Source organism: Oryza sativa, chromosome 10 (genome assembly GCF_034140825.1).
Source record: "Oryza sativa Japonica Group chromosome 10, ASM3414082v1".
In the NCBI taxonomy this organism is placed as follows: domain Eukaryota; kingdom Viridiplantae; phylum Streptophyta; class Magnoliopsida; order Poales; family Poaceae; genus Oryza; species Oryza sativa.
In genome coordinates, this window is record NC_089044.1 from 5777004 (window position 1) to 5921182 (window position 144179).

Genomic DNA, 144179 nt, shown 5'->3' on the forward strand with positions numbered 1-144179 from the left:
ATGGAATCCTATGGAATTGAAATTGCTATGGAATAAGCCAATTCCCTACATGCCCATGTAATTTCACCCAATCCCTTCTACGCCCCTGAAATTTGTTTGATCTCTTATATACCCCTGAGTTTTTATTTGGATCCCTCACATATCCATTCCATTAGTTGACTATTAGTTTGACTGTTAGTTATTGTAGAAATTACTTTATTGTCCTTGGTATATTGTTAAAAGCTAAAGATGTTTTATGTGTAAATCATTTGAGTTGTGAAAACTAATAAGGAATAAATTACTAAATATTTGTTATGAATTTTTAAAAATAAAACATTATTTCATTAAAATAAAAAAAGATTTATTGTAAAAAAAGTTCTGCATAAAATTTGAAAATTACTTTTCAACAAATATTTAGTGAAAAAGATTCGTTGTGAAAAAACAAAGGGGATGTAATTAGTTTATCACAAATTAGAAAACAAATTTAAAATTTTTAAATAAATTTCAGATCAAATTTGATGAATTTCGTATATCTTCCCAAAAATTTAAACCTAAATAACATTTAGTTTTTGCTCTTAATTTTCTGGTGAAACTAATGTATGGATTTAATCATAATTTTTAAAAAATAAAAAATAATAAGTTTTATTTTTTAAGTCGGGTATTAAATGATTATATTGCTTGTATTTTGTATAAGTTAATTTTTTCATATGAAAATTTATTGGGTAGGTACCACATATGTATAGGATGGGTAATATAGTCATTTTAAAATATTTAACGGTCAACTAATGGTCAACTAACGGAGATGGGTATAAAGGAGATCAAAATGAAAACTCAGGGGTATATAAGGGATGATGTCAAATTCAAGGGTATTAAAGGGATTGAGTAAATTTTCAGGGGTATATAGGGAATTTTCTCTACATCTTACCATGCAGTTTTTTTTTAGGAAAATTAACATGAGGTAGAACGTCATGTAAAAAATCTTTGAGTCTTTATCTCTCCTTAGATTTTTGTGTTTTTCTGTGGCCTAATTAAACGGTTATTGTTATGTTTTTTTAATTATTTGTTTTACACTTATTATATTTCTATTAGAATTCTATATTTTTACCCTTCTCCTGTGTTTTTGTTGCTGTGATTCAAAGGAGCCCTGACTAGTTTTGTTTGAAAATTTCAGTTGGTCAGCCTGCTAGAAACTTGGGTATCAGTTTCCAAAGTTTCGGTTTCGTGGCAGTCAAGTTGCCATTATTTTTAGACAAGAAAAAGAAAAATATCGTAGGCACAAAAAGAAAAAAAAAAGGTTCTTCTCCAAAATCAGCGTTAAATTATCCTCCCCCGTGCTCAATCCGCCCTAAGTCACATGCTCGTGGTACGCCGCGCGTGCTGCCTCCTCCGGCTCTCCTCCTCCTCCCACCCGCCCGCGACTAGGGTTTTGCCCGCCGCCATCTACCTCACCTCCTCCTCCTCCGCCGCCGCATCCGCCCCCGCGCCACCGGCGATGGCGGCCTCGACGGAGTGGCCGGCGAGCCGAGTGCGGGAGACCTTCATCTCCTTCTTCGAGTCCAAGTCCCACACGCGGTGGCCGTCCAGCCCCGTCGTCCCCGTCGACGACCCCACGCTGCTGTTCGCCAACGCCGGGATGAACCAGTTCAAGCCGGTCTTCCTCGGCACCGCCGCCCCGGACGCGCCGCTGGGCCGCCTCCGCCGCGCCTGCAACACCCAGAAGTGCATCCGCGCCGGGGGGAAGCACAACGACCTCGACGACGTCGGGAAGGACACCTACCACCACACCTTCTTCGAGATGCTCGGGAACTGGTCCTTCGGGGACTACTTCAAGGAGGAGGCCATCGGATTTGCCTGGGAGCTCCTCACCCAGGTATCGGATCCTACTCTCTCTCTCATAGATCCCCTGTTTGTTCTCGTGCGGATGCTAATGGGCTGTGCGAATCTGATTCGATTCTATTTGGAATCATGAGTTTGGTTGGGTTGGCATGTAACTGTATCGAGCAGCAGATTTAGAGGTTCTCCAGTGAGGAGAATTGGCATATGCGCTGACCTGGGGTTTAGCGGTGTTGCCCTGGGTTTTTGGGATGGCATGACAGAAATTAATTAAGCAGTTCTGTTGTCTGTGTTTGTTGTGAAATGAAAGATTGTATTATTTGTGAGTGATTGGAATTTAGGAAGTGTACCAATTTGGCATGTCCTGTGATGAAAGTTTGGATTGTTTGATGGCATCATTACATAAACTTTGATGCATTTGCACGTATAACTTCAATTTGGGCAGTAGCACCGGTTCTTGTTGTGTTTCATAGATCAAGTTTCTTGGGGTCAGCTTCTCCTGGGAAGCTTCCATCTGAAAAACAGAACTGTTACTTTGTAAATTTGTGGAATGTATATGCCTGATTTTGCAAGTCTGATGGAATCTGCCTGTGCCCTGTAAAGCTTACCTGTCTACTGATGTTTTGGATTCGTAAATCTTCTTGTAGTGTTGTTACTTCATGATTACGCAATGGTCTAATGACCTACGATTTGAACTTGAAAATGCAAATTCAAAGGATTGAGGAAGGTACATTGAGTGATAAGGTTTGGTTATGCTGTTTGGTTGTTGACCGTGCATATAAAATTGTGTAGTAGTCTAAGGTACTACCTAGGCAGTAAAAATCCATTTGTTGGGAGTCTTGTACTGGTCTGAGTACTGCATGTCGTATCATTTTTAATGATATAAGGCTTTGGACTAAGAACACTCTGAAAGTAATCATATATCTATGTAAATAAATATAAGCGGCCTTCTTACTGGTTGCTAAATGCAGGTGTACAAATTGCCTACCGATAGAATTTATGCGACTTACTTTGGTGGTGATGAGAAATTTGGACTTGCTCCTGATACGGAGTCGAAGAACATATGGTTGAAATACCTACCCAAAGAAAAAGTTCTACCTTTCGGTTGCAAGGTTAGTTCTTGTAATTGGTGAAAGCTCTTGGCAGTGTAGATCATAACAACCTATACACTTACATATGTGTTAATTTCTGTTGGGCCATATTGTCTTTCGATTGATCATTGCCATCATCTTAATGCCACTTCATTATTTGCTTATTAGCAAACCTTTTTAACTTCAACAGGATAATTTCTGGGAGATGGGTGATACTGGTCCTTGTGGGCCATGTACTGAAATTCATTTTGATCGTGTTGGCAACCGTGATGCTGCTTCCCTAGTGAACAATGATGACCCCACTTGTATTGAGATATGGAATCTTGTGTTCATTCAGGTTAGCATGCTACTTTTTATTATTGCCCTTTTTGTGGATGGGAAAGCTTTACATTGTCAGCAATTATTCTGTTATATTTGTACATGATGTCTTAAATCTTCTCTTTTTTATTTTCATATACTGACACATACTTTATTCTATTTTATCTTAGTTCAATAGGGAAGCAGATTGTACTCTGAGACCTTTACCAGCAAAACATGTTGACACAGGAATGGGATTTGAACGCTTAACTTCTATCCTTCAGAATAAAATGAGCAATTATGACACAGATGTATTCATGCCAATATTTGATGCCATCCACCAAGTAGGTTGACTATGCACACTTGAAGTTGCTTTCATGCTCTTCTCATCTAAATTATATTTGATTTACTTATTAATTATTCTTAGGTACATGATATATGTTAATGATTTGATATCCGTATATATAATTGCAGTTGGCTGGCAATGGAATTCAATCATACTCGGGTAAAGTAGGTCCTGAAGATGTTGACAAAGTTGATATGGCTTACAGAGTAGTTGCAGATCACATAAGAACCCTTTCGTTTGCTATTGCTGATGGTTCTCAACCTGGTAAGTGTGTACTGTTTAGCATGTGTTTGATTCAAGGGTCGGGATAGGTCGGGTTGTGTTGAACCCATTTTTCAGGATGTTTGGTTTGGGGACAGGTGGGATGGGATGGACCCTGATAGGGAATATTCCCCTAAGATCCAATCCAACCCACTTTTTTCTCTCACTGACATGTGGGCGTGGGCCATCCCTTAAATAGTAGGACCATTCCATCCCTCGTGCCAAACAGATAGATGGTCCCTCAAAAACTGCGGACCAATCCAACCCACTTTTTTCTCGCTGACATGTGGGCCATCCCTTAAAAAGTAGGACCATCCCATCCCTCATGCCAAACAGATAGATGGGACCATCCCATCCCAAAAATAGGGAAGAGTCCAACCCATCCCACCTCGTCCCCAAACCAAACACATGCACGCAAATGGCTTGTTGAGGAATAAACATCTTGCTCCCTTGCATTCTAAACTATGATATTCTTCAAGCATATGTGTTTGGTTTAGGGATGAGGTGGGATGGGTTAGGTCCATCCCAGATTTTTGGGATAGGGTGGTCCTATTTTCTGTTTGAAAGGATGGAGTTTAGCCCTGTTTTTTGTTTGGTTTGAGGGATAGAAGGGGATGGAATGGTCCTATTACTTGTTTGGTTAGAGGGATGGAGAAGAGATAGTTGATAGAGATACCTCATGTAAAGTTCATGAGGTTACCTCTCTTGTATACAGATCAAATACATGTTAAACATATAGGAAAAAATATAGTGCATTTTTTTTTTAAAAGCCATGCATATATGAAACTATTTATAAAGACTATCGACAGAAGTAAACCATGAACCAAATTTGTCATGATTAACTCATCAAAACATACAAAGCACACAAATTTTTGAGGAAAACGAGTCCTGCTCCTTGCTGCTCTTGCTCTGGGAGGAAATCACAAATCTACATAAACAAATCAAACAATGGAATCATGGGGCTTGAACTTTCGAGCTGTTGGATTGCTGTAACATTGCCGCCTGCAATATCACTGCAGAGCCACTCAAAAAATCTTATCGTTTTGGATCAATCTGCAACTCAGCCGAGGAGACAGAGGATGTGAGGAGGGAGGAGGCCTCGGGCGCTGCCGTAGGTTGCAGCCGCTGGCTTTGCTTCCTTCCGCTGTCGCCAGCTTTGATGAGGATGAGCAGCCGGCGAGAGAGATGCAAGGAGGGAGGAGGCTATGGGCGACCTGGCTCCTGCGCACGCTGTCGCCGCTGCCACTGCGAGCGCACGCCACCGTTGCCTCTCGCTCTCTCGATCTGGATGGGGAAAAATGGGAGAGGGGAATGGTGAATCCAGGGGTAAAGGATATGGTTACCGCGCGTGCGGCTCATATGAGGCACACCAGCGGAGGTGGGTCAACGCAATCCGCCAGTTTTTGCATGGATCAACCAACCTGGATATATGCAGAATATTCCCTTTCGGACCCAACCCAACCCAGAGAGTCCTTCAACCTTACCTATAAAAATGGGATGGCCCCAACCCAACCCACCAAATCCATCCAACCAAAACACATGCCAAAATTTCTACTACCTGTTATCAATACACCATCTAGGTCAACCTTTGTGCTAAGGATGGTGAAGTACTAAAAAGAACATCAGTTCCAAACTGCCAAACCCATAACTTCTATATTTTTCTATGTATTTGTTAGTGTCAACCATCACTTTGTCGCACAATTATATTTATTTGTTTCTAATATGATTACTTCTTCAGGAAATGAGGGCAGAGAATATGTTCTGAGGCGTATTCTTAGGCGCGCTGTTCACTTTGGTCATCAAAAGTTGAAAGCAAAGCAAGGATTTTTTAGCTCGTAAGAACAATGATTTATCTGCATTATGTACCATGCCTTTATGCTGAACAATATGCTTGCATAGCCTTTTTTTTAATATATGGAGTGCTAGTAACATGATATAGGAGTCATAATAAATCTGTTGTGTTGATAAGGCAAGATTGGTGTTTCCATCATATGATTTTTGCTAAAATTAGCTAGTTGGTATTAAGTCATTGAGATAATCATTTCAGACTTCCTTATGGGCTGGGTCTTAGGTCTTAATTCACAACTCAAACCACTTGCTTGTTTGTGGTCATACTAGTCTTATACATAATGAAAGGTAGTGGGTCAATAACCCTGTTTAACTTTTAGAAACATATTTACATGAACGTATGTGATTTATCACTTACATTAAAATTTTCTGGCTTGGACAGTCTTGTACATGTATTTGTCCAACTGATGGGAGATGTATTCCCTGAGCTGAAGGACAATGAAAAGAAGATCAAAGATATAATTAAAGATGAAGAGGAAAGCTTTGAGAACACTCTAGCAAAGGTAATGGCGGCAAAGTGTGGCTGGCGACCAAATAACCCCTTACCACTATAAATGCAGTTGGGTCTGATTTCGTTGTTACTCATATTTTATTTCATAGCCTTAGGGCCAGGTAATGTTCTTGTGTTAAGTATGTTTTTGCTCGTGCAAAAGCTGGAAGATTTAAATATAGAATAATGTGACCTGCTTAGTGATCAGGATTAATCTTGTTCCAAAGGAACACATGGATCATAACCTTATCTAGGATAATTGTTGCTGTCATGGGCAATAGGTTGGATAACAATCAACTTCAACAAGCATTTGTTCGACCTTTTTGTGCCAGCAGTTCAATTTGCTTTGGTTTGCACCATTCAAATTCCATTGTGCAGCCATGTCTCCAGTTATCGTTGTCATATTGAAGGGTAGTTCCTACAGGGTGCATTACTGTTACAACTGACGTTACTTGTGCTCTTGGTAAAAAAATTTCAGGGTTTTGAAAAATTTAAGAAAGCGGCAGATGCTGTTAAAGAGAGTGGAGGAACAGTACTTAGTGGACAGGCAAGTTCTTTTTCTCTGAATTGCATGATATTTCATATTTCACTATTAGAATATCCCTAACTAGCTTTCCTAATATTGGGGAAGTATTGTAAACCATGGCCCCCCTTAAAATAGCGATTCCAGACTTATTCTTCCTATGCTCAGTTTGTGGTCACTGTGTTGTGCTTATTTTTGATATGTTTTTGCACAATTTCCAGAAATTGTGCTTTTCCTCTTGACCTTATTTTAAGAATAAACATGCAGTTCTGTATGGATTTCCGTACTTTGCCTTTCTCTGTTGGAACTTTTCAAGCTTATTTATGATATTTTCTTTCATACGTTGCAAACATTGTTTATTTCAGGATGCATTTGTCCTGTGGGACACCTATGGCTATCCAGTTGACCTGACTGAGGTTAGCTGTCCTTTTTCTGACCTGAAAGATCTATAAAGCTTCAATGTTCTATTTATGCTGTTTCTTATTATTTCATATTCCATAGGTCATGGGAGTTGACTATGGCTTGAGTGTGGATCGGGAGGGTTTTGATGCTGCAATGGAAGAAGCGAGGCAGAAGGCTAGGAATGCACGCTTCAAGGTTGTCTTTTATTCTTACTAAGTGTAGAAGTTAATCCTGAATCGTTTTCTCCGTTTGATATCTCTGATAGTGTGATATGCTGCTGGTATTTCATTATATTGGGCCAGCGTTCTGCTCATGGTTGTCAAGTTGTAAAGTCGAGTCAAGGTACCCCTGGACCGACTCGTCGACTTGGTCGACTAGTCCACGACTAGTCGACGACTTGTCCACAACTAGTCCACGAATTGGTCATGCTACAGGGGATGCAATATATACTACTGTTCTAAGCAATGTATACAGTATAAACTATGGACTATGGAGTAGCAAAGCAGCAAAATAAGTCAAGATGAAATAAAACTAAAGTACTAAACACAAATACACAATAAGCCAATTAGCATGGTGAATTGGTGATTTGCTACGACTAATCTATGACCGATTTTATCACTAACCATGACTAATCGCACGACTTTCTATTTGGTTGAGTCGTGGTTCTCTAGTCGACTAGATTGACTGACTTTATCTATGACTAGTCGGGCGACTCGATAACAGTGGTTCTGTTTAATTTTGTAAGAAATAATTTAGTTGCTACCTATTTTTTTTCCTTTTTATAATGTATATTTCTTTTTGCAGGCTGGGGAAAATTCCATTGTCTTGGATGCCAATGCTACAGCACAGCTGCGCAACCAAGGGCTTGCTAGTACAGATGATAGCCCGAAGTATGGTTATAAGGTAAGTTTGGCTTGCCAGATTCCTTTTTGTTCTGGTTTAGCTATATTACACTTCTATTAGGTGCAGTTGCTTATAATATTCAATGTAGTAATTTTACTTGGCCACTCTCTAGCTGTTCTTACGTTGCTCATAGAACACATTTGGATACTGATTATTATCAAACTTAAAAACATTTTTCCAGGACAATGACAGTGTGGTGAAGGCTATCTACACTGGTTCAGAATATGTAAGTGCCGCATCTGGCGATGAGGACTTTGGCCTTGTCCTGGAAAGTACAAGCTTCTACGCTGAACAGGGTGGTCAGGTACAACATTCTTACTGTGGACTATATAATGCTCATGTGGTTGTAATATGGTTCCTGGGTTATTTATTTTACTTTATCGTTGTAATCTTCAGTGTTTCTTCATTTGTATGTCATGCCAATTAGCTGCAGTAGTCCTCTTGTAGTTAATCCCCACTTGTTTGTTCTACTTTGTCCCTTCAATCTGAAGCAGTCTAACTGTATGTCGTCCTAACAATCAGCTGTAGTCCTTCACTTGTACTACCTCTGTCTGAGAATATGAGGGATTATATGGGCAAAATCCCATAAGTTCTAAGACGGAGGTAGTACTTAACAGCAACCTGTACACCCTGTCCCAATCCTGCAATATTCTTTTGCTTATGCCTGATATTTCATCCTAGTACATCTTCCAATGATTTTTCAGCTATTGTGATTTGGTGGTGTTAAGAGCACATGCAAATATACAATATATTTTCCCAAATAAATTTCTAATTGAACATTAGTAATAATAAACAACACAGTGTATGCTAGTCACTGTTCCGTACATTATAAACATGACAAGATTTTTCTTGCATCAGATATATGACACTGGGAAAATTGAAGGGTCTTTCGGATCTTTCAATGTAACTAATGTTCAAGTATTTGCTGGGTATGTGCTGCATATGGGCTCATTTACAAAAGGTTCCAAGGCATTGTCTGTTGGTGATAAAGTGGCATGCAAGGTAACACTTTTAGTAATACAATCTCTACATCAAATTAGTTGATCTCTGATATTCGCTTAATCAGATATGAATGTTCATGTTGCCATTGGTAGGTTGATTATGCTCGCCGTGCTCTCATTGCTCCAAACCATACATGTACCCATATGCTGAACTTTGCTCTACGGGTATGTTGAATTTAAGCTTATCGAAAAAATTTGCACTTTTATCTTCCACCCTCATGATGATTCCACCATTTAAATGCAGGAAATACTTGGTGATCATGTTGACCAGAAAGGTTCAATTGTTCTCCCAGAGAAGCTACGGTTTGATTTCTCCCATGGTATTATGTGGTTCTTATCTTATCCTTCTTCACATGTATTCCCTCAGCCACGCAACTCAAAACTGTTTGTTTGTAACAGGGAAACCTGTTCAGCCAGAAGATTTGCGGAAAATTGAGTCTATAGTGAATCAACAGATAAAAGACAAACTGGAAGTATTTGCACGTGAAATAAAATTAGCAGATGCGAAGCGCATAAATGGTCTACGAGCTGTGTTTGGTGAAGTAAGTTTTGTTAGTCGGCTAAAACATGAAATAACATGATGAAACACAAAGTTTGCCTGTTGATTATTTCCTGTAATTTATTTCACATGTTGAAATTTGTAGATCTATCCTGATCCGGTAAGAGTTGTATCAGTTGGTCGCAAAGTGGAAGATCTACTTGCCAATCCTGAAAGCAAAGAATGGCTATCCATTTCAACAGAGCTGTGTGGCGGTATACTTTCTTCTGTCTGGAATGTATTACCTCCCATGGTTATGTTTATTAAACTTAACTGTATCAGGTACACACATTAAAAACACTAGCGAGGCAGAAGCATTTGCCCTGTTGTCCGAGGAGGGTATTGCTAAAGGTGTTAGGAGGATCACAGCTGTTACTGCTAAACATGCCTCTGATGCTATAAAGGATGCATCATCTATTGATTCTGAAATCAATGAAGCATCAAAATTGGAGGGAGCTATATTGGAAAAGGTATTATATGCCTTTGTCTTGTTTGTATCTTTCAATTGTCAATTGCATTGTTGGTGCTTAATGCACTAGATATTCATTAAATATTCTCTGATGTAAGTCTTCTCCAATAGAAATATTATTTTTCTACTCTTTATATGGATAAAGGGTAGTTAAAATTGATTGCACTGGAGTTGTTTCTGCTGATCTATTTTATATTGGATCACCATCTAAAAGTGATGTTTCTACCAGACGATTGCTTCCATCAAGAGCAAGCTTGATACAGCTTTAATTCCAGCTGCAAGAAAAGCTGATCTTAAAGGCCGGGTGTCGAAGTTGGAGGTCTGTACATGTTCTTTATGAGCTGTTACCTTGAAAGAACAGAACAATATGTGGTATTCGGCTATTTGGTATTCCATTATTGGTTGATTTTGGAGCTTATTGCAGCTGTTGGATGTTGTAGGATGAACTTAGGAAGGCCAAGAAGAAAATGGGCGAGGAGAACATCCAGAAGGCCGTGAAGTTTGCAATAGATGCCGCCCAAACTGCTCTTTCTGAAGGAAAGCGCTTCTGTGTTGCTCATGTAGATGTGGGTCTTGACACAAGTGCTATTCGGGAAGCAGTTATCAAAGTCAAGGACCAGAAGGTCAGGACTTATGTTTTCATCTGACTGTTGCAAGAACATGCTTTGGCTCCCATCGGTTGCCATTTTACCCAAAATGGCTTATTTGGCTTATTAGAAAATTAAAATTAATTTATAAGTAAAACTTTTGTAGATTTGTTCGTAGCGACTTAAAAGCCAACATTAACAAAAATTACGTTAAAAGCATTTCAAAATCAACTTCAAAATCAAGTTCAAAAATTCAAATTTTGGCTTATTCTTTGGCTGTTTAGGCCAAACGATGGGGCTGTTTATCCAAATGAATTGATATGCCATCTATTAGACAACTATATGCAAACTTCCTACTTCCTATTATAATAATGGTCCTACAATGTGCCCCACATGCTATATTATTTAACAATGCGTAGCAGAGACAGCCTTGAATTCAATGCCTTTTTCTTCGTCTTGCCTTGTTTTATAGGAGAATTTTCTTTTCTACTCTGTATGCAAGATACTGTTTCCTTTTTTCATGTCTCCCCAGCCAAAATCCACTACTACTTTGCTAAAATGTCGACCACAAATTGGTGCTCATGTCAATGTTATAGTTGTGAATTCCTCATAGGTGCGCTGAACAAATCAATGATGTAGGTGCTGTCCATAACTAGTTAGCTAGGGTGCCAACCACTCTGAAGTGGGAAAATGTGCTACTATAACAGAGTGAATTTCTAAGATTATTTATTTCCATTGTCAAGTGTAGGATGTGCTGTTGAACTTTTGGGTTTGTCTTGTACAGGATTTGCCAATCATGCTATTCAGCACGGATGAAGCCACGAATAAGGCAGTCATTTATGCTGGTGTGCCTCCCAGCGCTGCTAACAGCTTGAAGGTGTTGGATTGGTTGACACCATCGATTGCGCCCCTCAAAGGAAAGGGAGGTGGTGGCAAGAATGGAATTGCCCAGGGCCAGGTGAGCAATCGTACCCTTCAAATCTTGAATTTTCCACATAAGTACCCGAGGTGAAATATTTGTGATTATATCACACAATAAAATATGTAAATTTATGCAATGCAGGGAACTGAGGCCTCTCAACTAAAGGAAGCTATGGAGGTTGCTACCCAGATAGCTTCAATGAAGCTGGTCTAACTTTTGGATACCTAGTTTCCATCTGTTCTTTTTTTTTTCCTATTGATGCTTCTTTGTAACAATTTCGCTCCTTACAGAAGTTTTATATCATGTCGAAACGTGAAAGCAAAAAAGGTTGATTGATGTTACCAAATACCGATACGCTTCTGTACGGGCCACATTTAATCGTATTGGTTTATCAAAATGGCAAATTTAACTTGTTATTATACCGAATGCGTGTGCTCGTAACTTTATGTTAATTATCTGTGCATAGTGGCTTAATTCGGAGATGTTCCATATGTTATGTTATATTGGTGTCGTGTGTGTCATTCTTCATTGTGCTTACTGTTGCGTGCCGTCTTACTCGGCACCTGCCGTCCACAAAGATAGCCATACACATCGACATGGCATACACAGCGTTGGCTAATGATGTGCTTCCATGCCCAGGCCATATGCCCAGCATTTGAGCCAATACATGCCCAGGTTGTGGGCTTGTGGCCTAATAACCAGTTGTGCCCAGTTTTTCTTTTTTTTTTTTTTTTTTTTTTTTTTGCAGAACATACGTACATTAATTCTCTCAAGGCATGAGCTCGTTCATACGATCACTGAATTTCTGAACACACGCGTGAGCTCGTTATAGCCACCACCATGAGCATTTTCGGAAACCACATACAACTGAACTTTAATAAACTTTGTTCATTACATGGGCACTGCTATCAGTTCACACCACCTGATTCATACATACAGCTGAATTTTGTTCATTACATTATTATTACTCTGTGTTCCAGACCTCTTTCAATAATTACACCACCACATAGGTCGCCCCAGAGCCTTTGAGAGGCCAGCTTCTAAGTATTTGGAGAAACAAAACTAAATTTATCATCAGAGTAAATATAACCGAGACTCAACCTTTCCAAGGTAGAAATTAAGGGAAAATACCATAAAATCCATAGGTTCATGAATAGTACCGTGCAGGGTTTAATGTTTCGGTTTGCTCATTTGTATCGGGGGTGGCCAAAATTTCCGAAATTTCGATTCGAAATTTTGAACCCTGGTACGAGGTTGCCAAATGTGTCATCCTGTCTTGCAGACATACATTATATACCAAGGTTATGGCAAAATAGTTCAGGCCTGAACATGCTCATGATATGGCCAAAAAGAAATGGTAGACACACTCGAGCTCTGGCTCTGACTATCAGTTCCACGTATTTACACGTTCTTAGTTGAGTGATTTTATGGTTATTGAGGAGGTATCGGGAGGTACATATTTTTTAGTCTAACTTTAGTATCTCTGGTATGAGGAGGTGTTATAACTTAAACTAAAAATGTTGGTACCTCCCGATATCTCTCAAGGACTGTAAAATTACTCTTCTTGTAGCCAAATAACCAGTTATAGACATGCTCATGTTTTATCAAAATCGCAAGACTACATTCTCTGAACTTCTGAATACACACATGAGTTGCTTCTGAAACAGGATGCGATAAAGCTTTCCATACTTATTTCTCGCATGCATGGTGTTGTGTAGTGTAGCCACCTGACCATTAACTGAACTTTATTCATTACATCAGCATTGCTATTAATTCATATAACCTGACTTGTTACATACTCCCTCCGTACTCGTAAAAGAAGTCGTTTAGGACAGCGACACGGTCTCCAAAACACAACTTTAACTTCTTTTTTCTATAAAAATATTTATTGAAAAATGATATATGTATATTTTTATGAAAGTATTTTTCAAGACATCTTCATATAACTTTTATATTTTCAAATTCAACAACGTAAGAGTTATTCATGATTTATATTCCCAAGGTTTGACTTAAACATTGTCATAAACGACTTCCTTTATGAGTATGGAGGGAGTACAACTGAATAGTTTTATTTCCACCAACATTGCTCTGAAAAATTCCAGATAACTGATGAAATAAATTAACCATGTACAGTACAGAGAGCTGAGTGCCCGAGTAATAATATGTTCATTCTAAAACTACACCACCACCTACATCCGGAGAGAGGAACGCACAGGAGCACGGCTCGCCACGGCGACCACCGTGTCCCGGACCACGCGCCGCCGCTGCTCGACGACGGCGGGGCGCTGCTTCGCCTTCCCCGGCGCGTTGTTGATGATCTGTATCTTCCTCTGCCTCTTCGCCGTCTCTTCCTCTGTGTAACGCTCCCTCAGCTTCTTCCTCGCCGCCTCCAGCTTCGCCTCGTCCATCTCCGGCGGCGCGGGCGCCTCCTTGCGCTTGCTGCACGCCGCCGTCTTCGGCGCCGCCGCTGGCGTCTTGACGTGGCCAGCCGCCGCCGTGTTTGCCTTCTTGGCGTGATCAGCCGCGGCGGGTGCGGAGGCGGTCTTTGTCGGCGTCGGCGGCTTGCTGCTGCTCCTGCTCAAGTGCTCGTCGACGATAGCCTTCCAGCTCTTGTAGAGCGCGGCGGCGAGGCGGCGCACCTTCTCCGACGACGAGTGCTTCCTCAGGCCGCTGATGGTCTTGCTGATCTTGCTCGCCTCCAGCGTCTCGAACGTCATCGGCACGGCCTGCAGGTCGCGTAGCAAGTCGACCACGGCATCCTCCGACGAGTCGGCGCTCGTGCCGCCGCCGCCGCCGCCGCTGCCGTCTTCCCCGCCCACGGCCACGAGCTTGACCTTGATCCTCTCAACCTCGCCGGAGCCGGAGCCGGAGCTCGATCCTCCATCGCTCACGAAAGGGTTCCTGTAGGCGGCGCTGCGGTCGCCGAGCCGCCGCCATAGCTCGGGCGGGATCGTGTCGCGCTCCCGCGCGTTGAAGTCGTCGAGGGCGACGTAGATGGCGCCGACGAGCTGCTCGGTTCCCAGGGAGCGAACAAGCTCCTTCCACGCCTCCGGGATCGCCTCGCCGTCGCCCGCCATGGATGGCAGCAACCCGAACGCGATGCGAGAAGCGAGATCGAAAGAAAGATCGATTCCAAGCAAAAGCTCTGCTTCCACTCGTGTCTCTGTTTCTTGGATGAGCGCGGAGAAGGAATTGGCGCCAAATTTATCGGGAGGAAATACTTGTACTCCTTCTCCGATTCGATTTCGAACTCATGGACGCGACTGCGTGCGTGTTTCCAGCGTAATCCGAATCGGAGTCGGAGTCCGAGTCCGGTGCTCGCCATGAATTCGAATCGGAGAAGAAGAGACAATTCTTCCTCCCTATAAATTTGGCGCCAACCATTCCCAATTCCACCAAAAGCTGCATTGCTCCAATCTGAGCGATCTCGCGTGCTTTGCCATGGCCGGCGGAGAGGCAATGGCGGCGGCGGTGAGGGAGATGGTTCGCTCGATGGGAGCCGAACAGCTCGACGAGGCCATCGCCTTCGCCACCATGGAGCTCGCGGGCCGCGACATTCCGTTCGAGGACGTGTTTCGGCTCTGCGACGAGCAGGAGCTCCGACGCGCCAAGAAATCTTCCATGGCCGAGGAGGTCGAGAGGATCAAGGGCAAGCTCGTCGGCGGGGAAGACGGCGGCAGGCCGAGCTCCGACTCGTCGGAGGAGACCGTGGTCGAGTTGCTCCGCGCGCTGCGGTCGACGCCGATGACGTTCGAGACGCTGGAGGCGAGCAGGATCGGCAAGACCATCAGCGGCCTGAGGAGGAAGCACTCCTCCGAGAAGGTGCGCGGCCTCGCCGCCGCGCTCTACAAGAACTGGAAGGCTATCGTCGACGAGCACTTGACCAGGAGCAGCTCCAAGCCGCCGGCGCCGGCACCGACCAAGACCGCCTCCGCGTCTGATCACGCCAAGAAGACGGACATGGCGGCCGCTCACAAGCCGGCGCCAGCGCCGTCGCCGAGGAAGACAGCATCGAACAAGCACGAGGCGGCGCCGGCACGCGCGGACGACGCGAAGCTTGCGGCAGCGAGGCGCAAGCTCCAGGACGGCTACAAGGAGGCCGCGTCCGCCAAGAAGCAGAGGGTGATCCAGGTGATCGACACGCCGAAGAAGGTGAATCGGCGTCCCGTCGCCGTCGTCGAGCGGCGGCGCATCATGCCGGGTGTCGCCACGGTGGCTCCACTGCGGATGTGTAGAGCTGTATGAGCAGGGGGAACTATTGCAAACTCTGGGACATATACTCTTAAGGAACATCTGCTCGTTATTTGTACTAGATGCTGGGGCACGCCAATGGCGCGCCGCCTGCATATAGATTGCTTGATTAGTGTAGACTAATCATTTGTTTTCAGGCTGAATCAATGATTATGTAAGAAAAAAAAACCTATGAATACATTTGCAGTGAATGCCGTTGATGAGTAATTTTCCATACATTGTTTTACAGATTCTGCTGAGAACAAAACTCTTACACTTTACAATCTAAAGATGAAGCACCAATGCATATAAAAAATAAAATCAAAGTTTTACATAATGATCAGAGTAATGTCCATGGTGATGATACAACTATATTTGATCATACAAATCTACCAGTCAAAAGAAGACATATTGTGGCAATAACATTCTCCGCTGAAAGGTTCACATCCGGAGTATTAATTGCAATGGACCTGTCCAAGCACAATCCATCGGTATTAGTGAGTTTTTTTAAAAAAATGTTTCAGAGGATATCTTCAAATCAGTATCAGTGAACATATTGGAAGCTCAGAAGACACTTATTAATTGGATTTAGGAAGTGTGGCAACATAATTTTCATTTTACCTCTCAATACAGATAGTTATATCAAGTGATACAACACGAGACTACATTTGTATTTATTACATGAAAATGCAGTGAGAGCAAAAGAACTCTAGAATTTAGATTGATATGAAATTAAACATGAAGGGTAAGAAATTTACAGGATAATCAACTAATAATTATCCTTAACTTTTTCCTACACTAAGGCAAAAGAAAATGTGTGTAAATTAAATTGACTGTCACTGTGAAGATGATATTCTGTCAGTCGAAAACGCTAAAAAAAAATGCAATAGCAATGCAAAAGTAAACACCTTTCATCGCTTGAGTTGTCTCAAGTTGAAAGCCATTCAAGATCCAGAAAGTTTGAATCACCAGAATGAAGGCAACTTTCTTTCAACGGCTGGAACATGATGTATCTGAGGTACCATGGGTGTACCTGTAGCAAATTTTGAGAGAGGAATTAAGGTTTCAAAAACAAAAATGGTAGTAGTCCACTATTTAAGACACCATGCTTTTTCATGATTTCCTAGTAAAATACTTGTATGAGAAGGATAAAGGTCAACCCTGAACGAATAGAAACCAACCTTAATTTTGATACCTCACTTTCACAGCTCAATGAAATTTCATTGCCATGTACTGAATTAGATTCCAATACTGGAAATTGTGACCCACTTTTAACATGAAGGCAACCACTACATCCAGATATGGATGTATTTTTTTCACAAAGAATGCTGCCATCTGATCTCACTCTTTTTATTGTATGTGGAATTAAAGAAAACAGTATAAGAACCCCTTACTGTTTACAGAGTGCATATTTCAATAAGGACTATTTTTGTTTTATTAGAATGTAACCAGCAGGGAAGCTACAAAAGGTAATAAATGGCTAAAAGCTCTCGTTTAAATAGGAACAAACATCCTGCTACAGTTCAAAAACGTTTTGGAATAGCAAAACAGCATAATATGCAACTCCTAACCATGTTTTCGCTACTGCGTACCATTGACTCCTGTACCATGATTTTTTCGCTACTTACTGTTTTTTAACCATGCTTTAGATGATCTCTCTGCGGAGAATATCTTCAGAAAATGATCATGGTACAGATAAATTAGACAAATGTTCAGCTAAAATGAGAAATAGAACACCATATGGAACAGAGAAAATAAAAAATGTGATGTCAAGCAAATGGGCAAATATATTATCTACTGAAGTTAAGTAATAGAACAGCAGTGCAGAATCCACCAATGTCCTCCTTCAATGAGAAAGAGCCTTACCGCAGCTTATCATTGTCCAACTGAAGCTAAGCAGGTTTGTCAATATAAATATTGATTTCATAATAAAAAAATCATGCAAGGGAAGTTCTTTTATGCGTGTTAAATAATTCATAGTGGAAGTCTGAAAGATAAGAAAAAGGAAGCACTTTAGTGAGCCCAAATGCTACTTAAGCTATTAAATCTTAAAATCAAATGATGTAATTCCCTTTCAGGCAGCCATGACAACCAACGGATATCACTTCTCCCTAGAATAACCCAATTAAACCATTGTTCCTAATTTAATCCATGATCACCACAGAGATGCACGGTCACAGTTCAAGTCAGAACCAAAAATAGAGGGAATGCCATCCAGAGCAAATATTCAAGATTACCAGAACCACTTTTAAGCCTAGAACATTCAGAAATTACTCCCTAATTACCAATTTGCTTTTAAAGGCAGACGAATTAGTAATGAACATGTGCGGAGGCTTGATGTGGACGGATCGAAACCACCGACTTTTAAGCAACTAAATTAAATATACATGGAACACCGACAAATTCCACGCCATTACATCAACATAAAAATGCCTAGAATATTGGAGTCCCAACTCCCAAACTAAGCTCAAGTAGTAGGGAAAATTGTAAAATTAATATATGGTGCCTACATAATGTTGGCCCAAACACTGCCAGGAACAACACAACGTTTAAGTACTATGTTCCAGGTAACCACAGGGGTGAAGAAGAGAACTCTGCAAATGTTATTAAACTCAATAAGCTATATAGTACTGAAAACTGCGTCCAAACCACAAATATAGTCAAGTTGACATTGGCACTTCTCATATAGATTAAGCTTCAAAATTAGAGTTCGAAGGACAATAAACATGCCCACGAACCAACCAAATTGTCCAACTTGGTAGTATAATTTGAAACATGCCAAAACTCTCCATCCCAAGTTTAGATTTGCAAGGTGTTATGTAACACCAGTAACATAACAAACTGAACTGAGTGCAGTCCTGCTCGATGAACAATTATTACAAAACACATCGAGAGATAATCCAGAAAGTATTTTCTAATCCAAGATAAATCATGCAATAGCAGTCCTGTGAAATGCGAATTTTTTTGACACTGTTCCTAGTGGCAATGCAAAATGTTGTATGCATGGAAACACCTCTGCCACCACCCATGTTCACACTGTCAAGAATGGCAATCTATACAACAAAAGGAAATGTGCAATTTTATAGCCAAAAATAAAAACTAAATGAAAGGTTTAAAAAAAGTTCAAGACCATGCTGTTAGAGCGGCTTCAAGTAGGTGTCTAGAACATAGATAAAACTATACAAAGGGTAAAGAAAATCCTTACACTCGTTCAACTTACCTAGTAGTTTGATAAATAAAACAAGGTTAATACGGAAGGAAGCCTTTGGAAATGAAAAGAAAAAAAATAGTTGCCTGTGTATATAAAAGTTTCAAGCGGCAAAATAAATTTAATTTATGCACTACATCTAGCCAAAACTTTGCTCCAAACAGCTCAATTAAAATGACTGGTACTCAGGTTTCAGCATCAAGTAGCACCATTTGCATCTCTTTGCAATGTTGCTATTTCCTTCAGCAAATTATTAAACAGTAGCATAACCACATTTTCTTGGAATATTTTTTAGAGTATAGCTACCACGCAGTGAATATGCTGATAACTAAATGGCTTGTATCAAGACTTGTACCAAGATTTTTCTGGTCTGAAATGTGTAGAATTCATCCGGACAAAAAGCGAGATTTGTGCATCAGGAGAGATCTAGCTAAGTTTTGCACTTCTGACTGGAAACTAATCCCACATATCATTTGAATGTGCAGGCAATCATTCACAGCAAACTATCGAGAAACAGTAATGGATAAAGAATTTAATATAGAGTCAAAAGGACCAAAATTTGAAAATAATACCAGCAATTATATTGTTTTATTTGTGTAGCAACAACATCCATGGTAGATGCAGATTCCTACTGCTCAAGCACTTCACGTATGCAGTGACCTTTAAGCCCTGAGAGAGTGGAAATAACCATTAGATGTTATTATGATACAGTAAATCATCTGCCAATTAGTGATCAAAATAAACTTTAGAAGATTATTTGGGCGACATATTGCATTAGGATCAAATTGACTGTCACTAAGTAGCCATGCGAAAATTTCAGTGAGTTGGCATTTATGATGATAGATCAGGAGTTCCCCCATTGTGCCAAAGACATAAATAAACACCGGTAATCGAACTTTGTTAGTTGAAATTATCATATTCATCGACTGCTGATCTAATACAGGAAAGTGGCAAGTCTGCTCGCACTTGAAGCTCCCAACGTCTAGTGGAGATGGATGAGGACTTACCGATCATGCACCTTGACAAATATCTTCAGCTGGAGAAACCTATTGATAGAGATCCTGTGCTTGGTGGAGTACTCATCAAGCACACACTCCTTCATGGCCGCAGCGGTCACCGACGGCGGCGAAGATGCGAACAACAACTCTAGTGTGTCTTCGCGAGCGGCCTACAGAACAAGCGAAACACTTATGACAGCAACAAAAAAATGGATCACATAGCTAAGGTCCGCAGATTAGGGACCTGAGCGCAGGCACCATCAACGCGACGTGCACGCCGTTGCGGAGCCCTGAAGCCGTTTGTATTCCCCTTTAATTTGTCTTTACATTTTTGTGAACATTGCAGCTAGATTTCTGCTCTAGAAACCAAAAACTACTCATTTTTGTAAATAAAACAGGGAGGATACAATATAAACTTCTAAACTACTCTAAAATTTAGATGCAAAGAAACTCAATTTTCAGATGCTATATTACTTGCAAAAAAAAACTTGAGATGTAAACCTGAGTGAATGAAGTGCATACCGGGAGCAGGCACAGCGGTCACGGTACTGCAAACCGCGCAGCAAACCGACGTTGCTCTGGCTGGACGGCACCCAAAGCAGACGAGCTGGCTTTGGGCCCCTGAAATTGCACAATTATGGCTCTTCAGAGTTCGGAGACTGACTGAATGTCACATTTCAGCAGCTAACATTTTCATTTTCAGACAACAAAAGAATCTACCATGCATTAATTTCTTTTAAGACAACAAAACTCAGCAGTAAAAAAACTTCCATTTTCTCAACAGGGAGTTCTCTAAACTTTCAGGATTTCTATGAGCAGAATAAACTGCAACCTCTGAACCAGGAACAATAACACTATGGCGAACACTATGGCATGTACATCTTGGGAAAGATTCAATTTTTTGAATGGTCGTGAGAAATATCAAATAACACTTAGGCCAACATTTCTAGGTGACCAACCAACATCAGGGAAAAAAAACTCAAAAAAGTAGCTGTGTTCTTGCAGTGCCAAGTTGTAATCCATACCATCGGGAGGTGTAAATGGAACAAGAGGAGTTGGATATGGAGGCAAGGGGAACCGGCATTGCCGTGCCAGCTGCCTGAACCGATGGCATCGCTTGTAGATGCTTCGCAGATTGCGGCAGCAGTCAGGTAACTAAAATCACATTTCCTTTCCCTACATGAAAGAAACCTTGCAGAAAGATGCAAGAGAAGCTGATGAGAAAACAAGATTTCAGTTCTGAAGAAACCAGTGAAAGCTCCAATGGAAAATTGTTAAACATCACTTCAGTTTGCAACAAGAAGTTTCAGGACTCTTTATGCAACAGAAAACTGGTTTAGCAATGCACATCAGTTGTAAAAAATTTCAGCTTCTTGGTTGAATCTCTCATTAAATCTGATGTTCAGGTTCTGTTTACATATACCAAAAAAATAAGAACCACCCCATAATTCAAGAAAGACATATGCAAAAAAAAGTTAATTATTAAAACAGAAATGAACGCGCTGATGAAGCCTAGAGGGGGGGGGGGTGAATAGGCTGTCCCTGAAAACTTAAAAACAAATCGCATCGGTAAAATTCAAACAGACCCAGAACTTCCTGGTAAGGAACTCCGGAACTTCCGGCCTCCCAGGCCCGGAACTTCCGGTGTTCTAAGACATGAACTTCCGGGTAACAGAACAGAGATGAAATTCAAATTTAAAAACAGGAGACTAAGCCAATCTTCACAAGATGGTGCACAGGTATTCTAAGAAGAGGATATATCACAGAATCATCCACAGAAATATCACAGAAAGAGACAAGAGCGATTTTTTCCCAAAGTTCGGATCTTGCGATCCTACTCTCCGTTGAGGAGCTCCAAAGAGCTGGGTCTCGATTAACCCCTTGCCTCACTTGTGCAAAAACCCCAGAGGAAATCCACAGCCTTCAACCCCAAACACCCCTAGGCAAGTTTCTAGAATTGAGTGACCACCAAGATCCAACTCAACCTACTTCTAGAAATCCACCACAAGTGTGGGTTGCTCTACTTGGAAAGCCTCTAGAATCTCAGCACAAGAACTTCACTAACTTACCTCGTTCCCTTTCGGAGGAGAGGAAATCATTCACAAACTTACCCGGGACATCCACAATATGCAACGGATTCTCGCGGGCGACACCTAACCGTCTAGGAGATCATCTCCAAGAGTAATAAGCACCGAGATGACAGCCCACGAGATATTCCAAGTGCTCACACAAGTTCCTAGTCTTCACACCTCCCCAAATCTTCTTCTCTACCTCTCAATCTCTCTTTCTCACAAGAATTAGGCTCTAGATTGAGTGGAGAAGGCAAGAAACACTTGGGAGAGGCTAGCAACAGCTCTAGGTTTGAAAAGTGAAAGTGGAATGGCCAAGGAACGAGCTGGAAACGAGCTGTATATGTATAACGGCTAGGTGACGACATCTAGCCGTTACTCATAATTTTGAACTGGAAACTAGACAGGAAGTTCCGGACCTGGAAGACAGGAACTTCCGGACTACACTTAGGAAAATCTTTTTCACAAGACCGGAACTTTTGGACCTGGAAGACAGGAAGTTCCGGACTTGCACTTTTGGACAGATGGAGTATATGCAAAAAAGACTCCTAGGGAAACTTGACACTTGGTTCACACTAAGAGCACTTGACATATCTCAGATCATCACCTGGAACCCCTCTTAATAGTACGGTTTTTCCTAAAAACTCGATTTCAAAAGATAAACTATCCTATGCACTTCTCGAGTTCCGGTCCGCTTTGATTTTGTACTTTTGGGGGGTCTCCAAGCATCCATCTTCCACACCTTTGGACTAATGCACCTGAAAGTTACTCAATGAACTCATTAATCCCTTAACCACATTTGTCATGAATCACCAAAACCCACTAGGGGGATTAATGCACTTTCAATCTCCCCCTTTTTGGTGATTGATGACAACATGGTTAAAGCTTACAAAAGATTGAAATAAATTTTGTTTTGAATAGTTAGAGGTGAATGAAACTCCCCCTTAGTGTATGCATATGGAAGATATGAGTGAAGCTCATATGCATATTTATAAGGGAGCAACCGAGGAGAGTTTCCTTCATCTCTACTCATTCGTGGGATGCAAATAAACAGTAAGAATAGATATGATATGCAAAAGATACGACATGGTGAGCATTCAAAAGGATAAAATCAACATCACATCACAATCAACAAATAAGACACTAATAGCATAAATGAAGTGCAATATATATAAAGAGCAGCTAAGAGCATCTAACAGACATTACATCCACACAAATAGAGAATTATTACATGTCCATAAGTTCTTAAGAGAAGAGGCCAAAGGACTGCCAGGTCCGGAACTTCCGGATAAAAAACCCGGAACTTCCGGACATGTTGACAGGAATAAATAGCGAGGGAGCTGCCAGGTTCGGAACTTCCAGATAAGAGGATCCGGAACTTCCGGATAAACAGACGGAGTAGGCAGCAAGCAGCAAAAACAATATTTTGACCCCCTTCGATTGCAATTTTCTCCCCCTTTGGCATCAAGGCACCAAAAGAGACAAAATCACAAGGGAAGAAGAGGATCAAGCCTCATCATCATCGCCATCAGAGGGAATAATCTCGGTGTCGCCGGAGTGAGGAGAGTCGATGTCTTGCCCGGCGGCGTCCACTGCCTCATCTGGATCTGTAGGTACATTCTCAGTAGGTGCATCGGACTCCTGATCATCACTGCTCTCCTCGGAGTGGGAGGACTCCTCATTGAAGAAACGAGAAGTGCCAGAGGGACCCTCACTACTAGCAATGTCTCGAGCAGTCTCATAAGCAGCAAAAGGATCAACAAACTCCTTATCATCAGAAATGTCAGAGACATCCTTGCCTGCTGCAATCCAATCTTCCTTCTGACGCCTCTCTATCTTCTTTACCTTCTTAGCTGTCTTGGCACACATACAAAAGATAGCCCTGAGAGCCTTCTTTATGGGAGAAGAAGACTCAGAACGCTGTGGTGCAGCAGAGGAAGAAGGAGCAGCTGAGGTAGAAGCACGAGTTGCCCTGGTAGAAGGAGTAGCTGAAGTAGAGGGAGCATGAGGTCAAAAAGGCTTGTGTTGATTGTCCTTGAAATAACAAATCCCAGTCTTGGCCTCAACCATCTTCATGATATAAGGAGCATAAATGCAGCCCCTCCTTGGCTCACACACTGTCTCATAGATCTCACTCCAGATAAGCTTCATAATGCTGAAATCTGGCTTGTTGTAGCGCATGCGACTGAGGAGGAGCGCATGCCTACCTGGAAGGGCTGTAGCATCTCCCACTTTGGGGAGCAAAGACCACCTTAAGATGGAGTAAAGCACTCTATAGTAAGGACGCAACCCACGAGTAGTCCCCAAACAATCCTTGGGAGCATCCTTCTCATACAAGAAAGTAGTGCTGGTCGGTGACAAAGCATCCTCGACAAAGATATGTGGACGACTCAGGTCATCATCATCTAACCCCAAACTACAGCAAACTGTGCCATAGAGACCCTATATTGCTGCCCCTGAATGGTCCACTTCACAAAATCAAGCCCCTTCTTGGTGGTGCCAAAGAAAGCAGTGGAGTAGAACTGTCCAATCACTTCCTCATTCCAGGAATAATGCAAGGCTAACAAATCTGCCACGTGCTTGCGCTCACACACCTTGCGTACCTCATTGAAGACTATGTTGTTCTTTGAGGACATGTACTGCCAGTCTAGCCACTTCATTTCTACCACTGGATGAGATCTTCCCATAATCACAGAGTTATACCAATCAACCTGCACCAAGGTCTTGAATATGTCATCCTGAGAGTCAGCAGGCAGAGTATCAGGACTCACCATTCTGTCCTTTCCACACTTGAGCAGATTCTTCAGATAGTTCACTCTTGGCCGTCTAGGATCAGGATCAACAGCCCTTGTCTTGTACAGCCTCAAAGGATTGCTTTCAGAACCAGGCTCATCCTCATTGCCACCATCATCTGACTCTGATGCAGCTGGAGAGGGAGAGCGGGGAGCATCATGAATGACAATGCTACCAGCCCTCCTGGAATAGATCGGAATCTGACTCTCACTGTAAAAATCTCCAACTTTTTCTTTGCCCAATCTCCCCCTAGGACCACGAACCGGGGGGCTCAAGTCAGCAGGAACATCTTGTGAAAGCTTCTGTCTCTTCTCACGAGGCATACTGACCACTGCAACAAGAGTCAACAAGGTTGGAGTGCAATGATTAAAAGAAACAGTAGAGGAATCAAGGTTACTGGCTGTCTGGACAGAGACCGGAAGTTCCGGGCCAAGAACACCGGAACTTCCGGCCTGCAAAACTGAAGAACAGAGGGTTCAATCAGGCCAGTGCATGTGATAAAATCCTATAGTTCGGCAAACTACAAGGTAGCAGGAAGAATTCTATCCAAAATGTTTTCTCCCTAGGTTCACATATTTAGAGATCGGGGCAAAAACATGATGAACCAAAAGAGAAGATCAAAAGTGCTACCTTGAGAGAGGAAGTCGCAAATCGATCGTGGGATGATCCTCCTAGCCACCAATGTGGTTGATTCCATGGAGAGGTATCAAATTTCCATGGTTGAAAGTGAAAATCGCCAAGATGAGTACTGTAGCGGAGGCTAGGGTTTGGGAATCGGGGAGGAGAAGAAGTGAGGAGAGAGATGGCAGGCTCGGGCTCCCTCTGGGTATTTATACCCCCGACCCCCGGAAGTTCTGGACTGGGATGACTGGAACTTCCGGCCTGACAGAACAGAAGGCAGTCAGGCCCAAGTTCAAAGGAATAGATGAGAATTCAAAGGAATAGATTAGAAATAGAAACCTATGGACATATAGAGACTTATGATGCATATGACCAGCCAACAATCAACATTACATAACAATGGTCAATATACATCATAAGAAGAGGATAAAAACCAAATTTTCGCAATAAAAACACACAAAAATTTTTGCAAATTTTCACAAAAGGGTTTTTGGATAAGAGAGGGAATGTTTGAGCTTTATTCTTGGTATCAAGACCATCTTCTACACAAGAAGTGATCTCAAGACACAAAAGCTCAATTTTTTTTATATATTTTTTTAAATTTACATTTTAGTGATACATGTTTGGCTATGAATTAGCCAACCACCCATCACCTAATGTTACAAGAGTCTAAGATATTGAGCTCACTCCCAAACTTCTTGAGTATGTCTTTCACGTAGTTGGTTTGAGAGATGAAGGTGCCCTCTTGTGCTTGCTTCACTTGTAGCCCGAGGAAGAAGGTCAACTCGCCCATCAAAGACATCTCGAACCTTTTAGTCATGATACTACTAAATTCTTCACAAAAAGAGGCATTAGTAGAACCAAATATTATGTCATCGACATAAATTTGGCATATGAATAAATCACTCTTAAATTTTTTAGTGAAGAGAGTAGTATCTGCCTTTCCAATTTCAAAACCATTCTTCAAAAGAAAATCTCGGAGACATTCATACCAAGCTCTAGGGGCTTGCTTGAGCCCGTAGAGCGCCTTGTGGAGCTCGTACACATGGTTTGGCAACTTTAGATCCTCGAACCCCGGTGGTTGCTCCACATAGACCAACTCTGAGATAGGTCCATTGAGAAAGGCACTCTTGACATCCATTTGGAATAACCTGAAATCATGGTGAGCGGCATAGGCTAAAAGAATTCTAATTGACTCAAAGCGAGCAACAGGTGCGAAGGTTTCACCAAAATCGAGACCCTCGACTTGGGTGAACCCTTGCGCAACTAACCGGGCTTTGTTCCTTACAACCACCCCATATTCATCTTGCTTGTTGCGAAAGATCCACTTGGTGCCGATGACATTTTGCTTGGGTCTCTCCACCAAAGTCCATACTTGGTTGCGAGTGAAGTTATTTAACTCCTCTTGCATGGCCATCACCCAATCCGGATAAACAAGCGCATCTTCCACCGTAGTTGGTTCCAAAGAAGAGACAAATGAGAAGTGTTGACAAAAACTTGCGACATGAGAGCGAGTAGTTACCCCTTTTCTTATGTCACCAAGTATGTTGTCGGCGGGATGATCTCTTTGGACAGTGTGATGTATCCTTGGATGGTGCACTGGGGGGACTTGAGCCTGATCAATATGCTCTAAAGTGCCCGCAGCATCGATCCCATCCACTTGTGCCGTTGGCACGTCTTCACTGCCACTGGTCCGGAGGTTCCAGACTATAGAACCCGGAACTTCCGGGCCTGGAGATGTCCGGATGTTCCGGTCAATAGGACCCGGAACTTCCGGCTCAGCAGACACAGCACTTGTAGGGCTATTGGATGTCGATGACGGAGGTTGATCCCTATCTTCTTGGTCATCCTGCGTTTCGACTGGTCGTATGTCTCCAATAGCCTTAGTGCCTATAGCTTGACTTGGATCCACATCACCTACAACATGTACAACAACTTGCTCTCCTTGGGAGCCATTAGATTCATCAAATGTCACATCCCTAGTGACTTCAACAATACCGGAGGTTCTGTTGAAGACACAATAGGCATGTGCATTTGATTCATAGCCAAGTAAGAATCCCTCATCCACCTTAGATGAGAACTTCGATGAGCGAGGCCTCTTACTTAAAATAAAATATTTGCTCCCAAAGACACAAAAATATGAAACATTAGGCTTCTTACCACTCAAGAGCTCATATGAAGTTTTCTTTAGGATTTTGTGGAGGTACAAGCGGTTGATAGCATGACATGCGGTACTCACGGCCTCCGCCCAAAAGACATCCGAAGTCTTGTACTCATCAAGCATTGCCCTTGCGGCTTCAATGAGGGTTCGGTTCTTCCTCTCAACAATGCCGTTTTGGGGAGGACCATAGGGGGCGGAGAACTCGTGCTTGATTCCTTCTTCATCAAGAAATTCCTCCACTTGAGTGTTCTTGAATTCTCCTCCATTGTCGCTTCACACCCTCTTGATAGTGAGATCATAGAGGTTTTGGGCTTGCTTTGCGAAGCGCTTGAAGACATCTTGAGCTTCGCTTTTGTCATGGAGAAAGTACACCTAAGTGAAGCGTGAAAAATCATCAACAATGACGAAACCATACTTGTTACCTCCAATGCTTATGTAGGCCACATGCCCAAATAAATCCATATGAAGAAGCTCGAGTGGTCTTGTTGTAGTCATGATATTTTTTATAGGATGTGGACTCCCAACTTGCTTCCCGGCTTGGCAAGCACTACACACACGATCTTTCTCAAAAGAAACATTAGATAGACCAAGAATGTGTTCCCCTTTTAGAAGAGATGCCAAATTCCTCATTCCAACGTGGGCTAGCCTACGGTGCCATAGCCAACCCATAGAGGATTTAGCAATCAAGCATGCCTCCGGATTCACTCTATCCACGTTGAAATCAATGAGATAGAGATCACCCTTTAACACACCCTTGAATGCTATGTAAGAGTCATATCACCTAAAAACGGTCACATCCACATTGGTAAACAAGCAATTAAATCCTAACTTACACAATTGAGACACGGATAATAAATTGTAGCTTAATGAATTGACAAGGAGGACATTAGATAGAGATTGATTCTTGGAAATGGCAATCTTACCGAGACCCATTACCTTTCCTTTACCATCATCTCCAAAGACAATATCTTCACGACTTCCACCCTCCTCATCAAGACTTGTAAACATACTCCTCTTTCCCGTCATATGATTGGTGCAGCCACAGTCCACAACCCAACTTGAGCCACCGGAGGAGTATGCCTACAATAGAAATCAAGCTTGGGATTTAGGAACCCAAACTTGTCTAAGTTTGGGTCCCTTGATGTTAGTCACCAAAGCCTTTGGCACCCACACACAAGTGCGGTACTCATCATTGTAATTCCCATTAAAATAAGCAACCACTTTGCCCTCTGAATTTTTGGAAATTACATATGAATCATAGTAAAGACCCTCTGGCCGGAACTTCCTGGCATTATACCCGGAACTTCCGGTCAGCCCCTTTGGCCTATTAGAAGCCCGGAACTTCCTGACAAAATGTCCGGAACTTCCTGTCTTACAAGGCAGGAACTTCCGGTCATTTTGCCTGGAACTTCTGGGTGTCTGACCAGTGAGGGGACAAGTCACCTCACTTGCTTGTGGAGCTTTTCCTTCTCTCACAAACATCAAGCATTCTTTCCCATTTACCATCACACGCTTAGACACAGGACTTCCACCAGAAAACCCGAGCCCGTGTCCATCCTTGTTAGGATGAGCGGTGATGATCTTGTAAAGGGCATCTTTTGAATGGTATGTCTTCATGCATCCATATTTCACCAATGTGCCCAACCTTTCATTTTCTTTCTTAAGAGCTTGCATAGCATTAACATTAGTAGCATAAAAGTTCAAATCAATATTGTAACACCTAGCACAACCATTGCTAGTAGATGGGTTGGAATAATTAGAAACCACATTTGGTTGAGAAGTGCTATTCCAAAAAGTGTCAAATTGAACTTCAAGATCTTTATGACTTTTGTCTAAACTAGCAAATTTCTCTTGAAGAGTTTCATTGACATCCCTAAGGCTAGCTAGAGAACCATTAGCCAAATTAAGCTCATTAGCTAGTTGTTCATTTTTAGCACATTCTTTAGCTAGGCTCTCCTCTAAGGCAAGGTTTCTTTTCTTCTCAACAATAAGTAATTCTTCTTGCCTTTTGAGAGATTGTTCTTTACTATCCAAAGCTCTCATTAACTTAGCCAAATGTTGCATAGCGGGTTTGCTAAAGCTCTTAAGCACATCATCTAATTCATTATCACTTTCCTCATCACTAGAATCAACATCAAGAGAGGTGTGAGAGGGCTTTTGAGTCATCACCTTGCGGCCTTGGGCCATGAAACAAGAGTAGTGGTAGGAGTCATCGTCGTCATCACTCAAGTTGTTGAAGAGACGCTCCTTGCTTGAAGAGGATGACTTGAAGGCGACGGTAGCAACACCACCTTCTCCTTCAACCTTGTCTTTTGGCTTGGGCTTGGGCTTGACCTCGAGATCTTCTTCATCTCCGGACTACCACACCTCCGCCATGTGTGCCTCCGCCACATGAGCACGCTCCGGCTTCTTCTTGCCTCCCTTAGCCTTAGCTTCATTTGACTTGGGACAATCGGCAATGAAGTGACCATATTCGCCACAATTGAAGCAAGCTCTCTTTTATTGCCTCTTTCCCTTGTCATCATCCTTCCTCCCTTTGCCATAGCCACTCTTGCAAAGAAAGTGCTTGAATCTCATGACAATAAAAGCCATCTCTTTATCTTCACTTTCTTCACAACTTGACTCTTCTTCTTGTTTTGCCTTCAAAGCAACTTCTTGATTTTTGATCATGGCGGCATTCTTCACTATTTGCCTCATTTCACGAGCTTCCTCTTCTTGCATCTCATGAGACACAATTCTTCCAAGAATGTCACTTGGGGTGAGTCTCTTGAAGTCTTTCCTTTCCCGTATCATTGATACAAGAGTAGGATTTCTTGGACCAAATGCACGGAGAAGTCTCTTGACCACAAAGTGATTTGTCATGTCCTCACTCCCAAGTCCTTTAATCTTGTTGACAAGGATCATCATCCTATCATATATCTCTTGTGGTGTCTCCTTGTCATCCATCACAAATCTTCCAAGCCTTCCTTCCAATAATTCAATCTTGGCCTCACGAACGGTGGGTGATCCCTCATGAGCCAATTGCAAAGCATCCCATATCTCCTTGGCCTCCTCAAGCCCATCAACCTTGTTGAACTCCTCCAGACTCAAGACGAAAAGAATTGCATTGGAAGCTTGAGCATTGCGGTGGATGAGTTGCTCTTGCTCCGAAGTGAGCTCCATGTCATCATGGGGTACATCAACACCTATACAAACAACTTTCCAAATACTTGGATGCAAAGAGATTAGATGCAACTTCATCTTGTGCTTCCAAGCGGCGTAATGTGTCCCATCAAATTGAGGAGCACGCCCGGAAGGCATGGAGACAAAGTTGTGAGGGGAATGGTAAGTTTGCTGTAATCAAAAGGTATAGTAGCTCCCTTGGGTGATGGAGTTCCCTTGCTGCTCGCTCCATCTTCATTTCCATTTTCTCCGTTCTTTCCACCTAAGTCCGACATCGTGGATCACTCAAAGCGGTGAAGCTTGAATCAAGAGCACCTTGCTCTGATACTAATTGAACACGCAGATGAAGTCTAGAGGGCGGGTGAATAGGCTGGCCCTGAAAACTTAAAAACAAATCGCGGCGGTAAAATTCAAACAGACCCGGAACTTCCTGGTAAGGAACTCCGGAACTTCCGGCCTCCCAGGCCCGGAACTAGGAGGATTAATGCACTTTCAAGATAGACTAAAATTTGCATTTTGCGGTGAACAAAGATGTACTAATTATTAATTATTAGACAGGGCAATACCATCTATCCATTTGCTCGCCATACGGCCAATCGGGGATATGCTCTGCACCATCGTGACACTCTCGCTCCTTCTGTCCAGTACACACAGAAAAACAAAAAAAAAAATCAGAAAAATGAGGATTGCAGTCAAGAGAGATGAGGAAAGACCAAAAAGCTAGATTAGTAAACAGGTCACAACCGATGGAAATATGCACACCACAGCAGTAGTTGAAGCACAAACATGGGTGTGGAGGTGGTGCCGTTGCCGATGCCCACCATCAACGAGGCCATGGCTTCCTGATCCACGGCAGCAATGGATCCGCTCGCGCGAGGATAGAGCCAGACAACCGGCGACGCGTGAGGATAATGGTGGCAGCACCGAGATGCACCCCTAAAAAGGGTATTAGGAGAGCCAGAAACTCTTTTCTATACTCTTTTCTATCAAACAAAATATAGAAGTTCATTTACCCCAACAATTGTAGTAGCAAACAAGCGTTCAATTTAAAACAACACTAAGTCTGTCAATCATTGTAAGCGATGTGTACTTCGGGAATTTCCTAATGATTTTACATTACAGCAGCATGGAAAAGCCTAAAGCATTTCTGGTCTGCTATAGCAGCAAGTAAATTGCATATGGGATAAAATCAATATGGACATACCAGTATTCTTTTTTCATAAAGATACATAGACAGCATTCTATGTATAACGAGCTTAAAATCACCGAACTCTTGACTCCCGTTGTCAGATAATAGCTTTCCCATGATTACTGTAGGGGTATATATATGTCCAGCCATTGCCTCAATTATTTCTCCAACAAAATGTGAAAATACACTCCGCGGTGCATTCAAGCTCCTCTGGTAAGCTGAAATCCTTGTTTTTCATGAGAATCCTTTGTCCTTTGGCTGTCTACTCGATGATTCACTCCCATTGGGCCTGAAACCTTTTCCATTTACATCCTTGTTTTTCTTTTCTTTTCTGTATTGGTTTTTGCCGGTTTCCCGTTTAATTAACCGTGCTTGTTTGGTTTTCGGGCCCGATTTCCCTTATTAACTGGGCCAATTCTGTTCTTCTATAAATTCCGGCAGGAGATTCTCCTGCCGTTGGTTCCTAAAAAAAAAAATTACATCCTTGCTTCCATTTAAGGGGCTCTGAGAAGCTGAATTGATAACATAACAATATTGATGTCAATACATCTACCAGAACACAAGACGGATATCTTTGTATGACCACAGCAAGCAACAAACGTGACAAATCACACGACTGTAAAGAAAGCCTTACGCAATTCCAATACTATAGGTTGATTTATATCCTTTTGAAAGTCCTAATTAATCTAATGAAAATTTATCATAAAAATTAAGGCCTTGTTTGAATTTTTTTTGTCTGAACTCACAATGGACAAAAAATGAAAAAAGAGAAAGATGATATTAGACAATATAACAGTGAGAAAGAGCCCACCCCATCCACGAATAACAACAATATGATTACTTGAAGGAGTTAATGTACGCAGCGGCTGACGGCGTGTGAAGAGGCGGAGCCCCTCGTCCAAGTGTCCAACACAGCGACAAGGTGCGGATGGCGGCGGAAAGGGTGATTCCGGCTGGTGGCAGGACAATGGTTGCTCCAACCACCTAACCATCGACAGCCACGAGCTCACCGCCATCAGATCAGGCGGCCTTGAGTTCGTGCCATCAGATCTGGCCACTGCGATGGCGGCGAGCGGCTAGGCCGGCCAGTTGACGACGACGGCGGCAGGTTGACAACGATGACGATGGCGGCGAGGCACAGCTCCTCGCAGGCAAAGGAGAGACGAGAGTGGAAGAGGAGAGGAGCGTTCTCCTCGTCGCTTTCTCCGCGTCCGCCTCGAAGTCCGCACTCCGCGACGACGGTGACGCGAGGGGGGAGAAGGAGGTGGAGGCGCTCAAAGACGGCGACGGCGACGTCGACGGCGGCGGAGGTGGAGGCGGCGGCGCTAGGGGAAGACGGAGGCGAAGGCGGAGGTGGCAGAGGCGAAGGCGGCGGCGGCGGAGGCGCGAGGCGATGCAGACGACGATGGCGACGGCGCGAAGCGGAGGTGGTGGCGCGAGGGGAAAGCGGAGGCGGAGGCGGCGGCGGCTGCTAGGGCTTTGGGTAGTGGGTGCCGTTTTGCGAAAAAACCCCTCAGCTTACACATTTTAGAGCGCAGGCCTAATTCGCGGTTTTCCTCTCCTTCTCATAGAATATCCGGATTTTAGAAGGGGCTAAACGTAAAATGCCAGCTCAGAGGGACTGTTAGCGAGGGACGCCGGACGAATTACGAAAAAACGGAGGGCTTTTTTGCAAAAATACCACCCCGCGCGCTGTACATATACTGTAGAAAAATCCTTACGTGGCACACCTCCTCGCCCGCCCAACCTGCGCCCCTTTATGGCCCTCTTTAGGCTTATAAGCCAACTTATAAGTCGAAAAGTCTAGGCCTAAACTTTTCCGTTTGGCTTTTTTGAAGCCATAAGCCACTCTAACACTATTAAGCCAAAAGCTAGGTTGGAGAAGCTTTTTTGGCTTATGTAAGGTAGATGTATGACTCAACTACTAAACTTAGGACATTAAATCCACCGGCTTATAAATCATATAGGCCAATAAACTGACTAGTCCAATAAAGAGGGCCTATGTACTCCGATGACACTCAGATTATGAAAAATGAAAAAAATTCAACAAAATCCTATGAGAAATACAGTGTGGTCATGATGCACCTGCACATGTTTTGATATATGGAACTTGTATATCATTCGAATGGTTAAAAAAATATTAAAAAATCTATTATATACTTAAAAATCCATTAAACTTTCTATAAACGTTTCTAAGCCGCCACTTAGCACTCTAATAAATTAGAGAAATCAAAGAAATTCTAAAAAATCTATCCATTGATTTTCATTTAAATTGGTAGACCCAATATTTTAGATCATTATATTAAATCTATTAAAATATTTCCAACTAATAAGGATCCGATGCATACATATGGATGGTACGTATGTACGTACTACTCGTAAAAAAAAGAATCATTCCTTCTAATATGGATCCGATGCATATCTATGCAGAGGAAGGTATGTATGTACTACTCTACTTTTACCGTATGTACTACTCTACTTTTACAAACGTAACGTAAAATACGATTGGAAATTAAAAGAGGATAAAGCGGATAAAACCATAAAAACCATAAATACTTTTCTTCCCTCTTTTTCATTCTTTTCTCCCTGCGTATACAGGTGAGATAACAATTAATATTAGTGATAATAAATTTTAAATAATTATAATTCTTACAAACATAGAGTATATATATCATCATATGACTCTTTCAAAAACATCATTCCTCCGTTTCGTAAAGTAAGTCTTTCTAGCATTGCTCACATTCATATAAATGTTATATGTCTAGATTCATTAATATCTTTATGAATATGAGCAATGCTATAAAGTCTTGCATTATAAAACGGAGAGGGTACATAACTAAATTTGCTCTATAATGTTCAGTGATAAAGTTTACTCCCTCCGGTTCCATAATTCTTGACGTTTTGAACATTTAAACTTTTATAAATTGAACTATTAATAACTTTAAAAATATTAAAGATTTAATGGCATGCATACGAGGATTTTATGTGGTATTGATGATTTGATTCTTTTACCACAACTTTTAATTGTACATCCAATTTATAATCGGTTTCAACCACTGTATTTCTATTAATTGAATGACAATTAAAGACCTGTATTGCTGAATTGAGTCCCAAATTAACATAAGCTGAATTGTTTTCAAATATGAACATAAGGATATCACATACATGACACTAACCACATTTATCATTAGTTTAATTATTAATCAACATTTTTGGACAACGCTTATTTCTAAATCTATAAATAAATATTCTTAATATGCTACTTCTATTGGTTAATGGGAGATCACCGTTAAAAATTAGTCATGAATGTCCCCTCTTAAGAGGTGGAAATACATGTCTTTATGGTTCCGTATCAACATACATGTGCCTTTCAAGGACAGCGTTTAGTGCAATTTTAACGCCTAATTCACTATCAGCACCTTTACAGATGATTGCATCAGTAAGTAGAAATTTGAACACTATTGTCAACGGTGGTTTCCAAAAGGGCTACCTCAACTAAACCATATATATGCCCCTACTATACTTGTAAAAGCTTCTCAATTCCCTTTAGAGAAAGCAAGAAAATATGGATGTAATGAAAATAATTCTTCCCATAAAAACATAGTTGTTTTTTTCATTTTGTGTAGACATAATTTGTTTGTAGTATTAATCAGTACTACCCGTTTATGGTATAGATACAACATTCTCTTTTGTTAAGTGAGGTTAATCATTAAAAAAAAGGAGAGAATCTATTCTACACCACTGAGTTTGTTCGAGTTCAACGATTTACCATCAACATTGTCTTTTTTTATAATATACCGGCGACTTTATCAATTGTTCTACGATACGCCATTGGACTGGACAATCTTTTCAAAAATACCCAAAATACCCTTAGAGACATACAAGATTAACAATTGATTTATCTCATCTGAATATTCAAAAAAATATGAAAATTTCTATGTGGCCTCCTTACACAATATGGAAGTTTGTATACAAGTTTCAAGTTTTTTCTGATATATTTAGTTTTTTGAAGAAAATATTTTTATGTGGAATATGAGAGAGAGTTTGCTAATAAAAGAGATAATAGCACAAAAATATCTTATGTAGTATGAAAGATGATTTATATTAAAAACAACAATATACAAGTATTTTATGTAGCATATAACAGATAAGTTATATTTTTTATAAAAAAATAGAAATGTAACAAACTTGAAACTTCTATACAAATTTCCATGTTGTGTAAGAAGGCCACATAAAATTTTCATATTTTTTTTGAAACTTCTAATGAGAAAAATCAATTGTTAACTTTGTATGTCCATAAGGGTATTTTGGGTATTTTAGAAAAGAAGGCTCAACCCAATAGCATATTGTAGAATAATGGATAAAGTTGCCAGTATATTAAAGAATGCGACAATGTCGTTGGCAAATCATTGAAATCGAACAAACTCAGTGGTATAAAATAGATTCTCTCTTAAAGATGTATCGCTAAATAGATATATGACCGTAACCATGTTCAGATTATCATATCACTAAATCACATTTATATTTTGATAAAGATCTATATTTTAGCGTCTGGTTTGTTTTCATCACCTCTTGTTGATAATTGCATGAGGCACCTTTACTAATTTTAAAATGTATTTATTTTCCAAAATATGTACAATAACTAATTTGTTGGAGCGCACTTATAGCATACATTCATCAACTATCAACTATCAATTATGCCATATTAGAATTCCTCGACTATAAAAAAATATATCATGAGTAGTTTAATGCACATGTTATTTGTTGGTTTGTTACCAAACCAATTTGGCAAAGAGAAAAATGTTTGGATTAAGGGGCCGTATAGCAAGATCAATGCCTAAAAATACCAATGAAATAGTTCTGAAAAGTCTAAAAAAACATTTGAGAATATTAGTCTCCATAGATTAAAATTAAATCATATATAACTGATAAAACATAATGTTGTTTTGTTTTCACACATGTAGATTTCAGTTAGTGTTATATATTTGTCAAATGGTATTTGACACCATAAAATATGATGTGAAATTATTTCAAAGATATGACGAAATTAATTATTATAAGTTGCCTAAATTATTTGAAAATTATTATAATATTAATTATGATACGTCAGCTCCATGTGTTGTAATGTATTTAGCATCATAATATAACTATGATAAGTCATCAACATTTGAATACAACGGATTATAGTTTGAGCTTATGATTTAAAAATAATTTAAAATGAGTGTATAAATACCTTTGATTTGATATTTATATTGATCTAGTTTAACTTGCATATTTGGAGTAATAAATTTTGTTTTATAGCATAGAAAATCCTCAACTGTCTATATTATTTTCCGATGGCTGTACCAACGTACATATGTATTTTTTGAACTTTATGGCTTTTTTAAATGGTATGTACATATATTTCTTTGTTTTTTAATCAAATATCCGGTAAACAGTTTCTCTTGTATACGCAAGAGATTAAGAGGAAGCGGGCTAAGGTAATGGTGTAAAATAATAGGTTCATTAATTTATGTAAAAATCGATGGTGAAATTACGTAGTATCACGTGGTGGTCTACGAGCGCTTGTAGAAGCACCAAATGATCATATTTGTAGAGTAATAATTTTATTTTTATAGTATAGAAGATCCTATTTAAAAAGGCTTTGATGGTTATAACATTGTACATATATTTTGCTTTAGGCTTTAATCTTGCGTACATTGGTACCTATCCTTTGTTTTTTCACGGGTGAACAGTATATTATTTTTTGTCATTATTTTTTTAGCGTATTTTCATGCAACGTAACGAATGTAACTATTTGCATGTAGGTACGTAAATATTTCCAGTAAACGGATTATCTTGGATATAGAAAGCATAAAATTTTTAAATAGATCTAATCCGACGGTATAGAATAATGGATCCACCAATTTAAATGAAAATCAATAGTAGGATTGTAGAATGCCACACGGCGGCCTAGGAGCGCTTGTAGAAAAGCCACGTGGCGGCTTAGGAGCGTTTATAATATGTTTAATGGACTTATAGTATATAATAGATAGATAGCTATTTTTAGGGCATGTTTGGTTTGGAGCCAAATTTTGCCCTACCAAAATTAATTTTGATAGTACCTATTTATCAAGCTTGAAGCATTTAGATTTACATTTCCTCAAAACCCCACCACCTGTTTATCAATTGCTTTCAACTGAATTGTTAAATTCGAAACCCTATATTGGAAAACCGTTTAAACGAAATTAAAAATTGAATGCTTGAAACTTGTGGTACGAGGAGTTCACCTAGGGCTTTCTCTACACAAGAAATAGCTTGATGTTGCCGTTGACCCATAATGCAGCTTGTGCTTGGTGGCTAGGGTGGGAGAGAGAACTAGGGGTCTGTGGGATCCTTTGCAGGGAAGAAAAGGAGACTTGAGAGCAAGATAGACTCAATGCAATATATTGATCTCAGTGTGCAGAGTACATATATAAGCACGTCCTTTCCTAACCACTCAACCAACTTATTTATGTAGAAACAGAATCGGGAGAGATATTGGCTAGATAGCAAGAGATGAAGCATGCCAAAATACAAAAGATACTAACCCTCTCACCCCAGTCATTCTATTAAAGAGAAGTTCCAGTGGTGGATTAGAGATGGTAGTTCGGTGCGATTGTTGTAAGACCCTTGGCTCGGTGGGACTGCACCGGATAGAAGGCCCGGCGGGTGTCCGAACATTGAGACTGGAACGGAACTCTAAGAAGATGGTACTAGACAAACCCTTGGTGAAGATATCCGTATAATGTGACATCGTCGGGACATGAACACACAAACAGATCCGACAGCAACATGATCATGTACAAAGTGTAGATCAATCTCCACATGTTTGGTTCGCTGATGCTGGACTGGGTTGGTATGAATCCTTAGCTAGTTTGCATATACAAGAACGAAGTATGCTTGTGAGATAAAAGAAACTGATCGAGTTATTCTCTGTGTATGGACAAATCCTTCCATTGATAAAATAATGCAAATACATGGAATATGTTAGACTAACTACAGATGTAATTTGGTGCAAAACTCTTGTTGGACCTTGTGTACAATAGAAGATGGGTGAAGTGTTGAGGTTGGCACAGGGAACATTGAAAGGAAACATATCCTTGGAAACTAAACCTGCTAGCTAGCCTTGATTGGTAAGTGATCAATGATGGATGGATGGGTTAATTCTGGTTCTGGGTGGCAGCCGGCCTTGGGACATACTTGCGGAGCCAGATCTGGCGATGGCGGATGGAGATCTTGACGAGACGCTCTCCGTTGAGCACCAGCTGCACAAATGCCTCGCTCCGGAAGATGATTCGCCCGTACATTGGCTGTGAGCCTCCCGCTGTCTTCTCCATCAGGACACGCACCACGCAGTCGCCCCACTTCCTGCACGTATATATAAGTCGTTGTCAATGCCAATGCATCAATCCATCCTGCATTCTGCATTCTTTGCTATGGGACCTAGCTGCGCTATGGGGAGGATTGCAGACTCACTGCCTGAAGTAGTCGAAGATCTCTTCACGGTCGATTGGCGCTCCCCTGGAGAAGGTGATGAACATGGAGCGGCAGTCCTCCGGCACGGCGACGGAGAGGCAGCTATAGGCCGCCATCAGCTCCGGCGGGTTGCCGACTAGGCCGGTCTGGTAGCGGCGGAGCATCTTGTTGAGGTGGTTATTGAAGATGAGCGAGCCGACACCGTCTAGGATGTCTGCGACACCACGCACCACCAGGTCCTGGTGGAATGTGAAAAAGCGCGGGTCCACATCGCCGTCCTTGCAGAGCGCGGAGATGAGCGGGATGGCCGGCACTACGGGCTCCGGCCCGCGGAGGCAGTCCAACACCGAGTTGGCCTCCGCGGCGACGAGGCTGACGACGGTGGGGCTCAGCCCTGGGAGGTGCTGGATGGCTCGGACGTTGCACTGGTCCAGCCACACCAGCAGCGCCACCGCGTTGCGCGCCTGCTCCGGGTTGCTGCCGATGCCGACGAAGCGGTCGTAGGCGGTGCGGGCGTCGCTGTACATGTACAGCACGTCGCGGACGGTGAACATCTGTTCGGCCATGATCAGCGTCGTCGTCGCCTTCCGGAAGCTCCGAGAACTAGATAGCTTAGATTCTTGTGCTGTGTGTGGTAGGCTGCTAGGTAGCAATAGCTCAGGATGATGGAGTGCTGAATGGGGCTAGCTGAGGCCTGTATTTGTAGCCGGTGGTCGCCGGCGAGTGGTTGCAAGGAGGAGTTGAGCAAACGGATGTGTTCTCGCTACCTGCCTCGCATGGCAACCTTTGGCCTAGCTTAGCCAAAATAAGGAGGAAACGAAACAGGTATGATGGTTTGAAACGGTTGCAGCGTCGGTCTCCTCTGCTTTACGATTCGTGCTTCTCTGGCCTGAAGCCCATTTTGTTTCCTATTTTTTTCCCTGTCCTTTTTAGATGAGCTTCCTCTTTTATTCCCTAGTTGCGCTCAAACTAGCAGCTATATATGAATGGATCAACGGGATAGTGCTATCGTATGTATATTTTGGCGGTTAATTATACCTTGATCATGCATTGTTGCTAAGTATACCTTTATATATCGTCCTATCTTTGTTTCAGTTCATATGTATCTTTGGCTACAATCGACTTAATCATTATTACTTGCCTTTATCAAGTCATGGCAGGACATCAATTTTGAAGGGCAATTCGATCATATTGTTTGCATGCATATACACATTGCCACGTACACGTACATATATAGATCCAACCAGCAAGACAAACGTTCAAACTTCATTACTCCCTCCGTTTCAGGTTATAAAATATTTTGACTTTGGTCAAAGTCAAACTGTTTCAAGTTTGACTAAAGTTTATAGACAAATATAGTAATATTTGTAATACTAAGTTAGTTTCGTCAAATCAATAATTGAATATATTTTCATAATAAATTTGTCTTGGGTTGAAAAGTTACTATTTTTTTCTACAAACTTGACCAAAGTTAAAACGTCTTATAACCTGAAACGGAGGGAGTACATATGTAAATCCATATATGCTATGACCTATTACCAAATAAACAAATCAAATTCCAATTTAAAATAAATTTGTTAAATGCTCCACACACTGCTCTAGAAAGCCACATTACTAACAGTTGAAAATGGCAATCTCTAACAATTTGTTGAACCGCTATATAGACATTTGGTTACGCTTGAGTTGGCGTGAATAATCTCTAAATGTTCTTGAACTACTACTGAACCAATGATATCTAACTGTTCACAAGCTATAAAGTATTACATTTCATATTGGGACAATTAAAAAGAATGCAAAAGTTACGAACCGGTAAGATTTGCTTGTCGTCGTTTGTCATGCTCAGCTGGTTGATCTTGACATCACCATGCCAGAGGGGAGAAACAAGAGCACCGAGCGAGGACATCTTGACCCATGCAATGTCATAGTCATCTCACCATACCTTCCTAGATCTAGAATCATAGAGCTTGGAGTGCATCTAAGATTACCATCTCACCATACCTTTCCAGATCTAGGATCCTAAAGCTTCGAGCTTGGAACGGGTAGATATAGCATGCACCGAGCTTGGAGCGGCTAGAGCCATTGTTTTCTTGATCACACAAGAGCAATGAGGAGAGGAGGCCTCAAGCCATGCTCTGTTGTTGCCATCATAGTGGCCCTCCAAAGATGTCACCATCATCGTACGTACCATGTTCGATCCGGTAGCCCAAGCTAGAAGCTCTAGATCGACATGGCATTTTAAGCTCGCCAACCGCATCGAAGCAAGGAAAGGGTAATGGTGGACTCTGTGTATCTCGCTGAACAAGGGGAGAAGAGGCAATAGTGCATGACTAGCTTGGATTAGTTTTTTTTTTTTCGGGGAAGAGCTGGGAATTACTATTGCTCAACCGACAGACTAGCTTGGATTAGTTGACATCACCAAAGGAGGTAGCAGCTAGGATGGCAAAGGATTGAAGGCCAGCGTGAACTTGGGTCTGGCAACTAGACAAGGAGTGGCGGATGAGGGGCAAATGATGCAAAATATGGCAAAGCTAGGAGTGGAAGATAGATGTGCCTCGATCCGGAGCCCAAGGAACGGGTCTATGGGAGGATAGAGGCGAAATGTGGTAATATAGGTGGAGTGGTTGGAGTGGGAGCACGTTGATCTTACCTAATATGTTGTTCTTGATATGAATCCATGACAAATATGATAGGGTTAATTGGATCCATGCTATTATAACGTTGCCACTTTTGAGAAATGTCACTACTATTCGTTAAATTAGAAACATGTCATTATGAATCAGCTGATTTTGGAACCATGCTTCTCTCTGCACCCCAAGCCTCTTTTGTTGACTTGAATAGACATAGTTGCCCCTGGTTGAATCATAGGTCGATGGCGATGGCAAGGTGGGGAAGACGACGGTGACCACGATGAGGAGATCTGGCGAAAGCAAGGTGGGGAAGGCGGTAGTGGCGAGGTCGACGGAGACGGCAAGGTGGGGAAGTCGACGGCGATGGCAGCGAGATCTGGTGAAGGCAAGTTGGGGAAGGCGGCGGCAGTGAGGTCGACGGCGACGACAAGGTGGGAAAGATGATGACGACCACGGAGAGGACGGTAGCTCAGGAAGACGACGACAACGTGACTACGGTGAGGGCTGGAGCTTGGGAAGGTGACGATGACTTCTCGGGGCCCTAGATTCGCCGGCGAGCAGGCTGGATCTAGCCAGCGGCGCGGTGCCGATATGGGAGAAAAGCTACGGAGCTACACCGGAGAAGCCCGCTGCCAAGCTCGCGCTTGCCGCTGCCGTCGCCGTCTCCACCTTGCCACCGCCATTCCTGACCTTACCGTTGCGCCGAGCTCACGCCTGCTGCAGACGTTCCTGACCTCACCATCGCCGGATCTGCTGGCGAGCTTGCGCTGCTGCTTCACGCCCCGTCGCCAACGACCTCGTCACCGGCGTTGCTCGTAGCTCCGCCATCGTCACCATCGCCGCACTCTCTGGTAGGGATAGGGATATAATATGATGCAGGGGCATTTTAGTCAATACGAATATACGGAACAACAAATACGGTCAACAAAGGGGCTTGGGGTGTAGAGTGTGGCATGGTTCCAATAATCATCATATAGGTTTATGCACCAAGACCAAGAATAATTTAAATCGCATCAATCAAAACACCATGCAAATATTCTCCCACAATGCATGCATCAATTAAAGCACCATGCCTAGCATGCACACATTCTCCCATGCTACATGAATTGTATTCCGATAAAATTCGTGTTCATGCAGTTATACGATGATCAATTTGAGAAATTTTGAATTTCATTATAAGATGATCAATTTGGGAAGGAGGGAGTAGGCTCTACTTGAAATGGTGTTCTTGTGCGCTATGTGGAAATTACTTAGTTCGATTGTCATTATCATGAATAGATTATTTTGCTATAGAAATATGGAAAAATCATAGTGCAACATTATAATTTCCATATGCTACCTCTTCATTAGAGAAATATAATTGAGATTTGAAGGTAGAAGGGGGAAAATGCCATAAAATCCTTAGGTTCATGAATAGTTCTGGTCGTTCTCAAATTTGTCATCTGGTCATGCAAACAAACATTATACCTAGGTTATGACAAAAAAAGTTCAGGCATGAACATACTCTTGTTATGGAACAAAAAATAGTCACTCACATTGGCATATACACAAGCTCTGGCTCTTGGACTACGTATTTACATGCTCAGGCCGTGGCCAAATAACCAGTTGCAGTAGATATGCCAGATTTTGAGTAAAAAAAAAGAAGCAAAGATACATTCACCGATCAAGGCTTGTGTACATTATATGGATACACAAAATATGAGCTGCTTCTGAAACAGGATCTGACAAGTTCCACGGTTATTTCCTTACGCATAGCCTCCCGAACATTTTCTGAAACAAACGCACAACTGAACTCTGATCATTATACAACATCATGTTAGATCGTAAAGGGCCTTTCCAACTCTAAAATAGGTCCATCCCTTTCTACAATCAACATGAAACTATTCATCAATCTCCATCTTCACATATTTATTTCTCAACCGTTCACCACCCCTTCACCATACTCCAACGGTGCCTTGGGTGTATGGCTCCGCAGGCCGCAGACACCTATAGTCCATTAGGATTTGACACTAGTATCTATCAGGTTAAAGATATTGAACTAGCTAGGCTCTTATACCAATTATAAAATTGTAAAGAGCATATCCTACACATTAGTATTAATTCTTATAACGAGATTTAGTACATATTCACTAAATCAATATTATTCTCCCTTGCAGATGATGACCGACCTTAGTACATACATGGTGAGTGAGAACTAAGCAAATATATGCTAATCTTTAACGGTTCTTTGTGTTAAACCATTATAGATCAAACTAGCAAGATCAACGTGCTCTAGCTCCAACCGCTCCTATATTACGACACCCCACCTCTTTTCTCCCACCCCACAGGTTTCTGAGGTGACTTTTCTCTTCCTCAGTTGAGGTCCTAGCTAGATCTACCATATCTCCCACTATTTACCTCTGCCCCTTTTCCCCTTTCCCCTTTCTAGATCTAGGCTCACACAGGACGCTCATCCATCACCATCCCCTTCGCTCCCTCCTTTGGTATCCTGAATAACTTCAAACCAGTTAGGCATTGAGAGACAGAGAGTCCACTGGCACCCCCTCCATGGTACGGTGATGCATGGTAAATCCTTGGATGGGCCAATATGATGGCGACATCAGAGATCGGATTGAGGCCTCATCCTCTGCTTCTTGCTCTGGTGTAGACTGGAAAACAAAGACTTTCAGATCTGACCACTCCATGCTCGGTGCTTGCTGGATCTAGCCACTACAAGCTCTAGGGTCCTAGATCTAGCAAGGTATGGCAGGACGACAATATCAGTGCACGAATCAAGAAGTCCTTGCTCAACGCCCTTAGTCGTGGCTCCAACATGGTGATATGACGAGATGAACTAGCTAGGCATCACAAACAACAATAAGCAAATCATACCGGTGCGTATTTTCTTTTTTGCATTTTTTTAATTATCCCAATATATAATATAATCATTCATAGTCTGTGAAAAGAGAAAATTGATTCAGTAGTAGTTAAAAACAATTAGAGATTATACATCCCAATCGTTAACCAAATATTTATAATGGTTCAAGAAATTGTTAGAGGCTATCATTTTCAAATATTAGTAATGTGGTTTTCCCTTTATGCGTGGCAACATTAAAATGTTTATTTTTAATTGGAATTTGATTTTTATTTTTGATAGCATATGAATTTACATACATGTGGTGTTTGAACGTGATAGGTAAATCTATATATGTATGTGTATGTGACTGTGTATATGCATGCAAAGAATATGACCGAATTACCCTTCTAAAAATTGTAGTAATGACTTGATAAAGGCAAGTAGTAATTATTATCGATTGTAGCCAAACATATGTAGGAACCAGATAGACAAAGATGGGGTAAAGATAAATTTAGCAACAATGAAAGAAATATAATTAACAGCCAAAATATACATATCTCATAGCACTATCTCATTGATCCATTATTCATCGCTGCTAGTTTGAGCACAACTAGGAAATCAAGAGGAAACTCAGAAAGGAAAAAAGAGGAAAGAAATGAGCACCAGGCCAGAGGAGAGGCTGACGCGGCAACCATTTCAAACCATCATACCTGCTTTGTTTCCCTCCTAATTTTGGCTAGGTCAGAGGTTGCCATTTGAGGCAGGTAGTGAGAACGCGTCCGTTTGCTCTCAACTCCTTGTAACGGCTCGCCGGCGACCAGCCGACCACCGGCTACAAATACAGGCCTCAGCTAGCCCAAATTTGGCACTCCACCCTCCTGAGCTATTGCAACCTAGAAGCCTACCACACAGCGCAAGAAGCTAAGCTAGCTAAGAAGACGACGTCGATCATGGCCGGGCAGATGTTCACCGTCCGCGACGTGCTGTACATGTACACCGATGCCCGCACCGCCTACGACCGCTTCGTCGGCATCGGCAGCAACCCGGAGCAGGCGCGGAACGCGGTGGCGCTGCTGGTGTGGCTGGACCAGTGCAACGTCCCGGCCATCCAGCACCTGCCCGGGCTGAGCCCCACCGCCGTCAGCCTCGTCGCCGCGGAGGCCAACTCGGTGCTGGACTGCCTCCGCAGGCCGGAGCCCGTGGTGCCGGCCATCCCGCTCATCTCCGCGCTCTGCCAGGACGGCGACGTGGACCCGCGCTTCTTCGCGTTCCACCAGGACCTGGTGGTGCGCGGCGTCGCCGACATCCTCGACGGCGTCGGCTCGCTCATCTTCGATGACCACCTCAACAAGATGCTGCGCCGCTACCAGACCGGCCTGGTCGGCAACCCACCGGAGCTGATGGCGACCTACAGCTGCCTCCCCGTGGCCGTGCCGGAGGACTGCCGCTCCATGTTCATCACCTTCTCCAGGGGGGCGCCCATTGACCGTGAGGAGATCTTCGACTACTTCAGGCAGTGAGTCTTCAATCCCTATAGCTCATCCAGCTCCCATAGCAAAGCAAGCACCATGGATGCATGCATTGACATTGGCAACTACATATGTACACATGCAGGAAGTGGGGTGACTGTGTGGTGCGCGTCCTGATGGAGAAGACTGCAGGAGGCTCACAGCCGATGTACGGGCGGATCATCTTCCGGAGCGAAGCGTTTGTGCAGCTGGTGCTCAATGGCGAGCGCCTTGTCAAGGTCACCATCCGTCACCGCCAGATCTGGCTCCGCAAGTACGTTCCAAGGCCGGCTGCCACCGAGAACCAGAATTAAAACATCGATCCCGTCCATCATCGGTCATTGCCGTCCATCCATCAATCAAGGGCATGAATAAGCTAGCTAGTAGCTTCCGTGGTGCCAACCTCAATATTTGGCCAATCTTGCATTTTACACAAGGCTAATCCTTCACTAAATTACATCTCAGTCAAGTCTGACATACACCATGTATTAGCATACTTTTATCAATGCATGGATTTTTGCATACATAGGGGAACATTCTGACCCATCTCTTTTGTCATACACAAGCATACTTTGTTCACATATGTGTTTTATGCTACATTAGGAAATCCATCTCAAGATACATATTGCTAAATATGTGATCCAGATTCGTATATATGTGTCATATCCCGTACTAGTTTGTTTTTTATAGGACGGAGGGAGTAAATGATATGTCTCTAGACTGGCGTAGCGTATCCATTTGTTTTGCTGCAAGAGCAATACAGTTGTTTAGGTATTGGGTTCTAAGCCGCACATAGGCTGGCTCTTGAACTCCTGTTAGAACTTTATTGGCAAATTTCAGGAGGAGAGCAGTGCGCTGTTGGTTCTAAATCTGAAATACCCAGACCTCCCTGTTGATCTTGTGAAATGGCAGTATGGTAAGCTACAATTCAATGTCCTCCCTAAATCTTGATTTCGCCATTCCATAGAAAGGATCGTCTAAGGTTGTTGATTGCCTCTATAGACTTTTTGGCCATTTGCAGCAAGTCATAAAGTATGTCAGAATGGCTGAGAGTGCTGAGTTTAGTTACCATTATCAATATATCTCCTTCTGAAAATAGACTCGGTATCCAACCCAACTAATCTCTAATCGATCAATCCTTGAAATGATTGGCATCAACATCATGTGTGTTATCTTGGTTGTTGATGGTGGTAATCCCAGGTAGTTGCAGGGTAAAGAGCTGAGAAGACATTGTAGAACTTGAGATATACCAAGGAAGCTAGCCTCTTCCTAGGTCATATAAATTGGAACAACTGTACTCTTGTGGTAATTTACTTTTAATCCCGAGAAGCTGGTGAAAGACTCAAGTATCTGTTGTAGAATTAATCATGGCTTGCTTTGCATCTCTATCAGTGTGTTATCGGCATATTGTAGAGTGGGTGGAGCTCCTTCTATTCGTAGTGGGTGGGGAAGTACGTCTTCTATTCTCATAAGGTTATTGAATCATTTTTTTTTTAAAAAAACAACTGCCATAAGAATGAAAAGTATAGATGGTGATAACGAGTTACCTTGACGACTGAATGTGTTGACCCGTTGTCCCCATTCATTAAAATTATTGTCTTTCCAGTACATATACATACAGGCGCTTTCATGCATTCACATCCGTATGCGTATCCATATCCGTCGGATTTCTAAAGACTCATACCATAACGTCGTTTCGAATGGATTCGAAGCGGATATTATCTGATCCGTTTTCACAGTTAGATTCAGTAGTTGTTCAAGAACAATTAGGATTAGTCATCCGAATCAAAACCAAATGTTAGAAATTGTTAGTATCATTATTTTCATCTGTTAGTAATGTGGTTTTCTCTAGTCTAGTAGTGTGTGGAGCATTTAATGGCTTTATTTTTTAATTTTCATATGTATTTACATACATGTAATGCAGTTTTAACGGCTGCCCTGCTAGCTAGATCTATATATAGATATGTATGTGACTGTGTATCTATGGATGGAAAAAAATATGAACGAATTAACCTTCTAAATTTAAGTCCTGCCATGACTTGATAAAGGCAAGTAGTAATTATTAAATCAATAGTAGCTAGCCAAATATACAAATGAATTAACTGATCACAGGCAAAGATAGAATAAAGATATATTTAGCAACGATATTGAATGAAATATAATATTAACCACCAAAATATACATATGATAATATCTCACTGATTCATTTCTACATCGCTGCTTGTTTGGGCACAACTAATAAAGAGGAAACTCATCTTAAAGAGAAAGAGAAGGGAGAAAGGCAAAAAACGGAAAGAAACGGGATCAGGCCAGAGGAGCAAGAATCACACACTAGATGCCGACGCATGGCAACCATTTGAAACCATCGATCAAACCTGTTCCTCCTTATTTTGGCTAGGCCAGAGGGTTCCATGCGAGGCGGGTAGTGAGAACACGTCTGTTTGCTCAACGTACTACTCCTTGCAACCGCTCGCCGGCGACCACCGGCTACAAATACAGGCCTCAGCTAGCCCCATTCAGCACTCCTTCATCCTGAACTATAGCTACTTAGCAGCCTACCACACAGCACAAGAAGCTAGCTATATATATCTAGCTCTTGGAGCTTCCGGAAGGCGACGCTGATCATGGCCGGCCAGATGTTCACCGTCCGCGACGTGCTGTACATATACCACGACGGCTACAACTGCCTCCTGGTGGCCGTGCTGGAGGTTCCAGAGGGGCGCCTGACGGAACGGAGGGGGGGAGGGGTAAAAAGAAATTTTTTTATTACCCCCATATATGGTGCCCAGGTCCAGCAGGCCACCGTATGCTCCCAATTCAGTTCGGCTGGCCCATCTATATCCCGTGTATGTACACAAACAATTGGAGACGCAACCGCAGGAGCCGCAGCTGCTCGGCGACGTTTCAGCTTCGCATCGCAGAAGTCCATCCGTGACTCCGCCGCACTGGTGGCACCGCGGCATTGCCATGTGCCGACTACAGGTGCTGCATGCTGGCATCATCGGCCGGCGGCCGCGGACTTGATGGAGGACAACATCAACACCGACAACATGGCTGACTGCTCTCATGTTCCTGTTCCTCCTCCAAATCAAACCAATGTAAGCAGGCCCTATTTCCCTAATCCATATCAAACCAATGGAAGATGGATTTTTAAGAGATTGTTTGGTACTTTATATTGAGAGAGAGATTGCAACGAAGGTGACGACAGATTTGATTATGGACGATTTCAATACAGTGAAGACTCGTGCCGTGAAGTTTAAATGAACATGTAAGTATATTGCCTACTTTTGCAAACTATTCGCTTTTATGTATTGCTAATGCATGAAAAAAAAAGAGAAATTGCCAATTTTTTGAACTGTCAAAAGCCGGCTGGCCCCCCTTTGATTTTCTGTCCAGCTCCGCCACTGGTGCCTATCCACCACGAGGAGATCTTTGACTACTTCAGACAGTGAATCTTCAATTCTATAGTTCAGCTAGCACTATTAGAAAAAACATTTTCGCAGATGTTGGGGGATTTTTTTTTTCCAGGTGGATATGATCCTCGGAGCTAAATGGCCACCTCGGAAAATGTAAACCGGGGTAGAGCTAACCTTTCGCCTACGAAGATCAATTTTTCCAGACTGACCACTTAAGAGGTCTGCCTGAAAAAAATATAATTTTTGCAGGCAGAACCTTATGTGGTCCGCCTAAAAAATCATGCCACCAAAAAATATCTAAGTTTCATCCTTATCCTCTCCTCCACCACTCATTTCCCTTCCACTCCTCTCTCTCTCTCTCTCTAATTTGTTCACCACCAGCAGCAGAAATCTGCCGCCGGCTCAGCTCCTCGCCGCCTCAGCCATTGGCTGCGATGGCTCCCCTCCTCGCCGCCTCCACCGCTGGACAACTTGTAATTAAAAAAAGAATCACGCATGACATGAGAAAATTAATACTCTCTCCGGGCTGATAATACTTGTCGTTTCAGACAAGGGTGAGATCAAACTTTAGAATCTTTTATTATGAAACATTTTTAAAATATTCGTCTTTCAAATATGGTGATTACATGCATAGATTAGTCTTAAAATGTACTTTAAAAAATCATATATTTGTACTTTTATACATATTATAATGAAAAATAATGGTCAAACTTGTTTTTTGAAGACCGTGCTCTTGTCCAAAATGAAAAGTGTTATCAACCCGGAGGGAGTAACTAAATAGGCTTTGCTGGAAATGCTGTTCTTATGTGCTCTGTGGAAATTACTTAATTTGATTGCCCTTATCATGGATAGATTATTCTACAATAGAAATATGGAAAAAATCATAGTGCCACATTAAAATTTTCGTATGCTACCTTCTTATTAGAGATAGATAACTGAGATTTGAAGGTAGAAGGGAAAATGCCATTAAATCCATATATAGGTTCATGAATAGTACTGGTCATGCAAACATACATTATACCCAGGTTATGGCAAAAAACTTCAGGCATGAACATGTTCATGTTATGGTCCAAAATATAGTAAAACACCTGTCATACATAAGCTCTTTCTTGGACTATATTCGTTCATGTATTTACATGCTCAGGCCGTGGCCAAATAACCAGTTGCAGTAGACATGCCAGATTTTGATTAAGAGAAAAAAGAAGCAGCAAGGATACATTCACTGATCAAGGCATATGTACATTATTTGAATACACACAACATGAGCTGCTTCTGAAACAGGATGTGTGATAAGTTCCACAGTTAATTATTTCCTTACGCATAGCCACCCGAGTATTTTCTGAAACCACATACCACTGAACTCTATTCATTACATTAACATTATGTATGATCATAAAGAGCCTTTCCCATTCTACAACCAACGTGAAACTATTCAGCAATCTCCCCTTTCACATATGACATCCCTCAGTCATTCTTCACACCTTCACCGTACACCGACGATCCCTCGAATGCATGGCCCTATAGGCACCCATGGTTCATCATACCTTCATACTTTAATGTCCATTGGGCCAACTATGTTAAACTAGTCAGACTCTCATACCAATTTAGAATTATAAAGGGCTTACCCTAGAAAAAAAAATTGAAAATATACATTGTTTTTGAAGTTTTTGTGACTATATACATGTTTTTAGAAGAATTGTAAAAATATGCGCGTCCCGCGCAATGGAAACGGTGGACTGACTATTTAGCGCAACATCAAAACGCGGGACCGATGACTGACACTATCCCATAGTACCCATCGATCCTGCAGGCCAGTTGCGCGGCACTGCGCGCTCCCATAGAGAGGTTGTGCGCCACTGGCCAAATACATGCTGCCATGCATGCATACGTCATGCAACTGTCCAGCGTGAGCTGCTGCTGGTCACGCGATGCCGGCTGCGAGATCGACGTGATCTCGCACACCCCTAGCGCGGGGTTTATCCGGCCACCAGTGTTAGACTTCTCAGTCCTTAATACTATTGTATTTAGCTATCATTGTATTGTTGGGCTTGATTGTGTGGTCTTGGCCTAGCCAGCCCAAACCTGAGATGTATAAGATACCCCTCCAGGCTGGAAAGGGGATCATTGAGTAAGAAATATCAGACCAACTACCTATCTCCTCTTCCCCCTCTGCGCTGTTTCTTCCTCTTGCAACTATGAAATCTCGCTGACTCAAATCCCCCAAATCCTTGTGCGGTTCGCCAGGAACCCAGAGTTCGTAACAATTTGGTATCAGAGCACGGTTTGTGCACATCCTGGCAAAAAAGAAATCTCAACCCACGTTGACAGAGAGGATGTTGGTGGCGGAGGGAGAGATCGAGTCGCTGGGTGAGCACGTCATCGAGCTCACCACCAACATCAACAATTTGTTGGGTACTATGTAAGGGCTCGAGAGGTAGATCCCAACTGTGGATGCGGGGATCAAGGATCTACAGAGCATGGTGGATGGGATCGTAGCGCGGGTGATGAACCTCGAAAACAAGCAGTCGACGTCGTCTACCATGGCAACGCCACCGTCCGGAGGGCACCGCGTGGAAGAGTGTTACCAGGGTGTTGCATCCGGGGCCAATTTGGTCCAGGAGCCAACCCTGGTCGAGGGCAAGCCTTCACTCCATGCTACAGCTATTACTTTTGAGTTGGGAGAGTGTTCTGAGCGGGGAGTGGGTGGATCTCTGAATAGCAGCTGTTTTGGTGGTTCTAGGTTACCCAAAATTACTGATTTCGCAAAATTTGATGGAGATAACCCAAAACTGTGGAAAACTAATAGTGAGAAATACTTTAGCATGTATCAAGTGCCCTATGAAACTTGGTCCTCGTTTGCTACCCTGCATTTCATTGGTAATGCAGCCCTATGGTTGCAGACATATGAGGAATTGCATTGTGTAGAGAACTGGTCTGAACTCTCTGTGGCAGTCCATAGCAAGTTTGGGAAGGATAGGTACCAGCAACATCTAGAGGAATTAGAAAATCATAACCAAATGGGAGGTGTGGAGGAGTATCATAGTAAGTTTGAAGAGCTCATGCATAAAGTGTTGGTTTACAACAAAGGGTATGATAAAACATTTTTTTGTAACTAAGTTTGTGGGAGGGCTTAAGACTGAAATTAAAGCAACTATCAAGCTGCACAAGCCTCGTTCAATTGATGCCGCGTTTTCTCTGGCTAAAACACAGGAAGAGCTTCTTGGAGAACTGGGCTTCTTGAAGGCATTCTCAAAGCAATCATTCAGAGAAGGATACAAAAGTTTCAACAAGGCTCCATTTCAAGGCAAGGGTATACTGGGAGCAAGCCCTGAAGAGAATAAGAAGATTGAAGAAAAGCCCAAGTGGGAAGAGAGGTTTGATTCACTCAAGGCAGCTAGAAGAGCCAGAGGTGAATGCTTTAAATGTGGAGAGAAATTTGGCCCAAGGCACAAGTGTCCAAAATCTGTGCAACTTTAGGTGCTGGAGGAACTTTTGGAAGTATTTTAAAATCAAGAAGAAGAGTCTACAATGGTGGAAGAAGATGAAAGCAGTGAAGAAGAGTTGGTCTTATCTGAATGTGCTCCCACTGGTGCAATGGGTAAAAGAACTATTAGACTACACGGGCTCATATAGAATCAGGAGTTACTCATTCTAGTTGACTCAGGGAGTTCTAGCAGTTTCCTAGCTGAGCATCTGGTTGAGGAGTTGAAATTGGCTATCTAGGATATTGCTTCCACTAAAGTGACAATAGCTGATAGGAGGCAGTTGTCTTGTACAAGGATGGTTCCAAATGCTGAATGGTGGTGTCAAGGGCAGAGTTTCTCAAGTGACCTGAAGGTGCTGAGTTTGGGAAGCTATGACACGATTCTGGGAATGGACTAGTTAGAGAGATTCAGCCCAATGTGGATTGATTGGAAAAGGAAAAGAATGAGGTTTCAGTACCTGGTTGTTAACAATGGAATTTTGCGTCAGATTCGGAGAAGAAGGAAGAAGATCGAAACGAATTTGGTGTTGAATCGAGTTGAATCTGGAGTTGGACTGCGCATCGGTTAAATATTGTATCGGTTGATAACCGGACAGAAGCTTGACTTGGCCGATATGGCAGGCAGCCGATACGGTATAACTTGGGCTCGACATGGGCCTAGATCAAGATAACCGTCATTGCCAATCAGAAATAGAGCTTATGCAAGACAATTGTATCTATTAATTAGGTTATGTCGGTTTGTTAGAGATTTCGTAAGAGACCGTCGTAGATGGTCTTGTTTGTATTTCATCTTTAGAAAGGTTTGAGTCGTGCCTATAATAGACTATGTCTGTACTCGGGGTATAAATATGAACCCCCTAGCATTGTAATATGAGAGACAATCCAATACAATTTCAGCGCATTGCCACCCTTTTCATTTTTACTTTCTGACGAGTTCGCTTCACAAGAGGTAACATGTCTCGATGGCTTGTGCTATCGGGGCTATTATGTCGCTTTAGATATTTTAATCCTTTTATCATGGTCATCTGCTATCATATGTCTTAGCTAATCTAGTCTTAGTATCTAGATTTACCTCTATCGGCTGGTTCTCGTTTTAGGGTTCTTGCCAGTATCAGCTAAATCTTCCTACTACATTAGATTGGTTAAGGCATCTACCATCCTGAAAAGTGATTGTTACTTGATTGTTTAGACTCTAGGTTTCTTTATCTACTTTGTGATGCATCATCTCTAGTCTTTTATTGAACCCTAGAAACTAACCTGGAAACAATTATAATTAAGGATATCATCGGAGTTTCAGCTGATCTTACCTAATATTCATGCTTCTTTAGTAAGTTTTATATATATTTGCCACATATATAGACATATCATTCCATATAGCTATATCAGGCTAGATCGGTATTGGCTGAGTTATCTAAACTACAAACTGATCACAGTTTGATATATTTATATAGATTGATTTGCCTATATAAGTCCGTACTAGGGTATTAGCTAGTACATTTTCTTTCTTGCTCTAGATACTATTACATCGGCTATTTTGATAATATTGTCTTAAGCTTCTTTATCAATCTTGATAGACAGTGTTACAGCCAATAAGGCGTATTTAGGGTTTAATATTCTTTGATATATCCAGTCCATAGCCGATTTAGTCTAACTACATCAGCTGAGACCACCAACGATACGCTATCAGCCTATCGGCCGATCGGCTGACTATTTTGTCTTGCTTGCTGATTGCAGGATTAAATTAGCTGGCACGTCCTTTATACACTCAAGGCTAGCCTTGGACCTGCACTGGAGTTAAGCAGATCTCCCAGGCTACCGTGTTTTTACATGAACACTGGGAAGCAACATTACTCTGACTGGAGTCAAGGATCTAACTAGCCAGTGTAGGTTGATATCAGGGAAGCAATTAACTGGTTTAGCCAAAGCAGGATCAATCTCTCAGCTAGTGCAGTTGTGTGCAATTTCTGGAAGTTCAGATGATTGTGAAAAAGTGCCACTCCTAGTTTAGGAGCTGATACAAGAATTTCAGTCAATCTTCCAAGAGCCAAAAAAATTACCTCCACATAGAGATTTTGATCATGGGATACCACTGGTTCCTAATGCAAGACCTGTCACTACCAAACCTTACAGGTATGCACATGCTCAAAAGGATGAGATAGAAAAACAGGTGAAAACAATGCTGCAATAGGGAATTATACAACCAAGTTTCAGCCCCTTTGCCTCTACTGTGTTGCTAGTGAAGGAAAAAGATGGAACTTGAAGGTTTTGTGTTCATTACAGAGCTCTCAACAACATCAATGTCAAGAACAAGTATCCAATGCCAGTTGTGAATGAGTTGTTGGATGAGCTGTCAGGATCAAAGTGGTTTACAAAGTTGGATTTGAGGTCTGGGTATCATCAAATTCGACTGATAGAGAATGATGAGTATAAAACTGCATTCAGAACTCACCAAGGGTTGTATGAATTCAAGGTTATGCCATTTGGGCTAACTAATGCCTCAGCCACCTTTCAACAGCTGATGAACAGATTTTTTGCTGATATGATTAAGAAGTTTGTAAGGCAGTGTTGTCTAGGTTGCAGCAGCATCAGCTTTTGATTAAAATCATTAAGTATTCTTTTGCCTTGCAACATTTGGAGTACCAGGGACACATTATTGGAGTGGACAGTGTTGCCACAGATCCAGCAAAAATTAAAGCAGTACAGGAGTGGTCAGTGCTAAAGACCCTGAAACAACTGAGAGGATTTCTGGAACTTGCCGGCTATTACAGAAAATTCATACAACACTATGGAGTGTTAGCAAAGACACTGATACATCTACTTAAGAAGGATGTGGCCTTCAAGTGGTCAGGCATAGAACAACAAGCTTTTGATCTGATCAAGCAAAGATTAGTGCAAGCTCCTATCCTGTCTATGCTTGATTTCTCTAAGGAATTCATTGTGGAAACTGATGCAAGTAGAGAAGGAATTGAGACAGTCCTGATGCAAGGGGGACATCCTCTAGCTTTCATGTGCAAGGCTCTTAGCCCAAGATCACAAGCCATGTCAATTTATCAGAAGGAATGTATGGCTATGTTACTGGCTGTTGAGAAATGGAAACAATATTTGCAACATGCCCCATTTGTTATCTATACAGACCACAAAAGTCTCATTCACCTAGATGAGTAGAGATTGACCACCAACATGCAGCATAAAGCATTCATTATAAATTGATGGGATTGCAGTACGAAATCAGGTATAAGAAAGGGGAAGACAATAGTGTAGCAGATGCTTTATCTAGAAAAGAAGAGACTGAAGTACTTCAGGCCATCCCTATCGCAAAAAAGAAGTGCTTCAGGCCATCTTAGTAAGCCAGCCTAGGTGGTTGGAAGTGGTGATAGAAAGTTATCATGAGGATGCTAACACTCAACAGTTACGGCAGAAACTTACCCTTCAGCCTGCAGGATTGTACAATTTTACTCTTGTTGATGGAGTAATCAGGTTTAAAGGGAAATTTTGGCTTGGAAACCATCAAGAAGCTAAACAAGTTGTTCTACTGTCTTTACATAGCAGTGGTGTTGGAGGTCACTCTGGTATACATGCAACTTACAAAAGAGTTAAGAATCTTTTTGCTTGGCCAGGTCAGAAATAGGATGTCATTACTTTTGTTCAGACATGCCCTGTTTGTTAGCAGGCCAAAGCAGAACATTGCAAAACTCCTAGGCTGCTCCAACCTCTCCCAGTGCCTCTGCATGCTTGGCATACAATCAGTATGGACTTTGTGGAGGGATTGCCCAAGTCAGATGGCTATGATACAGTGCTAGCGGTGGTAGATAAATTTACCAAATTTGCTAAGTTCATTCCCCTGACTCACCCCTTCACAGCCTTGTTAGTAGCAAAGGCTTTCATTCATAATATCTATGATGTCTTTGGGATGCCTCAAGTTATCATATCTAACAGGGACAGGGTCTTCACCAGTGCACTTTGGCAAGAGTTGTTTCGTTTGGCAGATGTTAAGTTGAATATGAGCTCCTCATATCATCCACAAACTGATGGGTAAACTGAGAGGCTGAATCAATGTCTAGAAGCATATTTGAGGTGTACAGTTCATGCTTGTCCTCACAAATGGGCTGATTGGTTGGCACAAGCCCAGCATTGGTACAATACATCTTTCCACTGTGCTCTTGGCAAATCCCCATATGAGGCACTGTTTGCCAGGCAACCAAATCAGTTTGGCTTGGTTGATATGAGGTACTGTGCCAGATGTTCAGATTTGGTTACAGAATAGAGCACACCTCAATGAGATACTCCACCAACAACTTCTTAGAGGTCAGCAACAAATGAAGGCACAAGCTGATAAACATTGATCTGAGTGGAAATTGAAGTGGGTGACATGATGTATCTTAAACTCCAACCCTATGTTCAGATGACAATGGCTCGACGATCCTGTCAGAAGTTGAGCTTTCGCTTCTTTGGTCCCTATAAGGCGTTAGCTCATGTTGGAGCAGTGGCATATCATCTAGAACTGCCAGAAGGGAGTTTGATCCACCTAGTCGTGCATGCATCCCTGTTGAAAAAAGCTCTGAAGCCTAACACACCAGAAAGCGCAGATCTTCCCCTTAACTGCTTTGATGATTCTACAGTTGTGCAGCCCGAAGCCATCCTTCGCCGACAGTTGATCAAGCGTGGCAAGGCAGTTGTACATTATGAGTGGTGCAATATGGACTGGTCTTCCTGCTACTCTGGCGACATGGGAGAACCTACGACAGCTGAAACAAGAAGCTATCAAACCAACTACCTATCTCCTCTTCCTCCTCTGCTTGCTCTGTTTCTTCCTCTTGCAACTCTAAAATCTCGTTGATTCAAATCCCTCAAATCCCTGTGCGATTCGTCAGGAACCCAGAGTTCGTAACAACTAGTCTCGTGCCTCCACGCAGCACGAAACAACCAGTCGTGCGTCTTCATATCGCGGTACTCATATATTTTCACCATTCTTTCAAAAAAATGTATATAATCGCAAAAACTTCAAAAACAAGGTATATTTTCAAATTTTACACATTAATTCATATAACGAGATTTAGTACATACAACTAAATTTTATTCACTACGTCAATATTACTCTCCTTCCATGGTGGCTAAGCACAAAGCAACATATGCTAATCTTTAACGGTTCTTAATATTATCATTGAACCATTAGAGATCAAACTCGAATGGTCATATTTGAGAACGGTTAAAAATGTGAATCCGATGTTTAATACTTCCTGATAAAAAAAACATTATTTATTATTTGTAGTTTAGGTTCCTTGTGGTAGAACTAACCTACCCTGGTTCAAGTCTAGACACGCCTACTCGCATTTATGGTTAATTATTCTTTCAGTGGTAGGCGATGTAGCCGTCGGTAGCGAGGCGTCCATATTGGTGACTTCGTCAATCTCAAGGTATGCCGACCAAGTTTTCTGGAGGTGCTCATAAGGTAGGATGTGCATGTGTACGTTCATAGAGGTGAGTATACGTGTTTTATGAGTGCCTGCGTTTGTACTATGTTTCTCAAAGAAAAAAGAAGAGAGAACAATTTACAGATTAGGCAGGATCAACCACTCTGCCTCTATTCTCCCACCCCACGGGCTTCCTATGTGACTTTTTTCTTCTCACATGAGGTCCTAGCTAGCTATGCCATCTCTTGCCCTATTTGCCTCTCATCTGCCCCCCCCCCCCCTTTTCCACCTGTCAGATCTAGGCTCACAGCGGCCACTCATCCATTGCCATCCCCTTCGCTCCCTCCTTTGTTGTTGTGAGTAAGTCCAAGCCAGTTAGGCACTGTGAGACGCAGAGTCCACCGGCACCCTCTGGTTGCTTCCACATGGTTGGCGCGCTTTAAAATGCCAAGCGGATCAAGTGCTTCGAGCTTAGGTTATCGAATCCAACACAGTATGCCGATGCATGGTAACATCTTTGGATGGGCCACTATGATGGCGACAGGAAGATGAAGCCTTTTAGATCTGGTCACTCCAAGCTCAGTGCCTACTGAATTTGGCCACTCGAAGCTTAGTGCCTGCTGAATCTGGCCACTCCAAGCTCTTGGGTCATTGATCTGGCAAGGCAAGGCGAAATAATATCGATAGTGCATGGCTCAAGAAGTTCTATCTCAATGCCCTTGCCCTACGCTCCAACAAGGTGATATGACGAGATCAACTAGTTGGCCATGGCAAACAACAAGCAAAATCGCAAAATCTTATAAAGGCGTATTTTTTCTTGCATTTTTTTGAATTATCACAATATGTAATGTAATAATGCAATAGTTCATAGTTTTTGAGATCATTGATTCCATAGTAGTTTAAGAACAATTAGAGATTAGCCATCCCAATCGTTAACCCAATGTTTATAGTGGTTCAAGAAACTGTTAGACTATCATTTTCAATTATTAGTGTGTGGTCATATTTAACAGCTTTATTTTTAATTGGAATTTGATTGATTGAACAATTTGGTGATGGGTCATAGCATATGAATTTACATATATGTGGTGTTTGAATGTGTGCCGTGCTAGCTAAATCTGTATATGTATGCGTATGTGACTCTGTATATGCATGCAAAAAATATGACTGAATTATCCTTCTAATTGAAATCCTTCCATGACTTGATAATGGCAACTTGGCAATCTACCCTATAGTTCAACAAATACTTTCACTCATTCTTTCATTCTTTCATTCATCGCTCAACGGTCTAGATTATCCCTGTGAAATCCAATGCTCCAGATTCACCCTCCCCACAAACGAGTGCCCCCTTCCCACCCCAACCGCGCCCAAACCGTGATCGCTCCTCCCCAGCCCTAATCTCTCTCTTCTCCCTCTCACGCCGTCACGCGCCGCCAGCTATCTTCACCATCACACCGCCTCGCCACGATTGACGTCGCCGCTGACCCCAGCTTCCCGTAGAACGCTAAACCCTAACCTCTCCTCTCTCCCCGCCGCTCGAGGTCGCGCGCTCATCGCTGCTGCTCGTCACCCGGAGTGAGCGATGCGGTCACCGGAGATGAGCACAACCGCTGGGGCACCACGCTTTCTCGATCGGAGGCCAGCACGATGGAGGAGGTTGCGGGAGAGACGCTGTCACACGCTGTTGATCCGGTTCCTTGCTACTAGATCAGGATGCAGTCCCATTTTTTTCGTAATCTGCATGTAATCCTAGGGTTGGAGGAAAGGCACTGTGGAGAGGTGAAAGTGGAGACGGGGTGCCGGCATGCCGATGCAGACGAGGGGCCAAGAATAGGTGAATAGCTCTGTTCTATTGCTAGCTAGCTTTTTTTTTAATTACTATGACAAATTGATCAATCTCCCTGTTGGATTTTTATTAATTCTGATGGAGGAATGGCGTTTTGTTTTGATTAACTTTTGTGCCGTTTGATTTGCAGGATTACTTTGCTAGATTTAGCAATTGTATAATATTCAAAACAGAGGCTTTCACTATCACTAATTAGAGAGCAGAAACAGAAAGAATATAGAGTCAGAGTTGGTGTACCCTGCAAGTCTGATGATTGGATTGTGCATGAACCGCAATTTGCATTTCATGCTACTATGGCATTATGCTAAGTGAATCTTGCTGAATTACTTTATTCAGGCACAAGTAATTTGTGTCGGATAATCAATTCTAAGTAGTGTCTATGTGAATACCATTTGAACAAGGAGCTGTGTGGGTTTTTAGGATTCAATTCTAATGAAGCCAAAGAAAATATCTTGAAGATATTTTTCAGGTTATTGTTGTCTTTTGTGTCCTTCAGAGATAGGGATTTTGTACTAATTTAGTCACTATCTTGATATACCTGTGCTGCTGCTACCCATAATACTAAAGTCTGCCTAGATAATGATTTTCAAACTGCATTGCATGACCAGAAATATTATCAGTTAGGATTAGATTGTTCTCAAGGTTTTAATGATTGTCACATGGATAGTTCTTTCTACTACTTTCACTATGTAGGTGCATATCTATGGGAGTAATATATGTTCCATGTGTGTCTGCATCAACTAAAATACCTGATGGATGTACATGTTCATTAGGAAATTAGAGCTGCGACAAATAAATTTCATGATTTTTGTTCCCACCATCATAGTAAATTTCATGTGCTATAGAGGAATAGCAAGCTAACACACGTTCTTGAGATTCTTTAAACAATCAATTATTTACTTGTTGGTAGGCATCTACAGTTAGATTTGTGGTTTCCGTGATTATATTCCATCACCTGAAGTAATCAACAGATTTGAGCACTTTGTGTATGCAAGTAGTTGAAGAATTTCACCATGTTCTGCTTGATATGAACATTATGCTAGAGTTCCTGTAGATCCTGGCATCACAGTCCCTTAGGTTTGGTAAATTCAAATTTACCATGTTACTACAACATGTACGATAATTTACAGGAATATGAAATTATTTTTAGACCAAATATATTACAACAATATATATACCATTGTTTGGTTTTTCAGGTTTTGAGACATTTGAACTTATTTTGCTAAAATATGTATCTTTTAGCATATGATTGTTTAATTCACATTACTAAATATCGCCGTAGCGTTAGTACGGGCATATTACTACTAAGTAATGGTTAGCAATACTTTGCGACCATATAGATGAAACTTTCTAAAATAATTTATAAAACGGGCAAAAAAATTGAAATCTGAACGAAATATGGCTTATTTAATTCTTTCTGCAAAATTCATCCCAAGTTGCGGAAATAAAAACATTTTGGGGTACAAATAGAACAGAAATATCTGGAATATTTAAAAAATACAATTAAAATTGAACTAACATTGACTGAATTTAAACAACTTTTTCTATTTTGGGGGGAAAAGATATCCTAAGGGAGATCGGAAGACCTGATTTCATAAATTTCATTATGAAATTCTGAACCCTGGCCAACTAGGCGTCCATTCAAGCCAGTTGAGCAGCAGACATTGAACAGTAGAAGCACAAACTAAACTAGGTGACACACTGCTTTGTAATATATAAATATATTTGGCTATATACACAGCGTCTTCAATATTCTTAACAAATGGCAGAAGCATAATCCATAATATTGCTAACCATAATCCATAAACTGCTCCTTTTACATTTAGAAACTTTAAAAATACCCATAATTTGGATCACACAAACCTGACTGTTGAGAAATTGCTTTTTTGATAGAAAGCCCCACCCCGATATAGCATAGTTCCAATTTTCCCTAGTATGGGTAATTTGGAACCATGCCATTATAATTTTGTAAAGTTTGAGATATGCCATCGGTATCTCAATGATATGTAGGACCCACATGAGTCAATGACATGTGGGTCAGGATGGCATATCTTGCATGTATTTTTTAAGGGGCATCTTCTATGCATAAGAACTCTTTCGATACAGAACTAAAACACTATATACAATTGAGTTAAACACATCCTATTATGTACACTATACTGCTTTCTACAAAAAGCTAGCCTCTTTGGTCTCTGGTCAAGAAAAAAACAACCTATCACAAACTTACAGAAAATGGAATTCCTCTGCTTACTTGAGGAAGAAATAAAACTCGTCCTGTCTGGTTAGAAGGTGATTGTGGATGGAAATTCTGCTGCAGTTCTGCCTCGATATCTTGGACCTCACCAAAAGGGGTGGGAATGGTATGATGCTTTGTGGGGAACAGGAGGCGGCATCCCAAGTGTGGAAAGGAAGGAGTGGGAGATAGTACATCAGGAGAGAAAGAGATAGACCTGGTTGCAAATGCAAGTGATGGAAGTTCTATGAAGGCCGCTGAATATATTTTGCGTATATGAATGATCAAACAGCCTATATGGCCAGAATGAAAGATCGGGAAGTCTTTGTGTTTAAGATGACGTCGTAGATTATTTTGCTGGGAAACCCTCTGGTTTAACATATAAGAAGATAGATCAGATATGTTGTCAGTTGCTATGCATCCTCAGGAATAACAAAATTGCAATTTATCCAAAATGGGGAAAGAATATAAGCTTTCTTGTAGCTGAAACTAGAGAGGCATGGCAATGAAGTTAGTTCAAGCATGGGGTCACTTACAAATTCAAGTATCAGAAGTTTGTTCCTCGTCAACTGAAATCATGACACGGCATCCCCTCCCCCTAGCTGGCTCATGATCATCAACAGAGAGCTGAGGCATGCAAATCAAGCGAAGCTCTACCAAATCATCCAGCTGGTGAAGTACATTTGAGATGCTCCTCAGCATGGTACACTTGAGAGTCAAAACAGCGAGAAACGCCATGGATCCCTGCTGCAAATTCCACTCCTCCAAACCAATATCCATAAGTACCAAACTGCGTAATGCAAGGAATCCCTCGGAAGAACATGTTATTCTCTTTCCTGTGTATGATGAGTTAACAATTTCAAGCACTTCAAGACGTGGAAGTCTCTCCAGAATTGGCATTGGATCATCATTTAGTATATTGGGACAAGATATCTTGAGCTGCAATAGAAAGTTTGGGAATAGATTATGATGTGGAAGCACATCATTCAGAACGTGACGCTCTTTAAAACATCCAGACAATTCTAAACCATCAACTTTGGATTCTAAGGCATCTACCCTTATATCTAAATTGTATTCTTCATGTTCTTGGGTCTCTTTTTCCTTCACGCGTTTAGTAGAGGCTATCCCTAAGCACCAGGAAACATGTTGGCTCATTTTTTGCAGAGACCTGATTGTTCTTTTCCACGTCAGAGCATCACACTGCATTATGGAAAATACATAAAGAGTCTGCAAGCTTCGTTTCGTTCTAATCTCCTGGGCTTTCCAATGCAGTACTTGGTAGACATGAACATGCTTTAGTGCTGCGATGCTCCAGAGGGAACTTGGAAGTGCCTTGACAGTAGCTGTACTTGCTTCAAGAATTTGCAAGTTTCTAAGACCTTTCATATAAGAAGGGAACATGAAAACAGTACTACCTTCCAAACCCAGGTATCTCAGATGTACCAATTTGTTTATTTCTTCAGGCAAGGTACATGTCTTTAAGGAACTGCAAAAATGAAGCACCCTCAACAAATGCAACCCATTGAAAGAAAACAGACGTTTGCCATCAGGGTTGAAGGCCAGCACAGAACGGAGATTCAGAACTGATTTTCCCACTTCATTATCAAAGTAACCATGAAATGCTACACGGTAACACCTCTGTTCATCTGCATAATAAGTCTCCACATCTGTGCCGCTTGAGCAAACTTTCAAGAAACCTTCCTTCCTGGCTTGTCCAATTCCCCACTCACGCAACACATCATGAACTTTTATTTTCTTTATCCACCCAATGTTTTTACTTCTTTCTTCAATTTGGATCATACATCTCTGTGCCAGCTCTTCTACATATCTGTAGGCAACTTCTTCTTGTGTATATCCTCTTATATTTGGGACAAATCCCTCAGCAATCCACATCTTTTTAAGAACATGAACTGTGATAGGGTAGTCCTCGGGAAAGGATGCAGTATAAAGGAAGCAAGCTTTAAGGTTATTTGACATATTGTGATAACTTAGAGCTAATATACGTCCAACATCGCCCTCCTTTTTCATGATTTCCCAGTCTACACTAGCAACCATTTTCTCCCATGTATGAATATTGTGGTTTCGTGAAAGGAAGCAACCTAAAACCACTAGAGCAAGTGGCAAGCCATTGCATTTCTTGGAGAGTTTTTTCCCCACCACCTCAAGTTCTGTGAATTGCACATCATGTGGAAATGCCTTCTTCTGGAAAAGTTCCCAGCTCTTGTCTTCGTCTAATAGGTCAGGGGTATGAATTTGCACTTTAGTTTTAGGATGTTGTCCAACTTCCATATCACGGGTAGTCAGAATTATTCTACTTCCATTTCCTTTGTCAGGAAATACTGATTTGATCTTGTCCCAGGTATCTGTTGTCCAGATGTCATCCAAAACAATAAGGTAGCGCTCTTCCTTCAGAAAATCAAAAATAAGTTTTGAAACCTCTGTCTCACCATAGAAATTTAAATGCATGCTCTTTCGCTCGCTTATCTTCCCAGTGCCCCTTATCTGTCGCACGAGATCTCTTAATACTTCAAGGGCAGAATATTTTGGAGAAATGGATACCCAACCATATTTGTGAAAATAACCTTCAGTTATGACTGAACTATAAGCTAGTTTTGCAAGTGTGGACTTCCCAGCCCCTGCCTGACCAACAATCGATATAACAGTTAGATTCATGTTATTTTGGTCAAGCAAGTAACTCTTAATTTGTGCAATTTCATGATCGAATCCAACTATATCCATTCCTTGATCCAAACCCGGCGGCACAAGCCTTTGTGCATAGAAATCCTCATCCTCCCTAAAAATGGGCTGTGCTTCCGTTGAAGTGCTAGAATTAACTGCGTTGTATCTGTTGTACCGCTCAAAAATCTCACTAATTTCCTTTCTTATAACTTGTATGTTTTTGCCAACCTCACGGAGGTCAATGGAATCACCAAAGATGTGAGTATATTTTGATACAGAAGTCTTTCTCCTCCTAAAAATGAAATGAGCATTGTCAATAACCTCTTCCACCCGGTATGCCACGTCTTGAATATTACTGGCCAGATTTTTCATCATGCTGTTTCCTTCCAAACATTTGGCATCCACAACATTTAAGAAGCATTGCATCTGGCTCAGTTCTGCTTTCATGGATGATACTTGTCGAGGAACATCACTTAAAAAGGTAGCTTCTTGGATGACAAGGTCACCAAGCCTCTGCAAAACTGAGGAAACTACTGATGCTGTCATGCTTAGTTAGCTGAATGAATCCACCATGAATTTAGATGGAGAAAGTTGCATAGCCAGTAAATATCATCCTGTTCTGTCCTTATTGTTTAATAGTACTTGATGAGATCCCCTTATGTTATTGACATCCATTAATGAGAGGGCAATAGATATCTTCCCTAGGGCAAAGTCAAATAACAATCTCAGTTAAATCTATGGAGAGAATTTTAGAAAGAAGTTGCTGCTCTGCTCAATGGAGATAAATAACTTTCCAGCAGAATTTTTTTTTTCTTCGAATGTGGGCATGGAAAATCATGAAGGAGACAAACAGCGTGGCGAAGAGTGGTGGTACAAAGTAAGAGAAAAAGCTTACGGAATACAGATATGGTCAAGCAGAAAAGGAACACAGAAAATATCCCCTTCAGTATTATTGACGAAATTATACTATACACCCTTCATCAATAGTTGAATCTTGCTGGATTACTTCTTTTCTCGTTCAGACCAGGTCGTTAACAACCATTATTACCCTCTAGATTCAAGAAAATTTAGAGCATAATCCTACCAAGAAAATAGTTGCTGAAACTTAAACATCGAAACAGCACATCATTGGTAGAGTGAAGAAACTGAATCTTTAAAATAGAGAGCAGAAATTACCATATCCATGGTTGAGCGAGAGGGGATTGCGGCTGGGGGAAGAGACATTGGACCGATTTGGAGAGAGGAACTGAAAAGCCCCAAATTGACTTCGTTCTGGAGCTGGGCTACAGTCGTCGACTTTCAAGCATCAGTACAGGAAGGATAAAAAGTGCCGAACATGGAGACAGATAAGCAGTAGTGGTGGGGCTACGAACATATTCCTTTTCCTTCTGGACGCTACCACTCATATGTTCCAAAATTACAAATTTGTCCTTTGTATTTGTTGCAATTTTCATGTAAGAAATCCAACGAGGCTCTGTTTTTTTTTATTGGCCTTGTTTGGATCCTCAGAGCTATTAAATAGCCCTGTAGAATCTTACTATTTAGGAGTATTAAACGTAGATTACCGACAAAACCGATTCCATAACCCTAGGCTATTTTGCAAGACAAATCTAATGATGTATATTAATCCATGATTAGCGACTGATTACTGTAGCATCACTGTAGCAAATCATGGATTAATATACCTCGTTAGATTCGTCTCGTAAAATAGCCTATGGGTTTTGTCATTAATCTACGTTTAATACTTCTAAATAGCAAGATTCCGGAGGGCTATTTAATAGCCCTCCGGATCCAAACAGAGCCATTGATCATGTCGACGGAACTCTAACTTCTCAATTTAACTTACTTTACACTTTCTATCACTTTCTATTTTCTTGGTGTCCTAAGAAAACCCTACATCTTTCTGGGTATATCATAATACAAGTGGATTTTCTTTTTCCTTTTTTGGCAACGCTACCCCTGTAAACTCAGCATAGCCATGCTGCATTTGTGCATGTTGGTATATACACCATCATCCATGTCAGAGTACTGTATTGCAAAACACATCTATTATCTATCTATTATAATACTACAAGTCCATTAAATTTCCTACAAACACTTCTAAGCTGCCACTTGGCGCTCTAATAAATTAGAGAAATCAAAGAAATTCTAAGGAAAAAGCATATATTCTAACACTTTGCATGCTACCAACAATCGTGAAATATTATAGAACAATTTAATATGTTGATTATGCTACCATACATTTATTCCATCCTAAAATATAAACATATTTAGAAAAGTGCTAAGTCAAACATTTTAACTTTAATTATTTATAGTGAAAATAAATAAAAGATCAATCATATAAAAATGATATTAAATACAATGTCACTCTTCTATCTAGAACAATTTATTTTTTATAAATATAAATATTATTAGTCAAAGTAGTATCCTAAAGACCGTTCCAAAATAAAACAAACGTATATTTTTAGGACAGAATGTGGAGTGATCTATAAACATACGTATCTAACAAATAGATTTAAAAATAAGCAAAGACGCTAAAGAATAATTTTGAAAAAGTGTAATACATTCGGTTTTTAATGGATGGCGTCGTTGAATTTTGTACGCACATTTGACCATTTAGTTATATTTAAAAGGTAATAATAATTATTTATTTTGTTTTTTTAGAATAATTATTTATTTTGTCGTGGCTTAGTTTATCATTAAAAAACATGCCTGCACGAATGCGCAGGCTACTTTCTTGATTATAATGGGGAAACAAGTTAACTAATCCAACCCACCGACTAGGATCCACCAAGCACTACAGACAACTTACGTTAAGTATGGATTGATGATTTGGCAAGGCCCCTTTTTTTTTTTGCTCTGGTTCATAAAAGCTGAGAGTTTGAATTTGAACCTTAGAAAATTGTGACTTAGCAAATTTATCTTTCTGTCATTGGCTCCCTACTTAATCATCTCTCAGTTTTGACTTAAAATTACTGTTGCTGTTGCAATTTGTTTTCAGTATGACGTAAATATTATGATTCATTTTGAAAATGATGAGAATAGCATGAGTTTGTTTGTGCTAGAAAACTTTTCGTCTATATCAAATTTCTCTTGTTTTCGTTGCCTTATACTACGTATGCCCTGGCAATCTGGTATCATGCATTGATCTACCAAGCCAGCAGCCTGCCAGTGCCAGGTTCGTATGAGGACCCTAAGTAAAGCCCTATGCCCCAATGGGTGTTTTGAAAAAGAACACTATTGTTTTGTTCGTTGGTGCATTTGATCTATTTCGTTTCGCTGATCCAATGCTTTGCCAAATATTACCTTGACATTCTTAACTTGTTATGGAAACATTTATGACAACTCAGAAACTTCTTACAATTTCAAACATTACGATCCTTTGTACTCAACTAATTTAACTTTTGCATGCTTTCAGTAGGTCGTGTTAAGAACTGTAAGAAGCTCTTGTAAGAATCTGATATCATTTTGTTAATGAAATGGGAGAGGAATCCCTCTCTTTCTCGAAAAAAAAATAAATTTTTCACTAGCAGATTTTCGCGATAATAGTTATACATTAGTTTTGACGGAATTAGCAACATGTTGGCGAAGACGATCTATGATTCTCGAATACTGTGATGAAGTCCCTAGTTAAACGGATAGGTGTATTATTTTGTCTTGCAAAGCTGTAAGAAGTTATCATCACTTTCTACAAAGTCTATTTGTATTTTCTTGTGTGTCAGGCGCAAAATAAATTTACTAGTTCTCTCAACGATTATCCCAGTATTGCCTCTCTAGCATGGTATTGTTGTAGCATTACCTATGAAAAATGTAGTACAGCATCAGTAGGGTCATTGTTCACCGGCGTTAGAAAGTTACCAATTCAGCGCCTATTGGATTGAATTCTGGGCTTCTAACTTGGCTACAATGGATCGATTTTCTATGCACCAATAGTGCCAATTCAGAACCATGGGTTATGTTTATACCTGGCCAAAATGTTGTTGGCGTTCTTCTAAAGTATGAAAGGTATAATCCCCAACAGAGCTTATATATATATGTCATGACAGATGGTGCTCTGCAATGGGTAATCATTGGATAGACCATTTGTCATCCAATGATCCAAACACCGATGTTCGGTGGGGGTGAGGATCGTCTACCATAACGTCACTACCATCATAGTAACTAGTATGCGGGTTCCAACTTCCTATTGCTCCACACGTCAGTGCCTGTAATGGTAGTGCTATTATAGCAGAGGATGTGAACCCAGTGCAAAGATATTATTAAAGTTTAATTTTGTTATCTCGTCCTTCTTTAGCATCGCAGGAAATGTGGCTACTTGAAGAAATTTGTCTTCGAAGAAATAATTGGGCTGTTTGGTTCTGAAATTCTGAACCACTCATGGTATGAAGAATCAAGAAAATTCACATGATATTCCTGGTTTTCTTGTAGGATGTGTAGATAGATGTAGATACTATCTACCTTCAACTTGTGAATTTATTGTTGTTTTCATCAAACACATAGGTGATTTTTGTTTGCTAGAGCACAAACAAGACTAATATTTTATTGAACAAATAGAACTCCCTCTAGTCACAAATATGTCCTTTTATTTTATTTTTTTTGAACTTTTGAAACTTTGACTATGACAATGTTATAATTTTTTTTATTTGGATTGAGGTAAAAAAAACAGACATCACAAAGAGAAAACAACTAAACTTTTGTTGAAAATTTCTATGTTCTTTCTCAAACACGAAGCATCATTTGTGGCTTATAAAATCCACTTACAAGATTTATTTGAGAGTTCTGTTTGCAGCACTGTTGCACTTTCCTCCCCTTCCGCTCTCAAACCTTATCTGCACCAGGTAAAACCGTAGCCAAAACCATCTCCATTTTCACCAGGCGTCCAGTGGATCTCTCAAAATCCACCATGGGTGAAGCAGCCATGGACAAGATCCCACATAATGGGGTACTCAGTACTCCCAAGTGCTTGAGTGTCGACTGGTAGCTTAAGACTGATCCAGCTGGTAGCATGTGGTCAATCTGACCAGGAGCCTCATGGTCAGACCTGAGGAGGCTGACTCTAAATCTAACTACTCGCTCCATTTGAGGTTATAAGATGTTTTAACTACTATTTAAGTTTGACTAAGTTTATATACAAATATAATAATATTTATATTATCAAATTAGTTTCATTAAATCAATAATTAAATATATTTTCATAATAAATTTATTTTAGGTCAAAAATATTATTATTTTTTCTTCAATTTAGTCAAACTTGAAGCAGTTTAACTTTGACCAAAGTCAAAACATCTTATAACCTGAAACAGAGGTAGTATTTATCAACCTGCATTGAGTAGCAAAAGAGAAGAACTAAGTATAGCTGATTAGTTTGTAATTAACTAACTCCTAACGAACTAATTATGTCATCATGCCACCTTTTTTATAGCAGGACAAGCCCTCCAATTCATTAACGAAGTAATGCATTCAAAAGGTCCTGAGTAAAACAAAAACTAAACAGACAAATTGTTCTGCTAGAACCATGCATCAACATCAGTTCAGTACGCTAGCTACATATACTTCGATAAGAGCATGGAACAAATGCAATTAACACACACTTCTATATTGATCCAACTAAAATTTGTGTGCTTCCAAGACCTTCAAGACCGCCTGTAACCATTCCTGCACACATGATTAACCACCACCATCCACGCTGTCAAGTGTCAAAAGCTTCTTGTTCTCCTTTCTTCAAAATAGACCATAAACCTAACCAGTAAGGCAATAACAGACATTTAATATCACCTTGCAGATGGACTGATAACTTAATTATTTCAGAAACACAAACAGATCTATACCGTCCCCGCAAAAAAAAAAAAAAAAAAGATCTATACCGAATCTTCAACAGTGCAGAAAATTGCTGAAGAACCAGTTCAAACTAGATCATTCCAACAAGGCTGTGTTTAGTTCAGCGCAAAGTTTGGATTTTGATTGAAATTGGAGATGATGTGACTGAAAAGTTGTGTGTGTATAACAGGTTGATGTGATGGAAAATGACTGAAGTTTGGATCCAAACTTTGGATCTAAACACAGCCCAAGTGAGATGCTATTCCAGGGATAATGGGTAAGTTAAAAGGCCATGTCACTATGTTAGAGTGCTACATAGCGAACAATTGCTTCATTACTACCACAAAATTGAACAATAACAGCCTTGTATGTGTTGTCCAAACTGAGAAACTACCAGTCATGCAAGTATGCAACTACCAAAAAAAATTCATCTCCCAACAGATTTCCTATCCCTACTGAAGATGAAGTCTGATGTCTGAGAGTTCAAACTAACAGTCATGCAACAATTGTTCTCCATTCTGATACCAAGAATTTTATAAAATTGTATTAAATAACAATCATTCGAAAAATAAAAAATATCAAGTTAAATGGGCTTAAATTAGTGATCAGAAAGCGTTCAAACACTTTATTCACAAAGGATACACGGCAATGTACTAAACAAGAAAAATGTAGCCCAATGTACAGGGAAAAGAGAACTGATCATGGTGGCTTCACCGTAGTGCTAGTCACTGCAAAAATCAACTGTTGAAAATTGACTTTCCCTGAATATATATACTAGTAGGTATTCTAGTGTCACATAATTTACAGTGCACTAGGCAATTTGTGTTCATGGGTGCATTACCCTTGAATTAATAAAATGTGTGTAGTAAACACGGTAAGAAAAAAGATTGCAAAGCAACATTTTAACTTTGTGCGTCTATTTAAAGAACGTTTAACTTTGTGTAGAATTCTACTAGACTACTAATCCGAATTTGTACAACTTTGATACCACGATACGGAAAGTAGCAAAGCTCAGCACTAGAAACAAACATTGTTAACACAAAAACATCAAAATTAAAGCAACTAGATCGAGAATTACAGCAAGATTAAATGGGAGAACATGTTCTACCTTGGACATTGACAATTACTGTCTTGTTGATCAATCAGCAAGAGCCGGCAATGGCGGATGCAGCGCCATCCTGTAGGGAAGTGCCGGCCCAGAGTAGAACCTCCTGTGAGGCAGATCGATGAACATCATGGTCTCGAGGCTTAGCGCGAACACCCATCCAGAGCCGTAGTGCTTGAGGAAGACGAAGCCCTCGCCGGCGTCCATGATCCTCGTCGGGTAGCCATCGGCGTCCGCGAAGAACAGCGGCGCGCCGTGGGCGCGCACTATTAGTGTGAACACAAATGTGATCTTTCAGCTAAACCAAAGTCAGCAAGAAAGATTTTTTTTTAGGGCAATCGCTACAGCGATCGCCCCTTCAAGAACATCCCCGATCGGGGGGATTACCGCCTTAACCCTAGTGCCGGTTCCCCCTATGTGCAGTGGCTATAAATAGAGATCAATACCTAAGAGTTAAACCCTAAGAAAAATTTCTCTAGCTACCCGATCAAGCAAGCCACTGAAACACAGGGAAGAACCGAGACACAATCCTCTCTGTGCTTCCAAACGAGAGGAAAAGAAAGAAGAACAAACAACAGAGAAATGGGAACTCCGGGAGATCAAGGTATGATTCAATCCCATTCCAATTTGTAGTTCCATTTTGTGCCAAACCGATCCAAAGAATATCCAACAATGGTATCAGAGCACCGGGTTGGCCTCAAATTGGAACTCAATAAGTGTTCATGTTCAAATTGTTCTTTATGTTCAAGCCCAAACCCCTCTGTCAAGTTGAGTTAAGCCCAAATCATGCAATCCCAAAGCATAAGAAGTAGAATTAGGCCTTCTAGGGTTTCGGCTTGAAGAAATTAGAAGAAGGGGAAGCAAAAGTTCATGGAAATCTCAGACAAATCCCCAAGAACCGAAACCCTAGCTACAGTAAAGACCTCAAAATTTCCCCAAATCATGAAACCCTAACCCTAAAATCATGGAGAAAAGGAGTGCGGCGGGCTTACCTAAGGGCATGGTGGCCGGCGGCGACCTCCGTGTCGCCACCGACGCAATAAGAGGCGAGCGCGCGCCCGAGGACTTGGTCCCCGAGCGGCCTCGCGACCCGCCGTGCCGGCCCGGCTCCTCCTCCTCGCCGACGCCGCCTCGCTGAGGTAGCCGTCGCCGCCCCGTCTCGCCGTCGCCGCCGCGGATCTTCCTCGCGCGTGCGACTGGCGGGTGCATTAGGGCACCGTCGAGCAACGCTCGACAGGGATGCGCGCCAGCTATGGCGGCACGCAGCCCCGACGAGCAAGGCTCGGCGGCGCCATCACTACTCCCGCCGTGCGCCGTTTCGCCGTCGTCGTCGTCTCGCTCACAGTCGCCGCGGGTGTGAGAGAAAGAGGGGAGGAGAAAATGGGGGCTAGGGTTTCGCGGGGGGCAGTCGCGCGCCGGTTTTGTCCCGCGCGGGAGCGATCTCGGCCGTCCGATCAGATGGACGGCTCAGATCGGCTCGCTCCCGACGCGGGATGACGAGGCCACGCGGGAGGCGGCAAACGCCAGCCCAGGCCCAGGTTTTTGGGCCTGGAGCCCAGGCGGGAGGCGGCTCGGCCGTAACAGGCCAGGCTGAATGCGGCCTGCCTCAGGGAAGAAGGCCCAGATAAAAAAAAATTGTTATGGGCTGCATAGTAACGGGCTGCATAGTAATGGGCCTAATTAAAAAGATTGGGCTGAGATAATATTACAATTAAATTTTCCTTTTTTGATGAATTATGATTATGATTATGATATTTGTGTTTAAACATTGAAGATATTTATTATGTTTTAGTTAATGATAATAAGAATAATAAGTGATTTTGTTATGTGATAAAATTCTCTTTCATTTATTTATTTATTTTATGATCATATTATATTTATTAGTTAAAATTATTATTGTTATTGTTGTTTTATGCATTATGAAGTTTATTTCCGCTACAAATAAATATTACAATTAAGTGTGACAAATAATTGTCATTCTGGCCAAAGCTGATTGACTTTTATTTGATCACAAAATTTTATTAATTCAATTCAAATCTGGCCAAAGCTGTTTTGATTGAATTAATAAAAGGAGTTTTAAACAAATTAATAAAGTGTGGTTTGTATTTATTATTCTGGCCAAAGCTGATTAATAAATACTTATTCACAAAATTTTATTGTTCATTTCCTTCTCTGGCCAAAGCTGTTTTGGATTTGATCAATAAAAGAAGATACTTATTTAGCTGTTGATTCTCTCTTATGCAGCATCTTATGCCTCACAAATTTCCGGAATAATGGGAAATATTGAACAACTTAATGGAAGTAATTATGCTTCATGGAAAGAAAAGCTGGAAATTACTCTAGCTATGTTGGATATTGATTATGCCCTCCATAATGATCCTCCAGTTGAACCTAGACCGGAAAATGAGAATTATGAGACCCTAAAAAGGATATATGATGAAGTAAAGGCAAAATGGGATATTTCAAACCGTAAATGCCTTATGATTATCAAAAGCTCCATTATTGACGCAATAAGAGTAGCAGTTCCAGATACTCAGACAGCTAGAGAATATCTTGCTAAAATTGAGGAGCAGTTTAAAGGCTCTTCTAAGGTTTATGCCACCACTCTTATTAAAAGATTGGTTAATGAAAGATATGATTTTTCTGGAAATCTGAGGGAACATATTATGAAAAAATGTCATATGGCTTCTAAGCTTAAATCAATGGAAATGGAAATCTCTGAAGGTTTTCTTGTCCATTTCATTATGTCATCTCTGCCTCAGGAGTTTTCTCCATTTACAATCAATTATAATGCAATGAAGATCAAGTGGGGCATTGATGAATTAATAGCCATGTGTGTACAAGAAGAGGAAAGGCTTAAGGCAGAAAGAGTTGATCATGCAAATCTATTTAAACACTCTGAGAAGAAAAAGTATAAGAAATTTAAGAAGGAGTATTTGAAGCCTAAGCCTATTCAGTTTAAAGAAAAAGGGCAATCTTCGAGTCAATCCCAGCAGAATAAATCTGGAGGAAATCCCTATACAGAAGAAAAGGAAAAAGAAAAGGATGGGTGCTACTTTTGTGGAAAGAGTGGACACCGCCAAAAAGACTGTATTGGGTTTATGAGATGGCTCAGTAAGAAAGGTACTGATGTTATTTCTTTTGTTGATGAATCCCTGAATATTGATTATGCCACCAATTCTTGGTGGATTGACTCAGGAGCGACAATTCATGTTGCAAATTCCTTGCAGGGATTCGCTATGAGGAGGACCCTAAGAAGAGGGGAAAGAAGAATTAGAGTTGCTAATGGAGTTGAAACTGAAGTTGAGGCTATTGGAGACTTCACTCTCACACTTCATACTGGCTTCAAACTTCAGCTACATGATGTTCTTTATGTACCCTCTATGAAAAGAAACTTAGTTTCAGTTTCACGTTTAGATAACGGTGGTTACTATTGTACTTTTGGAAACAATAGATGTATAATTATGCATGATAATAAAGAGGTTGGTCTCGCCGTTGGACGGGAACAACTTTATCAAATCTCTGTGTGCGATGCCACCTATAATGTGGACTCCTCCTCAAATGCAAATATCAGTACCAAACGAAAACATAACGATAATAAGACTTTTTCGAAATTATGGCACTATCGTTTGGGCCATATTTCGAGGGGGAGAATTGAGCGTCTCATTAAAGAAAACATCCTTTATCCTTTGGACTTCTCAGATGCAGATGTTGTTCACTGCATTGATTGCATCAAAGGAAAATATTCCAAGCAAATCAAGAAAGGTGCAAATCGAAGTATGGGAGTTTTGGAAATCATCCACACAGACATCTGTGGTCCATTTAATGAAAAGTCAGTGGATGGATTCGATTCATTCATAACATTCACCAACGATTACTCTCGTTATGGATATATCTATCCAATCAAAGAAAGATCTGAGGCATTAGACAAATTTAAAATTTTCAAAGTAGAAGTTGAGAATCAACATGATCGAAAGATCAAAATTGTAAGGTCTGACCGTGGTGGTGAATACTACGGTAGACATACTACTTATGGTCAAATTCCTGGACCTTTTGCGAGGTTCTTACAGGAAAGTGGCATTAAGGCCTAGTACTCAGCACCGGGCGAACCCCAGCAAAATGGAGTAGCTGAAAGGCGTAATCGCACTCTTATGGATATGGTACGAAGTATGTTAAGTCACTCCACTCTGCCGGTAAAGTTATGGATGGAAGCTCTTAAAACAGCTACACACATTCTTAACAGGGTTCCCAGTAAATCAGTCCCTAAGACACCTTTTGAATTATGGACTGGGAAGAAACCAACCCTAAATTATTTTCTTGTGTGGGGTTGTCCTGCTGAAGCACGAGTTTTCAATCCAAATATGGGAAAATTAGACCTCAAAACAATCAGTTGTCATTTTATCGGTTATCCTGATAAGTCAAAGGCATATAGATTCTACTGCCCAAATTAGTTTACAAAGTTCATTGAGACAAGACACGCTGTGTTCTTGGAAAATGACATAATCAAGGGGAGTATGACACCCAGAGAAGTTGTTCTGGAAGAGAAGCGGAATTATGTTCCAATGCCTATAATTGAAGAACCCGTTTTCTCAACACATACTCATGTTGCACCTTCAATAGAAAGAAATAATGATGCAACACCTGCTGAAGCTCCTGCAACTACTTCTAGTAGTGTATCAAATGGTGAGAATAATGAGGATGCTCAGCAGCCCCAGATTGTGATAGATGAGCAAAATAACGAGCCCGTCAGAAGATCACAACGAGTTAGAAAGTCAGCGATTCCAAGTGACTATGTCATTTACATGAATGAAGAGGTGAATGAACCTATGATTGAAGAGGTGAATGAGCCTATACTAGATAATGATCCCATCTCATTTAAAGAAGCAATGAAGAGTGAACATTCGTCTGAATGGCTAAAAGCTATGAAAGACGAAATGAAATCCATGAGTACAAATAAGGTCTGGGACTTAGTAGAAATTCCCAAAGGAGCCAAAACAGTTGGCTGCAAATGGGTCTATAAGACTAAACGTGACCCCAAGGGAAATATCGAAAGGTTCAAAGCAGGGCTTGTAGCAAAAGGATTTACACAAAGAGAAGGGATTGATTATAATGAAACATTTTCTCCAGTGTCTACTAAGGATTCATTCAGAATTATTATGGCACTAGTTGCTCATTATGATTTGGAATTACACCAAATGGATGTTAAGACGGCATTCCTGAACGGTGATCTGTATGAAGATGTATACATGGCACAACCAGAAGGTTTTGTTATGAAAAGAAAAGAACATATGGGATGTCATCTAAAGAAATCAATTTATGGACTAAAGCAAGCATCAAGGCAGTGGTATCTAAAGTTTGACCAAATCATAAGACAATTTGGTTTTAAAGCAAATAAAAAGGATGACTGTGTATACGCTAAGTTTAAAGAGAGTAAGTTCATCTTCCTAATATTATATGTTGATGACATACTCTTAGCCAGTAATGACAGAAATATGCTACTGGAAACAAAGAAATTCTGGCCTCTAAGTTTGAAATGAAAGATCTCGGTGAAGCCACTTATGTGTTGGGTATAGAGATTTACCGAGACAGATCAAATGGTGTTTTGGGGTTATCTCAGAAAGCATATATAGAAAAGGTACTGAAGAAGTATAATATGCATAATTGTTCAGCCTCGCCTGCTCCTATAATGAAGGGTGATAAGTATGGAAAGTTCCAATGTCCTAAGAATGAGTATGAAGCTGCGCAGATGAAGTCGATACCATATGCTTCAGCTATCAGAAGCATAATGTATGCACAAGTGTGCACTCGCCCTGATTTAGCTTTTGTTACCGGGATGCTTGGCAGATATCAATCTAATCCAGGTCTAGAACACTGGAAATTAGCTAAGAAGACCTTGCGTTATCTACAAGGCACTAAAGACCTCATGCTCACATATAGAAAGTCTGAAAACCTTGAAGTTGTTGGTTATTCGGACTCTGATCTTGCAGGGTGTGTTGATGATAAGAAATCCACATCAGGTTATATATTCACCCTTGCAAAGGGAGCTGTATCGTGGAAAAGCTCCAAACAAAGAGTTACTGCATCGTCGACAATGCAGGCTGAGTATGTGGCATGTTATGAAGCTACTGGACAGGCAATATGGCTGAAAAACTTTATCCCGGGATTAAGAGTGGTCGACAGCATATCAAAACCACTCAAATTATACTGCGATAACAAACCAGCAGTATACTATACGAGTAGCAACAAATCAAGTGCTTCTGCCAAGTACATTGATATCAAGTACCATGTTGTGAAAGAAATGATCCAGGATCAGACAATAAGCGTTGAGTATATGAACACTAAGTTGATGTTAGCGGATCCACTTACAAAAGGCCTACCACCCATTGTATTTAAAGAACATGTTGCCGGCATGGGTTTGGTAGAAAAGCCTTTGATCCTGGAATAAATAGGAACCTATATGGCACTGACTCCCCATAAAACTAAGGCGGACTCATTTTGAAATTAAATAGGAACCATAGTCACTTGGTTCAGTGGTGCTTAATTGACTACTGTAATCTAGTGTCTTGATGTACTGTTTTATTGAAAAGTGAGTCCATAAGTTTGTATAAGCCTAATGTAATAAGTTCAAAGAGCTCGTAAGATTAAAGAAGTTTGTTTTAAAGTATAATAGTATGCTATAGTCACTGGATTCTGTGATGTTTTATATTGGTCACTGTAATCTTTTGTCTTGGTATACTATTTTATTGAGAAATAAACTTATAAGTTTAGCCTCACGATCAAGGGGGAGAATGTTAGTGTGAACACAAATGTGATCTATCGGCTAAACCAAAGTCGGCAAGAAAGATTTTTTTAGGGCAATCGCTACAGTGATCGCCCCTTCAAGAACATCCCCGATCGGGGGGATTACCGCCTTAACCCTAGTGCCGGTTCCCCCTATGTGCAGTGGCTATAAATAGAGATCAATACCTAAGAGTTAAACCCTAAGAAAAATTTCTCTAGCTACCCGATCAAGCAAGCCACTGAAACACAGGGAAGAACCGAGACACAATCCTCTCTGTGCTTCCAAACGAGAGGAAAAGAAAGAAGAACAAACAACAGAGAAATGGGAACTCCGGGAGATCAAGGTATGATTCAATCCCATTCCAATTTGTAGTTCCATTTTGTGCCAAACCGATCCAAAGAATATCCAACACGCACCAGATCCAGCCGCGACTCCTGCACCTACCGGCCTCTACTGCTCCTGCTCTTGTCAAGATGCCAGAAGTCGAGCGCCGCCGCCGCGAACGCCACGACGCGGAGCTCGCCGTCGTCGGATCTCATGACGCACATGTTCCCGCGGTAGCGCGTCCACATGGCGCGCGGCAGTTTGATGTTGGAGAACTGCTTGGTGCGGGCGTCGAGCGCCAGGAGGTATGGGTTGTCGTCGTCGTCGTCGTCGTCGTCGTTGATCAGCCAGTAGACGCTCCCGTTGGTGTGCATGTCGTCGCTGAATGCGCCGAGCATGGGCATGATGGCGGTGCCGGCGTCGGAGTAGGGGTGCACGGTCCACGCGCCGGAGCGCGACGAGAAGACGCAGAGGCGCGGCCCAGGCATGAAGTAGGTGACGACGATGATCTCGAAGCAGAGGACGCCGCCGGCACCGCCGTCGTTGTCGTCGTCGATGCGCAGCGCGGCGCCGAGGTACGCGCTCTCCGCGTCGAGCTGGTAGAAGCGGGCGTCGCGCACGAGGACGGAGCGGCCGGACACGGGGTTGGCGACGACGAAGTTGCGCGGGATGCTCATGCGGTCGTTGAAGGTGGAGCAGAGGAGGAGGAGGCCGTCGCGGGTGTCGGCGAGCGCCCAGCGGTCGACGTCGGGGAGGGAGGCGAGGGAGAAGTGGCCGCAGCGGCTGATGGCGCCTTCGAATTCCCTCGGCACGGGGTGGAAGGTCGGGAGGAAGGCGGGGTCGACCACCTCGCCGACGAGCTCGCCACCGACCTTCCTCGAGACGGCGAAGCCGTTGTTGCAGACGAAGAAGCCGAGGAGCGGGGGCGCGTGGCGATGGAGCCGGCGGAACAAGCGGAGGAAGGTCGGGGACGACGCGACACGGCGCCAGCGGCGGCAGACGGTGGCGGCGCGCGCGAGGGCGGCCGCGGAGGGGAGGCGGAGAAGGATCACGGCGAGGAGGCGGTCGTCGAGCTCCGCCGTGGCGTCCATGGCGGGAGGCGACCGCGCTTTCCTCTTCCCGTTCCCGGCCATTTTCTACTCAAACGCAATGCGCGGTTGGGTTTTGGGATTTGGGATTTGGGAAGATGGCGATGGTTTCGGGCGGCGAGATGGGAGGGAGAGATTGATCGTGGGGGATATGCACGATTTCCCGTTACGAGGATATGCACGATCTCCTTTTCACAGGGTTGGGGTTGGTGCCTTTTTTTTTTTTAAATTACACAGTACAACACAAATACTCACAACGCACGCGCACTCACCCCTATGAACACACATACGTAAACCCTACCCCTATGAGCATCTTCGAAGACTGGGCCGATAAATTCTGGAGAGATTGACGAAGTCACCATAGGCGCCTCGCTGTCGACGGGTACGTCGCCTACCACTGAAAGCACAGGGGTTGGTGTCATTTTGAAAATGTACTCACCCTCAAAAATTGGGATTTAAAATACAGAAACTAAAAATAAAAACCTTTAAAAACTTTGCGAAAACATGCTGAACCTCCAAACAATATTCAACTATAAAACTGGGTTATTTGGAGTTTTACCTAATGCTTAATTACAGTTTAATTGAGAGGCATTGATTGTGAATTGTATATTATCGTTTAAAGAAATATTTTGCAATTCAAAAGCAAATCTGTCTTCACACTCTAAGGCTGTGTTTAGATCCAAAGTTTGGATCCAAATTTCAGTCCTTTTCCATCACATCAACCTGTCATATACACACAACTTTTCAGTCACATCATCTCTAATTTCAACCAAAATCCAAACTTTGCGCTGAACTAAACACAGCCTAAGAGCAGTACAATAACACACTATAAACCAGCTATAAACATATTTTAAGAAGATAAAAGAGGAAAGAGAAGAGCAGCGGGCTAGAGATTTGTAGCTAGCTGTAGCACAAACTCCAAGACGCAGTGTGTATGATAGGTGAGACCACGTATTAATAGTGTAGTATATAACTATTATATGAATTAACTATTAAATTGACTATATATGATTTTTGGAGCTAGTAGTTGACTATGCTATTAAACTTGCTCTAACCATTTTCCTTCCTAGCGTGACTTTTTCCTTTCAGGACTACCAATATATCATTCGGAACTTTTTTTGTTGATTTTTTTTTCAGGCAGAGCTGATAATACTCTCCCTAGACAATATTATTGATGTTTTAGATTTCATACTAAATCACCAACTAATTTTATAGAGAAAATTCTTTGTATGCCCTTAAAATTTTAGCCGATCCCTTATATCTCTTGATGTTTTTGTTTTATCTTGTAACTAAAGGAACAAGTCATATTTTTTTAAAAAAAGAATATATAAAGAACAATCCCTATTAATTTTGTCAAAAGAAAGGGGCACCATCTCTCGGACTAATTGAGCTGATTAATTAAATGTTTCATTATGCCTATTAATTTTAAGATCAGGACAAGCCCTCCATTAATTAAAGAAAAGAATTCAAGCATTTAAAAGGCCCTGAGTAAAATCTAAATATATGAAAGCAACAAGCTTTCTGAAAGGAGGATGAGCCATATCATCTACAATGTATGGACCGTTGGATGAACTGGTAAATGAAAATACACAGTTGGATCATCATGCTCATCTATGACAGTGGAAACACATTGGACCAATCCGGATGCTTCCAGACTAAAGACCTCAAAAAGCAGAGAACTCATGTGGTTAGTCTATTTAACACTACCGTTAAAAAAAGTCTTTTTAACACTATATATATGTTTGCTTAATTAATGTCCTGACTAAATAAAGGAAAAAATATGATGTCTTACCGTAAATTTGTATTGAATTTATATGCAAGTTTATATCTATAATGTATACTACTTTTGATTGCTTGGTATTGGAGCAACACACAACAACTAAGTAGCATACACTATGTACCATTTTATTTTAAAACAGTCCCTACAAACGCACACCTTACACTTAGGAGCACTTAGTGTTATTATTGTCTCCGTTCTAAAATATAGGTGTTTTAACATTCAAAATTTATCATAAACTATAGCTATTTCTACATCTACTCTCTCATCTTAACCAACATAGTCATATCCTATTTAATTTCTTCGTCTACTTTGTAATGTCAATCAATTACAACATTCCTCCATTTACATCTCTTGCTACTGCGTCATTCCCGAAATAAGTATTTCTACGACAAATTTTATATACAAATATAAAGCATTTCTAGGACACTAATATTTCAATGCATATCTAACATTTTTAGCCAATCAGGTGTTCGGAAAGAGCCAATCGGAGTAGTTCAAAATTTGATAGTAAGTAACCGAAAGAGATCATTCCTCCTTAATCTTACTCTTTACTAAACAAACTAGAAATACTTATATATAGGAATTAATGGAGTATATTTGAGAACAAAGATTAGGGTACTTACGAAACCGGTACCTTCAATTAATATCAGGATCAATATCTCAATGTCTAATTATATAGGTAGGTTATACTAACGCTCAAAGTCACGCAAAGCGCGACTAAGCATTTTTTTTTCTGCTAGCACCATTCATCAAGAGTTCAGTGCACTACCAGTCTACCACACTACTTGACCCAACGAAGGATTGTGTGCTTCAAGACTGCTTCCAGCCATTTCCAATCACATTCTTAGTCAACACCATCCATGCTGTCGAGTATCAAAGGCTTCTTGTTCTCCTCTCTTCTGAAAAGTAGACAATAAACCTACAAAATAACAGACAATAAAAATCACTGGAAAACACAAGAGATCGAATCTTGAAGAGTCCAGCAAATTGCTGAATAACCAATTAAAAGCTAAATCATTCCAGCAGGTGATGTGCTATCGCAGAGATACTCGGTATGTTACCATTTCAACGAATCACAATGCTCCATATGTAGTGAACAAATATTTCATTACAACCACAAAATTGACACTACGCGACAGTGATGAAACTGTTAAGTATAGTAGTATGTCAAGGGTATTAGAGTACTTTCCCCTCTCTTGTGTTCCCCCTCTCTTGTGTACATATATGTCATTTAGGGCCAAATCAATACAAGATTGAAATCCCCTAATCTCTCTCTTACCTTGAGATGGTATCAGAGCCTTACTGCTAATCCTACCCACCAAGTTCCCATCGGCGGCACGCCGGCGGCGGTCGCCGCCGGCGAGCCATTGTCTCGTACTACCGTCGTCTTCGTCAAGTTGTTGGTAGCATCGTTGTTCGTCGTCCCGTCCTCAAGCCTGTCAAGCAGCAGTCAGGAGCATCGTCCTTCCTCATCCACACGCATCAGTGCACGCCGCCGGCGGCAACCCCGTCCAAGCTGTCAGCCATGTCGTCCCCGCTGCGGCTCGTCGTCAATCGCGAAGCCGTCCTCACCAGCCGTCGTCCTCGCTGCCCGTCGCAGCGCTCGTCAACGGCATCTGTCACTGCCGCTCGTCGCGGCGTGCATCTCCTCACCAGCTCCACACCTCGCTGCCTGTCGTAACCCCTTGCGTGGCGCCGGTCCTCTCCGCCAATCAGGCCCTGTCACCCGTTTGTAGCAGAGCAAGCAGCTGCCGCTGCCGGCAGATCCTTCAGTCTTGGCTATTGCCTGTAAACTGCACAAGTCCATATGCTGCACACAAGGTGCTCGACAAAATGCTTCAAAGAGTTGCTCCCAGCTTGTGGTCATGCTTTTGCCTTTCCAATTTGGTGCTTTACTGAAAGTATTCGTGGTCTCTCATTACCATCTCCTGTCCATCTTCATCAGCTACTTCTCTCTGCTACCAAATTGGATAGAATTAATCAGTTAATATGCAATTCCTTGGCAGCCACAATTATGTCTTTTGCTAGCATATCAATGTCCTCTACAAATTGATTTCCTTTGTTTCCTATGATCCTATCTAGTTTATCCATTAAAGCCTTGCTGCATATCTATTAGTATCATTGTGTCATTTACTAGTTGCCATTCAATCCATCCAAGTCCATTGCATATTCTTCAATCCGTCCAATTGATCTCCAGCTTCATATCAGCTCTCCGTCGGAATTGGTCTATCACTTCACCAGCTCCACATCGGAGCTGGTCTGTCATATCACCATCTCCCCATCGGAGTTGACATCATCATCACTCAATGAAGGACTGAAGAACAATTTGTGAAGGTCCTTTATCAGATCTATGAAGGTCCGAAGAACAGTTTGTGAAGGGCCTTCCATCATCGTCAACGTCTCTGAATCAATGAAGAGCCGAAGAACGAGTCGTGAAGGCTTCAAGGTACCGAGGGCCGAAGAACAGTTTGTGAAGGCTCCGAGGTCCACTTCATTGAAGAGGAGATGGATCTTTTTCTTCTTCATCGTCATCATCCAAGAATTGGCACACTTTGACGACATCATCAAGACTTTGGAGATAGGCTAATATTTAGTTTGTGTCCTAGTGTTTAGTTTACCCTTCAAATGCAATGTTATTGCATACACATTGCATTTGAGTGGGGGTGTTAAGTGTAGTAGTATGTCAAGGGTATTAGAGTACTTTCCCCTCTCTTGTGTTCCCCTCTCTTGTGTACATATATGTCATTTAGGGCCAAATCAATACAAGATTGAAATCCCCTAATTCTCTCTTACCTTGAGAGAAACTTTGTCCAAACAGAAGGGACGCACAAAAGATTCTTGAATATAATAAACCCTGATTATCAATCATGACAACCTTGTATTTCCAACAAAACCTGTGATATATATTATTAACATTATCATAATCCCCAGCATAATTTTAGACAATTTCTGAAAGTAAATATTTGGTCTCAGCCACTTGGCTAGTGAACAAATAATCTAATATTCAACCATCCCTACTGAAGATGAAGTCTGAGAGTTAAAAGGGAACTGAAAAATGTTTTCAAGGCGGATAGTTCAAAGTACCAGACAGCCAAGAGTAGTTCACCAAAATTATGATACCAACAGCTCTTGAAATTATGCTAAAACCAGTTATCAAAAACTAAAAAAGAAAAGTTGAATAGGCTTAACTAGTGTTCATAAAACGTTAAACACTTAATTATTACAAAAGGATACTCTGTTACTAAACAAGCAAATAGGAGCCCGTTGAACAGATAAAAGAGAACTGATCATGGCGTCAATGTAAAATCAAGTGTTGTGAATTAACTTTTCCTGCATATATATGGTATCTGCATTAGGCATTTTTTGTTCGTGGGTGCATGACTAAAAAATTAACTATGCAGAAAATACAGAAAGAAAAGAAATTGAAATGCAACAGATCTTTCCCAGTCCCAGATAGAAGAGTACCAACCAAAGAAGCAAAAGCATTTACGATGTACAACGATCCCTGTTAAGCATCCAAGGTTGAATGGTTAAAGCGCCCAACTCATAATTGGTAAATTTGCGAGCAAATGGGATTAGAGAACTCAGTAGTCCTAGCTGTAAACGATGGATACTAGGTGTTGTGCGACTCAACCCGTGCAGTGCTGTAGCTAACACATTAAGTATCCCGCTTTCTTCAAGATTTGGCCCGAACTGTTCGGCAGATTCCCATGCGTTACGTGTGCCAATAAGAGTTCCCCGACACGAACCATAAAATAGAAATACACTACTCCAGCAAATACAACTACGGAACTAGATAATCCTTTCTGAATGTTCTATAAACTTGGATATTAGGGAGTGGTAATTTCATCGCTCGAATTTTTCTTTTTATTTTATTAATAGTCTTAGATTTTGCATTTTTTATGAGCCTCGTTTTGAGGGAGATTGAAATGCAATATTTCAACGTTGTGTATCTATTTAACAGAAACTTTTAACTTTGTGTAAAACTTTGTGGGAAAATAAATCAGAATTTGTATAATCTTACTACCACAGTACGAAATACAGAAAAACTAAGCAATGTAAGTAACAGCGTTAACACAAAAATACCTACAGAATTTCAGCAAGGTTAAATTACATGAAAGGTTCTTCTACCTTGACATTGGTGAATGATGATTGCTGTCTAGTTGATCAACCCGCAAGAGGCCGGCAATGGCGGCTTCAGCACCAGCCTGTAGGGAAGAGCCGGCCCAAAGTAGTACCTCCTGTGAGGCAGCCTGAACAACACCATGGCCTGAACGTCGAGAGCAAACACCCATTCAGAGCCATAGTGTTTGAGGAAGACGAAGCCCTCGCCGGCGTCCATGATCCTCGCGACGTCGTCATCGGCGTCCACACAGAGCTCCATCACACCGTCGACGTGCGCCAGCTCCACCCGCGACTCCCGCACCCACCGCCCCCTGCTGCTCCTGCTCTTGTCGAGGTGCCAGAATTCGAGCCGCGCCGCTGCGGCCGCGAACGCCACGACGCGGAGCTCGCCGTCGTCAGACCTGATGACGCGCATGTTCCCGTCGTAGCGCGTCCGCATGCTGCTTAGCAGTTTGATGATGGAGAACTGTTTGGTGCGGGCGTCGAGCGCCAGGAGGTACGCGCCGCCGTCGCCGCCGTCGTCGATCAGCCAGTAGACGCTCCCGTTGGCGTGCATGTCGCCGCTGAAGGCGCTGAGCATTGGCAACATGGGGATGTAGGCGTGCACGGTCCACTGGCCGGAGCGCGACGAGAAGACGTACAGACGCGGCTCCCACATGTTGTAGCAGGTCACGAGGATGATCTCGAACTCGAAGCTGCAGACGACGCCGCCGCCGTCGCTGTCGTCGGTGCGCAGAGCGGCGCCGAGATACGCGCTGTTGGTGACCGGGGCGACGTGCAAGAGGACAGAGCGGCCGGACACGGGGTCGCAGATGGCGAAGTTGTCCGGGATGTCCATGCGGTCGGCGAACTTGGTGCAGAGGAGGAGGAGGCCATCGTGGGTGTCCGCAAGCGCCCAGTGCTCGTCGTAAGGGAGGGAGTCGAGGGAGAAGTCGATGCAGCGGTTAACGGCGCCGAGGAATCCCCTCGGCGTGAGCCTCGGGAGGAAGGTTGGGTCGACCACCTCGCCGACGAGCTCGCTGTCGGCAATCGACCTCGAGACGGCGAACCCATTGTTGCAGACGAAGAAGCCGAGGAGAGGGGGCGGGTGGTGGAGCTGGCGGAAGAGGCGGAGGAATGTCGGCGACGACGCGACACGGCGCCAGCGGCGGCAGACGGTCGCGGCGCGCGCGAGGGCGGCCGGGGACGGGAGGCGGAGCAGGATGTGGGCGAGGAGGCGGTAGTCCAGCGCCGCCGCCGTGGCGTCCGCGGCGGGAGGCGCCCGCGCTTTCCTCTTCCCGCCCATCTCTTCGCTGCGCGCGGCGCGGTTCGGTTTGGAAGGTGGCGATGGTTTCGGCCTTTCGGGGGAAAGGTGAAGCGGGCGACGTGAATACGTGATGGGATTGGGGAGTGGATGAGGACGTGTGGCGTACTGGCGTGACACGTATGAACGTGGCGGGAGAAAAGGGGTAGCGACGGTTGTTTCGCGCCACTTCTCTTGTGGAGTTGGCGCCATTTTCGAATCTTTTATATGAGTTTGGTTTAAAATCAGTTTTAAGGTAAAAAAAAACTTTTAAGACTAATATAATATAACTACAAATTAGATTGTACTATGAATTGCGTGTAACTAATAAAAACATTTGTGGCCCAATGGTAACATGCACCTCCTCTAGTCCTTTGAAACGAGGTCTATGTTGGAATACCTACTAACCAGTACAAGCTTGCGTGTTTTTCCACCTGCATAGCACAAATCTTATGGAAATGCTTCGGATTAGACGTTTGGCATAACATGAAAAATCAAATAGACAAACTACTATATATCTCCGTGTGCACTTTACACATCCATACATGCTATAATGATCTTCAAAATAACTTTTTCTCTTGAACTACTTATCCAATCTATGATATGATCACACCATTATATTTGTTATAATTAAATCTTTACTATAAGATATCACATCGATATATTCTGATGAAAGAAAAATATATGATGAAAGAAAAATATATGTTTCAATCCGTTAAAATTTAATGTTTCAGATGTGGTAGCAATATGTTTCAACGCGTGTTTTCATTATGTTTCATTAAAAAAATTAAATATTTTAATAACTGAAATTTTTATTTCACCATGTATAACTCAATGTTTCACCAATGACCGAAAAAATATGGGATGCTTATGTCCCTACTCTCTTCTAACATTCTAGTGGCTTTCTTCCCACACTATGCATGCATGCATGTATTTAGTGATCTTAAAAATATCTTCTCTTCTAAACTACTCATCCGATGAACGATTTGATCACACCGTTGAATTTGTTATAATTAAATCTTTACAAAAATATATCACATGATTATATTCTGATAAAAGAAAAACATATGTTTCAAACAATGAAAACTTAATGTTTCATACGTGATAGCAATAAGTTTCACCGTGTGTTCTTATTGTGTTTCACAAAATTTCTCTATGTTTCAGAGGTTGATTTTTTTTTCACCATGTATAACTTAATGTTGCACCAACGGTCAACTGAAACATTTGACCGTCCATTTTTTTCTGTAACATCGGACGTCCGATTTGTAGCTCTCTCCCAAAGCTTAAAGCACAATGGAACCATAAAAGGCCCCATAAGCCCCCAAGCAAACCACGGGAATTGCTAAGGACATTCACAGTACGGTTCGCTCATTAGAGTAGCCCTAGCCCTAGATGCCACATAAGCACTACACATTTAGGCCATATACCCCAACACCCATGTTGTGTTTGCAACCCCATGTTCCCAACCCTTCTCCCTCGTTTTACGCGCGTACACTTTTCAAGCTACTAAATGGTACGTTTTTTACAAAAAGTTTCTATACGAAAGTTGCTTAAAAAAATCAAATTAATCTATTTTTTTAAAAAAATAGCTAATACTTAATTAATCACGCGCTAATGGACCGTTCCGTTTTCCGTGCGGGAGGGATTAGTTCCTACCCGTTGAATCTGAACAAAGCCTAGTGAAGGTCACACCTAGTTAATTTTTTTCGGACCCACATGTTAGCCCCTCCCACTCTCTCTCTCAACCCCCTTCCTTTTCTCACCTAAACGAATAAATGGGTTGTGATTATTTATCCATCAACACATATGTACAAATTAACGCACGTTCATCTTTTCTATTATCAAGAAAAAACATAAAAAGCAATGGTTATACACGGTCACGGTCAGTCGGTCCCGTAGTTAAACTATGCCTACACAGACCGCATACGAACAAAGTCGATCAATAGCTAGCAAGCTACGGAAGATAGGTAATAAGATGCCTGATCCATCTCATATCCAACGAAGTTCGTCCATGACCTACAGTCGATGTCATCAGCCACCTTCTCAAGCTCCTTGGTTGCAATGTTGAGCACATAAGCACCAGGAGTGCTGCTCCCTTTGGCGTCGATTGTGAAGAAGAGCAAGCCACTCCTCTCGCAAAACCACCTCAGGTTCATGGCGTCAGAGCGATGCACTCTCAACTCATGCAACCTGACGCGCCATGTACAGACGCTCACCTGTTCGCGCGTACAACCGCCATTGCTGCCGAAAGCAAGGTGGTAGCAGCTTGACACTCCGGCGGAGCCGTCGAAATACCTTGAGGTGACGATGAAGCTCAGCTTGCCGTCCGGGCTGATGCCGAGCAGATGGTCGTGCGGCGGCGCCTTTGGAACGGCCGGCGGCATCGGCATCTCTTCGGGCTCCGGCGTGTCGGCGCGCACGGCGAATGCCGTGTGCGCCAGGGGCCAGTAGGCCACGCCGCCATGGACGACGCTCTGCCTGAGGTTGTGGAGCGTGTAGCTGCTCATCTTGGGACCTGATGATCGTCTAGCCTCCGCGCTCCAGCGGCCGGTGTCCGACGAGTAGGAGCGGAGCGCGGTGTACGTTCGCCGGTTGTAGACGACGACGACGCGGAAGAAGGTTGGCGACGACGGCGGCGGGTCGTCGAGGTCGTCGGCGGTGAGCAAGGCGCACGCGTACGCTCCCGGCTTGTCGTCGCCATGGAGAGGCGGGAGCGTGGCGACGTCCCCCGTCATGGGGTTCCAGACACAGAGCTTGAGCCCGTCGGCGTGCCCCTCGCGCCGGAGCTCGAGGACGACGCGGCCGTTGCGGGACGTGACCGGGCGGGAGTACTCGCCGTCCTCCACGAACGGGCTCAAGGATGGGCCGAGGAGACGAGCGCCGGCAGCCGTCGGGACAAAGCGGCAAGTCTGCCCTGCCGCCGCGGAGCGCTTCCGCTTGCCGGCGGCCGCCTCCTGGTAGAAGAAGCCGAGGGCCAAGCGTGGTAAAACCGGCTGCGGCAGCGGCAGCGAACGGCAGAGGAGGACGGCCGCGTCGGTTATGACACGGCTCCACCGCCGGCACGTGGCGGCGCAGCGGACTAGGTCGGCGGCGTCAGGGAAGCGGGTGAAGACGTTGGCGAGCACGCTGTCCGGAACGTCCGAGAACGCGCCGCCGTTGCCGTCTCTGTCGTCGTTCCTGGCGCGTCTGTTCGTCCGGCCTCGCCGTCGCCGTCGCGACAGCCAGCCTTTGTGGTACGGCGCGAGACGGGCGGCGGCCGCGCCGCGTGGTGCGCCTCGGCGTCGCGGCGGCATCCAGGCTGCGATGGGTTGGTGCGCGATTGGATGGACGCGGTGATGCTTTGGCGCCGCGTTATTTATGGCCGCGGAACGCGCGCCTCCCGTTGGCAACTCGGAAGTCGGAGAAGACCTCCGATTCCGACGATGTCTCGTCTGACGGCTATGCCATATGTTCTCAATAAATACCAACCGTCAGATCATCGGAGCGCCGACGCATCGCCATCCATCTGATCATTAATCCCTAAATCCTGTTTGATTGTGAACCTTTTCCTCCGACGTTAAAAACGAAGCAGTTATTAGCACATAGTCCCTTCGGTTCTATTTTAACTGATTTGTTAAATTTTGTTGTCGATTTTTTTTTAGATTTGGGGATAATTTTGTGAATAACTTGGATGATTTTGTGATGGGCTTGTGAATTATGGATGATTTGTTGCGCATGATTTTGTGGATGATTTGTACATGATTAGAGAGCATACCTGCATGTAGGATGTAACTACACAGCTAGTACAAACCAGCTACCACTCCATCTATAAGACGCATCATCCACCTATAGTTCAAATACAATTTTCTCTTAAACTACTCATCCGATATACGATCCGATTACACTGTTGTGTTAGTAACAATTAAATATTTACAACAAGATATCACATGATTATATTTTGATGAAAAATCACAAATTACTTTTATGATATGTCTAAATTACTTTTAGATTTCACTAAGTTACTTCTTAGATATATAAAAGTAAATTCAGTAAAACCTAAAAGTAATTTACATATATTATAGAAGTAACTTAGAACAAAACGAAGGTAACTTTAGCATGTCATTTGAAGTAAATCCGTTGTAAAGATAAAAACATGACTCTATCTAGAAATTAAATTAATCAGCACAAATTATGAAATTAACTAAAAAAATAATAAAAGTAATCATCTCAGAGCATTATGAATGTATAGGAAGTATTTTAATCAAATCTAAAAATAACTTATATATATATATATATATATATATATATATATATATATATATATATATATATATATATATATATATATATATATATATATATATATATATATATATATATATATATATATATATATATGGGACTCCATGGTGCCCGGGCTCCAAGGTATAAAACACACAAATTCTCTCAAATTTTTAAAAATTTTCAAATTGTGAGTATATACCTAGGTATAAGAATTTGATTCATACAAATACCTAACAACAAAACAACTCAAACTCAACTTTATTTCACAATTCATTATTGCATACCTAACGAATTATATGTTTGGATGTTATATACCTAGAACCAAAATCTAACAAAAAAAAAGTTCAAACTCAGTTCAAACTTGTTTGAACTTGTTAGTAAAGAAGTTAATGTTCATATCTAAACATTTAAAAAAATTTCATACTCATTCAAATTAGGTATATACTCAATTTGAATCTTGGAGCCCATACTCTATGTAGCACCAATTAATTTACATATATATATATATATATATATATATATATATATATATATATATATATATATATATATATATATATATATATATATATATATATATATATATAAATGATTCTATGCACCTGGGTGTACGTACTCCTGCTCCCATCCACCGTTGATCAACAACCAGCCACGATCAACAACATGCTTACCGGATCCACCCACTAAACCCGTTTTTGTTATAGTCGTGAAAAAATATTTTTCATAATACTTAATTATGCCGGACTAATAGGACCTAAACAGAACATATAAATCCCTGGTTCCATTCCATCCGGTGACGGCAACAGCTTTACTCTCTCCACCGTATTCGGATCGAGAGCTACTATTGTCGATTGACCACGGCAGCGGCATTCATCGATCGGCGATTTGCTGCGGCACGGCCTTTGTCCACGCGGCGGCGGCGACCGCCACACTCGCCAGCCGAAGGAGCAGCGAGGCAACTGCACCACGGCGCACCGCTAGCTATGACTCCTGGCCACCGGTGTTGATACGATGAAGAACGACGGTTGATCGGGCGGGATGCAGGATCAGCCATCTGGGTTTCTCCGACGAGCCTGGTGAATACTAAAATCCATACACGGCAACAGACTTGCATAAGGTAAACCATGCCGTTCTTAATCCTTATTCATCCTGTAGTTATCTTTCCATTTTACTATTGATTACTATTGCAGATCGAGGACTAACTTTGTATATGTCGTTAGATCCGTATGTGCATGTAGCCATTTCCCCTCCTTCAATTCGATGATCAGTAGGCCTGATGCATGTTTCTATTCAATTTTTATTCCTCTGGTAATCCTAATGATATATATGAAGCCCCTAACTAACTTTGCTCCATACAGATGCGTGACATATACCAAGGATCGATGGTGGCCAACGCCCGACAGTATATGAATTGCCGATTTGCCAGTATTAATTAAAATTCTGTCCAAAGCAGCTTGTGCAGTTCGAGAATTGGGTATATTGTAGATTCATTTATTTCTTTTTCAGAATGGCTAAATGTATCATGTGAATCCATATACTGCCTGGATTGCAAATTCTATTGTGAACATAATATGATTCAATTTATTCTAAATCGGGTATTGTAAAACAACTATTTTGTTCTTTAAAATCTCCTCCCAGTCTTAGTTCTGATCTGTATGCGGAATATAAGTACTACTAAAACACATCATGCTACTGTGCAATAAGTATGTAGTATCACAGCATACAATTTCTGAAATAATTAAATCAGTACATGCTTCTAAAATCACACCATACAATTTCTGAAAGACATCAGTACATGCTTCTAAAATCACAGCATATAATTTGTGAAAGATGCCGGATCCAAGCAGAGATCTACGTATATACAGGATTCTTAAAGAAAGCAGTATATACTACTCCAACCTGGGATGAAGTATATACCATATCCTAAAAAAACAGTTCATACCACTGCTACCTAAAAATAAGTATATACTACTACTAACAAAAAATAAGTATATACTACTACTAAAAAAAAGTATATACTGCTACAACAAAACAAAAGGTATGTACTGCTGATCACTGCAAAGAGTATATATACTGCTTCCTAAAAAACAGTATATACTGTTGCCAACTAAAAAACAGTACATACTTCCACGTAAAAGACAGCATATGCATCCCGCTAAGGGAAAAACGTACTGCGTGTTGATTGGAGTGTCGTTGATGATTCTAAAATTTGAAACCACCGAAAAACTGGGCATGCACGCTACAAATAAAAAAAAACTTATTTTTCAGCACAAATCATTTTGAACTACGCTAATGGATTATCCAATAGAGAAGATGGAGTACATACTCCTGGGAGTATATATGATAATCTGTTCAATGAAAAAAGACATTAATTAAAGTTACTTTATTTTTGTTATAAGTTACTTCTATAATATATGTAAATTACTTTTAGGCTTTACTGAATTTACTTTTATATGTCTAATAAGTAACTTAGTGAAATCTAAAAGTAAGTTAGACATATCATAAAATTAATTTGTGGTTTTTCATCAAAATATAATCATGTGAGATCTTGTTGTAAAGATTTAATTATTACGAACACAACGGTGTAATCGGATTATAAATCGGATGAGTAATTTAAGAGAATTTTATTTGAAGCATAGATGATAGGAATATTTCCTCTACTTGCTCAATGGATTAATAGCAACCAAAACTCCTAAAGTACTAGCACGTGGGTGTCTCTGGTTAAGACTAATTGGAGAGGCCTCTCCAATTAGATTTACCGCTGCAGGAAGTCTCTGTTCCAAATAGTATCTGGTCCACTTCCAATTGGATTTCACTAGAAATTAATGAATGAAGTTGGAAGTGTACCAGACACTATTTAGAAAGTGGACCAGACACTATTTGGAACAGAGACTTCATGCTTTCATTTTTGCATGTTTAATGCGATTAAAATAATTTCCTACAGTCTTATACAAGTTTTATATGATAATTAAATCAAAGGAACTTTAATGCAAGCTTATGTTTTATATAACTCTATAGTACTATCAATTCTGGTTCTCTGGTGATCATTTTATTTCTTGACATAGTATGTGCATTCTTGGTTAAGATCTAATGCGTGCATTATCTTTCTATTAGTAGAGATTCTGACAGTCTCTCACTACTGGAGAACCGATCTTTCATCGTGGTACCTAAAATCACAAATATCTTAGCTAGATTAAGAACCGGTACTAAAGATGCTTTAGTACCGGTTCTGAAAATCCAAGTCCCTAGAAACACTATCCAAGTCCCTAGAAACACTTTTAGTAACACTAACCAGTCCTAAAAATACATCTTTAGTACCGGTCCAAGTCCCTAGAAATATTTTTAAATCCTGGTTGGTATTACCAACCAGTACTAAAGATGTCTCCCGGGCTAGTTCAAAAAGAAAGTATCTCTGTTCAAGTCAAACGTATGTAGAAGGTGGGATGATAATGCGCTTGAGGGATGAGGTAAGAGATCTTGAGTTCGAATCCCACATTTCACATATTTTTTTTTTGACTTGGTATGCTTTCAGCCGGTATTATATAGATGTCATGGTTGTTATACCCGGGATTAATGGTGATTTCCAACCGGTATAAAAGATGAGTTCTCTGCCAATGTCTTCTCATAAGCAAATGTTTCGTCGTGGTACCCAAAATCATAAATATTTTGGCTAGATTAAGAACCGGTACTAAAGATGTTTTAGTACTGGTTCTAAAAGTCTAAGTCACTAAAAACATTTTTAGTCCCGGTTAGTGTTAACAACCAGTACTAAAAATACATCTTTATTACTGGTTCTAAAAGTTCAAGTCCCTAGAAACATTTTTAGTTACCGTTGGTATTACCAACCGGTACTAAAGACGTCTCTAGGGTTAGTTAAAAAAGACAACATCTCTATTCAAGTCGGATGCACTTGGGATGGTGACACGTATGAGGGCTGAGGAGATCTTGAGTTTGAATCCTGCATTCCACATTTTTTTTGAATCTTGCATTCCACATTTTTTTAACTTAGTATACTTTCAACCGGTACTAAAGATGTCAGGGTTGTTATAACCGGGATTAATGGGGATTTCTAACCGGTGTAAAAGATGAGTTCTTGAATGGGTGTTTTTTGAAATCTCTTATATGTGTCTATCACATTAAGTCTTTTTTTCTTCGTACATTATACATGGGTTTGTCTTATGGTAAAGAACTAGAATTTTCTCAATTCATGATCTTTGGTGAAACTGGAAAATGCTAGGGTTTTTAATCTCTAGTGTTTATGGTGTTGAGATGAAGGGAGTGAGAGCAGTATTGTTGCCTTCGTTTTATTTATGGTTTTAAATTTTTACATTTTTTTTCTTAATAAAAAAATATAGGTAAACCTTTTATATGCATGTCCTTATCTTTACTGATTAAAAAGTGTAAACACCACAAAATAATCTACGATTAAGCACTACTACAGATCCGGGCTTCAGTGACGGGTCATCTGTGACGGGCCAACGCAACTCGTCAAAGATGAGTCATCTCTGACGGGCCGAAAAAATATCCTCTTCAATATATGGCTACCAGGGAGGACCCGTCACAGATGTGAAGTCATCTGTGACGGGTGTAGTATTATGAACCATCACAAAAGAGACCACTCATCTCTGACGGGTCTTTAACTAACACACGTCACAGATAACGTTATCTCTGACGGGTGGTAGTTATGACCCGTCAGTGATGAGTGAAAATTCAAATTTTTAAATTTTGCAAAAAACCTCGGATTGAAACATGTCCTATATAAAAGTTGTAGCTCTCAATGATATCCACAACTTTATAACTAACAACATTTCTATTAGAGATCGTTTACATCCCCGAACATGCATTACAAGTGATCAGATCTACTTTTAAAAACAAAATTTTGAGTTTTTTTTTCAAATGACATGGATGGATACATGCCCCGTATCAAAGTCATACAACTCAATCAGATCTACACACATTATAATTGAAAATATTTTCATTTCACAAAATTTACATGTTATAAAGTGAGATATATTTTGAAAAATGAAATTTTGAATTCTTCAAACAACATCGGATGAAGATATTTTCTATGTAAAAGTTATAAAACACGATGAGATCTATAACTATTTAGTTGATAATATTTTCATTTGAAGTCATTTAGGGTGTTAAATATATGTTAAATGATTCAGACAAGCATAGACAAAATAATAACATTGGGTTAGTAGTCAATATGTGTTGAGTAGGTGAGTTGGTAAGGGAGCTCTATATGGAGGTTGAGGTCTTGAGTTCGAATCTCACTTGTAGCATACAAGTTATATTGTGTGAAAAATTGTGAATTTATAGGTAGTGATGTGTAACCATGTATAGGATGGCTAGTAAAATTCAAAATATTTTTTTGAGGTTTTTTGTTGCGTTTAAAATTCAAAAATTGTATTTCTTGCTTTGTCATCAGTGACGGGTCGTAAGTTACAACCCGTCAGAGATGAGTCATCAGTGACGGTCAGGTAGTTACGGCACGTCACTGATGACTCATCTGTGACGGGTGACAAGTTTTAACCCGTCAGAGATGATTTATATACCGGTCAGAGATGGGTTATCTGTTACGGGTGTTTCATCCGTCACAGGTGATTTTGTCATCAGTGACCACTAATCACTGACCAAGACCAAACCCGTCAAAGGTGAGGGTTTGGGCCCGTCAGAGATAACCTGGTCCGGCGTAGTGAAGAAAACTACTAAATTAAATTTTAAGATTCGTATTCTGGATAACCATCAGCGAACAATAGGATGACATAGGTTCAGTTCGTTGGTAAGCCCCTCGCGCCAGATATTGAGGATGACCCAAGCATATTGATTAGCTACACGCCTCCACGTGATAAGCTGTAAAGAAAAATAAATGAGGAAAAATAATTTTAGATAAAGCTATTATACTTTTGCTTTTTGCAATGTAATAGAAAAGAATGAAAAAGCGCATAGATTAATTTAAAATTAAGTTTAAAATTTAAATTTTACCTATAACTTAATCCATTGAAACTCGGTTGTCACTAGACACTATCAGACGAGAGCATTCGGAAAACTCACCGTCCTCCACCAAAGGGTTAAGTGATAGGCCATGAAAGCTAAGGCGGTGTTTGGATAAGGCGGTGTTTGGATCAGAGACTAAATGTTAGTCTTTATTACATCGGATGTTTAGACACTAATTAGAAGTATTAAACATATATTAATAATAAAACTAATTGCATAAATGAGAGCTAATTCGCGAGATAAATTTTTTAAGCCTAATTAATCCATAATTAGCATATGTTTACTGTAGCATCACATAGGCTATCATAGATTAGTTAGGCTCAATAGATTCGTCTTGCGAATTAGTACAGGGTTATGAAATGGATTTTGCCATTAGTCTATGTTTAATATTTCTAATTAGTGTTTAAACATCCGATGTAACATAAACTAAAATTTAGTCCCTTCAACCAAACATGGTTGAAGCCCAGAGAAGCCAAGCGTCTACTCCGGCCCTTGTTATTTTCACTTTATTGATCGAATTATCGAAACAATTTATTTGTTTCACGTTTTAAAGAATATATATACGTTTCCTAAGTTTCTTAATATTATTCAGTTCTTTCTGTAAAGATGCAAATTAAGTCATGCTTAAATTAACAAAATAAATTATTATTTTGAATACGATGAATGGTTAAACTTATATACCTAGAAGTCAAGAATGTCCTGTATTAAAATTCGAAGAGAGTATTTAGTAACGCAAAATCTATTTCGAGAGGCATCTCAATTTAGATTTAACGAGCGACGCGGATAATTATGTGAGAAGTACTAGTAGCGTTACATACATGCATGCAAGTAGTTTTTCTATTAGGTTATGCATATTTTTTTTCTTGTTATGAAATTTTCTCTTAAATTACTTATCCGATCTATAATTCGATTACACCGTTATGTTCGTAACAATTAAATCTTTACAACAAGATCTCACATGATTATATTTTGATGAAAAATCACAAATTACTTTTATGATATGCCTAAATTACTTTTAGATTTCACTAAATTACTTATTAGACATACAAAATTAAATTCAGTAAAGCCTAAAAGTACTTTACATATATTATAGAAGTAACTTAGAACAAAACGAATGTAACTTTGTATGTTCGTTTGAAGTAAATCCATTGTAGAGATAAAAATATGACTCTATCTTGAAATTAAATTAATTAGCACAAATTATGAAATTAACTAAAAACAATAATAAAAGTAATCACCTCAGAGCATTATGAATGTATAGGAAGTATTTTAATCAAATCTAAAAAAGTAACTTATATATATGATAATTTGTTCAATGAAAAAAGATATTAATTAAAGTTACTTTCTTTTTGTTATAAGTTACTTCTATAATATATGTAAATTACTTTTAAGCTTTACTGAATTTACTTTTGTATGTCTAAGAAGTAACTTAGTGAAATCTAAAAGTAATTTAGACATATCATAAAAGTAATTTGTGATTTTTCATCAAAATATAATCATGTGAGATTTTGATGTAAAGATTTAATTGTTACGAATATAACGGTGTAATCGGATCGTAGATTGAATGAATAGTTTAAGAGAAAATTGTATTTGAAGTATATGTAGATGGTGTCTCTTATAGATAGAGTGGTAGCTAGTTTAGACCACTAGCTGTGTAGTCACGTCCATTTAGTAAGTTTATTTTTAAAATATTTAATTTATTACTATAATTAAATAAATAATCTATTACTCTGTATTTAATACTCCCTCCATATACCGGCCGGGAGCCCGGGAGTGCTGAGTGCTGGGTCGGGGCGGACACGAGAGTTGCTTCAAGATCCGTGCATCTACACGTGGCGTAATCTCGTTAGCCCCAGAAGGAAGGCGAAAGCTAAGACCCCTCCCTTCCATTCTTCCCAAACCCTAGCCGCCACTTCTCTCTCCCCGCCTCCGCCCTCTCCCAATTCCTCCTCCGGCGGCGGCGGCGGCGTTGGGACGCGCGAGCCCATCACCATGGCGGGCGGGAAGATCCAGAAGAAGCGGCACGGCGGAGGAGCAGGCGGCGGCGGCGGCGGCGGGGGCGGGGGCGCGCGGCTGCAGGGAGGGATCCCGTTCGAGAAGTCCAAGGGGCAGCACATCCTGCGGAACCCGGCGCTGGTGGACTCCATCGTCGAGAAGGCCGGCCTCAAGCCCACCGACACCGTCCTCGAGATCGGCCCCGGCACGGGTAACCTCACCAAGCGCCTCCTCCAGGCCGGCGTCAAGGCCGTCGTCGCCGTCGAGCTCGACCCCCGCATGGTTCTTGAGCTCAACCGCCGCTTCCAGGGCGACCCTCTCGCCTCACGCCTCAAGGTAAAATTCTCATGGTCTCCTCTCTTCATTTTATTTTTTCTCTCCAGTTTTGTGTGATTGATGGAACGATTGGATTATGTTAACTTTGCAAGGACTAGTGCTACTTCCTGTTAATAATAATACGGATGCTTAGGCATCTTGAATTTGCTTGTAGTCTGGTTCGGTGACAGCGATTCAGGGGATTCGGTGGTGGGTTGCACTGTAATTTAGAGTAAATTACAACATTGGGCTACCTACTTTTACCAATGTTGCAACTTGGACCAGGGTGGAAACAATATTTTCACATTGGACTGCTTGTCCTATGCAAATGGTTTCACTTTGGACCATGTCCATCGATCTGTTCCGGTTGATCTGCCCCTCTTCGTTCTTTCTTCTCCATAGAGCCAAAGGCACCAGTCACCGGTGATTCCTTCTACATAGAGCCGAAGGCATGAGCGGTCAGCAAGGTCCAATTTACTCCTCGCTAGCAGGCTCTCTAGATGCAAATCCATGCTAGAGTCGCAGCATTTCTCATAACCACAGCTGTCGTATATATGTCACCTTGCTCTTATTCCCATCCAATTCGTAATGCTGGAGTCATGGATGAGCACCGTTGCTTCGTAGGATAGTACTCTTCCTGTATAAGAATAATGCTTTTTTGTTTCTACATCCTTCCAGTTTCCAGATCCTTTCTCAGGGTGAGAGCAGTGCTCAAACTCGACCTCTGGCCGGTCGACACAGGGGCTGACCAAGCTTGAATACAAATGAGGATCAGGATAGAACTCAAGCAACCTAGAGAGATTTCATGGTGTTGAACAGAAGCATCTTCATCTCAACATGGAAGAAAGGGAGAGGAGAGATGGAGAAAAAAACTAGTCCAATTCGAAACTTTTGTTTAGTTACCTGTCCAAATTGAAAAGATTGAGCCCTAGTCCAAGCTGCAACATGGGTAAAAGTACGTGGCCCAATGCACAATTCACTCGTTTGTATTATTCAGATTGAAAAAGATTGAATTTCTGAGGATGCTGGGGAATTCAGAGTGGTGTAATGTTTGTGCTTAGAGTGTAGATCTATTAGTGAAGTTTCCTCTGCTGAGTTTCTTTACGCATTGTACCTTACAGTATTTGGTTCTTGTTTTTGGTAACGGGTTAGAGTTTTAGGATTTGGATTGTTAAAATGCTGCATGGTATTTGCTTCAGTGTGAGAGGATGCCTTTTCAATGATCTGAATTGGTAAGTGCTGGAAGAGTAGGTGTGTCCCATGTGTTGTGGGGCTGCCTGTATTTTGCATGCTTCATTGATGTTCTGTTTATATGGATACTTTTCAAGATTCTAGGAAATATAATGTGCCAAGACTGAGTATACAGTCGTCTCAAAAAGCAGGCCCCCATAGACATTGTTAGCAGCTCCCCCTCATGTACAACTTGGGGCCAAAGTTCCCATAGCCTAGGAAATTTTGACAGAAAAAATGTAGGCTCTTGTGGTGTGTATCTGGTTGAATTGATTGCAGTGGGAATCTTGAAGATCTCTAGATTGGCAAAGAATTTGGTTAAGAATAAACTGAATGTGCTGGCAGTAGGGTTAGTTTTGAGGGTGTAAAAGGGATTTCTTTTCATATTTTTTTTGGGTGTTGTTTTTTCGTGTGGTTGGGGGAAGGGGATCATAAAAATGTCAGTCATTAGGCGGTGGGATGGGAAATTCACAATCAGCACCACCACTACTTTCTTTTAAAGGAGTAAAGGAATAACATGAATAGAAAACAAAGAAACCTTGGTCAAGCATCTACTGTAGAACTGTACAACTAGACGATGGAATTGTCTATGCTCCAACACTGCAAAGTGGCAGTACTGTTGTTGTGTTTGTACAATACATTTAAAGAACTAAGCAAGTGTTTGGTTCTTTTACTGTTTATATAATGGTATTGTTTGGACAGACCAACAATGGTAGTGCCCTTTTTCAATCTGTATTCTGTCATGGCATTGGGCCAACAGGTCAGCCCAAGGGTAACCCAGGACCGGTCGAGAGAACGCTATCCTCACCTCGTACACAGTACCATAGCTCAGCCGGTTATCAGTTCTAGTCTGTTGGATAGTTGTATAGGATTAAACTGGGTCCTTCCCTCCGTCTATATAAGGATGTACTGTATTGTCATTTAGATTAAGAAATGAAGAAGAATTAATCTAATCCCTCCCAATGTTCTTCTCCACAAAGTCTAAATGCCATCCTTAGCAGCGGATGCCTCCCAGCCATCCTCCTGGCTACATTCCCTGTGTAGACATACCATTTCTTGTTAAGAGGAAAGGTAATAGAACTAAACAAAATACCTAAGAATAATCAGCAAACATTGATACATTTACTCCTTTAAAAGAGAGTAGTGCTGGTGGTGGTTGTGAATCTGCCAACTCACATGTTCTACAGTGCATTTTTATGAATGTCCGTTCTATTCTTCAATATAGAAACGGTCCCTTTCATATGATCTTCTCTTATTTCACTATAGAATAATTCCAATTTCATACCAAAAGGTTCAAGATGACCATATTGCCATGTATATATGTAAGTGTATGAGCTGATTTTGTTAGTAGAGTCTGCAAACACTATCAAATGCTCCTTGTAACTGTGAAAAAAATGAAAGACAAGTTTGATGGAAAAGTAACAACCATTTTGTTTTGGACAATATCAAAATATGCATGATCGCATGATATCTGTAGTTAAGACTTAAGTCATGACCATTTAGCTAGTAATAATCATCAAAGTAGTGATCTTACTTTTTTAGGATGGTTTAGTTTTGGATGTTTTAATAAATAATTATCCATAGTAAGATGATAAAGCTTGAACCTTGGAAATCAAATGTGAGGCTAACATGCACAATGTTTCTGTTGATGCATCTCCTGTCATGGTCCAAATCCATGATGGGTAAACACTGCCGGAGGATAGTTGGGCGGCCATGGCAGCTTGCGACCAAGAAGGCACTTAGGTTGGGGGTGAAGAACATTGAGGGAGGGATTAAATTAATTCTGATTCACTGCCTAACGAAAATAGATAAACTCCCATCCTTTTATAGATTGTACGACTTGATCCCTGAGTAAGACTAAATGTAATCTTTGTCCCTGACTCTAACTGATGCTACAGTAATACGAGGGCACTGTTCACCCCTTTCCCACCAGGTATTTAGTTGCCCATGGGCGTTGGCTTCTTAGCCTGATACTGATGACATCTTTGACCTGTCAGAAACTCAGCCTAATGAAAAATAGATACACTCGCATCCTTGTATAGATTGTATGACTTAATCCCTGAGTAAGACTAAATGTAAAATCTTGTCCCTAACTCTTAACTGATGCTACAGTACTGCGAGGTTTACCCCTTTCCCGCTGCCCATGGACGTGGGTTTCTTAGCCCGATACTGGTGACATCTTTGACCTGTCAGAAACTCAGCACGTTAGCCTTTGTATCACATACCACTGTTTAATGACTGATGCTATTTTCCAATAAAAAAAATCATGTTATCATCACCACAAATAAAAATTTTCAACAGTGATATGCGTATACGCACTTCATCCAACATGAATGGACAAAGAACAATCACAGAAGGGGTGGGATGGAATTTGCCGAATGCCGTATTACGGTGGGGTCATTTTATTTTACATGATATATGGAGCACAATACTCTCTCTTCCAGTGCAATGGAGTTTGCATGTGCCTTAGTACATTGCGGTATTTATCTTCCAGTGTAAGTAGTTTGTATCATAAATGAGGGAGTGTTGGTGTGATATGAAGACTGGACTTTGTTGACACTTGAGGCTATGGTGGCTATACATTAATGACAGTATTTGATTGCAGCAATGACTATAATCAGTTAGGCTTAACAGTTTTGGAAGGCAAATGTAGCAAGAAAACAACAGTGGGGCATATCCAGTCCATTTAACTGTATTTGTCACTACATTTTTGTTTCCCCTATTCTTTGCAATTTCACTAATACAAAAAATAATTTCCTAACAAGATGTCATTTCCTGGTCAATCATTCTGTAGGTTATCCAAGGAGATGTCCTTAAATGTGATCTTCCATACTTTGATATCTGTGTGGCAAACATCCCATATCAAATTTCATCTCCCCTCACATTCAAGCTTCTGTCACACCGCCCAATCTTTAGGTGTGCGGTGATTATGTTTCAACGTGAATTTGCCATGAGACTTGTAGCACAGCCTGGAGATAGTCTCTACTGCCGTCTCTCTGTGAATGTGCAGCTCTTGTCACGTGTGTCACATCTCCTGAAGGTTGGACGGAACAACTTCAGGCCTCCACCCAAGGTTGATTCATCGGTTGTTCGTATCGAGCCCAGAAAGCCCCTACCTCCTGTCAGCTTCAAAGAGTGGGATGGACTTGTGAGGCTTTGTTTCAACCGGAAGAACAAGACATTGGGTGCCATCTTTAAGCAGAAGCGTGTCCTTGAATTGTTAGAGAAGAACTACAAGACAATGCAGTCTCTACAGCTCACCTCAGATGCAGAAAAAGGTGAGGAGAAGATGTCACCAGATGATGTTGCATTGCTATCAAGTATGGTCGATGACATGAACATGGAAAGCAGCTACGAGAATGATGATGATGATGAGATGGAAATGGATGATGCCGATATGGTAGTAGAGAGCCGTGCATGTTTCAAAGAAAAGATTATGGGGATATTACAGCAAGGAGATTTTGCAGAGAAGAGAGCATCGAAGCTCAGCCAGGTTGACTTCTTGTACCTCCTGTCGCTCTTCAACAAAGCTGGTATACATTTTTCCTGAAGAAACCCGTTATGGTCTAGCTAGAAAAGAGTATTTTCTTTCTTTCTTAGTACGTCTTGAAAGGTGTGAAGGCACTGCGAGAATTTTGTTCTAACTATATATATTTTTATTTCTAGTATGGAAAGTAATTTAATTCAATGTTGCCTACCTCTATCTCTGTAATGTTTTGTTTAGCTTTTCATGGTTGATTTTGAAATGTTGTGGATGTTAAAACTGAATGATTGTTTGCTTTGGCCACACATTGCAAACCCCAAATCTGCAAACTGTGTAGTATGATTTTCCACGATTTTATTTCTGTTGATCCACAAACAAAGAAATTGCCATTCTTTGCGGTTAGTATTTTTAACTACTGTTATCATTTCTACTGCTTGCTTCCAAGTTGGATGTTTGGCTCTCCTTGAGAACCTTTTGCATTGGATGCGTCCCAGCTGCAAGTAGTCCCTCTTAACTTATTTCTTTTGAAGAAAGACCTCTTTAACTTATTTCTCTTTGAACTTAGTCTTTTACCCAGCGGGCTCACATATTAGTGACTCAAAGTTAGAAATAAATAAGTTAGAGGACCCTCTCTTCCTTGTAGCAGAGGTTTGTTGCAGACGAGGTTGAATGGAACAGGAGAACAACGGAGACGAAGAGATGCAACGCACGCACCAGCTACTAGACTCGCTTCCGGTGCTTTACTAGACTTGCTTGTAGCATTGTACATTTTGTGTGTGTTATTTTTATCTAAAAAAAAATCTCACTTATATATACAAGTTTAAGTACCATTTTGAACATGGGAATCTGAAACTGTTTGGAATGAAGGAATTTTCAAGAAATTTACCTGCAGAATTTATATCATTTGTCAGTTAAATTCCTACAAAATTTGGAGGAAATTATTGGTTCGAGCTCGTGAAAAAAAAATGTGACCTTTGCAAGAATCAGCTCAATTCCTATGAGTACAAGAAACTGCCCCGTTCCAAGATGGAATAGGCATACAGATTACTACCGCTTGTACTGTCATCAACCACCTGCTGACTACATTAGGGCATATGCAATGGTGTCTAATAACGGGCTCTCTTCGTTGTTATGCAAGTAAATTTGGTGACATTTCGTTGTTATGCAAGTAAATTTAGTGACGTGGAAGAAAGAGAGGGAAGGAATGAGAAACATCGTTGCTACGCATGACAACGGCTCAGATTCAACTCTCATTTATTAACGGAAAGTTTGTTGCATGAGGGTATAGAAAAGGAAAGAAGTATAATAAAAAAATATTTAGTGTATTAATGGTTTAAAAATCTTATTTTCTCTACTATTATAGGAGGATAGTCTCTATTGACATTAATTAATATAGAGAGCCCATATTAGACTCTAGCTTTGTACATGCCATTACAATCTAAAAATTAAATCCGTTGTTATTTCGGGGTGGCGCCGTGGATGCCCTGTGTCATTTCCGTTATGTCGTCCCAAGCTGCACACACCTGCTCACATGGGCGAATCAGTTTTCTTTCATATATAGGAAGCACAAAAATTGTAGGGCATATAAATCCGAAGCGGATTTGAAGAGGATAAAGCGGTTTCCAAAACGGCACAGCGCATCGGCTGGAGTCTGTATCGGCCGATATGGAGTCGGATTCGGATTCGGTTAGCCAATACAGACAGGTTTTGAGTTCATGTCGAGGTTGGATTAAGGATTCAAAATAGAGTCCGAAGAAGACAATTGTATTTATTAATTAAGATAAGAGTCAATTTTTCCTTTTTATATTTTAGAAATCTATGTTAGAGTCCACAATAGGCCGGTGTGTTTATTTTGTAAAATTTGAGTCATATCCTATATAGACAAGTTTTGTACCATGGGCATAAATATATGATGGGATCTTGTAAGAAAAACCACAACAATTCAATAACTCTCAGCGTATCGCCACCTATTTCGTTTTCAACTTTTTCGATGAGTTCTTGCTTCGAGTTGGGGCATTGGCTTTGATCTTCTGGCGAGAGGTATGGCTTGTCATAGAGGTTTGCATCGGCGATTTAATATGTTGTTTTAGACGTCTTAATCTAACGTTTGCAATTGCTAGTTATCATATATCTTAGTTAATCTAATTTGATGACGATTTACTCCTATCGGCCAGGCCTTTTCTAGGGTTTTGCCGGTATTGACTAAATCGTTTTGTCAGTTTAGATTAGCCAAGGTATCCACCACCTTGAAAATCAGTCAAAAGTTTTATTGTTTAGAATTTATGTTTCTTTCCATACTGAGTGTTGCATTAATTGAGTTTGATCTTCTAAGTCGTGTTTAAAGTTATTAAAACTAACCTGCTTCTTGATTGCCAATAGATAGAATTGGGGTTTCAACCGATCTTACCTGATATAACTATTTTGCTTTGTTTAATATCTTTAATCCTGCTTTTCATGTTATATCCGCCCCTTATATAAGTATATCACCTTATTTAAATATATCAATGTTGTATTTAATCTTGGCCAAATCATCATATTGGGGGATGGGTGCTTGTTTGGTATATTTACTTAGATCAATATTCTTGCATAAGGTTGTATCGGAGCAATAGCCGATATGTTAGCTTTCTTAACCTAAATATTGTATCATTGGTTATGATATAAACACATGTAATCTTTAATTCATCTGATCTAAGTTATGAGCAATCCATACTGTCTTGATTAGGTTCGACCTATACTGTTTGTTTATATTTTAGAGAAAGATTGAATTATGGATTACATGATTGATTGCATCTACAACCGATGTAACATGTTTTAGGCTTGCTTACTTTATTTATCCTATACACAACCAATTCGACCAGATTGCATCGGCTAGGTCATTGCGAAATGTTATTGGCCCTCCAACCGATCGGTTATCATATTCTAACGTGATTTTATTGTTTATTCTTGTTGGTTGCAGGATCAAACCAACTGTCACACCCTGAACCCAAGAGCAAGATTTGGACCTGCACTGGAACTAAGCAGAACTCTCAGGTCGCCGTGTTTTCTCATCAACAACTTTGAGACGACGACAATAGTTAGTAATGGATAAATCGCTTTGATAGAAGTTGTAGAACTCGACATTGAGGTTGAGGGTGCCAGTTTCGCGGTTGCTGATGAACTGATGTTCGAGGCTACGCCATATGAGTCGAGCCGTGGTTATGTGCATCATGACGAACTCCAGCAAGTCGGTGGAGATCGTGCCGTACAACCAAGAGAGGACAACACAATCCATGCGCATTCAGCCAGAGCGATCTGACCAGTAGATGTCGGTGAGGACATGGTCGGCGAGGGCGTACTTGCTGAGGGTGACGAGGAGAAGCCTGCGCCACTTGGTGTAGTTCCCAGAGTTGATGTCCAGGTTGATGGGCACAACGGCCTTGATGTTCAGGACACGGCTGTTGGCGGCTATACCAATTTTACGTCACCAATATCTGCAGAAATCTGAAAATATAAAACATCCAACATAGTGGTAGGGTTTAATTTTAACAATTTTCACGAGTGTTGGTGTATATTTGTATGCAGGTGGCAAACTACCAAAGTTGATATGAAATACACATAAAAGAGGAGGAGAATTTCACCTATTGAGTCTTTGTTGATGTGAAAAACACACACTGGCCTGGAAGATCTGCTTAACTTCAGTGCAGGTCCAAAATCTTGCTTTTAGATTCATGAGCGTGCCAGTTAATTTGATCCTGCAATCAACAAGAAAGAAAGACAAAAGAAACCGTGGTTAAATTCATAAACGATAGCCAATCGGCCAGCCGCCGATGACATATCATTTATTCTCGAGCCGATGTCATATGTGAATTGATCGGCAGTTATTGATATTAATGCTATATAATCCTTCTGTCGACGTATATTTAAACCAAGTGATTGGGTGTAACGTCCCGCCTCTCACAGGCCGAGCCCGCTTATATCTGGCAGCTTTCATAGGTCATAGACTGCCTCACAGACCAACACAAGTCTTTTCTGCACACTTTGTCCTCACTCATGAGGACTCGGGAAGAATCGGTCACCCATCCCTAAATTGCTTCAGGCCAAGCACGCTTAACCTTGGAGTTCTTTAGAGATCGGCTTCCGGAAAAGAAGTTGCAACTTGTTGATATGAGTATTCTATTAATCCTATTAAGCCCTAGTCCGAGATGTCACATTGGGATAGATCGGTCGCCATGCCGAGACAATATAAATCACTTAGATTGAATATACATTAACATAAAGATTATAAACGCTTATAGCATAGCCGATCAGATAGATCTAGCATGTATCGGCCAGTACTCCGATACCACTCTATGTTAATATATTAAAACAGATAGAATATATCAAACAGAAGCCTAATATACTTTATTGCGATAAGATCTTAATATAAAGGGCAGACTTAGCATATCAATTAAGCATATAAAACATAAAGCTAAATTAGGTAAGATCGGCTGAGACCCCGATACTATCTCTCTCGATGATCATAAAACAAGCCAGATATCACAATTATAAATATTACTTAATAGATCGAACCTAACCGATGCAGCATTAAGCATAAAGATAAGTATGAGATCTAGGCAGGATGATGAAAACCTACAAGAGATGGTAGATACACGATGCAATCTAGATTAATAACAAAATATAACTCTACCGATTGCTTCCTAACAATAAGAACCAGCCGATAACAAGTTATATATAGTATAACTAACAGAAATTGCAACATGTATATCATAACTTGACGAATTACGTAAACAGGGTGAAAGTATCATAAAGATGGAAGCATTAACCCCGAGAACGCAAGCCGCCATAACAAGTTTTACCTCTAGTTGAAGATCGAATCTATGCAGCTCAACCCGAAAGCAAGAACTCGTCGAAATAAACGAAAGTAAAAGGGTGGCGATGTGCTGAGATTGTATTGAACGATTGTTAATTGATTACATGGGTTCGGGTCATATTTATACCTGAGATACAAAATATGTCCTTGCCGGAAAACCTCATGAAATATCCTAACAAACTCTAAGATACCATAAGTCTTTGCGGCAGACTTTTGCCCAAACATATCTATAAGGAAATTACATGAAATATCCTAATTAATAGATACAGTTGCCTTATCCGAGAGCTTTATCTCCATCGTGGAAATCCTCATGAAGCACTTTGAACGATTTTGGAAACAGCTTTGAAACCATCTTCATCGGAATCGGCTGCATCACCTCCATCGACTGTATCGGCTGTCTTTTGTCCGATCCATCTCAGCTGATGCATACTCCAGCTGATGCCTTCGCAGGCGATGCATACTCTGCTCTTTGAATCGATATTTTTATCGAATCTGCCTCGATCCCAATGTCGAACCTGGTTCACATCTTACCAAATTTGGTCGTCAACAGTCTTAGGCCCACAAACTCTTTGAAATACCAGAAAATGGGCCCAACCATCATGCCACTGGGCTGAGGATCCATTAAATGTGGTCCAAATGGTAGGACTGGGCCAGGGAGGCCTGCCTGGGGAGGCCTACCGGGGGTCGACCGACCCCGGCCTAGCTCCGCTGGCCTAGGCCCAAGCCAATGATGGTTGTAACTGACGTTCCAATGGCGGTTATACTGGAATTAATGGCCTCAACCGTCATTCTCAAGCTATAAAAGGACTTCTCATCCTTCATTCCAACACACACCAAGTTGAGCTAAATTACAATATGCTCTATTGTATCTTTTATTGTATCTTTTACCCTATACTTAGAATAGGGAGAGAGTGAAGGAGGATATCCATGATCGATAAAATAGTCACGCACTACTAGAAAAAGCATTTTTCCCGACATGGGGTCTTTTTTTCGCAAGCGGACATGACCCTTGGAGTTAAATGACCGCCTACAAAAATATAAATCGGGGTGAAGTTCGCTCGGACCACTTAAGCGGCGATTTTCGTAGGCGGTCCACCTAAGCGGAGCCTGCGAAAATCTATTTTCGCAGGCGCACCTTATGTGGTCCGCCTGCAAAAATCGTACCTACCCAAAAAAATAAAAAAACTTTAATACTTATCTACTCCTCCAACCCCTCCCCACAACTCATTTCCCCACACTTATCTTCTCAACTCTCTCTCTCTCCCTCCACTGGCTTCTCAGCTCCCCCTCCCCTCCCCTCCCTCCCTCCACCGGCGATAGCGGCGGCGGCGGCGCGCGGACGCGGCGGCGGCTCCTCGGCATCCCCTCCCAGATCCGACTGGAGGGAGGCCGGGGGAGGTCGGCGGCGGTGGCGGCGACGTGGTTCCCGGCCTCCCCTCCCAGATCCGGCTGGAGGGAGGCCGGGGGAGGGCAGCAGCGGCGGCGGTGACGTGGACGGCTCCCCTCCGGCGACGGCTCCCCGGCTGTCACACCCCGAAGTTTTCCTCCCTAGCCAAATTTTAATTTTATAAATGACCCTAAGAAAATGTTGGTGAAATCAGGAGAAAACCCTAAGAAAATAATGCAATTAATAATCGGATTTGACATGTGGAATTTTTCTTGAGTTCTACATGTCGAAATTCATTAACAGGATTTTTAGTGGAATTTTCAGAGCTCTAGAAATAATTTTAACCAATTAAAATGGAGCAAGTGCAATTTTAATTCCAGGGAAATTCCTTTTTCTTTTTCTTTTTCTTTTTCCCCTCTTTTTCCTCCTTTTTGCGAAATGGGCCGTCGGCCCATTTCCTTTTTCTCCCCCCCCCTCCTCCTTGCTGGGCCGGCCGCAGGCCGAGGCCCAGCCCAATAGCCGGCCGCCCGCCTCCCTCCTCTCGGGGTCGCCGACAGGTGGGGCCCACCTGTCGGTCCCGTCTCCCTCCTCCCGCCGATCTCGCTCGCGCCGCCGCGCCGAAACCGCCGCCGCGCCCTCGTCTCCGCCTCTCCCGGGCCACGTCGGCCACGTCCGCGCGTGCGCCGAGTCGTCCGCGCCTTTCCCCCTCTCCCTCCCGTTCGCGCCCGCGCCCGAGATGGCCGGGATTCGAAAATCGAATCCCGCCTCTCTCTCCTCCCCACTCCCCCACGTCGGCCGGCGAATCCCGCCGCTCCCGGCCACGTCCGGCTCCCTCTCCCCCTTTTTAAGCATCGCCGTTCTCCTCTCTCTCTTTTTCCCCATTTCGCCGCACTCTCCTGAGCTCTCCATCGCCTCCGCGCCGTGCAACCACCCGCCGCCGCCGCTTTTGCTACTCCGGCCGCCGCTAGCCGCCGCTAGGCTCGCCGCCGTCCCGCGCCGTCGCCGCCGTTAGCTTCGCGCGGCCGAGATCCACCTCGTCCGCCCCTCCTCCGTCGAGGTTCGTCGCCGGAGCCCTCTCCCCACGCGCACGGGTGAGCGCCGCCTTTGCCGCCGCCTTCGGCCATGGATTCCGGTCGCCGTGGTCTATCTCCCTCTCTCTAATCCCTCTCTTTTTCGTCCTTAGGGCACGCCGGAGCTCGTCCGCTAGCCGCCGCCGTTCTCCCGTGGTTCGCCGTCGCCGTCCGCCATCGTCTTCCCGCGCGCCGGCCACCCTCGGTGAGGCATCTCCTCTCCTCTCCCTCCCCGTTTCCCCGTGCGTCGCCGCCGCCCGCGCTCGCCGTCGCTTTGGGTCGTTGCCGCCGTCCGCTGCCGCCGCCTCCGCGTCGCCTCCACCGCCGGATGCCGTCGCCGGCGCCGCGACGCGCGCGCGCCGCCGTCGCTAGCCCCGGGTCGGCCGGTCGGTTTTGACGCCGACCCGAGCCCGAGGGCTGCCGCCGCCGCCGTCCGTCCGATCGGCCCGAGGGCGATCCGGGCCGTCGGATCGGCCGCCACGTGGCGTCGCCGCCCCTCCTCTCTCTCCCCCGTGTCGCTGACCGGTGGGCCCCGCATGTCGGCGCCGCGCCGCCCCGCGCTGACGTCAGCCCTGGTTGATATTGCGCAATAATTCATTTAAGGATTTCTTTTATAGTAATAAACACAGTGAATCTTCTAAAATTCATAACTAATTCATCCGAGCTCCGTTTAATCCCATTCAAGTCTCAGTAAATCAAGAAAAATGTGTAGAATCCATTAAAAATGGTTTTGTTCTCTGTTTCAGTAGTCTTATAGCCTGTTTGCAATGTTTGCTTTGTATGTCGCTAGATTCCGATCCCGCCGACGCTCCGGTGTACTTCGAGATAGTCGCCGAGGTCCCTCCAGCAGCAGAGCAAGGCAAGTCATGCTTGTCACTTGAACATGTTGATCCTATATTGCAAATGCTCTATTGTTTCCTTTCAAATATTGCATTGTTTTATAATATTACTATGGGATGGTTACCTATTGTTATAGCCATGCTTTTGGATATCATGCTCCTTTGTTAGCTTGGGTTATAACCTGATTAGAGTTAGGACTAGGGTTTGCTTAGCCATGCTTAGTTCAACTAGCACACATTGGGGAATCTCATTTAAAACCTAGACTATAGGTGATAATGTTGGTTTAATACCACCGCTCCGGTGTTGGTTAAATAAAATGAATCACATGGTGGGCTGTGGGTGCATGGTTTTGCTGGTCGCACCCATGGCAGTTAAGGACCGGTTCGCGGGATGCCCTGGAAGAATTTATCGTACTTACCACAAGCCAGCGTGGGCAACGGCTGGGCTTGTAGTGTAGCTTTCCTCTAGTCGACGCATCCAGGCAAGGGTGGGCGTGATGGAGCGGGGCGGGCCCTGCGACGGCCTCTGTCGCTTCCGGATTCACCTAGGCACGAGAGGGGACTGCCCGTCGCCCGCTGGGGACGGGGGTGAAACCTGAGGTGTGGTGTGCTTGGCTAGAGGGGGTTATGCGAAGGGTCCTGTCACGGCCTCTTTCCGGTATGTCGTGGTGGCATGTCGGCGCACGGAAACGTGTCGTGGGGCTGTGTCTTGTGGGTACAGTTGTACACCTCTGGTCAGAGTAAAACTATTCGAATAGCCGTGCTCGCGGTTATGGGCGGTCAACCAGATTCACCGTGATTAGTCTCACCTTAGTATAATCCTTTAATTTGTATAGCATAGGTGGATGGTTGGGCCTGTTGCAACGTGGTGTAGCGTTGAACAGTGGATGATTAATACTGCTAAATTATTACAACTGTTTTCGCATTCAAATTCTTGTTTATAAATGCCAGTATTTATGCAAATGAACCTGTTTAGCTATCCCTTGTTGAATCCATGCATCATACCCTCCATTCCAGTATGACTTGCTGAGTACAGTGGGTAGTACTCAGCCTTGCTCTACTTTTCCCAACCTCCAGAGTTCGAGTTCGGGTCAGATGAAGGTTTCTCTGAGGAGTAGGCTTCGTCCGTGCCGTCGAGGATGCCTGTGGGGTGGTGTTCCCGCTGCAGCTTAGTCAAGGCTTAGCTTCAGTTTCTTTGTTTTCCGCTGCATTTATGTAAGACTTTATGATGTTTGTAAGACGTGGATCTGTATGTCAACATTGTCGTTTGTGTACCCCGGCTGGTCCTGGACGGGGATTTTAATGCACATTCTGCTTGGGATTCCATTCGGGAATTTCTGGGCGTGACAAGTTGGTATCAGAGCCGACTTTGACCGTAGGACAAGCCAAATGGAAAAACCTAAGAGCCCTCTGAATCCTTTTCATTGCATATGCTCTTTGCAATTGGATTTGTTCCGGGAAAATTGGGATCTGTTCTTGTGGTTCAAGGGAAAAATCTTGGTCGCTCGTTTAAGTGAGATTTTTCAAAACGAGTCAGTCTAGGGTTTTAGTAAAATTATTGGGATTTATTCGTCAGTCAGTTGAGGTTTGAGGGGTGAAATGCATTAGGTCCTAGCTCAGGAACTTGGGTTGCCAGGTATTTATGCTTTGTTCGTTATTATTATTATGTATCTAATTTCTCATTATTTCATCGTCATGTGAGTCTGTCTTATTTATTCGCTCTCATGTAAAATGATCTATGCATAAAATTTTGCTCTTATTTGATTTCCCTTATTTGAGTCTTTTATTGCTTTATTTAAATTTGGATTTGAGCATGCATTGATCCTACTCCTTTGTCTTCTCTAGATGGCCGGTCACCCACCCAACCACCGCGGAGAAGGCATGATCGATTTCGTGGCAGAGTTGGCACGCATGACATTGGTGGTGGGCTACCCCGACGCGCCGGAGTACACGACCATCCCACCGCTCAGTGGCGAGCTTCCTCACCGTGTCCGCTTGGAGGTCCATGGTTACGTGGGGACTTGCCTCGCTAACATGGCGGTCGAGGCGTCAGGAGGCACAGCAGATCATGCCTGTCAGGAGGCAGCCTACCTGATGATGGCCAGACTACGGGAGCGCCACAACTACATCTTCCACGACACGGCGTACCGCTACCACCCCAGTCGAGCCCACGGTGATGGCGTCAGCTCCTTCCGTCCGACAGCTGGCGAGAACGACACCACCTTCGGTCACATGTGCGCGGTGATGAGGGGTCTGGACAGGATGCACTCGGATCTGCACAAGGCGACTAAGGCCTTGAATGATGGGAAGCTCATGAGGATCGTCGCTTTGAAGGACGAGATAGCGCGTCTGAAGAAGGAGAACGCTCAGCTTAAGGGTCTCCCAGCGCCAGGAGGAGTCCGGATCCGCACTACGCCCCGCAAGACTACGAAGGCACCCGTGCGCATCCAGCTCGCGCCCAGGAACCCACCTCCAGCAGCAGCTCCCGCAGCACCTCCAGTTCCGCCCGCAGCTCCTGCAGCTCCAGTTCCTGCAGCTCCAGCTCCAGCTCCCGCGTTCGTTCTCTCCTTCGCCCCAGCGTCAGCCGTCAGAGGTCCAGCCAGTGGCATCGGGGGTTGGTTGCCTGCTACCCCCAGTGGCAGCCGCGATCGCAGCTCCAGTGGCTCGCAGACGGGCAGCAGCGAGACGTACCTGCCAGGCTCCAGGAGTCGTTCAGAGGGACCTGGTGATGAACAGGAGGACGCTTTCGACTCCACCGACCGCAGGAGCCGTTCCGAGCATTAGGCTCGTTTCCCCTTAGTTCAGCGACTGTCTAGTTTCTGCTTGTTAGTTTGTGTGTTTAGGTTGCTTGTTTGGGGTCAGTCGACGGTCGATGTCATGTGCCTATGATATGACTGTCTTAATAAGGATATTTGCTTGCTCTTTTAAGTGTTTTTAATTCAGATCAGAACAATTACAGTTTTAATTCCTTTGTAATAAAGTTTAGTTCCTGAGTATCTGTTTTTCTTCTTTTCCCCGTCTGCTCTTCCCTCCAGATGGTCAACACCAGGACTGGCAACCGCACGACAGGCGAGGGCAGCAACGGTGAAGAACGCGTTGATGGTATGCACCCCAACGGCGATCCCGGCAACGGTCCGCCACCACTTCCCGAGAATCCGACACTTGCCCAAGTTATGGCGCATCAGACTCAGATGATGGCAGCCATGATGCAGCAGATGCAGCAACAGCACCAGCAGATGCACCAGAGGATGATGCAGTACGCTGAACAGCAGCACCAGCAGTTTGGTCCCCCTCCCCCTCAGTCCAAGTTGCCTGAGTTCCTACGAGTCAGGCCACCCACCTTCTCTAGCACCACCAACCCTATGGAGGCAAACGACTGGCTCCATGCAATAGAGAAGAAGCTGAATCTCCTGCAGTGCAATGATCAGGAGAAGGTCGCTTTCGCCACACACCAGCTTCAGGGTCCTGCGTCAGCTTGGTGGGACAACCACATGGCCACCCGCCCACCGGGTACGGAAGTCACCTGGGCAGAGTTCTGCCGTAGCTTCAGGAAGGCACAGGTGCCAGATGGGGTCGTGGCACAAAAGAAGAGGGAATTTCGCGCACTCCATCAGGGCAACAGGACGGTGACAGAGTACCTCCACGAGTTCAATCGCCTCGCGCGATATGCACCAGAGGATGTCCGCACCGACGCCGAGAAGCAGGAGAAGTTCATGGCGGGCCTGGATGACGAACTGACCAACCAACTGATATCTGGGGACTACGCCGACTTTGAGAGGCTAGTCGACAAGGCAATTCGTCAAGAGGACCAACGCAACAAGATGGACAGGAAGAGGAAGGCCGCTCAGTTCAGGGCACATCAGGGAAGTCACCAGAGGCCGCGTTTCACTCCCGGACAGCAGGGTGGACCTACCACCATGATCGTCCGTCAGCACCGCCCGTTCAACCCTAGCAACTTCCACCAGGGCACCAGTGGCAGTCAGAACCACCATGGAGGTCAGCCCAACCGCGGTGCAGCTCCACGCCCACCAATGGCCCCGGCACAGTCAGGCCAGCCCACGCAAGCCAAGAAGGAGACTGGAGCAAAACCAGGGTCCTGCTTCAACTGTGGCGAGCTTGGTCACTTCGCGGACAAATGCCCGAAGCCCAGGCGTGCCGGGCCAAGGTTTATCCAGGCTCGTGTCAACCACGCATCTGCGGAGGAGGCACAAGCAGCACCAGAGGTCGTACTGGGTACGTTTCCTGTTAACTCAATCCCTGCAACAGTACTTTTTGATTCTGGTGCAACGCATTCGTTCATCTCAAAGAAATTTGTCGGGATGCATGGGTTAATAAGAGAAGAACTTAGCACACCGATGCGGGTTCATACCCCAGGGAATAGCTCCACTTCGGTTCAATTCAGCCCTTCTATAACAATAGAAATCCAAAGATCACCATTTCTAGCCAACCTCATCCTTCTCGACTCCAAAGGCCTAGATGTCATCCTCGGGATGGATTGGCTGACTAAGTTTAAGGGAGTCATCGATTGTGCGAATCGCACAGTCACCTTAACCAACGAGAAGGGAGAAACCGTGGTGTACAAATCCCTAGTCTCGCCAAGGAAAGGGGTCTCGTTGAATCAGATTGAGACAGAAATCCCAGTGGACACCGTAGAGAAGAACTCGAGAAAATTGGATGATATACCCATAGTCTGCGAGTATCCGGAAGTGTTCCCCGAAGACCTCACTACCATGCCACCCAAGAGAGAGATTGAATTCCGGATTGACTTGGCACCGGGAACCGCTCCAATCTATAAGAGACCGTACAGAATGGCGGCCAACGAATTAGCGGAGGTCAAGAAGCAAGTTGATGAACAGCTGCAGAAAGGGTACATACGACCAAGCACTTCGCCTTGGGGCGCTCCGGTCATTTTTGTGGAGAAAAAAGATAAGACGAAGAGGATGTGCGTCGATTATCGCGCACTTAACGAGGTCACAATCAAGAATAAATATCCTTTGCCGCGGATCGACGATTTATTTGATCAACTGAAAGGGGCTAAAGTGTTTTCTAAGATAGACCTGCGCTCAGGCTACCACCAGTTGAGAATCCGGGAAGAGGATATCCCGAAGACGGCCTTCACCACGCGGTACGGGCTATATGAGTGCACGGTTATGTCCTTCGGACTTACCAACGCACCCGCATTCTTCATGAATCTGATGAACAAAGTGTTCATGGAATTTCTGGACAAGTTTGTTGTGGTGTTCATCGACGACATTTTGATCTATTCAAAGTCCGAGGAAGAACATGAACAACATCTCCGTCTGGTACTCGAGAAGTTGAAGGAGCACCAACTATACGCCAAGTTCAGCAAGTGTGACTTCTGGTTGACGGAAGTTAAATTTCTGGGTCATGTCATTACAGCCCAGGGTGTGGCAGTCGACCCATCGAACGTGGAGTCAGTTACCAAGTGGACCCCACCGAAGACCGTGTCGCAGATTCGAAGTTTTCTAGGATTGGCCGGTTATTACCGCCGATTCATCGAAAACTTCTCCAGAATCGCCCGACCCATGACTCAGTTGCTTAAGAAAGATGAGAAGTTTAAATGGACAGCTGAGTGCGATAAGAGTTTTGAGGAGCTCAAGAAGAAATTAGTATCCGCACCGGTTTTGATTCTGCCCGACCAGATGAAAGACTTCCAAGTCTATTGCGATGCATCCCGTCACGGACTTGGATGTGTCCTAATGCAAGAGGGCAGAGTGGTTGCATATGCCTCGCGGCAGTTGCGTCCACACGAAGGAAATTATCCAACTCATGACTTGGAATTGGCAGCAGTGGTTCATGCTTTGAAGATCTGGAGGCACTATCTGATTGGCAACCGCTGCGAAGTATATACGGACCATAAGAGTCTGAAATACATCTTCACCCAACCGGACCTAAACCTTCGACAACGAAGATGGTTGGAGCTAATCAAAGACTATGACATGAGTATTCACTACCACCCGGGTAAAGCCAATGTGGTGGCAGACGCTTTAAGCCGGAAAAGTTACTGCACTGCCCTATGCACCGAGGGCATGTGTGAGGAATTGCGGCAGGAGTTTGAACATCTCAACATAGGAATTGTTGAACACGGGTTCGTAGCCGCTCTGGAGGCACGGCCGACGCTCGTGGATCAAGTTAGAGCCGCTCAAGTAAATGACCCGGAAATAGCAGAGCTGAAAAAGAACATGAGAGTCGGAAAGGCTCGGGATTTCCTTGAGGATGAGCATGGCACAATCTGGATGGGAGAAAGATTGTGTGTACCTGACGACAAGGAATTGAAGGATCTGATACTCACCGAGGCTCATCAGACCCAGTACTCCATTCACCCCGGCAGCACCAAAATGTATCAAGATCTCAAAGAAAAGTTTTGGTGGGTCAGCATGAGGAGAGAAATAGCTGAGTTCGTCGCACTCTGCGATGTTTGCCAACGAGTGAAGGCAGAGCACCAAAGACCAGCAGGTCTACTCCAACCTCTTCAAATCCCGGAATGGAAATGGGAAGAGATTGGAATGGATTTTATAACGGGACTGCCCCGGACATCATCGGGACATGATTCAATCTGGGTAGTCGTGGATCGACTCACCAAGGTGGCTCACTTCATACCAGTACATACCACCTATACGGGAAAGAGATTGGCAGAGTTGTACCTCGCAAGGATCATGTGTTTGCATGGGGTACCCAGGAAGATAGTATCTGACCGAGGGAGTCAGTTCACCTCAAAATTCTGGCAGAAGTTGCAGGAAGAATTGGGGACCCGTTTAAATTTCAGCACGGCCTATCATCCGCAAACTGACGGTCAAACCGAGCGAGTAAATCAAATCTTGGAAGATATGTTGAGAGCATGCGCTCTTGATTTTGGTGGAGCTTGGGACAAAAGCTTGCCATATGCGGAATTCTCGTACAACAACAGCTACCAGGCCAGTCTACAGATGGCACCGTTTGAAGCTTTATACGGCCGGAAGTGCCGCACACCTCTCTTCTGGGATCAGACAGGCGAGCGTCAACTGTTCGGAACAGAAGTATTAGCAGAAGCAGAAGAGAAAGTCAGAATCATCAGGGAAAGGTTGAGGATTGCCCAGTCTCGACAGAAGAGCTACGCGGATAACCGTCGAAGGGAGCTCACCTTTGAGGCAGGAGATTACGTGTATCTTCGTGTCACTCCGCTCCGGGGAGTACACCGTTTTCAGACGAAAGGCAAGTTGGCACCACGCTTCGTGGGACCATACAAAATTTTGGAACGAAGGGGAGAAGTTGCCTACCAGCTAGAACTTCCGTCCAACATGATCGGCATCCATGACGTGTTCCACGTATCCCAATTAAAGAAGTGCTTAAGGGTACCTGAGGAACAGGCTGATTCGGAACACATCGATATCCAGGAGGACCTGACCTATGTGGAGAAGCCGGTTCGCATACTTGATACCAGCGAAAGGAGGACCAGAAACAAGGTCACCAGGTTTTGCCGAGTTCAATGGAGTCATCATTCCGAAGAGGAAGCAACCTGGGAAAGGGAAGATGAGTTGAAAGCCGCCCATCCGCACCTCTTCACCAGCTCCTCCGAATCTCGGGGCCGAGATTCCGTTTAAGGGGGGTAGGTTTGTCACACCCCGAAGTTTTCCTCCCTAGCCAAATTTTAATTTTATAAATGACCCTAAGAAAATGTTGGTGAAATCAGGAGAAAACCCTAAGAAAATAATGCAATTAATAATCGGATTTGACATGTGGAATTTTTCTTGAGTTCTACATGTCGAAATTCATTAACAGGATTTTTAGTGGAATTTTCAGAGCTCTAGAAATAATTTTAACCAATTAAAATGGAGCAAGTGCAATTTTAATTCCAGGGAAATTCCTTTTTCTTTTTCTTTTTCTTTTTCCCCTCTTTTTCCTCCTTTTTGCGAAATGGGCCGTCGGCCCATTTCCTTTTTCTCCCCCCCCTCCTCCTTGCTGGGCCGGCCGCAGGCCGAGGCCCAGCCCAATAGCCGGCCGCCCGCCTCCCTCCTCTCGGGGTCGCCGACAGGTGGGGCCCACCTGTCGGTCCCGTCTCCCTCCTCCCGCCGATCTCGCTCGCGCCGCCGCGCCGAAACCGCCGCCGCGCCCTCGTCTCCGCCTCTCCCGGGCCACGTCGGCCACGTCCGCGCGTGCGCCGAGTCGTCCGCGCCTTTCCCCCTCTCCCTCCCGTTCGCGCCCGCGCCCGAGATGGCCGGGATTCGAAAATCGAATCCCGCCTCTCTCTCCTCCCCACTCCCCCACGTCGGCCGGCGAATCCCGCCGCTCCCGGCCACGTCCGGCTCCCTCTCCCCCTTTTTAAGCATCGCCGTTCTCCTCTCTCTCTTTTTCCCCATTTCGCCGCACTCTCCCGAGCTCTCCATCGCCTCCGCGCCGTGCAACCACCCGCCGCCGCCGCTTTTGCTACTCCGGCCGCCGCTAGCCGCCGCTAGGCTCGCCGCCGTCCCGCGCCGTCGCCGCCGTTAGCTTCGCGCGGCCGAGATCCACCTCGTCCGCCCCTCCTCCGTCGAGGTTCGTCGCCGGAGCCCTCTCCCCACGCGCACGGGTGAGCGCCGCCTTTGCCGCCGCCTTCGGCCATGGATTCCGGTCGCCGTGGTCTATCTCCCTCTCTCTAATCCCTCTCTTTTTCGTCCTTAGGGCACGCCGGAGCTCGTCCGCTAGCCGCCGCCGTTCTCCCGTGGTTCGCCGTCGCCGTCCGCCATCGTCTTCCCGCGCGCCGGCCACCCTCGGTGAGGCATCTCCTCTCCTCTCCCTCCCCGTTTCCCCGTGCGTCGCCGCCGCCCGCGCTCGCCGTCGCTTTGGGTCGTTGCCGCCGTCCGCTGCCGCCGCCTCCGCGTCGCCTCCACCGCCGGATGCCGTCGCCGGCGCCGCGACGCGCGCGCGCCGCCGTCGCTAGCCCCGGGTCGGCCGGTCGGTTTTGACGCCGACCCGAGCCCGAGGGCTGCCGCCGCCGCCGTCCGTCCGATCGGCCCGAGGGCGATCCGGGCCGTCGGATCGGCCGCCACGTGGCGTCGCCGCCCCTCCTCTCTCTCCCCCGTGTCGCTGACCGGTGGGCCCCGCATGTCGGCGCCGCGCCGCCCCGCGCTGACGTCAGCCCTGGTTGATATTGCGCAATAATTCATTTAAGGATTTCTTTTATAGTAATAAACACAGTGAATCTTCTAAAATTCATAACTAATTCATCCGAGCTCCGTTTAATCCCATTCAAGTCTCAGTAAATCAAGAAAAATGTGTAGAATCCATTAAAAATGGTTTTGTTCTCTGTTTCAGTAGTCTTATAGCCTGTTTGCAATGTTTGCTTTGTATGTCGCTAGATTCCGATCCCGCCGACGCTCCGGTGTACTTCGAGATAGTCGCCGAGGTCCCTCCAGCAGCAGAGCAAGGCAAGTCATGCTTGTCACTTGAACATGTTGATCCTATATTGCAAATGCTCTATTGTTTCCTTTCAAATATTGCATTGTTTTATAATATTACTATGGGATGGTTACCTATTGTTATAGCCATGCTTTTGGATATCATGCTCCTTTGTTAGCTTGGGTTATAACCTGATTAGAGTTAGGACTAGGGTTTGCTTAGCCATGCTTAGTTCAACTAGCACACATTGGGGAATCTCATTTAAAACCTAGACTATAGGTGATAATGTTGGTTTAATACCACCGCTCCGGTGTTGGTTAAATAAAATGAATCACATGGTGGGCTGTGGGTGCATGGTTTTGCTGGTCGCACCCATGGCAGTTAAGGACCGGTTCGCGGGATGCCCTGGAAGAATTTATCGTACTTACCACAAGCCAGCGTGGGCAACGGCTGGGCTTGTAGTGTAGCTTTCCTCTAGTCGACGCATCCAGGCAAGGGTGGGCGTGATGGAGCGGGGCGGGCCCTGCGACGGCCTCTGTCGCTTCCGGATTCACCTAGGCACGAGAGGGGACTGCCCGTCGCCCGCTGGGGACGGGGGTGAAACCTGAGGTGTGGTGTGCTTGGCTAGAGGGGGTTATGCGAAGGGTCCTGTCACGGCCTCTTTCCGGTATGTCGTGGTGGCATGTCGGCGCACGGAAACGTGTCGTGGGGCTGTGTCTTGTGGGTACAGTTGTACACCTCTGGTCAGAGTAAAACTATTCGAATAGCCGTGCTCGCGGTTATGGGCGGTCAACCAGATTCACCGTGATTAGTCTCACCTTAGTATAATCCTTTAATTTGTATAGCATAGGTGGATGGTTGGGCCTGTTGCAACGTGGTGTAGCGTTGAACAGTGGATGATTAATACTGCTAAATTATTACAACTGTTTTCGCATTCAAATTCTTGTTTATAAATGCCAGTATTTATGCAAATGAACCTGTTTAGCTATCCCTTGTTGAATCCATGCATCATACCCTCCATTCCAGTATGACTTGCTGAGTACAGTGGGTAGTACTCAGCCTTGCTCTACTTTTCCCAACCTCCAGAGTTCGAGTTCGGGTCAGATGAAGGTTTCTCTGAGGAGTAGGCTTCGTCCGTGCCGTCGAGGATGCCTGTGGGGTGGTGTTCCCGCTGCAGCTTAGTCAAGGCTTAGCTTCAGTTTCTTTGTTTTCCGCTGCATTTATGTAAGACTTTATGATGTTTGTAAGACGTGGATCTGTATGTCAACATTGTCGTTTGTGTACCCCGGCTGGTCCTGGACGGGGATTTTAATGCACATTCTGCTTGGGATTCCATTCGGGAATTTCTGGGCGTGACAAGTACCTCCTCTCCCAGATCCGGTCGGAGGGTGGACAGGGGAGGGCGTCGGCGGCGGCAACGACGTGGGCGGCTCCCCTCCCCTCCACTCCCCTCCCAGATCCGGCCGGAGGGAGGCCGCGGGAGGGCAGTGGCAGCAAGGCGATTTTTTTTATTGGATTTTCGCAGGCGGGCCATTGCCCCGCCTGCAAAAATGGATGATTTTCACGGTCGTTGGTTTGTTGGCGGTCCTCTCCTCCGCTTACAAAAATTGCTTTTGGCCACTTGCAAAAATGCTTTTGTCCTTGAAAACATATTAATCGCGACTGATGACTGATGAGGCCTTGACGTCTTTGTTTTTTCCCCCTGGCCCGTGGGGTTTGAGGTTAATTAAATGCACATGAAGACAGGCATCGCGACTTGCACGACGACTTACCCTTACACACAGCGATCCCAGATCCCCCGGCTGGCGGCCATGGAGCTCCTCCTCTAACCTCTCTCCCCTACCAGAGAAACGGAAAGATTCTGTAGTTTGCGGCCATTGAGCCATCAGCCATGGGGTAAGTAACCATCCTTCTGCAGCTTGTATGTAGCACCCTGCAATGTAGCTTTCGTTGGTAGGTTGTATCTAGCACCCTGCCTTAATGTTGCTTTGGTTGGGTTTGGTTTGGTCTTGTAGCATTATTTCTTATTTTTAATGTGGTTTTAGTTCTATTTATGAAGCAAGATTTGGAGAAGCAGCTGACTATTAGCCAAAATTTGAGAAACAGAAAAAGCTATATTTCTTAGCTTTTGTCTTTTAGTTTATTTTCTTGATTACATGACTATATATTCTTAGCATAGTTGCTAAATGGCTGTGCTTTGCTACGGATAAACGAAAATGTATTTAAATCTATTTTTTATTGCTATTCATTTAGTTTTGATCTTTTTTAATATTAAGAAGTTCAAAGAGTAGCTCGCAAAATTTACAATGGAAGTAGATGATGCATTGCTGTGACCATCGTTACCTTTTTATGGACAATAGATGGATCTGTTTGAGAGAGTTTGAGATTCTAGCGGAATCTGCAGGCCACTAGCGGGCTAAAAGCTCTTCAAACAGATCTTTTGCAGCTTTCGTAGTGTACTAGATGCCTGCCACATATATGATTTATCCATATTACTGATATATTATATCCATACAAAATGGGATATGGAAAATATGTTTTCTTACATAAATTGCAATTGCTAGCTCTCACGGTCATAATCTGTCATATGCCTAAAATTATTTCCTTTTGGATGAAGAAGAATATATTGACCCAGCAAATTATTAGCTAATTAATTTCATCGAACAGCTCTTGGTCAAGAAGAATTAGTTATCTCACCATTCCTAATTGACTCATATTACAGAAAATACTTTGCATCTGCCGTCCACGCACGGGCCAAAACTCCGGATTAACAGCCTTTGTAGCTTCCTATCCACTCCACCTATGCATGTGGATACCCATCCATGCATGCATATAATAATTTTCAAAATATTTTTCTTCTAAACTAATTTTTCAATCTATGCTCCGATCACATCATTATATTTATTATAATTAAATCTTTGCAACAAGATATCAAGTTATTATATTCCAAAGAAAGAAAAAACATATGTTTCAAACCGTTAAAATGCAACGTTTTAGACATGGTAGCGATATGTTTTATGTGTGTTTTAAAAAATATTTTAATAACTGAATTTTTTGTTTAATGTTTCACTAGTAACCGACAAAGTATCAGATGTTCATGCATCTACTCTCTCATGCCATCCGACAAAGTATCAGATGTTCATGCATCTACTCTCTCATGCCATTCTAGTGGCTCTCTCTGTATTCCATGGATGCATACATGTATGTATTTATGTATTTAGTGATCTTTAAAATAAATTTTCTCCTAAACTACTTATCCGATCAATGATTCGATTACACCGTTGAATTCCTAATAATCAAATCTTTACAACAAGATATCACATGATTATATTCTGATAAAGAAAACATATGTTTCAAACAGTGATAACTTAATTTTTCATACGTGAAAGCAATATGTTTCAACATGTGAATTACCGTGTTTCACAAAATTTTTGAATGTCTCAGAGGCTGATTGTTTTGTTTCACTATATATAACTTAATATTGCACTTGCGGTCAGCTAAAACATTTTACCATATGATATTTTGAAAAAGATCGGATAGCTCCCCCTCATATTACATATCGAGATTAATTTTGGATAGGAAAATCTCTATTACTTTAACTCTTTAACATGTGTTTTATTAGGGACCAGCTAAAATGAGATGTTCCTTGAAAAAAAAATGTTTTCTAATCTGGGTTTGCCTTGTTCTTTTCTCCAACCAAAACTGGATAAACTTTTGGATAGAAGTGGCACGCTTTTCGAACTGCTAAACGGTGCGTTTCGTGCGGAAACTTTCTATATGAAAATTATTCTAAATTATAAGATTAATCCATTTTTCAAGTTTGTAATAATTTAAAATCAATTAATCACCCGTTATTACCACCTCGTTTTACGTGAAACACTTAATATTTATGTTTATCTTCATCTTCATCTTCAGGGGATTTAAACACCACCAATATCAGATTGTTCTACTTAATCCCCTTAATCATAATCAAGTATTCTACCTCCTAATTTGCAGAAATTGGTTCAAATAACACATAGAGTGGTATTGCTTGCGGGAGCAACTCGTTGATGTATTTTACTGAAACCAATCTAGCATCTTTGTTTCTCTCTAATCAATGAACCCGGAATTACATGTTGACATTGATGTGCTTTGGTTCCGAGAGCATCTTACTTGTTCTTTTTAGAAAATGTGAAAATACTGAAACAAATAAAAAACGTATGAGTGGAATATCATGTTCATTAAACTAGCACGGTGGTCCGCGCAGATTGCGCGGCTAGCATCATTATATTTTCTCTCGTACAATAGCATATATGTTTCCTTAATGTATTATTCAATTATATTAAAATGATAATATAATTTTAAATTTTGTACTAATTTTACGAACTACTAATGTGTAATATTCATATTGTATTTTATATTTGTGTTAGTTATTAATTATTTTTAATATCAACTTTTAGTTATTTGTAAATTATATTCTTATATGAACTCTAGAGTCATCTTTCAATATATTTTTAATTCTGAATTTTCGTTATCTGTAAATTGTATTTCCATATAGACTCTAGTCTCTTCTTCTAATATTATTTATTTCTAATTTTGAAATTTGTATTACTTCTAATTGTATTTCTATGTGGACTCTAAACTCATCTTTTAATATTTTTAAGTTTTAATTTCAAATTTCAGTTACTTCTAAATTGTATTCCTATATTGACTTTAGACTGTTCTTCTCACGTTTTGTTTAAATTCTGAATTTTAGTTATTTGTAAATTATATTTTTATACGGACTCTAAACTCTACTTTTAATTTTATTATGTTTAATTCAAATTTTAGTTAGTTTTAAATTCCTATATGGACTCTATACTCTACTTTTAATATTCCTTATTTTTAATCCAAATTTCTATTATTTCTTAATTGTATTTTTATATGGACTCTATACTCTACTTCTAATATTCCTTATTTTTAATTCTGAATTTCTATTATTTATTAATTGTATTTCTATATGGACTCTATGATCTTCTTTTAATATTCTTTATTTTTTAATTCCGAATTTCAGTTATTTATAAATTGTATTTCTATATGGACTCCAGTCTCCTCTTCCAATATTGCTTATTTTTAATTCCGAATTTCAACTATTTCTAAATTGTATTTCTATATGGACTCTAGTCTCCTCTTCCAATATTTCTTATTTTTTTACTTCCGAATTTCCACTATTTTTAAATTGTATTTCTATATGGACTATGTTTTTCTTTTTCTCCGATTAATGTGGGAATTTCTAAGCCGTGAGAACGAACGTGGAGGCTCATTTTTCTATTCCTTTAATAAGTTAATAGATTTCTATTAAGAACTTAAAAAATAGGTAAGTTATAAATTATCATATGAATGATATACAAGGAAAAACGTAGTAACCTCATGTTTATTCTCTTCCAAAAAACCTATAGACAATGGAATTTGTAAGAATCAATCTTTTGTTTTAAATGACTATATTTTTTTCCCTATAATAGGACACAATTCCTCCAACCAAAGGACAAGCCAAATTCATTGTCGTGTTATTATTCTCACTGTAGTCCAAGTGACCAAAACCACCTACAAAATCATCACCTGTTTCATACTTTGGGGTCAGAATTTTTAGATTTTAGTCCTACCAGATTTCTTTTTTAAATGTTTTTTTTAATAAAGGTGGAATACAAAGGAATACCTTAATCCATATGAGTTTTGAAGGGAACCAAATATGACGTTCAACCTGATTAAAAAAAACTCATACAAGCCTTTATCTCTCATCAAATTCCTAACCCTAAATTTTGTCACATTTATGTCAAAATTCTACATTTGTTCCTCTCATATGATTTGCCAAATTTCTACATTTGTTCCAATCATATATTTTAAATAGCCTTCGAGCCATCGAGGGATAATTAGAATATAAAGTTAATCAGAGAATTTTTATCTTTGCATATATCAGTGGGCCTGGTAGTCAGTCACATCCAGGTGAAAATTTCGGTCAAATTGGTCTTAATAAAAAAAAGGAGAAAAACTCTGTTCTTCCTAACATCCCATTTCAATCGGTCAATCCCCTCGAAAGGAGTTCTAAAAAAAAAAAAATCCCCTCGATGGTTCGCCCGAGCTTCCCTGCACTGCACGGCGGCAGCGGCAGCCCACTCCTCCCGGCGTATGGCCGCGGCGGCGCTCGCGACTCGCCAACCCCTCTCGCGGCTGCGGCTCTTCCCGATCCGGCTGTAGGATTCCAGGTACCTTCCCCCTTTGCTGCTCAATGAAGTCGCAGGACTGCTGCAGAAATTTCTTCCGATTCCAAAATGCGTTTGTAAATTTTGTTCGAAACTTCTGTAGAATTTTGAAATTTCGGGTGACCGCCGAAATTTTTTACGATACCGATAGTGTTAATAAGTGTTAACCCGTTACCCCTGCTATCAATAGACTTGTATGGACTCTTGTGTAGAAGGCATTGTATCGCATAAATATCACACACGAATATGTGGGTGTTAAAAGCTTATGTTTTGGTGTGTTTGTTGAAACAGTTTGTGTGAGGAAACTCAGTAATCTCTAAGAGGGAAGATTTTATGGTTCAATCTTAGCAGGGATTTTTTTTTTTTGGGGGGTGGGGGGAGGGGGGAATCTCAACAGGAACATCTAAAAACTGATATGAAGTTCAAACTGTAAAAATGCATTCAAATTTTTCATAAAACGTTTTTGGAATTATTCTCCAGGTAGTTGCATGGCTTGATAACTACTCCCTCCATCCCAAAATGTTTGACACCGTTGACTTTTTAAAAAATATTTGACCATTCATCTTATTCAAAAAATTTAAGTAATTATTAATTTTTTTCCTATCATTTGATTTATTGTTAAATATTTTTATTTATACATATAGTTTTACACATTTCACAAATTTTTTTGAATAAGACAAACGATCAAACATGTTTAAAAAAGTCAACGGCATCAAACATTTAGGAAATGAGGGAGTAGTTTGATTGACAACTAACATGGGATTTTTGGTCCTTTGATCCAGTTTAGTGGCGAATGCCCAGCAGTTCTGGAATGAGTGGGAGATCCAGTGCCTTGTGCTTGCGAGCTTTAGCTTGCAAGTGTTCCTTCACTTCTTCTCTAGCATTCGCAAGGGTAACACCTCCCGGTTATTAAGCTCGCTGCTTTGGCTGGCATACTTGTTAGCCGACTACGTTGCAACATTCACGCTGGGTCGCCTGACGCTCCACGTTGATGATCCACGCCATCAGCTTGTGCTCTTCTGGACACCGCTCCTGCTGCTGCATCTTGGTAGCCAAGAGACAATTTCGGCCTTCTCCATTGAGGATGCAATGCTGTGGAAGCGTCACCTCCTTGGCCTCGTCTCCCAGGTGGCCCTGGCAATTTATATCGTAGCAAAGTCATGGCGTCCGGACAAGCAACTTTTGGGGCCCTTGGTGCTTATGTTCATTTCTGGAACAATCAAGTATGCGGAGAGAACATGGGCACTTATGACTGCCAGCAGCTCAATGTCGCCAGGGAGCGATTCCATGGCAGATCATGTGCTGGGGGTACAAGACGATGTTATCTTAGACGCTAAATCCTATTTTGATGAGTTGCATAGTATTTTCCCTGGGAAGAATGTGCTGGACATTGAAGGTCACAATGGAGGAAGAAGAACAGATGACGATGGCTATGAGGGTCTGGTGATGGCTGCTGGCAAGGGCTTCCGGTTATGCCTTGATTTTCTGACAGACATGACCCCTTTCCTGGTATGGTCTAACACAGACACTATAATTGATAGTGCCATTAAGAAGCTCCGTACTTCAAATCCTGAAACACAAGTGCAGATGGCTTATAAACTGGTGGAGATCCAGCTCTCACTTATCTATGATTACTTATACACCAAGTATGGGGCACTTCAGTTCCGCCTTGGCCTTGTCAGCAGCGGAATCGAGCGGCTCATTACATTTTTCTCAACTTTGGCAGCCCTAGGCTTGTTTGTGGGTGCCAATCTCAAGGGGCCATTCAACTACAGCAGAGAAGATGTCATGGTGTCCTACGTTCTGCTAGCCGGTGCAATCACACTGGACATATCCTCCATCTTCATGCTTATCTCGTCATATTGGCTGCAGTTACACCGGAGAGGTGGCTTGTTTGGCTGTTCTTTCAGTCTTGCCAAGTGTGTTCATGCAGGGAGCAAACCACTGTGGTCAGAGAAGATAGCGCAGTATAACTTGATTGATGCATGCATCCAAGAAGAACGTGGTGGCATAATATGCGGTTGGGTGATGAGGAGGACAGGCATTGTGTCTGACATCAATATGAGTAATACAGTCTCTCCTGAACTGAAGAAATTGGTACTGGACAAACTGTTCGAGGTAGCAAGCACCCGGAGTGTAAGTGATTACTGGGACTGGGATTTCAGCAAGTACCGTGGCATGTGGTTGCAGTGGTGGCTGCAGGAGGGGAGAATCCAAGCTGACATAGCTCAAGGAATACTAACTGATGGCATAACCGACACTGACTTGTATTTTCCAATGACAGTCATTGTTTGGCACATCGCGACGGAGATGTGCTGGTTCGCCGACGAGGATGACTATTCCCCATGCAGGGCCCCGAGCATGGAGCTGTCAAGGTATGTCATGTACCTCGTTGCAAAACGGGATGTGATGAGTGGCAGCAATGGACACTTTGAGCTTGGCAAGGCACGCCGCCAGGTGAAGCGCATCCTTGAAGGACGGGGTATCAGTGATGAGAGGGGGCTCCTGAAGTATGCACGACAGGCAACCGGCCAGGTGACCGAACCATGCTTCGGTCGTGGCCGGGCAATCTCTGAGCACCTTCTCAAAATAAGCAACAGAGCTCTGCGCTGGGAGCTAATCTCCATGCTGTGGATCGAGATGTTGTGCTATCTTGGACCCAATTGCGGGGCTCAGTTCCATGCCAAGCATTTGAGCACTGGTGGTGAGTTTGTCACGCATGTCAGGATCCTACTGGTTGTTCTTGGCATTCCTTTTCTCAGGTCTGACATGAAACCAGGGAAATTCTGAGAAAGAAACTAATGATTGCGCCTGCAGCTTTGTTTCGAGAAAACCCCTTTGTATGTGTGTCACTATGTATTTATGTTAGCTTGGGCTGTTTGTTCCAGTCGTATGTATCTTTGCATAAACCTAAGTTTCAGAAAATGCCTGATTTTCTATTATCTAAAGTATTTACTTGGTTCTGTTGATTTGTTGTTTGTTGTAAGTTCAAATCTTGTGTTCCTTATGCTAAAGCTGCTTTCCTCCTGTCTGATACGTCTTAGAAGGTACGAATGATTACTCTGGCAGTAGAAAATTTTCACTGCAAAATTTTAGTTATATCTATAGATAATTTTTCGAGTTATGGAAATTAATTTGTATTCTGTATCATCTAGGAGTCTCTCTCTCTCTCTCTCTGTGTAGTGCTATGTTTAACTTCTCATGGTTGATCTATTTAGAGTTTGGAGGATGTTGAAACAGATATGCAAACCTCATACCTGCAAACTGTATTCGATTTTCCTGATTCTGTAGATTAACAAAGAAATATGACTGAATGGAGCATGGCTCACTGTTCTTCGCCTTTTTATATTTAACTAATCCCTCTACTTCTCCAAATAGAGGGAGGGAAGAGACAAGAGTCGATCGTATGCCAAAACATTGACTCTTGGCACGAAATGCGAGAGAAAACATACACAGAGCCATCGTTTGGCTTATTCGTGGAATAAGCGAAACGACATATTTACAAACGAAAAGTAATTTGTGAATAAAACTTTTATATACGTGTCCTTAATGATCTAAAAGCAAAGGCTGAAAAATAAACTTCGATGAAAAAACCTTAAAATCAGCTCTACATTTAAGGTTGAAAATTCAAATTTTAGTCGATAAGTATAAACATAAGCGAAAAGATGATGGCCATATAGTCCTGCATAGTAGTAAAAAAAGTTAATTAGGGAATAGATAAGTGTGTGTTTTGAGTTGTTAACATATTTGTGGATAGCTGTTTGATGATGCGTACTAATTAAGAGCTCAAATCAAGCTCAACCGTTGAACATGCCCTTATCAGGACGAATGTTGCATATCTACTCTCTCCGTCTCAAAATAAACCAACCTCTCGTACGGTCGTACTGGATGTGACACATCCTAGTACCAGATTCACCATACTAGGATGTGTCACATGCCGTACGATGTTGGTTTATATTAGGATTAGGATGTTGGTTTATTTTGGGATGGAGAGAGTACCAGGCATTCGTTGACAAGATATTGATCGATCACGGTCCTGCAGCCCAAGAGTATAAGCACAGTACCTGGTGACAGTCTGTCAGAAGGAACTGATTTTCCAGAGAATCAAGCTTGAGTGTACTTATGGCGTACTTTGGTGGCAGTAATAGAGTTCTCTGATCCAGAATGACCTTTTTGATTAGCTTTGTAGTATGGCGTGAGCCGGACAAAAGGATCGGAGGTTGTTAAGGCGTGAGCAGGAGGGAAGGAAGATGCTACTACGCAGTAGCACTGGTATATGTAATCGGAAGATCCATCAATTGGCACTAATCTTTCATCCTAGCTAATCCCATTCCTCTGGGTATAATCTCGCATTCTCCAATTCCCTAATCCTCCATTCTTGCTGTAATCTGCCTCGGAGTCTTTGCATAATTTCGACCATGGACGACGTTGGAGGTTAGTCGATTTTTTTTTAAAAAAAAATTCGCAGGTGAATTGTGAATTAAATGTACGTCCTGATAACTACAGCTGAGAAGCAAAGACAGCAACATTCTACTGGTCCTACCGGCTAGCTCCTCCTGGTCGTTCCTCTCGCAGAGACCGCAATAGCGGCTGACAAGTTGTAGCAGCGCTCTGGTTGCAGTCATGAGCGGCATGAGGTGATATTCCATCTTTCTTAGTACTAGTACATTGTTACTCCCTCCATCTATAAAGACATATATTATTGTGAACGTAAAATTAGAAATTAGAAAATATACTAGTGAGGAGCACTTTTTTTCTCGTAAAGATAAAGATTTTACCTCGGTTTTCGTTAGTATGCTTTTCAAACCACAAAATGAAAACGTTTTATATGAAAGTTCCTTTAAAGTATCAAATATATCCATTTTTCACGTTTCTAATAAATAAAACTCAATTAATCACACGTTAATGACTTTCTCTTTTGCGTGCCCGCTTTTAATCTTCATATTCAGAAGATTTGAACGGGCATAAGTCTTTAAGATCAAAATCTAACTAAACTAAACAAGTGTTACTCCCTCTGTCCCAAATTATAAGGACTATATTTTTTTACACGGTCTTCAATAACATACTTTGACTAGTATTTTATTTCATTCTATGATCCCAACAAATATGAAATTATAGCATCATATGAAAGTACTTCAAAATATGAATCTAGTGATATAACATGCATAATACTAAGTATACATATAGCTAGTATGATTATTAGTCAAAAGCTACCGAGTTTGATTTTTCTTAAAAAAAAGGCGCTCTATAATTTGAGACGGAGGGAGTATGATGGGTAGGTGTCACACCTTATGCCCTAGAATATTTTTGGAGTTGTCAACAACTGCTTGAATAGATTGGAACATAAAAAGACTGATCCATACTTCAATGGACATAAAGATACTTAGAGAGACAAAAAAAATTGCACGAAAATATTTGGAATTTCTATTAATGCAGTTGTACAGTTTCTAAACAAAGAAACTAATGTAGATCTTTGGCCCTTTGATCAGCTCACTGGCACGTGCCCTGCAACTCTGGAACGAGTGGGAGATCCAGTGCCTGGTACTAGCGAGCTTCAGCTTGCAAGTCTTCCTCCACTTGTTCTCAAGCACTCGCAAGGCTAACACCTCCCGTGTTCTAAGCTTTCTTCTCTGGCTGGCCTACTTGTCAGCCGACTACATTGCGACCTTCACACTAGGGCGTCTGGCGCTCTACGTTGGCGATCCACACCATCATCAGCTCGTGCTCCTCTGGACGCCTCTCCTGCTGCTGCACCTTGGTAGCCAGGAGACGATCTCTGCCTTCTCCATTGAGGATGCAATGCTGTGGAAGCGTCACCTCCTCGGTCTCGTCACCCAAGTGGCCCTAGCGATCTACATCATGGTCAAGTCATGGCACCCGGACAAGCAGCTCTTGGCGCCATTGGTGCTGATGTTCATCTCTGGAACAATCAAGTATGTCGAGAGAATATTGGTTCTCATGGCAGCTAGCAGGGCGATGGAGCCAGGAGGTGATTCTGTGGCAGATCATGTGATGGATGTACAAGATGATGTTATCATCGATGCCAAGTCCTATTTCCGAGAGCTGCATAATATTTTCCCGGGGAAGGAAGTGCAGGATCTAGATGTCCGTGATGGAAGAATAAGAGAAGCTGATGAAGCTTACCAGGGCCTGGTGATGGCTGCCGGCGAGGGCCTTCGGATATGCCTAGGTTTTCTGACTGACATGACCCCTTTCCTGGTATGGTCGTCTAAAGAAGACACTATCATTGAGAGAACCGTCGAGAAGCTTCGTAGTTCAGATCCCGACACACAGGTGGAGATGGCTTATAAGCTGGTTGAGATCCAACTCTCACTGATCTATGACTACATGTACACTAAGTATGGGGCGCTTCAGTTCCGCCTTGGCCTTGTCTACAGCGTAATCGCCCGGCTGATTACGTTTTGCTCAACCTCGGTAGCCCTAAGGTTGTTTGTAGGGACCGATCTAAAGGGGCCATTCAACTACAGAAGAGAAGATGCAATGGTGTCCTATGTACTGCTAGTTGGTGCTGTCACCCTGGACATATCCTCCATCTTCAAGCTCATCTCATCATATTGGTTGCAGTTACACCAAACAGGTGGCTTGTTTGGCTGTGTTTTCAGCCTTGTCAGATTTGTTAATCCATGGAGCAAACCCCTCTGGTCGGAGAAGATACCGCAGTATAACCTGATCGACGCATGCATCCAAGAAGAACGTGGCAGCATAATATGCGGATGGGTAGTGAGGAAGACGGGTATCATGCCTGACATCGACATGAGTAAGACGGTCTCTCCTGAACTGAAAAAGCTCGTATTGGACAAATTGACTGAGGTTGCCACCACCCGTAGTGTAAGTGACTACTGGGACTGGGATTCCAGCAAGTACAGTGGCATGTGGTTGCAGTGGTGGCTGCAGGAGGGGAGAATCCAAGATGACATTGCTCAAGGGATACTAACCGATGGCATCATCGATACCGTCTTGTATTTTCCAATGACCGTCATTGTTTGGCACATCGCGACGGAGATGTGCTGGTTCGCCGACAAGGATGATCGCTCCCCGTGCAGGGTTCCGAGCATGGAGCTGTCGAGATATGTAATGTACCTCGTCGTGAAGCGTGACGTGATGAGTGGCACCAATGGGCATTTTCGGCTTGGTAAGGCACGCCGCCTGCTGAAGCGCATCATTCGAGCTTCCACCGTCCATGATGAGAAGACACTCTTGCGGTATGTGCGGCAGTCACCCGGGGTGACTGAGCCATGCTTTAGTCGTGGCCGTGTGATCACCGATCACCTTCTCAAGATAAGCAACGGAGCTCAGCGTTGGGAGCTCATCTCCATGGTGTGGATTGAGATGCTGTGCTACCTTGGACCAAACTGTGGGGCTCAGTTCCATGCCAAGCATCTCAGCACTGGTGGCGAGTTCGTCACACATGTCAGGATCCTACTGGTTATTCTTGGCATTCCTTTTCTAAGGTCGGACATGAAACCAGGAAAGTTTTGATTAAACCAATTCAAGTTTGTTTCGAGAAATTCTCTTGTATGTATGTAACTATGTATACAGTGGTGGAGCCTGCTAGAAGTTTATATGAATGGAGCCACACCTATAGGGTTCAACTCTATTTTCTTACCCAAATTCTCTACAAATTCATACACTTTTCTGAAATTTATATGAATGGATCTCAGGCCTAGGGTTTGAGCCATAGCTGTCCAAGGCCTGGATCCGCCCCTGTATGTGTATATGTATGTTAGCTCGGACTATCGCTGCCAGCGCCATTTGCATCTTCATATAAACTTAAGTTTCAGAAGTTGCATGGTTTCTATTATCTAAGGTATTTCCTTGGTTCTGTTGATTTGTTTGTTAATTAGTACAAACCTTGTGTTCTTATGCTAAAACTGCTTTTCTCATGTCTGATATTTTGTCTAGCAACTTTCTATCAAGAATTCTTTCGATCATTTTGCAATTGAATTCTTTTTCAAATTGAGGTTCATATTTTCTTACTTTCTTAGCTCCCTTTTGATTATTGATGCGAGGCAAACAAAAATTTTTCTTTTTTCAAAGTCATATGGGCTCTTAGCAGCCTAGTGACATGATCTTAAGACATATGGCACTACTACAAAATCGATTTTCGCAGGCAGTCAGAATCGATTTTCACAAGCGGCTAGACGGTCCGCATCCTGGAGTCTACCCGTGTGGTCAGCACAACCGCATTTTTGCATGCGGTCACCAATACCGACCGCACGCGAAAAAAATTTCAGCGAAAAAAATAAAAATTCCAAAACACCAAATCCGCCGAAACCCTAGCATGCCGCCGATTGAAACCCTAACGTTGCCGTGGCCGGCACCACCGCCATCGTGGTGCTCACCATAGTCCGCTACTGTCGACGTTGTCGCCGTAGTAGTCAACGAGGACTGGGGCCGGGGAGGCGGATCCGCCCCTCCCGAGGGCGGCGGCGCTGGATCCGCTGTCCGTCATCGCGCCCCTCATGGGGCCAAGGACGGCACCACCCTCGCCGCCTGCAGTTGTCGTCACTAATTCCTTTCCCTAGGGCGTCGGATCCGTCCCTCCTGAGGACAGCGGTGACGGATTGACCGCCACCGCCTCCCTCCACCATTGTGAGTGTGTCGTCGTCACTCTTGCCGTAGTCGCCGCCGGCGCCATTCCTGAAAAAGCCCATCACCGCCAGCCGGAGGTGAGAAGATAAGGATGAGGATGCGAGAAGGTGAGACAGAGAAGGTGGCTTGAAAAAAATTGAAGATGTTGATAGGGAGGGGGAAATTAGACTTGAATCGGGTATTTAAGAGACTCGCCTGCGAAATTGCATTATTGCATGTAGTCGCTAAAGAGGTCTGCCTGTGAAAATAAATCTATTTTTGCAGGCAGGCCTCTTTAAGTGGCTGCCTGCAATAATGCATTTTCGCAGGTAGCCTTGAACCAATACAATGGGGAGCAATTTTTGCATGCGGGACATTTATGGTCTGTCTACAACCTATAGGGGGCCTAGTCCACAAAAATCGATAACATAGTAGTGTGGCTTGCTAATGTAAAAACAAAAAAAATGTGTTACGACCGACCTATTTGAACAAAGTACGCCTTGAGTCAAGTTGTTGCAGTAGGAGGCTCTAGATCGCTCCAATTTGTCAAACTATTTCCATTACCGCAATTTACTTTTCAAAATATTATATAGTCGCTTAGCTCACATGGAAAGGCATGCGGTCTAAATTTGATAATGCTGAAGCACTTCCAGCTTTTGACCAAGCAAGTAAACTAACAGGTGATGCAGATAATACTAATAATATGATGACAAGCTGTCATTGCAAGAAAATAAATTTGGCAACACATAGTAGCATGTAATCAGCATCCCCCATCGACCATTTGACACAGGAGGGTACATAAAGAAAATAATAATTTAGCCCGCAGCAATAACTCTTCAAGTTCTCATCTTCTTTGGTTAGAGTCATCTGCAAATTTAGAAAAAGAGTGAAATGCACTATGGACCACTCCTTTTTACAAGTTTTCCATATTTGTATTAGCGTGTATCAATCTTTTCTCTTTGATCTCACATTAAACCAGATTTCTTCTTCATCTCTCCTCTCCCATTTTTCTTCATTGTTGAGATGAGCCATTGCCGCCCAGCTCAAGCACGGCTCGTGTGGCCGTGCCACTCGGAATGGCACTTACGTTCAAACACTGTTCACCTTCGGCTAGATTTGGAAGGAGCTAGTAAAAGAAGAAAGTATTATGCTCATAGGGGATGAACAGCAGATGACAATGATCATCCCCAACTTGAGTGGCTCGATCAGTCAATCTGAAGGGGAGGAAAGGCTAGAAATGATATAGGATCTTCGATAGGAAGCCCAATCTCACCTTTATCTGCATCCTAGAGCTGCTCGAGCATGACGGCGTCTCGTATGAAGTGCAATCTAGCAAAACGAGTGGCTTCGAGTCCAAACATGATATCCATGTGGTGACGAGCAATGCTACGACCCTTGTGTCGTGTGGGCAGGCTGACGGCGATGGCTGGGTCGAGGATTGATCACTAGTGTGGCAGTGTCTCGTGCATTCGAGATTCGGCCTCTACAAAGAAAAAATCTTCCGTGGCCATCGTGTTTGGCCAATTGGTTCTATGGAGAAGATAGAATGAAGAGGAGCAGCATAGCCATGAGGAGAGGGACATAGACCAAAGTGAAACCATTGGCAAAGCTAAGTAAGATAAAAGTCTAGGTTGAATCCTAGCTTAATCTGCAGAAGATGTAAAAAATAGGTTACCTAATGTGCAATTTACTCTTTAGAAAAACAAGAAAAGAGTGAAAAAGATGTTTCTATTTTAGCAATGCAAGATCCCCACAAGAAGAAAACATACTCTACATATAGAAAGAAGGAAAAAGTCTAAATATCCCCCTAAACTTTAGATAGATGTCCGCCTAGCACCCTAAACTTTAAAACCGGACATCCAACCCCCATAAACTTTGCAAAACCGTTCATATTACCCTCTATAGTGGTTTTTATCTCATTCGTATACAAATTGGATGAGTTTGATCACTTGACATACACATTGGACATATATATTAAAATCTCCACTTAAATCTTTCTTTTTACCAGTTGTTAGCTCTCACTTACAAACAAGTACCAACATAATAATAGTACGGTGATATGTATAGATTGATGACTTACAACTGATGATATGCAAATATGTTATATTAGTTATTTAAAGTTGTTCGTTTAAGGTTTTAAAATATGAAAAACCACCATCCAAAACCACCTTAGGGGGTAATTCCGCGCTGGGTTTAAATTCTGATTTGAATTGTGGCCGGTGTTTGGGGGTGGGCCATTTGAAAGCTAACTGTCCTGGGCCTTTGTGCTATCAGGCTTGCTGTCTTCTTAGTCACTTGGCTCGTTTCTGCCATGCCCTTTAAAGGCCCAAAAGAAAGAAGATTTATCTATTCCGAATAATCTGTATAATCGGAGTAATTTTGTTTGGAGAGCTAAAAAGGTTCCTAATACTACTGCAAGAGTTTCTCCCATTATCTCTTCACCTACCAAAGCTGTTCTTCCTCAAGTTTCCAATCTACAGAGCTCTTCTTCACCGCCGGAGATGGCTAATGTCAACCCCAACCCTCACCGTTTCCTCCGACAAGGCCACATTGTTCACTTGGGTGGTAATCTTAGAGTTCCACGTGTTGATCTTACTACCCTTGAGAGGCCCCCTTGTTGTCATGAAGATTGACTTTGCTCCTTTAGTGGACAGAGTGGAGAGAAGGCTAACAGCTAGCTCAGCATTCTTACCCCAGGGTGGTAGGCTGACACCTATCAACTATGTTCTTTTTGCAGTCCCCACATGCTATATGTGTTCTCTTAAATTGCCTTTAACTATCATTAAGGCCATTGATACAACAAGAAAGGATTGTTTGTGGAGAGGAAATGACCCAACTTCCACCAGAAAATCTCTAGCTTCCTGGGAGCTAGTGTGTAGGCCAAAGGACAAGGGTGGCCTAGGGGTGATAAATCTAAGAACACAGAACATTGCTCTTTTGTTGAAACACTTAGACAAGTTCTACAGAAATGTTGATCTTCCTTGGGTGGATCTCATATGGAAATCTTATTACACCTCAAAGCCTCCCCACTCAATTGCCAACAAAGGTTCATTTTGGTGGAAAGATATTGTCTATCTTGCTGATGTTTTCAGAGGGATTGTTCAGTGCACAGTGCAAACAGGAACCTATGTGCTCTTTTGGAGGGACCTGTGGAATGGGGAACTTAAATGATATAAGTTTCCTAATCTTTTTTTGGCAGCTTATAACAAAGAGGAATATGTTGGCATGGCTTGCTCAAGGCCTTTAGAAGATGCTTTCATGCTTCCTTTTAATACTGAAGCTTATGGGGAATTTTTAGTGTTGAAATCTGATCTTGACAGTGTTCATTTAAATGAGGGGTTTGGTGATCATTGGAGTTATATTTGGAATATTGATAAGTATTCAGCTCAAAGATTATACAAAATGAATTACTCATGCCTACAACCCTCAAGGCTGCTTGTTTGGATCTGGAAGACAAAGTGTGTGATCAAAATCAAAGTGTTTGCTTGGCTCCTCTCTTTAGATAGATTTAATACAAGGGACATGTTGGATCGCAGGCACTGTGCTAAGGAGAATGATGATCTCACATGTGTTCTTTGCTATGGGGATTTAAGAGAAACAAAACTGCACATCTTCTTTGCTTGTCCTTATAGCCTCCGATGTTGGCAGCTTTTGGGTTTCCATTGGTTTCTCAATTTAAATTTCTTCCAGATGGTTGTTCTAGCAAGAAATCGCTTTGGTATGAAGGGCTTTCTGGAGATCTTCTTTATAGCTGCCTGGTACATTTGGAAACAAAGAAATGGCATGATTTTTCAGAATGTTCCTCTGACTTTTCATGGATGGAAAGTTCAGTTCAGGAAAGAACTTCTTCTACATATGTGTAGAATGAAGGAGCCTCTCAAGCAATTAGTTTTTGATTGGTTACAAACTATGTAATTATTTTGTGGGTTCCTGCTTCTCCTTGTAAGATGTAAATATTTTCCAATTTTTATAAAAGCTATATTGTTGGGCTAATACCTGGCAGTAATTTATGTCAAGAAAAAAATGAATGATTTTACAAAGTTTAGGGGGTTAGATATATCCGGTTTTAAAGTTTAGGGTGCTAGACGGACTTCCATCCAAAGTTTAAGGGAGTATTTGGATTTTTTCCTAGAAAGAAAGTATTTTTTTCTCATCAATTATGGATATTAGTCATTGGCCACATGGTTGGTTAGACAGATGGACTCTCATAGTATTTGGTGATAGCATATCCTCAAAGCCACTTATATGCTAGTGAGAAACTTAGGTGAACATAATATAAGGCATCAAATTTCTAAGGCATATGGCATCCTTCAATACCTTCAACTCGGTTTTCTTGCTCCACCTCTCGATGTTGGGAGTTTCTCTGGTTGGTGGTGTTCAATCTCTTAAAATGTTGTCAAACTTGTTTCTTGGGTGTTGTGGACGCACCGCAATTATGTTGTCTTCATTTCTGTCTTTCCTGATTCAAATCAAGTATTGTGGGCAGTTAAAGAGAATGGTGCCTTGTGGTGCACTGTGGGCCGGGTAGGGCTGGATATTGAGCTAGCTCGGTTTGAGCTAGCTCATTAGGATAACGAGCTGGTTCAGCTCAGCTCATTTTCTTAATGAGCTAAAAACCTGGCATGGCTCATCTCCTGTCTCGAGCCAACTCATTTAGCCCGCGAGCCAAGTGATGCAGATGGTGAGATGGCGACCATGACGCTTGGCGAAGCAACCAGGAAGCTAGCGTCATGATGATGTTGGAGTTGGTCATGTGGGGATGTGGATGAGTAGCGATGGACTCCGGCAGCTGGTGCTACCGTGGTGCTTCTACGAGTGGTGCTGGAGCCTAGGGCGATGGGCCGACGATGAGGAAGCGAGGAAGAGTCCTAGCAAAGGGCGGCCACGATTTGTTGAAGTGGGACGGTTGGAACCTAGAAGCGGGCTAGGCCGCTAGTGCTAGCGGCACAAACCCACGACCGCATTGGCGCCAACACCAAGAGATGGCGGCAACGCTGGGGAGGGACAAGGGAACATGGATCGATGCACTGGGCCAACGCTTCCCTCCTGCCACACCATTGGCTGCATCTCTGCCAACCGTCACCTCCCTACTCGTTGCTGACGAATTCCCCTCATGACTGCCATTCTTCATTTGTTCATTAGGTGATGCCACTCGATCCGGCGACCACAAGCTTGATGGTGAACTTAGCAAGTGGCATGCCAGTGATAGGAGATATTAGCGAGGTGTTTCTTTTTTTCTTTCTTTTTTGTCTGAATGTTGTATTTCTTTCTATGCACAAGCAACAACCCGGGTAGATAAGGGAAATAGACATACTATGAACTAGTTGGGCCAGGTTGGTGGCGACCTATGCCACAGCCTTGATGTTTGTCCTGGGTTGTGGCTTGATGTTTTTTTTTTGGATTTCAAAGGGTTTCTCCCACCCAAAAAATTAGCCAATGAGGTGAGGGGCTAACACCCCACAAATAATTAGGGGAAAAAGAGAAAACAAAAAGGAAAGAGATAAAAAGAAAAGAGAGCAAAGCTAGCTAGTAGTCCAGCCCACAGCAGCAAGCAGCCCAGCAGTAGTAGCAGCTCGTGACATTGTAGCAGCCTGAAAACACTATAGCGCCGAGTATAATAGCTAAGGAGCAGCAGCTTATAAGGTGGAGATGCCTGAGGGCTATTAACTCCAATCCAGATTTTTTGCGTGAAAGCGGGGACGAAAACGCAAGAGAGTTGATATTGTAGGTGTGGTCCAACTGGATGAGATGGACTCAATACCGTTTTCGCGCCCTGGGTGTCACAGATGGTATTAGAGCCGACCCTTGCAGCTATACGTATATTTGAACATGTACGCAGGCATACAGGATGATCCCTAAGTGGTCGTATGACATGACGTATGTGCACCGAAAATTGTATGTATATACGTGCTACTAATAGGGGAAGTTCCTGGTTAAATTTGAAGCCTAGGTATAGAATGAGTTTGGCGGGGACGTCGAATCTTTGAGTATGGATGTATGTAACGCCCCACAAATAATTAGAGTTAAAAGAGAAAAGAGAAAGAAAAGAGGGAAAAAGAAAAAAAAAGAGCAAAGTTAGCTAGCAGCCCAGCGGAAGATTGAAAACTCATTTTGCTTCTCACTACCTTTTGCTTCTGAGGCTCACTAAATGTAAAGAGGCACTTGCCACCACCGTAGTTACCAATCGATGGAAAGGTTGCACCAATGATCTGCGGCACCAAGCAAGGGCCATTGTTCAAGAAATCAGTGGTGAGGACTTTTGGGTTAAAGTTGAGAATATTTTTACTATCACAGAGCACATATATGAAGTATTAAGGTTCAATGATGGGGAACGTCCAAAAATGGGTGAGATCTATAGAGAATGGATTGTATGGTTGGAGAGATAAAGGATATCATAATGAAAGATGACAATCCATACAAAAGTTTCTTCCAGAGGTAGAGAACATAGTCATTGAACGTTGGAAAAAGATGAGTGTTCAACTTCACTGTTTGGCTTATGCTGTTTGCCCAAGGTTTTATGATCAAGATTATCTTCAAAAACCTGCTCCCGGTGGCACAATAAGGAGAGCACCGAATCAAGATGTTGAGGCCATGACAGGTGTGCTAAAAGCATTTGAGAGAATAGTAGATAATAAAGATGAGGAAAAAGTCCTTCGCGAGCAACTCAATGACTTTATTATGAAGAAGGGATTTTTTGCACTAGAATCTGTGTAGGTGGATGCAGAAACGATGGAACTAGTTGAGTGGTAGAGCAGCTATGGATCCGAGACATCAGAATTGACAGAGGTTGCCAAAATGGTTCTCT

General features: G+C 42.4%; 11 protein-coding genes and 1 long non-coding RNA gene across 17 annotated transcripts; 6 read left to right on the forward strand and 6 right to left on the reverse strand.

Moving 5' to 3' along the window:
* Positions 1–1326: 1326 nt before the first annotated feature.
* Positions 1327–11909, forward strand: LOC4348211 (alanine--tRNA ligase). The gene is made up of 22 exons (XM_015758964.2): positions 1327–1849; positions 2784–2924; positions 3094–3240; positions 3392–3544; positions 3675–3810; positions 5546–5642; positions 6038–6158; positions 6624–6692; positions 7034–7084; positions 7170–7265; positions 7875–7973; positions 8155–8277; positions 8832–8975; positions 9068–9139; positions 9219–9294; positions 9374–9516; positions 9619–9727; positions 9795–9982; positions 10211–10300; positions 10422–10604; positions 11353–11526; positions 11632–11909. The coding sequence occupies exons 1-22, from the start codon at positions 1334–1336 to the stop codon at positions 11701–11703; spliced, it is 3000 nt and encodes a 999-aa protein (XP_015614450.1). The 5' UTR covers positions 1327–1333; the 3' UTR covers positions 11704–11909.
* A 3040-nt stretch (positions 11910–14949) lies between these two features.
* LOC112936633 (probable mediator of RNA polymerase II transcription subunit 26c) lies at positions 14950–15735 on the forward strand. The gene has a single exon (XM_026020788.2). It carries the CDS (start codon positions 14950–14952, stop codon positions 15733–15735), a length of 786 nt encoding a protein of 261 aa, XP_025876573.2.
* A 170-nt stretch (positions 15736–15905) lies between these two features.
* Positions 15906–32911, reverse strand: LOC136353622 (uncharacterized). 4 transcript variants are annotated; one of them, XM_066304668.1, is made up of 10 exons: positions 32763–32911; positions 31937–32384; positions 31519–31668; positions 31299–31369; positions 20952–21102; positions 20449–20547; positions 20171–20285; positions 19936–20096; positions 16629–19597; positions 15906–16190 (listed from the first exon to the last, which is right to left on the reverse strand). In XM_066304668.1, exons 2-6 carry the CDS (start codon positions 32069–32071, stop codon positions 20467–20469), a joined length of 588 nt encoding a protein of 195 aa, XP_066160765.1. In that variant the 5' UTR covers positions 32072–32384; positions 32763–32911; the 3' UTR covers positions 15906–16190; positions 16629–19597; positions 19936–20096; positions 20171–20285; positions 20449–20466. The 4 variants fall into 4 exon arrangements, with proteins under 4 accessions (XP_066160765.1, XP_066160764.1, XP_066160763.1 ...); XM_066304667.1 differs by having other exon boundaries at positions 31495–31668; XM_066304666.1 differs by having other exon boundaries at positions 31477–31668.
* Positions 32912–39102: 6191 nt separating this feature from the next.
* Positions 39103–39984, reverse strand: LOC107275466 (uncharacterized). Its single transcript, XM_015758067.1, has 2 exons — positions 39419–39984; positions 39103–39310 (listed from the first exon to the last, which is right to left on the reverse strand). The coding sequence occupies exons 1-2, from the start codon at positions 39982–39984 to the stop codon at positions 39103–39105; spliced, it is 774 nt and encodes a 257-aa protein (XP_015613553.1).
* Positions 39985–62248: 22264 nt separating this feature from the next.
* Positions 62249–66799, reverse strand: LOC4348212 (putative disease resistance RPP13-like protein 3). Of its 2 annotated transcripts, none has more exons than XM_015759579.3 (3): positions 66632–66799; positions 63313–66151; positions 62249–63145 (listed from the first exon to the last, which is right to left on the reverse strand). In XM_015759579.3, the coding sequence occupies exon 2, from the start codon at positions 65999–66001 to the stop codon at positions 63317–63319; it is 2685 nt and encodes an 894-aa protein (XP_015615065.1). In that variant the 5' UTR covers positions 66002–66151; positions 66632–66799; the 3' UTR covers positions 62249–63145; positions 63313–63316. The 2 variants fall into 2 exon arrangements, with proteins under 2 accessions (XP_015615065.1, XP_015615063.1); XM_015759577.3 differs by having other exon boundaries at positions 63313–66156.
* A 12799-nt stretch (positions 66800–79598) lies between these two features.
* LOC136353624 (uncharacterized) lies at positions 79599–80573 on the reverse strand. The gene has a single exon (XM_066304673.1). The coding sequence runs from the start codon at positions 80571–80573 to the stop codon at positions 79599–79601; it is 975 nt and encodes a 324-aa protein (XP_066160770.1).
* A 2387-nt stretch (positions 80574–82960) lies between these two features.
* LOC112936700 (uncharacterized) lies at positions 82961–87815 on the reverse strand. The gene is made up of 2 exons (XM_026021033.2): positions 86482–87815; positions 82961–83269 (listed from the first exon to the last, which is right to left on the reverse strand). The coding sequence occupies exon 1, from the start codon at positions 87758–87760 to the stop codon at positions 86510–86512; it is 1251 nt and encodes a 416-aa protein (XP_025876818.1). The 5' UTR covers positions 87761–87815; the 3' UTR covers positions 82961–83269; positions 86482–86509.
* A 1756-nt stretch (positions 87816–89571) lies between these two features.
* Positions 89572–91082, reverse strand: LOC136353634 (uncharacterized). Its single transcript, XM_066304695.1, has one exon. The coding sequence runs from the start codon at positions 91048–91050 to the stop codon at positions 89704–89706; it is 1347 nt and encodes a 448-aa protein (XP_066160792.1). The 5' UTR covers positions 91051–91082; the 3' UTR covers positions 89572–89703.
* Positions 91083–92813: 1731 nt separating this feature from the next.
* On the forward strand, positions 92814–93611 carry LOC107279189 (uncharacterized). The gene is made up of 2 exons (XR_001540529.3): positions 92814–93137; positions 93379–93611. It is a non-coding gene; the product is annotated as an uncharacterized lncRNA (long non-coding RNA).
* Positions 93612–99865: 6254 nt separating this feature from the next.
* LOC4348215 (ribosomal RNA small subunit methyltransferase) lies at positions 99866–105257 on the forward strand. The gene is made up of 2 exons (XM_015759341.2): positions 99866–100351; positions 104355–105257. Exons 1-2 carry the CDS (start codon positions 100013–100015, stop codon positions 105108–105110), a joined length of 1095 nt encoding a protein of 364 aa, XP_015614827.1. The 5' UTR covers positions 99866–100012; the 3' UTR covers positions 105111–105257.
* Positions 105258–124322: 19065 nt separating this feature from the next.
* LOC4348217 (uncharacterized) lies at positions 124323–131751 on the forward strand. Of its 2 annotated transcripts, none has more exons than XM_015757343.3 (2): positions 124323–124460; positions 129565–131751. In XM_015757343.3, the coding sequence occupies exons 1-2, from the start codon at positions 124456–124458 to the stop codon at positions 131570–131572; spliced, it is 2013 nt and encodes a 670-aa protein (XP_015612829.1). In that variant the 5' UTR covers positions 124323–124455; the 3' UTR covers positions 131573–131751. The 2 variants fall into 2 exon arrangements, with proteins under 2 accessions (XP_015612829.1, XP_015612830.1); XM_015757344.3 differs by lacking the exon at positions 124323–124460 and adding an exon at positions 128647–128785.
* Positions 131752–133095: 1344 nt separating this feature from the next.
* LOC136353763 (uncharacterized) lies at positions 133096–136302 on the forward strand. Its single transcript, XM_066304978.1, has 3 exons — positions 133096–133216; positions 133289–133419; positions 134272–136302. The coding sequence occupies exons 2-3, from the start codon at positions 133406–133408 to the stop codon at positions 136280–136282; spliced, it is 2025 nt and encodes a 674-aa protein (XP_066161075.1). The 5' UTR covers positions 133096–133216; positions 133289–133405; the 3' UTR covers positions 136283–136302.
* Positions 136303–144179: the final 7877 nt, after the last annotated feature.

Coding starts and splice junctions, on each gene's coding strand:
- LOC136353624 (XM_066304673.1), bottom strand. CDS start 80,573: ATGGACGCCACGGCGGAGCTCGACGACCGCCTCCTCGCCGTGATCCTT.
- LOC112936633 (XM_026020788.2), top strand. CDS start 14,950: ATGGCGGCGGCGGTGAGGGAGATGGTTCGCTCGATGGGAGCCGAACAG.
- LOC107275466 (XM_015758067.1), bottom strand. CDS start 39,984: ATGGCCGAACAGATGTTCACCGTCCGCGACGTGCTGTACATGTACAGC. Junction 39,311..39,418: donor ATCTTCGACTACTTCAGGCA/GTGAGTCTGCAA, acceptor ATATACGTGCAG/GAAGTGGGGCGACTGCGTGG.
- LOC4348215 (XM_015759341.2), top strand. CDS start 100,013: ATGGCGGGCGGGAAGATCCAGAAGAAGCGGCACGGCGGAGGAGCAGGC. Junction 100,352..104,354: donor CTCTCGCCTCACGCCTCAAG/GTAAAATTCTCA, acceptor ATCATTCTGTAG/GTTATCCAAGGAGATGTCCT.
- LOC136353622 (XM_066304665.1), bottom strand. CDS start 25,485: ATGGAATCAACCACATTGGTGGCTAGGAGGATCATCCCACGATCGATT. Junction 25,120..25,418: donor TTGCGACTTCCTCTCTCAAG/GTAGCACTTTTG, acceptor CTCTTGTTGCAG/TGGTCAGTATGCCTCGTGAG.
- LOC4348212 (XM_015759579.3), bottom strand. CDS start 66,001: ATGACAGCATCAGTAGTTTCCTCAGTTTTGCAGAGGCTTGGTGACCTT.
- LOC4348211 (XM_015758964.2), top strand. CDS start 1,334: ATGCTCGTGGTACGCCGCGCGTGCTGCCTCCTCCGGCTCTCCTCCTCC. Junction 3,811..5,545: donor TGCTGATGGTTCTCAACCTG/GTAAGTGTGTAC, acceptor TTACTTCTTCAG/GAAATGAGGGCAGAGAATAT. Junction 6,159..6,623: donor TTGAGAACACTCTAGCAAAG/GTAATGGCGGCA, acceptor AAAAAATTTCAG/GGTTTTGAAAAATTTAAGAA.
- LOC112936700 (XM_026021033.2), bottom strand. CDS start 87,760: ATGGGCGGGAAGAGGAAAGCGCGGGCGCCTCCCGCCGCGGACGCCACG.
- LOC136353634 (XM_066304695.1), bottom strand. CDS start 91,050: ATGCCGCCGCGACGCCGAGGCGCACCACGCGGCGCGGCCGCCGCCCGT.